Source organism: Odocoileus virginianus, chromosome 12, assembly GCF_023699985.2.
Source record: "Odocoileus virginianus isolate 20LAN1187 ecotype Illinois chromosome 12, Ovbor_1.2, whole genome shotgun sequence".
Taxonomy (NCBI): domain Eukaryota; kingdom Metazoa; phylum Chordata; class Mammalia; order Artiodactyla; family Cervidae; genus Odocoileus; species Odocoileus virginianus.
The window spans coordinates 41248028-41374810 of record NC_069685.1 but is presented as its reverse complement, the minus strand read 5'-3'; the positions used below and the strand labels follow the sequence as shown (position 1 = coordinate 41374810).

The 126783-nt window shown below is 47.1% G+C and overlaps 5 protein-coding genes and 1 non-coding gene across 14 annotated transcripts; 4 read left to right on the top strand and 2 right to left on the bottom strand.

Annotated features, from left to right (window-relative positions):
- The first annotated feature begins 11148 nt into the window (after positions 1–11148).
- Positions 11149–14733, top strand: P2RX2 (purinergic receptor P2X 2). 2 transcript variants are annotated; one of them, XM_020905667.2, is made up of 12 exons: positions 11149–11365; positions 11706–11841; positions 11950–12021; positions 12119–12194; positions 12265–12361; positions 12538–12618; positions 12738–12876; positions 13254–13384; positions 13605–13695; positions 13818–13883; positions 13976–14053; positions 14246–14733. In XM_020905667.2, exons 1-12 carry the CDS (start codon positions 11190–11192, stop codon positions 14348–14350), a joined length of 1248 nt encoding a protein of 415 aa, XP_020761326.2. In that variant the 5' UTR covers positions 11149–11189; the 3' UTR covers positions 14351–14733. The 2 variants fall into 2 exon arrangements, with proteins under 2 accessions (XP_020761326.2, XP_070331086.1); XM_070474985.1 differs by having other exon boundaries at positions 13976–14733.
- Positions 14734–16078: 1345 nt separating this feature from the next.
- Positions 16079–70504, bottom strand: POLE (DNA polymerase epsilon, catalytic subunit). Of its 6 annotated transcripts, none has more exons than XM_020905687.2 (49): positions 70398–70503; positions 66039–66180; positions 65520–65600; positions 65049–65093; positions 64804–64896; positions 64341–64495; positions 62080–62221; positions 61873–61953; positions 61057–61164; positions 60614–60724; positions 60268–60353; positions 59975–60094; positions 58002–58134; positions 57796–57909; positions 57475–57687; positions 57105–57212; positions 52657–52785; positions 52479–52581; positions 52248–52394; positions 51743–51888; positions 48647–48795; positions 47418–47510; positions 47029–47173; positions 45218–45375; positions 44674–44869; positions 43839–44053; positions 42538–42640; positions 42003–42083; positions 41784–41906; positions 36163–36375; positions 35704–35913; positions 35321–35464; positions 33734–33874; positions 33428–33581; positions 33244–33350; positions 32856–33032; positions 32550–32773; positions 32207–32427; positions 31769–31973; positions 30431–30604; positions 29404–29529; positions 27734–27866; positions 26632–26827; positions 25492–25623; positions 25180–25373; positions 18805–19005; positions 18375–18500; positions 17685–17774; positions 16079–17542 (listed from the first exon to the last, which is right to left on the bottom strand). In XM_020905687.2, the coding sequence occupies exons 1-49, from the start codon at positions 70457–70459 to the stop codon at positions 17429–17431; spliced, it is 6864 nt and encodes a 2287-aa protein (XP_020761346.2). In that variant the 5' UTR covers positions 70460–70503; the 3' UTR covers positions 16079–17428. The 6 variants fall into 6 exon arrangements, with proteins under 6 accessions (XP_020761346.2, XP_020761347.2, XP_020761348.2 ...); XM_020905688.2 differs by having other exon boundaries at positions 26632–26824; XM_020905689.2 differs by lacking the exon at positions 70398–70503 and adding an exon at positions 69817–69915.
- Positions 70505–70663: 159 nt separating this feature from the next.
- On the top strand, positions 70664–82258 carry PXMP2 (peroxisomal membrane protein 2). The gene is made up of 5 exons (XM_020905697.2): positions 70664–70926; positions 73204–73320; positions 74836–74998; positions 79291–79410; positions 81918–82258. Exons 1-5 carry the CDS (start codon positions 70805–70807, stop codon positions 81984–81986), a joined length of 591 nt encoding a protein of 196 aa, XP_020761356.1. The 5' UTR covers positions 70664–70804; the 3' UTR covers positions 81987–82258.
- LOC139037945 (U6 spliceosomal RNA) lies at positions 76067–76173 on the top strand. The gene has a single exon (XR_011490883.1). It is a non-coding gene; the product is annotated as a U6 spliceosomal RNA (small nuclear RNA).
- A 2128-nt stretch (positions 82259–84386) lies between the features above and the next one.
- Positions 84387–92130, top strand: PGAM5 (PGAM family member 5, mitochondrial serine/threonine protein phosphatase). 2 transcript variants are annotated; one of them, XM_020905696.2, is made up of 6 exons: positions 84387–84625; positions 86965–87143; positions 88792–88917; positions 89004–89092; positions 89217–89347; positions 91075–92130. In XM_020905696.2, exons 1-6 carry the CDS (start codon positions 84435–84437, stop codon positions 91223–91225), a joined length of 867 nt encoding a protein of 288 aa, XP_020761355.1. In that variant the 5' UTR covers positions 84387–84434; the 3' UTR covers positions 91226–92130. The 2 variants fall into 2 exon arrangements, with proteins under 2 accessions (XP_020761355.1, XP_020761354.1); XM_020905695.2 differs by having other exon boundaries at positions 89214–89347.
- Positions 92131–93479: 1349 nt separating this feature from the next.
- Positions 93480–119580, bottom strand: ANKLE2 (ankyrin repeat and LEM domain containing 2). Of its 2 annotated transcripts, none has more exons than XM_020905693.2 (13): positions 119323–119580; positions 108974–109444; positions 107246–107440; positions 105701–105894; positions 105425–105613; positions 102580–102702; positions 100724–100790; positions 99229–99401; positions 98384–98490; positions 97360–97550; positions 96430–97066; positions 95753–95884; positions 93480–95411 (listed from the first exon to the last, which is right to left on the bottom strand). In XM_020905693.2, exons 1-13 carry the CDS (start codon positions 119507–119509, stop codon positions 95189–95191), a joined length of 2889 nt encoding a protein of 962 aa, XP_020761352.1. In that variant the 5' UTR covers positions 119510–119580; the 3' UTR covers positions 93480–95188. The 2 variants fall into 2 exon arrangements, with proteins under 2 accessions (XP_020761352.1, XP_020761353.1); XM_020905694.2 differs by lacking the exon at positions 119323–119580 and adding an exon at positions 117647–117728.
- Positions 119581–126783: the final 7203 nt, after the last annotated feature.

Sequence of the window (126783 nt, the reverse complement as noted above, 5' to 3'; positions counted from 1 at the left end):
GACTCAATCCTCCTAGACTAATTTATTTAACTTATTATTTTTTAACCATCTTTTAAAATTGAAGTATAGTTGATTTACAATGTCGTGTTATTTTCTGGTGTACAAAAAAGTCATTATTTACGGGAATCTCTGGTGGCTCGGCAGTAAAGAATCTGCCTACAGTGCAGGAGACACAGGTTCAGTCCCTGGGTTGGGAAGATCCCCTGGAGAAGGAAATGGCAACCCACTCCAATTTCTTGCCTGGAAAATTCCATGGACAGAAGAGCCTAGCAGGCTACAGTCCATGGGGTCGCAAGAGTCAGACACAATTTAGCAATTAAATCACCCACCACCACATATTTATATATAAAGAGAGAAACAGAGAGGCTAGAAATCAACTACAAGGAAAAAAAACTGCAAAAAACCACAAACATGTGTCCATGCTAGACAATATGCTACTAAACAACCAGCGCTGAGGGGAGACTTGCATCCACTGGCCTCAGGGCAGGAGTGGGTGTTGGTGTCAGCCACAACCCTTAAGGGACCCACGCCCTGGGCTCTCCCCCTCAACCTGGCCAGCCTTCTATTCACTCTTTGTCTACCTTATGCTGTCCGCTTATCTGGAGCCTTCACAACCTTTGATCCTCTAGTTAGCTCTGTAGGTGAGTGGGTGAGTGGGTGAGTCTGTCCACTTCAGTGGGGGGATAGCAGAAGGTCTCCACTCCAGAAGGAGGACCAAGCAGCATCCTAGAAATTAGCTTCGCCAGAAGTAAAATGTGTATCTTGCTCACTCTCTCTTACTCCTAGTTTCAGTCAGGTTGGCCGCTAAATTAAAGAAGGGATGGTGGTTATCACAGCTGTCTCCAGGGAATCTGTGCTGGGACACATCTGAGCTGCAGGCTCATTTGTCTCTTTTGAGCACCAGGACTTGAAATTTAAATCAAGCCAGATTAGATGATGTCAGTCGGAATGGATTAGCTTTTAAGTTAATAAATGAACTGGCACAGAACTACAAACACAAACATGTAGGAATTTTGCTGCATACATATATTCAGGAAGATTCACCATAACAGACAAATCTCAGGAAAAGAGAGGCAGAAGATAAAGTGTCTGTAGAATCAGAGAGAAGACCAAAGACTGATGCAGAAAACAACCTGAAACACTAACAGCCTAGTCTCTTCAAGACAACACAGATGCCTCTTATTAACCAGAGGAAGGATCATATGAAGAAAATAATAATAAGAAAAACAAAAGTTTTGTATGATATTTCACTATATTTGCCTACTACCCTATGTATGAAAAATAAAAGGGATCCACACAAAAGTAGGGCTTTCTAGGTGGCTCAGTGGTAAAGAATCTGCCTGCCAATGCAGGAGCTGCCGGAGACACAGTTTCGATAAGCTGGGTCAGGAAGGCTCCCTGGAGAAGGAAATGGCAGCCTTCTAGTATTCTTGTCTGGAGAATCACATGGACAGGAGAAGCCTTGGAGGGCTATAGTCCACGGGGTCACAAAGAGTTGGACATGACCGAGTGACTGAGCATGCACTCACACAAAGGTAATCTCCAAATACAGCTTTTTACTTAGGAAGAATAGGATCAAGCTCATCAGAAGGGTCCCAGTGTGTGGGATAACCACTATCCCTTCTTTTATTTAGGGGCCAACCAAGCTGAGAACTAGGAGTAAGAGTCAGAAAGTGAGCAAGATACCATTTTATTTCTGGCAAAGCTCCTTCTAGGATGCTGCTTGGTCCTCCTTCTGGAGTGGGGACCTTCTGCTTAATTGCAAATCATGCATTAAGCCAACAATTCTGATAAACATGGTAATTCAAAATGAATAATAAATAAAGTTTGTCCACATTCTGTCAGCTAGGGGGACTTTTGGCTCATGTAATGCTTGCTCAGTTTCTAATGTCCCATGTCCTAAGTGCTATGGGTGTGCACACATTCCACCTTCTGTTCTTTTTGGAATTGACTTTGTAAAGGTCATCACTCCAATTGCTTTATTTCCATGTCATAGAAAAGTACTCTGCACCAACAATGGATCCAGTGTAGCTGGCTGTGACCCAAGAAGACCTATAAGTTGGCATCCATTTAATTGAGGAATTAACAATGGGATTGATCAATCTCACACACTTAGATGGAGAAGGAAACGGCAACCCACTCTAGTATTCTTGCCTGGAGAATCCCATGGACAGAGGAGCCTGGTGGGCTACTGTTCTTGGGGTCACAAAGAGTCGGACACGACTCAGTGACTAAGCACAAGCACACACTTAGAACAACCTCATTTGACAGTACACAAAAAATGAATCTGCCTACTGGTGGCAGGCTGATATTACACTAAACCCACGCAAATGACATGAAACCAGTCACTAAGGGAGATTAGATTTTGCCAGAACAGGTGGAATTCACATGTAGGATAACAAGTGTCAAAGAGAATCAAGTAACAATCAAGCTAAAGAGAAAGAAAAGAGAATTTTATTCCAGCCAAACCGGAGATCATAACCTAGGAAACATCCGAAGCTCTGAGAACTGCTCCATTGATCAAGAGTTATAGATATATTTTAAGACAAGGAACTGTGCACAGCTCATCAAAGTTTTTTTTTTCCAAAGTTTTGTTTTAGTCACTTATGCATGTACAGAAAAAGCTTTTGGTCAATGTGACCCCTTGAAAAAGATGAAAGATCCATTTACAAGATGAAAAAGGAGTATTAATCTTAGAATCACAGTACGATCATCTAAAGAAGGAGACCAACTTTTCTCAAAGGTTGATTTCCTCCTCCGGCTTTGAAGAGGTCTGGTTAATATATAATGTGGATGCACACTGCCCATTGAGAACGGTCTACCACAAAGTGGGAATATCATTTATTTTTTTTTTCTTCCTGTCTTGGTTAGATTATCCTGCCATAGAAAACTTATGAGTTTTCGTCATCACAAGTATTTCTTTCTATTTTCTAAAAGACCAGCCTCCAATTGTGCCACTTGTAGTAGAAAGAGCCCTAAAAGCACATCACCATAGCAGTAGACATGTTAATTATGACATGGAGGCTTCCCTGGTAATCCAGTGGTTAAGAATCTGCCTGCCAATGCAGGGGACATGGGTTTGATCCCTGATCTGAGAAGATCCCACACTCCATGGAGCAACTAAGCCTGAAAGCTGCAACTACTGAGCCCAAGAGCCTACAGTCCAAGCTCTGCAACTAGAGAAGCCACTGCAATGAAAAGCCCACACACTAGAGAATAGCCCCCACTCTCTGCAACTAGAAAAAGCCCACACGGAGCAATAAAGACCTAACAAAATCAAAATATAAAGTAAATAAATAAATCTTTAAAATTATGGCTTGTGCTGAAAAGGAAGCTCTCATCCCATTTTATGTTAAATTTATAAATGTAAACAGAACAGTGAGGTATATTTTAATGCCAGAGGAATATTTTAATATTTATCTATTTAAATTTTTATTTGACTGCCTCCAATCTTAGCTGTATCATACAGGATCTTTCCATCTGGTGTGGAGACTCCTGTCGTGGCTCAAGGACTCACTAGCTACGGCACATGGGCTTCGTTGCCTTGCAGAATGTAGGATCTTAGTTCCCCGACTGGGGATCAAACCCGTGTCCCCTGTGTTGCAAGGCAGATTCTTAACCCCTGGACCATGAGGGAAGTCCAGGAATGCTTTGTTTTGTTTTGTTTTAGTCATGTTACTAAAATTTAATAAGAAAACTTTGTATATCTTTCATCTTTAATACATTTGCTTACTTTATCTTCTTGTTCTTAATCATTATGACAAGGCTAAAGCAGAAATCCTGCACTCTATGGAATACATGTGATAGAACAGTTAAGGGTCACTTCAGCATAGAAGAAAATACTTTGAACCAGCAAAACCTGATGTTCAAGATCAAAAACAGTCAGAAGCTATCACCAAGAATTACTTAGTTTGAGACTCTCAGGGGTTTGTCAGTTATAAGAGGATAAGCTTTTTACTCTGGTTTCCGTGACCTGATATTTTATGCCAAGTGGGCTGTTGTGCCAGGTATGGGGTTAGTCTAAGCATGTTACTCACTCTGTTAAATGGACTGGAGGCCACAGATCTCTGAGAGTGTATACACTGGAGCAAGGGCTGCTGGGCTGTGGTGTGAAACAGAGATGACATCAGTGCCATAGCTTACAGGTCAACCAAAAACATTTCGAGATCTTTCAGAAGAAAATTGCGAAATAAGAAGTTTGATTTAATATTTGCTGTCAATGATCCACCAATTTTAAAAGCCTACAGTCTGAAGGATAATTTCTTTCATTTTAGTAACTGGATCTCCTGATTAGTTACCTCTGATGAAATTCCAATGCTATACTAATGTATGGTGCATCAGTTTACATTAGTTCATATGAGAAAAAATCTGTAAAATAGCCACATGTTAAATCCTTCAATAGGGTTGAAGGACATTCAGACTTTACACTAATAAGGGCTTAGCAATGTTTGTGGGTAGAAAGGGATTGTGATCACTGATCTCTTGGGGAAGGATGAGAAAGCTACAGCCAGCAGATAGAAAGTAGCACTGAAATGAGCTCTGAATCTCCCCTTTTTATGAGGCAGCTAGTCATCTTTCTTAGTGAATCTTGGTCAGGCGTTCCCACTAGTAGACGACTGACATTTCGAAGTAGCCACAAGAGGGGACAAAACTCAACACTGGAGAGAGACCAACACTGACAACATCAGAGGCAGGAAATAGGGAGGAGAGGGGGAACTAGAGAGGCCAAGAATGCAGGCCAAAGTGGAGAAGAATTAAGATTGATTAGGCTGCTGGTTGTAAAGAAAATCCAATTTTGTGCCCAGTGCAGTTCCCACAATGGCCTTTGTGAAAGGTATCTCTAAATTCACACTGAAAATGCAAAATAATATTAAGTATGATAACACTGCAAGGCTATCATGCCCTAGCACTATATAATTTCATAAGCAATTTCCAATATTATCATGCCTCATTAAAAAAAAAAAAGGAAATTGAGGCTTAGGTGGAGTAAGGGATATGCCGTAAGTCATATCAACCATGAGGTAGAGCTGAGATTCAAAACTATCTCTGTCTTTTTTTTTTAAATTATTTTTTGCTGTGCTGGGTCTTCTTTGCTGCATGGAGTTTTCTCTAGTTGCGGCAAATGGGGGCTACTATCTAGTTGTGGTGCTAGGGCTTCTCATTGCAGTGTCTTCTCTTGTCACCAAGCATGGGCTCAGTAGCTGTGGCTCCAGGGATCTAGAGCACAAGCTCAGTGGTTGTGGAGTGCTGGCTCAGTTGCTCTACAGAATGTGGAATCTTCTTGGACCAGGGATCAAACCCGTGTCTCCTGCACTGGCAGGTGGATTATTCACTACTGTGCCATCAGCGAAGCCCTGTCTGTCTTTAGTTCTACACTGCATTACCAGATGGAACACAAGGTCAATCAATGATCAGGTCTTTGGACAAAAAAGAAACATCTGACTGTAAGTACTGTATGGAATTTTAAAGCAATGGACTTATTTGATAATTTTATTAATCAAAGTGTGTGTGTGTGTGTGTGTGTGTGTTAGTCCCTCAGTCGTGTCTGACTTTATGTAACCCCATGGACTATAGCCCTCCAAGTTCCTCTGTCCATGGAATTCTCTAGGCAAGAATACTGGGGTGAGTTGCCATTCCCTTCTCCAGGGGATTTTTGTGACCCAGGGATCGAACCCAGGTCTCCTGCATTGCAGGTGGGTCCTTTACCATTTGAGCCACCAGGGAAGACCCAGTCAAGGATTAAGTATTATTAAATTATATAGTGCCTTGGTATACAACCATCTCAGGCTTCCCAGGTGGTGCTAGTGGTAAAGAACTCACCTGCCAATGCAGGAGATGTAATAGATATGGGTTTGGTCCCTGGCTTGGAAAGATCCCCGGGAGGAGGGTGTGGCAACCCACCCCAGTATTCTTGCCTGGATAATCCCCTGGACAGAGGAGCCTGTCAGGCTACAGACCCCATAGGGTCGCAAAGAGTGGGACACAACTGAAGCGACTTAGCCTGCACATGCAACTCACTTATCCTTTATTACCCACCAGGTGGCAGACTGGATGAAGCTGTGGCTTCCTCAGCTGGGAACCTGGAAAGACCTCTGTTGTCATGGTGTTCCCTCTTCTGTCCTCTTCACCTCTAGCCTCTCTCTGATGTGACCCCTTCCACACGCACCCCGAGGTGTTTTGTTTGTACTCTCCAACTTCTGTGTGTTGCTCTTCTTTCCTGAACTTGCTTTCCTCTCAGATGGCCTTCACTATGCTTGATTCACACTCAAGACCCACTTTTCACATTTCTCTCCGTCTGCTTCAAAGTCTCTCCCTTCTCCAATGCTACAGCCTTCTCTCGGGATGTTGGACCCCTAGGGAACCTCACGGTCCCCTCATCTTGTGGCTGTACTGTGCACAACTTTCCTGGTCTCAAATATCTTCACCCACTCTGCCCACCCTGATTACATGGCAGTGCTGGCCAAGTCCTGCTTATTGCTGCGGTGTTAAGGTTGGAGCTGTCCACACAACTCACCCCTCCAGAGATTCTCACTGCCAGGAAGAAATTGTCCACTTCGGGGTGAGGAACAACAGTGACTGTGACATGTTGGACATCTCAGTGAGGCAAGGGAACATGCAGAGTCAAGGATGAAATGACAGGAAGCTGTCTGTGAGGGGAAGCTGACCAAGGCAGCATGGGCAGCCCCTCTGTCAAGGGACAAATTGACACTATTGTTGACTGAAGCAAACATATATCAACCAAAGTCCCAGGCGGAGATCTGTTTGGACTGGTTTAGACCAGTCTGAACTGACTTACACCAGTCTGGTCCAGTTTAGACTGGTTTGATCTGGATTCGGCTGGTCTAATTTGGTTTAGGCTGGTTTGATCTGATTTAGGCCAATTTTGATTTTAGGCTGGTTTGAACTGGCTTAGATCAGTTTAGTTCAGTTTAGACTAGCTTATATCAGCCACAACTACTTTAAATTTATGGAATGCAGCTAACCTATGGGATGCAGCGAAACATTTCTAAGTAAAATGTTTATAGCAATACAGCCCTGCTTCAGGGAAAAAGAAAAATCTCAAACAAATTACTCTTACACCTAAAGCAACAAGACAAAGAACAAACAAAACCCAAAGCTAGTAGAAGGAAATAAATCATAAATATCAGAGCAAAAATACATGAAATAGAAATAAAGAAAATGATAGCAAAAATCAAATAAAATAAAAGCTTGTTTATTGAGAAGATAAACAAAATTGATAAACTTTTAGTTAGACTCATCAAGAAATAAGAGAGAGGACTCAAATCAGTAAAATTAGAAATGAAAAAGAAGTTAAACTGAAACTGCAGAAATACAATGGATCATAAAAGAATACTACAAGCAATTACACACCAATAAAATGGACAACCTGGAAGCAATGGATAAATTCTTAGCAAAGTACAACTTTTCAAAACTTAATCAGGAAGAAATAGAAAATATGAACAGACAGATCACAAGGAACAAAATTAAAACTTGTGAATTATTTAATCACAAATAGTGATTAAAATTTTCCAGGGCTTGATAGCCTCACAGGGATGAGCTAACATCTATTTTTCTCAAACTCAAAAAATTGCAGAGGGAAGCACACTCCTAAGTTCATTTTATGAGGCTACCATCACCCTGAAATCAAAATCAGACAAAGATATCACCAAAAAAACAAAAAAGAAAATTATAGGCCAATATCTCTGATTAACATATATGCAAAAATCCTCAGCAAAATACTAGCAAACAGAATCCAACAACACATTAAAAGGATTTTACACCACCATCAAGTGGGATTTACCCCAGAGATGCAAAGATTTCTCAATATACACAAATCAATCAATGTGATCCACCAGATCAACAAATTGAAGAATAAAAATCATATGATCATTTCAGTAGTTGCAGAAAAAGCTTTTGATAAAATTCAACACCCATTTATGATTAAAAAAACTCCATAAAATGGGCATAGAGGGAATCTACCTTTACATAATAAAGACATTATTAAATTTTGGATATTAAATTAACTACTGATTTACTAGTTTTTGAGAATTTTTGCATCTATGTTTTAAGGAATTAGTCTGTTCTTGTTCTTTCTTTTTTTCCCACAGAGTAATAATAGCTTTGTAGGATGAGTTGGGACCTGTTCCTTCCTTTTCTAACTTTTAAAAGTTAACATTTAAAGAAGAATTAACGCCAATCCTTCTCAACCTTTTCTAAAGAAATTGAGGGGGAAGGAACACATTCTAATTCATTCTATGAGGCCAGTATTACACTGATACCAAAGACACTACAAGAAAAGAAAACTACAGACCAATATTCCTCATGGATATAGATGCAAAAATCCTCAATAAAATACCAGAAAACTAAATCCAACAGCATATTATAAGGATCATACACCATGACCAAGTGGGAATTTTTCTAAAATTGCAAGAGTAATGCGACAATGAAAATTAGTCAGTACAATGTACCACGTTAATAGCATCAAGGGTAAAAAGTGCATGCTTATCTCAATTGATGCAGAAAAATTTTTTCTTACAAAATCCAACATTCTTTCATGATAACAATCAGAGAAGTAGTGAAAGGCAGGAACTTTCCCGACATGATAAAAGGCATTTATGAAGAAGCCACACCTAACATCACACTCAATGGTGAAAGAGTGAAAGTTTTTCCCCTTGCATCAGGAAGAAGACAGGATGCCTGCTATCACCACTGCCATCCACACTGTGTTGGAAGTTCTAGCCTGAAAGATCAGACAATAAAATGCCTCCAAGTCAGAAAAGAAGAAAAGTCTGTTTGTAGATGATAGGGTCTTTTTTTAAACTTTTTATTGTGTATTGGGGTATAGCCAATTACCAATGTTGTGATAGTTTCAGATGACCGGCAAAGGGACTCAGGATCCATCCTCCCCTAAACTCCACCCCCATCCAGGCTGCCACATGACACTGAGCAGAGTTCCCTGTGCTATACAGTTGGTCCTTGTTGGTTATCCATTTTAAGATAGGATCTTATATACAGAAAATCCCAAAGAATCCACGAGAAAACTACTAGAACTAATAAATGAGTTCAGCAAATTTTCAGGATAGAAGATCAACCTACAAAAATCAGTTGTGGCTCTACACACTATCAATCATTGTCTTCAATCCTCCTGTCTTCAATCAATTGTCTATGTCTATAGACAATTGATTTTCCACACAGGTGCTAGACTCTCAGTGGGTAAAGAACAGTTTCTTTAACAAATGGTGCAGGAACGACTGGATATTCACATGCAGAAGAATGAAGTTGGAGCCCCTACCTTATATCATATGCAAAAGTTAACTCAAAATGGATCAATAACCTAAATATAATGTCTAAAATCATAAAACTCTTATAAGAAAAGAGGGGCAAAATTTCACGACCATGCATTTGGCAATGGATTCGTAGAAATGACTTCAAAAGCAGAACAAAAGGGAAAAAAAAGGATAAATTGGACTTCATCAAAATTAAAGACTTTTGTTCATCAAAGGTCATCATCAATAAAGTGAAAAGACAATTCATAATGGGAGAAAATATTTGAAAAATCATATATCCGATAGGGGTCTACTATCCAGAATACATAAAGAATTCTTACAACTGAATAATGAAAAGGCAATCCAACTGAAAAATGGGCAAGGGACTTGAACAGACATTAATCCAAATAAATTATATAATTTCACCCAGTAGGGTGGCAATTCAAAGTGAGTGGAAAATAACAAGTGTTTACAAGAATGTGCAGAAATTGGAATCCTTGTATATTGCTAACTGGAATGTAAAATGGCCCAGCTGCTTGGGAAACATTTTGGTAGTTCTTTTAAAAGGTTAAATACAGAACATAATTACCATGAGAAACCCAGAAATTCCACTCCTAGGTATATATGCCAAAGAATTGAATGTAGGTGTTCAAATACTTGTACACAGATGTTCATAGCAGCACTAGTCACGCTAGACAGAATATAAATACAAAAACTCAAACATCTATCAGTGGGTGAATAAATTGTGGAATATCCATACAATACAATATTATTTCGCAATAAAAGGGAATGGAGTACTGGCACAGGTTACAACCCAGATGCACTTTGAAATCATTATGCTAATGAAAGAAGTCAGACACAAAAAAGGCAAATATTCTAAGTCCATTACTTGAAATATCCAAAATAAGTAAATCCTAGAGAGAGAAGGTAGATTGGTGGTTGCCAGTATGTGGGAGGAGAGGGGAATAGGAAGTTCTTGTTAAGCATGAGTTTTATTTGGTGATGATGAAAATGTTTTGGAAGTAGATGATGGTAGTTGCAAACAATTGTGAATGGACTAAATTTCAACAAGTTGTTCATTAAAACGGTTAATTCAATGCTGCGTGAATTTCATCTCAAATGTGACATTTATCATTTGTGAAACACTATGATATCTGAGATTTGTTCCAAACTAATGAAGTGAGAGTAGAGATACAAAAAGTAAAAACAAAAATAAAACACATCAGTGTCGGAAATCGATAGAAACCTGGAGTGTCAAGTTACTGCCGGAATCCATGTGAGAAACGAGGCTGGGCGCTTGGGTGGAGGAAGAGGCTAGAACCGAACAGCGCTGAGGTGTGTCTGTAGATAAAAGCAAGAAGACTGGGGAAAGAAAGAAATCCAGATTTTTATGTGAACCCTGGAGGCAGGGGTGTCTTTGCCGAGCTGCGGAGAACCGCGGTTCGAATCAAGGGTTGCCCTTGGGAAATCATCTCCTTGTACACCTTAAACTTTACTTCACGTGCCGATTGTATCTCAATAACATTGGGGGAAATATACATATATTTATTTTTAAAGAAATTGCTATTCGGGCTTAATGCGCGCTGCGCATTCGACATCAGTGGAGAAGCCGAGGAGGAGGGCCGTGCTCGAGCGTCTTCCTCCCGCGTCTTAAATGTCTGATCTCCGAGGGACGCGAGGGTTTGGTCCGTCTCCACGCCCTCTCTGAGCGGGCTGGGGCCGAGGGCTGCCGCGACCCCGGCTCTGCTGCCTCGGGGTGACACCTGCCAGGTGCGCTGGGCGTCTCCGTCCCGCGCCCCGGCTGCTAGGGGACTGATCAGGGGCAGGGAGAGGCGGGATAGGGCGGGGCGCGCGAGGCCACGCCCAGGAGGCGGCGCGCGGGAGCCCCCAGCCCTTGCTCCCAGCCCTATCGAGCTCAGGGCCATGGCGGCCGCCGAGCCCAAGCCCCCCGTGGGGGCGGCCGCGGCCGGACGCCTGGCCAGGAGCTGCTGGTCCGCGTTCTGGGACTACGAGACGCCCAAGGTGATCGTGGTGAAGAACCGGCGCTTGGGCATCGTGTACCGCGCGGTGCAGCTGCTCATCCTGCTCTACTTCGTGTGGTGGGTGCGCACGGGGGAGGACGCGGGGAGGGGGCGCGTGGGGCGTCCGGCGGGAGGGGATGTCTGGCGGGTTCACGAGGGTGGGGAGTGCGGCTAGGGCTGCTTGGACGTCCCAGGTTGGAGGGGCAGCTCTGGACTGTGAGCAGGGAGAACGGGTCGCAGTGGTTGGAGAACGCGGGCGACTGCCGGTCTGGCCCTTCGGGCTCCCGCAGAGCCTACCCGGCCCTCGAGAGGCAGTGACACAGCCTCGTTCCCGCCGGAGTCGAGCTTATTCGGCATGGGAGAGGTCCCAGGCCTGTCCCAGGATAGTCCCGAGAGTCGGCCCTGCCCGTCCGCACAGGTACGTGTTCATCGTGCAGAAGAGCTACCAGGACAGCGAAACGGGCCCCGAGAGCTCCGTCATCACCAAGGTCAAGGGCATCACCTTGTCCGAGCACAAAGTGTGGGACGTGGAGGAGTACGTGAAACCCCCGGAGGTGCGCAACCCCCGGGCCCCGCCCTGCACCCCGCGCACCCCGAGGGTGGGACTGATCGGTGACCGAGCTGCCCCCCGCCGGCCGACCGTCCCTTCTTTCTGAGCCCAGGGGGGCAGCGTGTTCAGCATCATCACCAGGATTGAGGTCACCCCCTTCCAGACCCTCGGAACATGCGCCGAGGTGAGGCTGCGTCGAAAGCAGAGCTGGGACGGGAGGGATGGGCCCTGCCTGGTCAGCTGCGCCTGTCTGGCTCCTGAGCAAGCGGTCTCCTCCCTAGAGTATGAGGGTCAGCAACGCCACCTGCGACTCGGACAAAGACTGTGTGGCTGGGCAGCTGGACATGCTGGGAAACGGTCAGTGTGCGCCAACTGAGGGTGGGGGCGGGCCGCGCCCCTCGCCACCTGAGCGCGCGTCTGCCCGCAGGCGTGCGGACCGGGCGCTGCGTACTTTATTACCACGGGTCCTCCAAGACCTGCGAGGTGTCGGGCTGGTGCCCGGTGGAAGACGGGGCCTCAGTCAGGTGTGCGCGCCCGGTGACCCCACCCACCTGGGACCAAACTTCTCCGCTCCTTTCTCCTCACCCACTGGGAGTCGGGATGTGTTGGTGGAGGGGGAAGGGAACGACAGAGCAGCTGGGAGGCTGGGAGAGGCTTTGGAAGGGAAGGGAGACTAAACACGCCCAGTCTGCCTCCTCAGCCAATTTCTCGGTACGATGGCCCCCAACTTCACCATCCTCATCAAGAACAGCATCCACTACCCCAAATTCCAGTTCTCCAAGTAAGAACCATTAGGGTGTGGTGACAAGGGCTGGGCTGGGGCGGGAGCTGCCTCTTGGAATGTGTTGTTTGGGGGAGCATGGCTTCTCAGCATCTGATGCCACTGGGCCTTGTCCTCAGGGGCAACATCGAGAACCGGAAGGATGGCTACCTGAAGCACTGCACGTTCCATGAGGTCTCTGACCTCTACTGCCCCATTTTCAAGCTGGGCTACATCGTGGAGCAGGCAGGGGAAAACTTCACAGAGCTGGCACACACGGTGAGGGTGCCCGAGAGTGAGCAGGACAGTTGTCTGGCCAGGTGCTGGCTGTCACCTGCATACAAAGGGTCTCGTTACAGCCCAGTCCCTTTTCAGTTTTGGCCAGCCCTGGCCCTGCTCTGGCAGAGGAAAGAGAAACAAGATCGGCTGACCCATCTGGGTGTGTGGCTGCTGCTAAATTATTGACTCCTGGTCACACAGTTGCCTGCTGGCACCCATCCTGCCTTGGAAGCAGGGCACTCAACAAGCCCCCTTCCCCAGTGAGCTGTCCTGGGCTGCCCAAGTATGCACCCCATGGGCAACCTCAGTAGGACCCCAGGGCTGTTGAAGGTCCCCTGTGAGCCTGTCCTGACCTGTCTGTGTCCACTTCTGGGCAGGGTGGTGTCATTGGGGTCATTATCAACTGGGACTGTGACCTGGACCTTTCAGCGTCAGAGTGCAACCCCAAATACTCCTTCCGGAGGCTGGACCCCAAGCACATCCCAGCCTCATCCGGCTACAACTTCAGGTACCTTGGCCTTCGGATGCTAGGTCCTGGTCTGCCCTGGCTGTGGATGTTCAAGAACCAACAGGGCAGGTCCCCCAAAGCCCAGGGACACCAGTAGTTGGTGGTCTTGGAGCCACCCCATTGGGCAATGGGTGCACCCCACTGTCATGATTCCCCAGGCTCTTGCACCCAGGTCATCCCATCTCAGGTACTGATGTGCTTCTGGGTCGTTCTGCCCTAGGTTTGCCAAGTACTACAAAATAAATGGCAGCATCACCCGCACACTCATCAAAGCCTATGGGATCCGCATTGATGTCATCGTGCATGGACAGGTAGGCCAGCCCACCCTGCTTACATGGGATCTGGGCTGACCCAGTCTTGGTCTCCCCTACCACACCCCACGCCTCCCTTGGGCCCCAATCCTGACTATCTAAGGTAGTGCCTTTGCCCCCAGGCGGGGAAGTTCAGCCTGATTCCCACCATCATTAACCTGGCCACAGCGCTGACCTCCATCGGGGTGGTAAGAAAAGCACGCTAAGGTCGGGGACGGGTGTGTGGGGGCGAGATGGGGGCAGGTGCCAGGCCCTCATGCATCTGTCTTGCTGGCCTCAGGGCTCCTTCCTCTGTGACTGGATCTTGCTAACATTCATGAACAAAAACAAGGTCTACAGCCATAAGAAATTTGACAAGGTGTGTACTCCAAGGCACTCCTCAGGCAGCTGGCCTGTGACCCTGGCCCTTGTTTTGGGCCAAGCCCCTCCCCCACTCTATCCCTGCTCTACAGACCCAGGCCAGGCTGGCCAACTGCAGGGTGAGGGACAGAGCCAGGCCCGGGCTGTCCCACCCCCATGGCCTTGCTCCACCTCTGCCCCATCTGAGCAGATGGTGGATGCTCCCGAGCGGGGTGCGGGACCAGGGCTTTGCGCTTCCGAGCCTTCCCAACAGGACTGCGTGCTCACAGATGCCCGAGGTTTGGCCCAGCTCTGAGTCTACTTCCACCTTCTGCCACACTGCACTTAAGGCCCCGGGCGTGTCAGGGGCCTCTGACGTCTGAGGCCCCAGGACAGCCCCATGCTCTCCAGGGCAGCACAGCTGGGACTGTGGACAGGGGCCCCGCCCATACACCTCAGCAAAACCAGCAGCCAAAGGGTCTCCATGCAGCTAGGTCGTGGGATGAAATGAATGGGACGACCTCCTCCTCCATCTTAGCCCCCAACTGCTCAGGGGTTTGTAAGGGCCAAGTCCCCACCTCCTCCCTAGCTGCCTGCCTCCCAGGCTCTTTGCTCCTGACCACCCACCCAGCCCTACCCAGACCCTCTGCTTGCCTCATAGCTAAGAAATCACATATCCACTGTCCAATAAAACTGTGACCAGAACCTTCTAGCCTCATCTTTGGGGGAGAAGCATCTTGAGCCTCTTGACAAACACACCATGGCAGGTCTCTGCACACGGCGGGTGGTGGGTGTGCCTGGCCCTCATCTTCCTCTAGCCTGCCTGGGCACAGTGTGTGGATGCATCTGCTGCCCCCAAATCCAGTCAGGTTACAATCAGGTCTCATGGGGGGGATCAGTGGTGGGGGACACACAGGCTGAGTGCATCCCAACATCTGTCCTTCAGCTTCCTGTAGGCATCATCCCAGACCCCAAACCTCAAAATAGGGGGAAAAGGGTGGTATGTCTAGAGGAAGAAAGTCAGGAGGCGGGCAATGAGAACTGTACCCAAGGAAGACAAAAGCTTAGACTGACACCAAAATGCCCACCCAGAACCCCATTTCACATGGGGATGGGGGCCAGGGAAGGAACTGGGTGCTGGGGAACAGGAGTGGATACAGCAGCAGGGGGAGGTTGGAACAGCCGGCACTAACCACATCAGGCCTATGGATAATCTGGTTATGTCCTTGGATGCTACAATGGTCACTCCACTCAGCAGCTCTGACAACTCGGCCAGATGGTGGTTTCAGTTTCCCCAGCAACAGCAATGACCAGTGCACAGGTCTGAGGAGGCACAGTGCCTCCCACAGATCATTTCACCCGTGACCGTCACAACCAGAGTCAGAGCTGGTCTTCCCACCTGCTGACTGGACCAGCACCACTCACTGGAGCCAGCAACCCCCCAAGAAGCCCCCCTCACCCTTGCAGATCCTCCTGTGCCTGTGATGTCAGCTCCATGGGCCACTGAGATGCTCAGAGCTCCAGCTCTAGTTTTAGAGAAACTGGCTTTTCTAGTTGGGGCTGGGCTGTAGCTCAAGAATTTGGGTCAGGGGCTCAGGTTTCCCGTCCCCCAGCATGAGTAACCCTGGGACATCCACCACCCCCAAAGCTGGCCTCTGAGGGGACCACTGGGAGCTGTGGTGCCCCTGCCCTGCTGCAGGGAGCAGAGGGTGGGGGTGAGCCACACAGCCCCAGCTCCTCACTCCTCCGTGCTCCCCTGGGACTTCTCTGGCTCCGTTTCCAGGAAGGCTGGTGAGTCTTCCTCCTCCCCCACCCAGCCCTAATTTGATTTGCTCTACATCTGGGGGCTGCCGGGCGCCATCACCTTCCAAGCAGAGTCAAGTTTCCTGCAGTCACTGGACCTGGACGTGCCACTGGGCAATAGCTATACCCAGCCGACAAACCTAGCTGGACAGACGTCAGCTACTAAGTCTTTCCTCCTTCCTTCCAGAGACCCAGGCACGAGCACGCGTGCGCGCACACACACAGTAAAGACTATAGGAAATGTAGAAGTCAAATTGTAAATTAGGTAACAGGGACAAATCTAAACCAGGCTCCAGAGCCAACAGTGTGACTTTCACTGCCCACCCGTTTGGGTTTCTGAGTTTATGATTTACATTTAATGTGCTTGCTGCCTTGCCAATCTGACTGGTTTTCTTCTGTTTTCAGTCGCATTTAGTTAAAAATGAGGTACAGGCAGTCAGTCTTATGTTCTGGAGTTGCTGGAGGAACAGAGGGAGCAACTCCAGCTCAGCAGAGGGTTCCCCGGGCTGCTGGCAGGCAGACTCTCCAACCCAGCTCCATCCCAGAGGGGAAAACAGCACGGCCCACATCTCTGTGCAACAACAGGGCTCTGAACAAGCTGGTGGTATCACCTCTTAAAGGCGGCACAGGCCAGTGACCCTCTTTGCCTAAGGCAGACAGAGACTGGGCAGGCCCTTGGGGTCAGAGGTCTTGGACTGATCCAAGGCTGAGAACACAATGGCCTCAGTCCTGGTAACATTTCTGTTGCCCTTTTCTCCATCCTCTTCCCTGCACCGCTCAGAGCTGAAGGAAAGAACCTAGTGTTGCACATGAAGAAATGCTTTTCGAGAATCCAGGTGCTGACATATGATGTCAAAGTCTGCGATAACGGTGTGCCTCAGCCCCCCTGGGGCCCCAGGCCTCACAGCAGGTGCAGAGGGAGAGGTGCGGGCCCCTGTGGCTGAGCCCCGCCCCCTACTCAGCCTTCCTGCCCCCAGCCCAGTCTCGCTGCTGTTGACGAGGTGACTGCGCCATATACAGTCCAGCAGACCTCACTCTGACCCTGAATCTCTACAGACAGAGGAGCCCAAGCCCCAGAACTCAGTGTATGAGAGACACCCAGGTGACGGTGGGTTCAGTCAGGATCCCGGGATGCAGCCCACAGGCTTCCAGCGCGGAGTGTGGAACAGCACGACTCCTGGAAGCCGGGGCTGCTCACTCCGCTCAGGCGCCCCTTCACCCTGGGTCTGGCTCCCAGCCCTCTTCAGGATCTCAGCTCAAACAGAAGACCTCCGAGGGCACCTCAGGGCAGCAAAGGAGGGGGCAGGAAGGGCTGGGGCTACAGGAAGGGCTGTGCAGCAGCAGGAGAGTGTGTGTGTCCAGTGAGAAACCAGCCCTGGGACCCCGTCGCTGGAGACACTTCCTGGGCCTAAAGAGGGCTGCCCTGCTCAAGGCAGGGAACGCCAGAGAGCTGGAAAGTGAAGCCACTTCTTGCTCTGACTGGTTCACGCTTCTTCTGGGCTGTGTGACCTGCTCCCCAGGGGCAGTCCGCCTGGGTGCCCATCTTGGGTGTGGGACATGGGAGCAGAGAACGGGGACACTGCCCAGACTGCTAATGGCCCACTTGGGGGTTCTGAAGCTGCAGCCAATCCAGGGTCTCCTTGAGGTACGACATGCCATAGTGCTGGGCGATGTTCCGGAAGATTCCGATCTGTTCCATGAAGACCTACAGAAATGACCAGTAGTGAGACCTAGTCCCAGAGGAGGCACAGGGAGGCAAGGGCAAGGCTCAGAGAGGACAAATGGCCCGGGTGGGGGAGGGAGGAGAGGCGAGGGTGGCAGGGTCAGCTGTCCATGGGAGACCCCACCTTAGTGTGGATGGTGAGGGAGAAGCCCCCCGCACAGCTGCAGTACACGGCCATGTTGGTCTCCTTCACACCCCGGCACTTCAGGCAGACCTGCAAGGAGAAGCAGCCTGGGTCAGAGCCTCCCCGCCCAGGCCAGAGCCGGCCAGTCGCTTGGCACCAGACAGGCTTTTCACCTCAATTACAAATAAAATCTGAGACGTCATATGGGCTTTATCCAAACATGCCAACTGCTTCCCAACACCCTCCCTGTGGACACCTCCCTTTGAGTCTGCGGTCCCCTATCCATCATACCAGGCACCAGCTGTTCCCTGCCTGAACCCCAACACCTCCCTTGGGTCTTCACTCCCCCATCGAAGGCTGAAAGCTTCCCTCTTTCTCACACACGCTGCCTGTCAGTTCTTCACTCTGACCATCACTTTCTTGTCTTGTTTACTGTCTGTCTCCCTCAACTAGAATAAAGGTCCACGAAGCCAGCAATCGGCCCCCGTAGTGCCCAACAGATGCTGTGAGAGTCAGCTGGGCCCGTGGACGAGGCTGACCCGAGGCGTCACCTTGGAGGGTCAGGTTACAACCTGAGACTTGCGCACACCTCTCATTTCCTGTGGGTGCAAACAGTTTACTGATGAGGCCTCCCGCTACTGGAGGGGTGGTCAGACTGGTTGCAGACCCAGCACTAGGCCTGCTGCTCACCAGGTCCTGCAGGGTAAAGGCCATCAGCTTCTTCTGTAGGGCTTCCACCAGGGCCATCTCAATGACTGATGAGTCGTAGGCAACCTGACAGTTGGAGCAGAGCCACTGAGGCAGCACGGTCCCATCCTGAACAGACGGGGAAAGGGACAGGTCACCTTCCTTGGTCCCCAGTGCTGAGAAGGGATGGAGGGGTTCTCGATGAGAAGTGTGCCACCACGCTCACAGCTCCAGGGCACACTCACATCTCCACTGTCATCACCCATGTGATTACCAGGACAAGGTTCTGGCATGTGGCAGCCGAGTGGCCTGAAAAAGGGCGCTTGTTTCTAACTCACATCAGAGTTGGTTGGGGGCCCTGCAGGAACCCCCGATCCACTGAGGCCTGGATATTCTGACTGTACCAGCAAGGGGCCTGAGGGAGTCGGCCCACCTGAGAGAAGGAGGGGTCTTTGCACAGGTCCAGGTCCCGGCAGAAGTTACAGTTGTGGCAGATGACCTCAGGGAGCACGTAGGAACGGCAGGGGTCTCGGAACTGGGCCTCCTCTGAGAACTCGCCTACATCTACCAGGCGCAGCAGGTCTCGGTTTAGCTTGTTCACCTGGTTTGTGATGTTGGTGTCCAGAGACAGGACCTGCAGAGAGCAGAGCCCATGTCAGGGACGGCTCCCAGCCCTCCCTGCGGCTGTCTGGACCAGAAAACCCTGCAGCCAGTTCTTTAAGCTACAGTTTCTCAGAGGCATCCCAACTCTTCCTTTTCCTGTTAGAAGCATCAGAGGTAAGAAGTGCCTCTTGCCCGTCAGTGATTCCCTAAGTTAGGGTCACAGGCATGGAGGCGCTGCCCCCAGGCCTTGGGGTGTCTGGGACACACCAAAGCATGCTCTACCTGTCACCCATAGGGACTCCTTCTTCCTCAATGACAGGCAGCCCCAAGTCCACCAGAGCTTTACCATCTCAAATGCAAAGGGGCTGACTTCAACCTTCCATGGTGGAGGGATTTCCAGGCCAGCCCAGAAAAGTCCCTGGAGCATATGTGTATGTTACAGCCCGTGGTGTGGATATGGGAGGTCCGACTCCCACCGTGGTGCCGGCAGAGCCATAGGGAGTCATCAAGCTTCCTGTCTGTAAATGAGAGGACAGAACCGACATCTTCCCCAGGTCTCTCCCAGCCCTAAAGCTCCTGTCCTAGCACAACACCAAGAGCACAGAACCAAACACCACTTAGGAAATGTCTCTGAGGGGAGAGTTTATGGTCAATGTGAAGCAAAGTGGGTGAATCTGAAAGTATATTTACAATGAGGATCGGTGGCCTATTGGAAACTATTGTTTAAAATATATATACATTATACACGTCCCTTACATAGGGAGAACACTGGACTTAATTAAAAGAGACAGAAAAAAGTGAAAGTGAATTTACCAAACATGAAGGAAGAAGTAATACTGTTCTATACACAGTATCTTCCAGAAAACACAAGAGGGAGAACACTTCTAACCTCACTTGTGAGGCCAGCATCACCCAGGTACCAACACCAGACAAAGACCGTGTAAGATAACTAACGACTGTCATGTGTACAGACTCAAATATCCTCAATAAAAGATGGGCAAACTGAACCCACTGATATTTTGGCCAAGTGGGATTTACCCCTGGAATGCAAGTCTGGATCAACACTAGAAAATCAGTGCAATTCACCAAATCAACAGGCTAACAAACAAAAAACAATATGATCATTTCAACTGAGGGAGAAAAAGTCCTTAACACAATTCAACACCCATCCATGATTAAAACTCTCAGGATGGGACTTCCTTGAGGGTCTGGTGGTTAAGATTCTGTGGTTCCAAAGACAGAAATATAGACCAATGAAACAAGATAGGAAGTCCAAAAATAAACCTATGCACCTCTAGGTACCTTATTTTTGACAAAGGAGGCAAGAATATACAATGGGGCAAAGACAGTCTCTTCAATAAGTAGTACTGGGAAAACTGGACAGATACATGTAAAAGAATGAAATTAGAATACTTCCTAACACCATACACAAAGGTAAACTCAAAATGGATGAAAGACCTACATATGAGACCAGAAACTATAAATCTCTTAGAGGAAAACATAGGCAGAACACTTGATGACATAAATCAAAGCAGGATCCTCTATGACCCACCTCCTAAAGTAATGGAAATAAAAACAAAAGTAAACAAGTGGGGCCTAATTAAACTTAAAAGCTTTTGCACAGCAAAGGAAAGTATAAACAAGGTGAAAAGACAACCCTCAGAATAGGAGAAAATAATAGCAAATGAAACAATTGACAAAGGATTAATTTCCAAAATATACAAGCAGCTTATAGAACTCAATACCAGAAAAACAAACAACCCTATTGAAAAGTGGGGAAAAGACCTAAAGAGACATTTCTCCAAAGACATACAGATGGCTAACAAACACATGAAAAGATGCTCACCATCACTCATTATTAGAGAATGCAAATCAAAACTACAATCACCTCACATTGGTTAGAATGGCCATCATCAAAACGTCTACAAACAATAAATGCTGGAGAGGGTATGGACAAAAGGGAACCCTCTTGCACTACTGGTGGGAATGTAAATTGATATAGCCACTATGGAAGATGGTATGGAGATTCCTTAAAAAAAAAAAAACAGAACTAAAACCACCATATGACCCAGCAATCCCACTCCTAGACATACACCCTGAGGAAACCAAAATTGAAAAAGACACATGTACCCCAATGTTCATTGCAGCACTATTTACAACAGCTAGAACATGGAAGCAACCTAGATGTCCATTGACAGATGAATGGATAAAGAAGTTGTGGTACATGTACACAATGGAATATTACTCAGCCATAAAAAGGAACACATTTAAGTCAGTTCTAATGAGGTGGATGAACCTAGAGTCTATTATATAGAGTGCAGTAAGTCAGAAAGAGGAAGATAAACAGAGTATACTAATGCATATATACAGAATCTAAAAAGATGGTTCTGAAGAATTTCTCTGCAGGGCAGCAATGCAGAAACAGACATAGAGAACAGACTTATGGACACGTGGAGAGGGGAGGAGAGGGTGAGGTGTATGGAGAGAGTGACATGGCAACTTACATCACCATGTGTAGAATAGACAGCCCATGGGAATTTGCTGTGTGACTCAGGGAACTCCAACAGGGGCTCTATCAACCTAGATGGGTGGGGTGGGGAGGGAGATGGGAGGGAGGCTCAAGATGGAGGGGACATATGTATACTTCTGGCTGATTCATGTTGAGGTTTGACAGAAAACAACAAAATTCTGTAAAGCAATTATCCTTCAATTAAAAAATAAATAAAAAATTTTTAAAAATCCACAAAAAAGAAAAAGACTGCTTCCACTGCAGCGGACACAGATTGGATCCCTGGTTGGGGAACTAAGTACCACATGCTGCAAGATGCGGATGAAAAACAAACTCACTTTCAGGAAATGACAGTTATCAAGACAAGGAACTTCTTTAATCTGCTGCAGGGTGTCCTCTCACGATCTACAGAGGATTTTTTTTTAATGGAAACTGATATGCTGATTTGAAATTTGTAAGGAAAGGCAAATTAGAAAAAAGGCAAATTGGAAAAAAGAAGAATAAAGCATTCACACTACCTGGTTTCAAAACTTATTGATAAAGTTCAGAAATTAAGACAGTGTGGTATTTTAGAATAGACAGACATTTAGACTGATGGAAACCCAGAAACAGACCCATACACATACATAGCCAGTTAAGTTTTGAAAAAAAAGCACAAACATAATTAGATGGAGAAAGGCTAATTTTTTTAACATATAGTGCTAGAATAATTGGATATGCTTATGCATAAATATGAAAGTGTTAGTCACTCAGTTGTGTGTGACTCTTTGTGACCCCATGGACTATAGCCTGCCAGGCTCCTTAGTCTGTGGGATTTCTCCAGGCAAGAACACTGGAGTGGGTTGCTATTTCCTTCTCCAGGGGATCTTCCCAGGCCAGGGATTGAACCCAGGTCTCCTGCATTGCAGGCAGACTCTCTACTGTCTGAGCCACTAGGGGAGCCTCAACTTATAACATACACATGGCACAAAAATTAACTCACAACCTAAAACCACAGAACTTCTAGAAGAAAACCTAAGAGAAAGGGTTTGTGACCTTGCTTAAAACAAAGATTTTTTAGATATGACATCAAAAGCTCAACCCTTAAAAAAAGTGAATGATTAAATCAAAGTTAAGATCCACTGCTCATTGAAAAATACTGTCAAGGAAATTTTGAAAAGGCAAGCCAAAATTTGGGAAGAAATATTTGGAAATCACACATTTGACAAAGGACTTATATCCAGAAATATGAAGAACTCTCAAAACTCAACAATAAGAAAAATAACCCAATAACTGATTCACTTTGCTGTACACCTGAAACCAACATTGTAACCAACTGTACTCAATAAAAATTATTAAAAAAGGAAAATAATGGACAAAAGATCCGAACATTTCACCAAAGACACAGAGCAAACACACACAGGAATAAAATCCCCACATCATTAGTATTGTGGAAAGTGAAAGTGACTCGGTCATGTCCAACTCTTTTCGACCCCATGGAATTCTCCAGGCCAGAATACTGGAGTGGGTAGCCTTTCCCTTCTCCAGGGGATCTTCCCAACCCAGGCGTCAAACCCAGGTGTCCCACATTGCAGGTGGATTCTTTACCAGCTGAGCCACAAGGGAAGCCCAAGAACACTGGAGTGGGTAGCTTATCCCTTCTAAGCGCATCTTCCCAACCCAGGAATAGAACCAGGGTCTCCTGCATTGCAGGCAGATGCTTTACCAAATGAGCTATCAGGGAAGCCCAAGTAGTATCAAGGAAACCCAAGTTAAAAACATGATGATATACCACTACACATCTATTTGGACAGATAAACTGAAAATTAACAATGCCAAGTTCCAGTGGGGTGTTGAGCAGTTGGCACTATAGTCACTCACCACCGATGAGAATGCAAAACAGAGCCACTTTACAAATAAACATGATATGACCCAGCAATTCCCCTGCTGGGTTTTTACTCAAGAGAAATGAAACTTATGTTCACACAAAAACCTATATGAGAATGTCTACAGTGGCTTTATTGACAATCACTCGTAAGTGCAAACAATCTGAATGTCCTTTAATCTGGGAGCTATGGTCCTCCCATACAATGGAGCACTAGTCAGCAATGGAAAGGAACAAGCAACGACATGCAGGAACCCCAGGTGCATTCTGCTCAGTGAAGGAAAGTGAAAGTGAAAGTGAAGTTGCTTAGTTGTGTCCGACTCTTTGCCACCCCATGGACAGAAGCCTGCACCAGGCTCCTCCATCCATGGGATTTTCTCGGCAAGAGTACTGGAGTGGGTTGCCAGAAGGAAGTCAGACCTAAAAGGCTACACGACCAACCACTTCACTCATGTGACATTCTGGAAGAGGTTTCAGCGCAGGGACAGAAGACAGACTGGTGGTTCCAGGGATGCGGGCGAGAGGAGACTCTGAGTCCCAAGGGGAAGCACGGGGAAACTCTCAGGGGTGGAGAACGTTCTGTACCTTGCTGTTGGTGGCCAGTTCACATATCCACATGTGCAAACACAAACAACTGCACTTCACAGAGAAAAATTTACAAAGTAAATAAACGTAGGGACACGAGGGCTTCCCTGGTGGCTCAGTGAAGAACCTGCCTGCCAGTGCAGCACACACCGGTGCACTCCCCGATCCGGCGTGATCCCACATGCTAAAGAGCAGTAAGCCCCGAGCCACAACTACTGAGCCCTCGGACACAAGTACTGAAGCCTGTGTGCTCCAGAGCCCGTGTTCTGCAACAAGAGAAGCCACCGTAAAGAGAAGCCTTTGCACTGCAATGAAGGATAGCCCCTGCTCACCTCAACTAGAGAAAGCCCAAAGAGCAATGAAGACCCAACACAGCCATAATACATAAAATTTTAAAAATAAAAAACAAACAGAGACAAGACAGATCAGCATGTACCACGGGTGGGGAACTCTGGAGGGTGATGTACGACTCTGTATCCTGACTGTGGCAGTGAATACATGCTGGCTGCCCCATGGAATGCACTCTAAAAATGGGGAATTTCACTGTACATAAATTATACTTTAATAAAAACAGAACTTAAAAATTCTGAAGTCTACCAAGAAGTTAAAGTGGTATATTAAACCATTTCTTTACCACCATGAGCAGTCACTTGATCACTGTGAAACAGTGCTGGGAGGTAACTTAATGGACAGTAAAGTGCTCTGTAAGGGACGACGCCTGCCAGGTCCTTATCTGGTAACATTATCCCTCGTTTGAACCAGCGTACCTTTCCCAGAAAGGCATTCAGCGTCCGAGCAAGCTCTCCTCTTAGGTTCCACAGCAGCCTGGACACTGTGGGTGCCCTGTCTAGTTCCTTGTCTGGCCCACCAGCCTCACATGACCCATGAGCTGGCTCTGCCGTCCCGCTGCTCACCTGCCCACCTTTCACCGGCACCGCCCCGTCACCCCTCCTCCCAGGGGCTCTGTATCCCCTCTGCCCGGACTTCATTCTTCCGTCAGATCCACCCACTGCCAGGCCCTCTGGGTCCTCGTGGTCTCAGCCCACGACCTATCAGAGGTCCTTCCTCACCTGCCCCTGCCCTGAACCCACCTCTCAGCACCTGTGCTCTCTGAGTTCACCTGTGCCCTCCAGGGGAGTGTGAGCTCCGTGAGGACAGGGGTCTTTCCCACAGCAACTGCACAGACTGGGTGCAGTGGGTGTTTGTGGAATAGAGTGACTTGCACACACGTCAGTGAGTGTCCTCACCTTGCACACATATTTGATGAATTCCAGAGCAGGGTTATTGAGCAGCAGGTGAGAACCGGGGAGGACAGGAAACATTTCTGAGAGCTCAGTAGAGTTCCGAGAGCCTGTGACTTTCTTCTGAATCTTCTGCGTGATGGTGAAGAAGTTCTGAGTGAGTTCGTTTGCCACATAATCTTGTGAGAAGGTGATCATTCCTGGGAAGAGAAGCAGGGCGCCTGCTCCCTACCTCACACGGCGACAAGGACACCCAGGGAAGGAGATGGGGACCCTGAGAAGCACACACTGGCGGCCTCACACAGCAAGGGTGCTCACCAGGAAGGGCTCCGGCCTCCCCCTGGGCCTCCTGGGAGAGCTGGCTGGCTCCCCTCCTCCTCACGGGGGTGCTCCCTGGGGTGCTGCGCCTCAGTTCCTCCTTCATGCTGTGGTACACAGCCACGATGTATGCTGAAGAGAGAGGGCAGGCTCAGGCCACAGGCCACGAGAGTCGGCGACACCTCACATATCCCAGAATCCGGGGGTACCCTGTGGCTGGTCTCGCTGCCAGCCAGACGAGGCCGAAATGTCATTATTGGTGATGATTCTATTTGCTGCACTGAGATGAGCCAGAGTCAATCAGAGAAATGGGAACAAGCAGGGCACTCGCTGATGCCCAGGTTCATGCTTAGAGAGACTGTTGCACAGCTGAGGCAGCGAGCACCAACCATCACACCAACTGGTGCAAAAGAGGGCTTGCTTTGCCTCTTGGGGTCAGCACACTTCTCCAAAAACTCCATGGGTCCACTCGTTCCAAAAGAGAACTTGAGAAGGTGAAGAACTCAAATGTAAATTGACAGGGGATAAAGTAATCATAAACAGAACTCCCTCTGTTGCTATATACATAGATACACCTGTATCTATGTCTGCTGACAATTTATGATGCTCTTCATCAACTGTTCTAATGATTAGTTCTAAATTACAGTGGGTGCTTAACTTCTCATTTCTTTTTCACATCAACCTAAATAACTTGGTTTGCAAACACTGAACTTTTATTTCTTTTTTTAAATTTTGATTGGAGTATAGTTGATTTACCATGTGGTGTTACTAATGACCACTAATGCCTTTAGCCTCAAATGAAATATAGGGGTTTCTCACACTAGAAGTTGAGCCTCAGAGACCAGCCAGTGGGGCAATTGATTTAGGAAGTATCTAAACTCCTCTACATGGGATCTCCTTTAGTCTAAGTGTAACATGCACAACCTCGGGGGCAGGACTATGAAGCTTTTGTGATGCCCCAGGACAGCCTTCCTCACCTTGGTTCTGTGAAAAGTCTGGGGCCTGGGCAGAGCCCGAGGGTCTTCTTTCTGCCTCTCACAGTGCTGTGTAGCCAGGGCATGCATGCTGGGCATGCTCCCAGCAGGGCCACATTATTCCCACTGCACAACTCAGATGTGATGGTGAGTGTGGACCACTCACCTGAAACGATCATGAGGAAATAGCTCTGGCAGGAGGCTGCCTGGGGCAGGAACTGCAGGATGTTCCAGTTGTTTTCCAGCAAGTCCTCGACATCCAGCTCCTGTGCGCCTCCCTCGTCCTCCTTCTCCTCCTCGTCCTCATCCTCCTCCTCCTCAGGATCCCCCTGCTCTGCTCTGCCCTCTTCTGGGGAGTCCTGCTTTGACACAAAGACAGTCCCAGTAACGTCTGCCCACAGCGGCACTGCATGGTGTCCCAGTGGAGCCTGGGTCTGTCTTGTGTCCTAGTCATCTAGTCGTTCTAGCCCCTGAGCCCAAGAGATTCCTGCAGGACGGTTGCAAAAACAAGGTCATGTACAGAATGTGCCTGGTGTGAAGACACACTCAGTACACCACTGACTGTTACTTTCATTTGCTATTTCACAGGATTCACTTTAAAATTATTCAATTCCCACTTCTCAGGAAGGGAATAATCAAGGGTGCTTCCTGGGTGCCCACCTCTCTTGTTGAGTTCTGGATCTCTTCCTGGGACGGCCACAGTTCTGAGCACTAAGCCTTAGGTAGGACCACTACTCCATTCAGACCTTGACCTCCTGCAGTAATGTCCACTCAGGACCCAAGTGGAAGTCAGGCCCTGAAACTTGCCCATTCAGAATCTCCCCATCAATAAAAGCCAAGTCTCCATCACAGCCCTTGGGCCCAAGTGGCCTGGTCCCAGCCAGCTCTTTGTCCACATCTATGACCACTGTCCCTGCCTGTGCCATAACTCAAGGCAGTTTCACATCTCAGTCCCTTCACCTCCTCGGAGGACTCCTAGACCCCCTATCCACATTGGTCCCTACCCTAGGGCTCACTCTCTGCCCCTACCAGCTCTGTCTACTCTGAGCCCTTACTGTTGTCGACACTGCCGTATACATCTACTTGTCTGCTTGTTCGTGCTCCTTTCCCTTCACAAACTTCATGATGTTTACTGCTGCATGACTGGGGCCAAGAACCGTGCCTGGAACTGGGCTTATGACCATCAAGTGTGCACTGAAGGGACAACGTGGACCCTTCAAGTTGCTTCAGATTCCAATCTCAGCTCTCCAAGACTGGTTATCTCTTACCTCTCCACAGTGAATCCTAGATGGAACAACTCCTTTGATTCCACCGTAATTAGAGGGATCCATCCAGAGAAGAAATTCCCAGCATCGAGAAAAGGAAATTGTCAAAGAATGGAAGATCTCTTTAGAGTGGATGCTAAAAAGAAACAAGACAGAGAAATTGCATAAATGAAATCAATAGTCTTCCCCTTTTACTCTACTTTCCTCTTTTTTTATTATCTGTTTACCCTCTACTTATTTAAAAATGAATTTAAAGTGGATTCACATTTTATTATCCCTCAAGCTTCCTAGGGAAAATGATAAACATAGTACTAAGGAGACATCTGAGTTAACCAGGAGGGGGAAACAGGGACCAGTACTGAGAGAACGACAGGTGAGAATCCCTGGGAGTTCTCAGTTCCACAGAGGGAACCCCAGGGAATACTGAGCTCGTCCTCCAGCACTTAGCAGAGCACAGATCACACTCGTGTGAGAAAATCACACCAGCCTCGAGCACCTGCTCCTACCAGTGTCAGAGCCTCATATACAGGGGCATGTGGGGCTGTGCTCACAGAAGTCTTGCTTCAACAGAGGTAATAATGAGCCCAAGACTAAACATTGCTCTGGCTCTGACTATAAATCTCAATAAACGCCCAAAAGGATCAAACTGTTTCCAAGTAACGTGAAGCTCAAGAATATCTACAAAACGCAAAAGTAGCCAACAGACAAGCCAAGGTTCTCATGTCTGGCATCCAGACCTGTATCGCCAGGTGTGCGAAGCAGCAGGGAAACACAACAAATGGGAAGAGTCTATCAGCTGAAAACAAATCAGAGCTGACAGATATTACAATGAGCAGAAAAGGACATTAAAAGTTATAATTGTACACTTATTACAACTGCATTTCATGTGTTAAAAAAACTAGAAGGAAGATTGAACATGTTAAGCAGACTCTAGAAATGTAGGAGACCCAAATCAAGCTTCTAGAGATGAAAACTGTCATGTCTGAAATAAAAAATATACTGGATGGGATTAATGGCAGATAAAACACTCTAGAAGATCAGTGAACTTAAAGATATAACAACAGAAACTTATCCAAAAAGAAACACAAAGAGGAAAAAAGGACTTCCAAAAAATATTTATCTAGGGGTTTCCCTGGTAGCTCAGTGGTAAGGAATCTGTCAGACAACACAGGAGATTTGGGTTCCATCCCTGGTCAGTAAGATTCTACACACTGCAGAGCAACTAGGTCCATGTACCACAACTACTGAGCCTGTGGTTTAGAGCCTGAGAGCCACAATTACTGAGCCCATGAGCCACAACTACCGAAGCTGGTGCACCCTAGAGCCTGCTCCACAACAAGAGAAGCCACTGCAATGAGAAGCCGGTGTACCACAAGCAGAGAGTAATGCCCCTCTCTGCAACTAGAGAAAAGTCCGAGCAGCAATGAAGACCCAGCACAGCCAAAATAAATTAATAAAAATAAAATTATATATATATCCATCTGCAATTCTATGCCCAGCAAAAGTATCTTTCAAAAACAAAGGTGAAATAAAAGCATTTTCAGATACCCAAAGGCAGAAAGAATTTGTTACCAACAGAGCCACACTACAAGATATGTTAAGGAAGCCTGTTAGCAGCAGGTAAATGGAGCAGATGAGAATGCGGGCAAACGAAGGGGCAGGAATGCTGACACCTGTTGGTGATGTACTCCACGTAGGCCAGGGCGTCTTCCACCCGCCGCTTCTTGGTGCAGAGGATGATGCGGTTGAAGTTGGCATAGACGACCGATGACCCCAGGCGCTTGAACTCAGCGATGAGCCTGCAGACCAAGTTCAGAATCAAAGGCCAAGACACCACAGAGAAAACAGTTAATGGTCCCGAAGCAGAACATATACCTAGAACCCAGAAGCAACAAAGAACAAAGCAGTCTGCATGGCCAAACCCTACCATAGACAAAACCATAGACCAAGATAGGAAAAAATCTGGAACTTATATCACAGAAAAATGGTTACTTTTTATCTAGAAAGAACTCATATAGATCAATGAGAAAAATACAAAACAAAACTACGGAAAAATGGTCAAAGGAAGTCCAATTTCATTTATAATTAGGACTGCAAATTAATGGTATAACGAGAGAGCATTTTATCCCATCAGGTTGTTGGTGGGGCTTGGCATGGGGACACGCATTCCCAATCTGGTTCCCAGGGCGGTAGTACAACCAACTGTACAACCTTTACAGGGAGCTGACAACATTGATTCAAATTAGCATTTACCACTCTCGATTTATCTGAAAATATCCATCAGACTTGCAGCAGTGTTACTTCCTGGAGATTATTCTAGACATGTTTGCATGACCTCATGTACAAGACTATTCCTTGGTTGGTTACTGTGACAACAAAAGTTATGGAAGCAGCCGAAACATCCATTAGTGTGGTATATCCACACATAGCTCTCCAAGACCTATTGTTAACGAAGGAAAGCGAGGTGCAGAATGATAAGCACAGTGTGCAATGACTTACAAAAAAGCAGCAGAGACTCTGCACCATACAGAGTGTCTCTGGTAGCTGCGATGGCAGCTAAGCTGTTCCCGAGCCCCATCTGATTGCTATGGACCACTAGCCTAGAAGTGGGCTCTTGATCCGGAGGTGCTGACTAGCCATCTTTCTGGTTTGGGGACCAAGGGATCAGCAAGCCGGGAGAAAGCCACTGGCAGCACTTACTGCAGGAAGAGCTTCTTCATCATGTTGTGCAGCGTGCGGTGCAGGGCGGGGTCATGCAGCAGTGAGGACGGTGACCGGAGCCAGCGGTAGAAGTGCATCACCTGGTTGTCGGCGTAGACGTTGCGGTACTGCGTGATCTCCTTCACCCAGCCCACCACCATGCTCTTCAGGATCCTGCAGGAGGGGTTCAGAGGGTGCCCCCCACTGTCGCTGGCACCAGCTCCTCACCATTCTGCTGTTGCCTTTGCACCCTCCTTCTCACTGTCCAGACTCCATTCCTCGCCCCTCTGTAACTCGTCCGCACCCCTGACTCAATACCACCTTTCTGGCTTTTCCAACAGAGCCAGGACAGAGCTGAGAAGATGGCAGGTGCCCTTCAAGGAGGCGCCTCACTGCTGCGAGAACCAGGAAGAGACTCACAGCTGAGACTTCAAGGGCTCCCCCTCCCTTGTGCCGGGGCCTAACGAACAGCTGCATCACAACTGCTCCTGGTTAAATCGCCCCAGATGATTCTGCAAACAGCATCACAGAGCCAGTGTGATGGTTCTGTCACCCGCAGTCTGACTGCACCACCTTTCGGGACTGAACTGGCTGCTTCTCTGCCCAAACAACCCTTGGCCCTGACCACACCATGTGCATTTTGGCCACTGAGGCTTTCTTTCCGCAAGTCCCCTGGCCTGAAGCCCCCTCCCTCCGGTTCTGTCCTCTTTCTGTGAGAAGGCAACAGGGTGGCAGTTGTAGAAAACAGTTTTGGAACCACAAGACTTGCTCTTGAACACCAACCTTTCCCCTCAGCTGCACTATGACCACAAGCCTGGGCCTCAGTTTTCTCATCTCTACAATGGGCAACAGCCATCTTGCCTAGTGGGGCTATGAGAACACATGCTCCTTGCCCGTGCCACCACTGCAGTTCTCTCCCGATACCCGTGCCCTGCAACTCGCACCACTTTCTGTGTGGCTTTACTCATGTTCATGTCCGGCTGTGCACCCCACAGCAGGTGCTCGGTGAACACCCACACCCAAGTAAACTGGCGACTTCCTGCAGGCACACCTCCGGCCATAGGAAGCGGGCCAGAAGGCGGCACCTGGAACTGTCACTGGTACCTGGAGGGAGGCACCTGTGAGTGAAGGAAGGAGCCTGGCCCTGTGCTGGTTTCTGACTGGGCAGAGGGAAGCCCCACTGACACTGACTGAGCTCTGTTTCCAAAACAAGGACAGAGGATAAAAGGATTTCTACTGCTCCTTCTAGAGGCAAACTGCTGTTCTGCCTTTTGGAGAGCCGAGGGTACAAGAACAAAAGGGCAGGTGATATTCTCAGGGTGGCAAGCTCCTGGGTACCTAAAGGTGTTGGAGCAGAGGGCCGTCTCGTCGTAGCTGGCAGGGGCACTGGCGGCCTGATTGCCCGTGATCATGTCTTCCAGGGAGGCCTGCTGGATCACATCGAAGCTGATGCCAATGCTGTCGGCCCCCTCCATATCATTGACGTGGTGAGACTGCAGGATGGTGTTGACAGCCAGGTTCTGAATATCCAGTTCCACGCACACTACACATGGACATCACCGCTTGATCACTGACCCCTCCTGGGTGTGGAGTCCAATCCCAGCAAGCACCATCTCAGAAAAATCACTGCTGCTTGAGGCAGCTGACTGCACAGCCCACACCCACAGAGGCCCCTGCAGGCTCAGCTCCCAGCCCAATACACCTGAGTGCTCCCACCAGCCCAGAATGGCAACAAATAGCAGGAACAGCAGTCCCCGGTGTGCCCTGCCCACCCACCTGTAGAGTAACAGCCAGAACTGTTGATCTCCACAGGGGCCTGGTCATCGAACTCCATGACAAGCCTGTTGTCGTCAGCCTCCTTCCCACCCAGGTCAGGGCGAGACATAGGAGACAGCCAGAGCAGGTGGTTGTGGCGCTGGAGGTGGCGGGCAAAGAAGAGGTCGGAGCCAAAGGTAGAGATGTCCTCAGGCAGATTCCCAACGGGGACGTGGAAGTACCTGCAGGGGCATGGGGTCAACCCCAGGACTTGAAAATGACTGGGGAATGCCTTCTTGCCCCCAGAGACCAGTGAGGCCAGCGACAACCAAGATGGCCAGAAGCACCCCTCTCCTCGGCCCACCTGCTCATCTCGAAGGCCTGTGACAGACATGTGTCCAGGTTGAGGTAGTGCCGGATCATGCGCCGGGCTCCATGGCGCTGCCAGTCCAGGACCCCGTAGCTGATCTTGTCAGCCACGCGGACAGGCACCAGTGGGAATTCCTCCAGGACAGGGATCTCGCCAGCCAGCCTCTTCAGCTCCCAGTTGGACTGAACAGCAATGAGAGTCGGCCCACGGCGCTCCTCCTAAGTACAGGGAAGGAAGCAGTGAGGGGGTCCAGGCCCTGGGGAGGGGGCTTTCACAGCATGGGACCACAATGGCACTCACTTTGTAGGTCAACAGGAAGCGCTGGATGGCTCTGCAGACGATCTTTAAGTCTGTTTCAGCACGAACTTCAAAAGCGTGTTTTTCTGGGGGCAGGAGCTCGGGGCCCACTTTCTCCAGCAGGAGGCTGTGCTCAGCTGAGTACAGGGCGTTGAGGCTGGGCATCTGGTTGCTTCGCACCTAGACAAACAAGGGCCGGGTCAGCTGTCTTCCCGCGGGGAAGCAGGGGCAGCCCTGCGAGTAGACACAGGCGGCAGGGCTACCTCTGCAGATCCACTTCTCATTCTCGCAAGAACGAGGCAGTGGTGGGAGGGAAGGGGGAGTGGGAGTTCCTGCCCGGGCTCTGTGCCGCCCCCAGCGAGGCTGTCCCACGGCCTGGCCCGGGACTCACGGTATCCAGCACAAACACAGCCGCCTTGCGCTGTGAGGGCACGAAGATGCCGAAGAGAGCCTTGTGGCCCTGCGCGTGGTGGTACAGGTAGATGTGGCGGATGCTCCCTGCAGGAGGACATGACCCGTCACCCGGAGATGTGCAGGAGGTAGGGCCAAGCAAGGGCAGCTGGCACATGCCATACCTGGTTCCAGATAGCTGAACTGGGCCAGGGAGCGCATCTCCAGGTGCTCAAGAGTGAAGGTTTCTGCTTCCCAGCCTGAAAGGTGCCTCACCAGCTGTTTATTGACCACACACACGCAGCCCAGCTGCACCAGAGCCCGAAAGACTAACGGAACCTGGAAGAGGGGCAGACGGGGCTGTGTGAAGGCTGATGGGGGAAGGCAGAGGCCCAGCTGGTGCTGCCGGGCTGTCCATGCCTCGATTGGGTTTGTTTCCCTCTATTCCATTTAGGTGGATCCTGGCACTGTTCAACTGGGAAAATAATCACCTGAGTCTCATACACGCCTTCGATATCTGGCGCCGCCAGCTCAGTGTTGATCTCGTTGATATGTTCTTGGTACATATCCTCTGGCACCGAGTACTCGTAGAGGTTGTAGACCATGTTGGAGCGAGGGAGGACTCGATTCACCTGGTGACACCATGTGACAGTGACCTCACCCCACAAGTGAGCTAAGTGGTAACGTTTGTTACAATGCACAGGCAAACACACGTGCCCACACTCTTACACACATACATAGACTGTTTAAACAGTCCTAGGATGTCTGCACACAACCATAGAGTAAAGTCCTATAGCCCATTTCTCCCTATCAGTAAAATTAAAAGGTCTGGGCTTAGCTTCAAGAAGCTGCCTGAGGCTTCTAAAAAGTAGACAAGTTCCCAGACTATGAGGGGCAGGTACTTCTGCTACATTTTCCTCTGTTCTCTCCTGGGTGTAACCTAAGGGTGCAGGAAGCAAAAATCCGGAGAGAAGCTATGTTTTCCGGGACAGAAGACTAGGAATGGAACCCCTGTCCAGCTAGAGTGTGAGTACTCGGCGAGGAGGGAGCAGGAGAGGGGTGCCCCAAGGGGAAAACACCTTAAAAGGAAGGATGTTCTCCTACTCACTTATATCACACACATCTAAGAAAGCTACAGAATCCCAGATCATCTGTTCTGTTTTCCACTCCCCTTCCCTGTCCTCTTCCAGGATCCACATTCTGCTGAATCTTCTGGTCGGAACTGGATTTCACCTTTTCCAGAAGCATCCTCTGTCCAGCTGCCAGTTACAAATACTCTAGTCTCATCTCCTCAATTAGATGTCACCCTGTTCATCAAATTTTAGTACCAGCCAAGAAATGTGCTCATTTGCTCAGTAAATGATCCCTGGGAAGAGCTAACTGGGAGCTTGGATGGAGACATTGGGCAAGAGCCTCTGAGGACGCCCCAGCTGAAATGAGGACCACCTGCTGTAGGATTCCACATATGTGAAATGTCCATGATAGGCTAACCTAGAGGCAGAATGTGGACCAGTGCTTACTGAGGGCTGGGAGAGGGGAAAGGCTGCTAAGGGGCTGGGATTTCTTTGTGGGGTGATGAAAATGTTTTAAGATTGACAGGGGAGATGGCTGCATAACTCTGTGAATACACTAAAAGCCACTGAGTCGTATACCTTGAGTGAGCTGTATGACATGTGAATTATACCCCAATAAAGCTGTTCACATCAGAAGCAGCTATGGAGACAGAGCCTATAGCTTCTGATAAACGTTCACCTAGTCCTCATCACCTAGTCCTTTCCCTGCTACATGGACAGCAGATGCAAGAGACGGTCCACCAGGACAATGATACCCGCAGCTTCCTTGCTGAGCATTCACTCAGTGCTTCAAAGCATCATTTCAACTAATTTTTGCAGCGTCCCAAGAAGGTTCTCAGGAGAGATGGAGGCACCAGAACACCCTGCTCAAGGTCACAAAGCTCACAGGGTCTTTGCATCTGCAAAGCCTGAATCGGTATGTGGCCTCTGCCATAGTGGAGGCAACCTCAGAGGCTGAGCAGGCAGCTGACCTCAGTGACCAGAAACAAGAGCTGCCCCCCATACCTTCCGATAGGAAGGGCCCTCCTCCGCTTTGGCCACCCGCTGGTTCACGTAGAACACCCGGGGAATGTTCAGCTTGATGCAGTACAGGTCACTGCCGATGACAGCCCATACCCTGAACAAGCCAGCCTGGCTGGTCTCACTGATCTGAAAAGGAAACACAGATCATATAGCACTCCATGTCTCACCCTGTCACAGAAAGCACTCAATACCTGTGCACAGGCCATCTCCCAGGTGGCCTCCAGCACCAGCTCCTTTACAGAGGCACACAGGTAAAGCTCTGCCCCTTCTGCCCCATTCCAGACCAGGTCCCCAGGATCATGAGCTGGTCAGATACCCCTTCCCATCAGCCATGCTCCTGCCCTCCCTCTGATCACTGTCTGAACCTGCACAATCTGCCATGGAAGGTCCAGAATGCTGCGAGCCGTTCTTCGAAAGAAGCCCCCCAGTCCTGTGGAGGGCCCCTCTCGGATGGCCCCAGGCCTTGGTGCACCCTCTGCCCCCTCCAGATGCCGCCTCTTCTTGTGAGCAAGGCGCTGTTGAGCCTGCAGCCGCCACTTCTTCTTGTGGAACTGGAGCCAGACCAGCCACTCTTCCTGGGACAGGTCAAGAGGAGGAGACAGCAAACAGAACTGAGCACGCAGTAAAACAGAAACACCCTTCCACAGCAACCAAACCTCGCAGCTCCCAGGCTCTGTCAGATCTGGGCACATCACACCAACTTCTTCAGGCCCCCACACTACTCAGCAGACCCCACAGGGAGACGGCTTGGCACAGGTCAGGCCTGACCAGCATCCCTGCTCCCCTCTCCCGCCAGCCACTCCAGACTCCCTGAGAATTCTTGCCTGGGTGGTTCCAAGTGCCGGAGGCTGCCCCAAAACCTCCTGCCAGGGCATGGTCAGCTCCAGGTCCTGCGACCCCTCTTGCCTCTCACAGTGGATACGCTTTCTCTTGGTGGCAATGGGCACTGCCGAGTGAAGTGGCTTCGTGAGGCCAAAGTCCTCCATGTCGGGGGAGCCAAGGCTTTGGGTACCTTCTGAAGCTTGGGCCATGCCCACCTGCAAAGATCCAAAGGAGCCTTAAAATAGCTCTCTCTTGATAAATCTCCCTTCTAGAAACCCACCAAAAGTGAACTCCTAAATAAGGTAAAATACTTGAACACATTCATTTACAGACTAACCTATTCTTTTAGTATTTTTAAAAATCCATTTATTTGGCTATGCCAAGTCTTAGTTGTGGCATATGTGATCTTTTTAGTTGCAGCATGCAAACTTTTAGTTGTGGCATGTGGGATCTAATTTCCTGACAGGGGATGGAATCCGGGCCCCCTGCATTGGGAACACAGAGTCTTAGCCACTGGACCACCAGGGAAGTCCCAAACTAATCTATTTTTAAACTTATAACAGTGAAAAGGTCAGAAAGAAAAGGTCACTCGGGTACCACCATTACGAAGTAAATGGTATATTTTTCTGTGTTTGCTCCAGAACCCTCTCCTTTTTATAAGAAATATTGTAAAAAAATAAATAAATAAATAAAAGAAATATTGTAAAACATAGGTAAAGGACCCCTCTTTTTCAAGCCCAGCCCCCAAGTGTCTATCACTCTCCGAACATTTTGTACTTTTACTCCGAAGCTATAAACCCATAAACTGTTCCTTTAAGCTGCAGTTTTATATGAATAGAGGCACATGGTACACATACTGTGACTTCCTTTCTTTACTCAATGATACATTTTTGAGATTGATCCCTGTTGATACATGTGGACACTGTCCATTCATTCTAACTGCTTATGCATATAAACCAGCTGACCTATCCATGACATTCTAAAATGAAGAATGGTTCATTTCCACTCTTTCAGAACCAGAAACTGGGTTCAACAACCATCCTTTCACGTGCTGCCTGAAGACCTTGTGCTCACACGCACACCAGAAATACAGACAAGCTCCTATTTCCCCACGTGTTAACACTTGATGTCACCACACTAATTTTTTTTTGCTGTGATGTGGTATCTAAATATTTGATTTTGTGTTTACCTAATCGACAGTGGGGTTGACCCTGGGGTAGATAGTCTTCTAAAATGACCCCAACTCCAGGTGTTCATGCCCTGTATGACTCCCTCCTGAGTATGGGCTGGACCCAGTGACTGACCTGCCTCTAATGAAGAGATTACAACAAAAGTGACAGGATGCCATTCTGAGACTAGATTATAAAATACAGTGACCTCTGCACTGCGGGCACCCTCTCTGGCTGGTATCTAGGGTCTGCTCTGGAGTCAGCTGTCAGGCTGTGAGCTGTCCTGTGGAGAGGCCCGTGGAGCCAAGAACGAGGATGGCTCGACCAGGGTGAGCTTGGGAGCACATCCCTCCTCACCTGCTGGGGAGGTCTTCACGTGGGAGCACAGCCCCGGCTGACACCAGACTGCTGTCTGCAGAAGACCCTGGGCCAGGGGACCTGGATAAGCTGTGCCCAGATTTCAGACCCACAGGGCTCAAAAAGTGCAAGATAATAATAAACCCATGATATTTAAGCTGCCAGGTTCTGGGATCACTTGCTACATAGTAAATATCAAAATAACATACATGTTTATGGACCATTTCTAACTTTGTACGTTTCAAATATCTTCTTTGAATTGTGACTTTTCTCTTTGTTTTATGGTGACTTCTGTGCTAGAAGAAGTTTGATTTTTAATTACAAAAGTAACAAAAGTATAGTAATGAACACCCATGTTCTTATAACACAAATTCAATAAATACCAACATTTTGCCTTTCTTGTTTCAGACTACATAAAATTTACATTTTAATTAATTGAATTTACTGGTCTTTCCTTTTGCAGTGTATGTTTTTTTAGGTATGACTTAAGAAGCTCTTTCTACCCCAGCATCATAACGATAGCCTCCTGTGCTTTTTCCCCAAAGAATTCTTTTTTCAACTTATATCTTTATTTGGAATTTGTCTTCATACACAGTGTGAGATAGCTACTTTCTTCTTAAAATATGAAAAAACATTTCCCCCAAGCATCATTTATTGAATAAGCACTCTATTCTCCGTAATAGTGTATAACATTACCTCTGTGACAGACCAAGTTCCCAGGTGCATTGGGATCATTTCTAGGGTCCCTATTATTAGTTCCACTGTTACATGGTCTTGCCTTAATAAGAGTGAGTTTTGTTACACATTAAGATAAACCTCCCATTTTTAATCTTCAAAATTGTTTTAGTTTTTCTTATCCTTATTCTTCACATGAATTTTAGGATTGTCAAGTTACACTAAATTTTACAAATTACCTTGGGACAAATCACACCAAGAATTCTAATATTGAATCTTTTCATCCATGAACATGGTATATCTCCTTATTTATTTAGGTGAATTTCTCTACTCTTCAGTAAAGTTGTATAATTTTTTTCCATAAAAGTTTTACACACATTTTGTTACTATGATTTATTCCTTGGTATATTATTTGCCATCATTATAAACAGTACCTTTCAAACAATACTTTCTAAGGAATTCTCTAGTGGTCCAGTGGTTAAAACTCTGTGCTTCCTTTGCAGGGGGTGCAGGTTCAATACCTGGTTGGGAAACAAAGATCCTGCATGCCATGCAGCCAAAATAAAAAAAAATTAATCAATTTTTAAAAATTCCTAATTGTCTCTAATATAAAAGAAAGCTATGGGTTTTTACATACGAGCTTTGTATCTAATGACCTTGTTGAAATGTCTTAGTTAAAATAATTCTGGGGTTTCCTTACATTTTCTATGTTAACAGTTATATTTACCTACAAATGATATTTTATATATTTCTATCCTTAAAATTTAGCTTCTTTTTCTTGTTGAATTATGCCAGCCAGGACTTCCAAACAATTTTGAACAGAAGTGGTGGTAACAGGCATCCATTTCCTCTTCCTCATTTCAATGATTCGAATGTTGTGCCTTTAAATATGATGTGTGCTACTGAGTTTGAACAGATGGACTTTATCAGAGAAATATATCTTTTCTGATTTTGACTGTTCAAAGTTTTACCACGAATAGACATTAAAGTTTATCAAATGTTCTTTCTTGACTCTATTGAAAATGACACCATAAGTCTTCTCTTCATGATGAATCGATTTTTCCTAAAATGAATTAAATTAGCAGGTTTCTGAAGTTAACACCTGCCATTCCTTGCATAAATCATACTTGGACACAATGTTACTGTCTTTACACAGTGCAAAATTTAGTTTGTTACTATTTTTATACCTATTGTTCTATCTGCAAATGGCCTTCCTTTTCCTGGCTTGTTAGCTTGCTACCAGGGTAACAAAGGTCATAAAGATTACCAAATGAGCTAAGGACCCTCTTTTTTTTATTCTCTGGAATCATTTCTTTAAAAAGTTTGGTAAGGGGATTCCCTGGTGGCTCAGTGGTGAAGAATCTGCCTGTCAGTGCAGAGGACACAGGTTTGATGCCTGGTCTGGGAGGATCCCACATGCTGTGAAGCAGTTAGACTCCTGTATCACAACTAGTGCACTCTAGGTCCCAGGAGCCCCAAATACTGAGCCCATGTACCTAGAGGCCATGCTCTGCAACTAGAGAGGCCACTGCAATGAGAAGCCTGCACACCACAATGAAGAGTAGCCCTCCACCACTTGCCACAACTAGAGAAAGTCCAAACATGGCAATGAAGATCCAGCACTACCAAAATTTTTTTTTTTTTTTAAGTTTGATAAAATCCCTCTGAGAAACCATCTGGGCCCAGTATTTGTTTCTTTTTAATGCTTGAAGTTCTATTCAGTTTTTCTATTGTTTCTTAGGCTAATTTGAATAATAATTCTAGGATACTGTCTATTCCATCTAAGTTTTCCAATTGTTTAGGAAAGATAATTCAGTCTTTATTTTTCTTAGACTTTATAATAGCTGCATTGATAATCTGTTTTCATTAACACAAAACCTGAAATATCTATCTTGACAAAGATTTATCTATTTCATAAGTCTTTTCAAAGATAAAGGTTTTGGCTTTATTGTTTCATTCATTGCTCTCTTGCCTTTATAACTTCTTTCTACTTTATTGGTTTCTACTGTTTCTGAATTTTTCAGTTGGAAGTAACTTAATTTTCTGTTGGTTTTTCTTTTCTATATATTTAAATAGATTATGTGCTATTTATAGTCTTCTTTAGTTGCAAACTACAAATTTTAACAGTATTTTCATTCAGTATTTCTAATTTCCATTGTGACTTCTTGATCCATGAGTTATTTATAAATATATTTCTTAATAGTTTTCAAACATGATCTGTACATATATAAATTACTTGGAATCTGTTACAAGTTGCTTTGCAGCATTCAGTCTTATTTTAGGTGTTCTTAAAAAGAAGGTGTATTCTTTAATTACTGAGTGCAAAGCTCTATTTGTTAACTAAATCTAGTTAGCAATTCTGTCATTCTAACCTCACATATTTTTACTAGATTTTGGTCTGCTTGATCTATCAATTGAGAAATGTGTTAAAATCCTAAACTGATTAGATGTCAATTTTTTTCTAATAGTTAAGTAAATTTTCACATTATTTAATTTGAAGCTAAACTATTAGAATTACTAAATACTTCTAGTGAAATTTGACTTTTAGTAGTATTTAATACCATCATTATCATTACTAATACTTTTTTTTTTTAATATTTATTTATTTATCTGACTGTGCTGGGTCTTAGTTGTTGCACTTGGGTATTTAGTTGCAGTAAGCAAACTCTTACTTGTGGCACGTGGGATCTTTTAGCTCCCTGACCAGGGATCGAATTCAGGATCCCTGTATTGGGAGCATGGAGTCTTAGCCACTGGACCACTAGGGAAGTCCCTACTAATACTTTTTAACTTAAATTTTTTTTTGGTCTTGCATTAATATAGCTACATCAGCTTTGTTTGGGTTAATATTTATTTGATATATGTGTTTTTGCATCCTTCTAATTTTTTTGAGCCCTTTTAGGTATAACTCATAAATAAGGTAGTTAGATTTTAAAATTCAATCTGAGGATCTGGTTTTTAGCAGGTGAGTTTGTATACTGCTCTGGTTTAAAGCTCAGTTTCCATTTTCAGCACCTGAGAATTTTCTTCTTGCTCTTCTGATTTTAGCTATGCTTTTCATTACAATGGTCTTTAGTGTTTTTTGGTGTTTCTAACAGCTTTTTTTATAGTTTAGAAAACTGAAGTCTCAAGGTGCAGTGATGCATTCCAAGTTACTGAGTCTAATTATTTAGTACATCATATATTTAGATAGGTTTTCATCCTAAAGTGATGCATTACAAAGCTTCCTATCACAGAAGAACACAGAGAACTAAAGGGTTAAGTATCAAGATATACATTTTTAGAAAAAAAACATTCCAGATGCTTGAATGGAGGCATACAAAATGATGGGCAGCAGTATGGAGACTGGTGCCTGTGTGCCCACAGGACCCTGCCCAGCCTGACTATCACAGCCTCTGCTGTCCTGGGCCAGGCCCCATTACCTGTCTCTTGCCCTCAAGGACGAAGAGCTCACTGATCTTCTTCTGCTTATAGACGTCATTCTTCTCTAGCAGTTTTTTGTGCAGCCAGTCAGGGTGTTTGACACGTGGTACTGGGTTCTTCACCTACATGAAGGCAATACTGATCACTTGTCTGACTCTGTTAGTTTAGTCAGGTCCAGGTTTCACACTGGGCTCCGTTTCTGCTGGTCTCAGCCTCACCTGCTGCAGGGCCGCAGGGATCGTGATGATCTTCTGTATGGCACTCCCCAGCCGCTCGATGTAGTAGTCCCAATCCAGAATCTGAGCGCAGGAAGCCAGCAATGGGTGCGTGAGAGAAAAGCAGCAGAGCAGCGGCACACCAAGCCAAGCACTGTGCTGAATGGATGCTTCACGTGTCTTACTCAATCCTCTTAGAAATTCTAGGCTGAAAGGCCCCATTTCACAGAGGAGGAGATGGAAGTGGAGAGCATAAATGATCCCCCAGGATCAGAGCAAGTAAAGGAGCCAGCAGTAGAATCCTGTGCCAGACCCCAAGCCTTAGTTCATCCCAGAGCACAGTTAAAAAGGCCTCCCCAGCATCTAGCTTTTCCAGGTTTTCCCTAAAGTGTAACTATTTCTTCATTCATTCCATAATAGAAAAGAGGAAATCAAGACTGAAGTCCCCAGACAAAAACACGACCCGAGTCTGGGATTCTCTGCCCTGTCTAGTCTTCCTCCTCAATTTCTAAGAGTAGGAAAAAAAATCAGCACTCACTGTCCGAATATCAAAGTCCTGAAGGGAAGAACTCTTCAGCCATTTCCGGAGAAAGTGCTTCCTCACTGTGGGCTCTGCCTGGAAAATGGCCAGTGGAATGGCCCTGGTCGAGAAAAGATACAAAACTCACAAATGTGAAAATCTCCTGTAGTTTACATGCAAATAAATACTTATGACCTACTTTGTAACCTATGTTTTTAGTTCATGTAGTTATTTTGTATAAACTATACCTGTATCTGATATTTATCATACTTAATAAATATTAATACCTCATATTAAAATGTCATGATTTCATGCACAACCCCTCACAATTGGCCATCTGGTGTATGTTTGACCACTGTTATCAGAGCTATTTACAGATGTCTTTACATAAATTATATATTCATGTGCCTATATATAATTAAACATTAAAAATGTTATTCATTGGGTAAAATATAGACAGAGCCCACATGCTTGTCTGAAAATGAAACCAGTTTTCACATCACTAGCAAAGTAACACGGCAACTGTCACCACCCCCCTTTCTCTCACTGGAAGAAGTATTTGTTATTTTGAAATATCATAAAGAAATTTAGAAAGAACAGAAATCTGTGCACCCACCACCTAGTTCTATCAAACCAGCCATCCCATTTTCATGTCATGGATGAAAAATAAAGATGACGACGAAGTCCCCTGTGTAGCTCTGTTGACCCTCCTAATATAGAAGTAAAGACAATGTTCATCTTGGTGCTTATCAGTCCCCTACATGCTTTTATAGTACTCCTATTATACTTGCCCGTGTGTAAACTTCAATAGACAGAAGTACACTCTGCCTTCATGTATCACCCTGCTTTTCTTGCTGTCAGTGTGGTAGCATGTAACTGTGGTTCAATAATCCCAACTCGAGAAGTGCAGCATTAGTCTGCTTGTGTGTGAGTGACCCGGAGCTCTGCCCTAAACCTGAATTGGACCTTGTGTTACGGCTCACTGAAGCAGACCCTCCAAGACATCCCCACTGCCCTATGCCTGACTGAGAGGGTACTCTCAGTCTGGCCACCCAAGAACCCAGATTCTATGGGCTCCAAGTGGACAAGCTCACTACACCCTCTCAGGATTCCCACCAGGGCCCCAGCAGCCTTCCAGGCATCTGCTCTGCAGGAAGTCCAAGGCCTGGTTCCTCCCTCTTCTGAGTCCTGGCTACCCCTGCCCTGTTTAAGGAAGCTCATCTCTCTATGGAGGGACAGAGGCTTTACAGAAGATGCCGGTTTTCAGAGAGCAACCAAGACCCTTAAGGAATCCCTTTCTTCAAGCTGGAAACCCTTACCTCTCTGTGACTGGAGACCCCTCAGGCTTCCGGGAGATGATGTAGCGGCAGCTCAGCCCCGCATCCTTCACCATCTGATCTCCCAGGAACTCAGCCAGGCGCTTGGCTGTGCTGATGGATGTCGACTTCTGCTCCCCATAATCTTCCAGCTTCCGAGACATGGAACGGTTCTCAGAGATCAGCTCGAACAGTTCGGAATCAGGCATGTTAGCTGCCTGGAGAGAGAGGCAACAGGTAAAAATATCATACAGAGGAAGGGAGCACCACCCTGAGCTCACCCAAGACTTTCTCCATGTGAAACTGCGTTTATCTAGCCTGATGAGCTGAAGGCAGTGATGAGTGTCTCATACCACTGCACAGCAACACGCCACACACAAAACCTTAACTTTATTAAACTGTGCAGGAAAATATCAAGAAACATTTATTGAGCTTTTAGTACCAAGACTGCAGAATAATAGGAAAGACAAATAATTGCTTTTTGTCCAAAAAGGAATAGAAAGACAGGGAAAGGAGGAACCAGGAGGGAGAAAAGAAGAGAGACATAGGCAGGTTGGACAGCAGATGGACCAACCAAGGAACCAGCCACTTTCTTCAACGATGAGGAGCCCAAGGGGCCTGTCTGAGGTCGAATAGCTTACAACTGGCTCATTATCATGCTAATATTTGTTTCCTTCACAGAATTCTGTCACTGGACACAAAAGTTAAGGGGGATTCGGGGTAGCCCTGGCACTAAGGAAGTTATGGGATTTCATCAGAATTAGCCTTGAATTCATCTGTCACCTTGCTTACCGGGACTCTGACTCCAGGACCCTCAGGGCCAGGAGAGGAGCCTTACCTTGCTGTATAGTACGTCCAGCCAGTAATCAGCCACCTTGGCAACAGAGCCATACACTTCTTCTAGGGTGCTGCCCTTAAGAAAGGCCTCAAACACTGAGGACTGGAAGATTTTAATCAGCTGCAGCTCCCCACGGCGTTTGACCTCAAAGCCCTTAAGCTCAGCCAGGGAACCATCCTCATTGAACACGGCATACCTAGAAACATAGGCAAAGAGAGCAGAAGAGAGAGTCTGGGATGCTAACTGTTTCTCATCACCCCTCTGCCTTTTTCCTTCCCTTTCTCATCCTCCCTTCTAGCATCCATCAAGCAGCAAACACCTCTCTACCCTGATCTCCAAAATGAAAATGACTCAGGGCCTGCAATCTGTAGAACCAGAATATAACAGGTGGAGAACAGAGTTTGTGGGTGTCAAGAAAAGCTTTCCAAATTGAATCAAAAACTCAAGAAACCAGAATCGAGGTCTGTTCCCATTGTGGGTCCTGGTCCATTTACTAGAGAAGTTGTTAGACCTTTCCCAAGCATAAAGACTGTGGGATTCCTACCTCTTCTTCAGTTTCTTGCCTTCTTCCTTGGAGGCTGGAAGGATCATGGCAAGGTAGGGCCCATCAACCTCGAAAAAGATGCTGTTCTCTGAGCGAGTGACGTAGGTGAGTGAAGAAGGCTCAGCCAGCTCCTGGTACTGATCATTGGTAAAGCCTTCCTGCCCAGCAAGAGTGAAGAGGGGGTTGGCCTCACTCATCATCACCCAAACCTGGAGACGACCAGCTGCCCTCCAAGGGGTGGATGGATCAGCAAGCTGGGGCTTTTCCATATATAACGGACACCACTTGGCAAGGGAAAGAGGTCAAGTTCTGACATATGTCCAACGTGGATGAACCAAAGTGCTTCCTGCTTGTTCTACCAAGGTTACACAGCATGTTTCAATTCACAGGACATGCTGGAAAAGGCAAAACTATCGCACAAAAGAACACACGGGGGAACCAGGGAACGAGAAGGGCTGATAACAAAGGGGCAGCACCCAGGAGCCTTTGGGGTGGTAGGCTGTTCTATGCTGCTCTGTGACGGCAGATACATGCCTCTATGTCTGGGTCAAAACCCATAGAAGTGCTCCCTATAAAGCATTAATTTTGGACTTCCCTGGTGGTAGAGTGGATAACAATCTGCCTGTCAATGCAGAGACACAGGTTCGCTCCCTGGTCCGGAAAGATTCCACATGCTGAGGGGCAACTAAGTCTGTGTGCCACAACTACTGAGCCCGCGTGCTACAACTACTGAAGCCCATGCACCCTAGAGCTCGTGCTCCACAACAGAAGAAGCCATTGCAATGAGAAGCCCATGCCCAGTAACAAAGACCCAAAAGTAAATAAATAAAAACAACAACAAAATCGTGAATTTTACCAGAAGCAAATTAAACAACATTCAACCAGGATCTAGGGTGACCCCAAGAAAGCCTGCAGACTGGAACAAATGAACTCAACTGCACTATCATTGCTTGACAGAACCCTGCCAGAGGGCTGGTTTAAGTAACTTTGGCAAATCTCATATGGTGTGGGTGGTGTAAGATTAAAGACTGAACGCTGTACTGCGGCTGGTGGGCTTACTGCTCACAGACACACGGCTCTGAACCTACTTTACACAAATACTAGGGTTGAACAAATAAATACACACACTGGGAAAATCAGAGAAAGGTTGGTCCTGGAAAAGCTGGGAAATGCAAACAAAGCTATAGTTGAGTTACAGTGTGGTGCTGGCGTGACTTCTCAGTTCTGACAATTACACTGTGGTTTATAAGAAATAAAGAGAAGCAGGCAGGACTTCCCCGGTGGTCTAGTGATTAGGAATCTGCCTTGCAATGCAGGGGACGTGGGTCAAATCCCTGGTTTGGAAAGAGCCCTTGTGCCACGGAGTAGCTAAGCCCATGTGCCACAAACTACTGAGCCTGTGAGCTCCAAAGCCCATGCATCACAACAAAAGACCCCAGATGATGCAACAGAGATCCCAAATGCCACAACTAAGACCCATCACAGACAAATAAAAAAATAAAGAGAAGCAGGCTAAAGGATATACAGGAATTTTTGTTCTATTTTTCTAATTTTGCTGTAAGCCTGGTTATTATGCTAAACAGGAACAGAGACACAGGTAACCTTTGAACACAACATCTCTGGACAAGATGTTCAGGCTAGAGAAAGATAATCTGAAAGTCAGTGACATTCAGAAATGGGAGCACCCATTCAGAAAAGGGAGGGCCTCAGTGTAAGGGCCAATACTTTCCCCTTTCCCACACTCCTATCAGAGAGGTGGCACAAGAAACCCCAGCCCAGACAATAGGTCCTTGCTAGAGATGCAGGCTCACCTTGACCATGATGTTTAACATAGCCCCAGGGTAAGAGATGGTCACCTTGGGCTTTTTCACATTGGTGGTCTTTATGACAAAGTTTTCGGGGAAGCTGTTGGGCAGGACACACCATATTCCATCTGTGTCCAGCTCTAAGGGCCTCCTTCAGAGAAACAGAGAAATGAGACCATATGAATGGTGGGCATGGATGTCTACAGAGCAAGAACCCTGTGTCAATGCCTGACAGTAGACGAGGTTCCTCCTGGCTGGGAACCCACAAAATGAAAACTTCCCATCTCCAGCTCCATTGTCACCAGCTTGCTCCTTCTCAGCCCCTGCATCCAGCCTCCTCATCTCAGGCCATACCCCTCAAGTCCCAGCAGCTGGTGGCCAAGTGCAGCACTCACCCGATTTGCTCGATCAGCTCCCGCGCCTGGGTGATAATGTTGGCCCCTGTGAAGCAGACGATGCCAGCCATCTCCATGGAGTACCAGCGCGCCCTGGGGGGACAGTCACAGCTGAGGGGCGGGGGAGGGGGCACCCTCGAGAAGCACGTTAGAGGAGTTAGGGTTGGGAGGAGTGGACATCTGAAGCAGGGAAGGAGAACTAGGGTGGGATTTAGTTCTGTGCTGAGGATACTCCTCTGTTCCTACTTCAGAGCAGTGCTCAGCTCAGGAAAGTTCTGAAAGGATGCAGCATGCTGCCACGGCAAAAGCTCATGACCTCAGCTCAGCAGGACTCTCCAGGGCAGTGGCCGAGAGAGACCCCTTGAGTTCCCTCCCACTCTCCCAGGCACCACCTCATGCCTTCCTTGTTCTCCCAAACCCCACACTCATCCTCTTGACTTCTTAGGCAAAACACCAGCCCACCTGGCTCAGCACTCACATCAGGTCTCACAGGTGTCAAGTGATCTGAGGCCAGGCCCTCCTGCCCCAGGGAACTCTGCTCAGGTGCTAGCCTGCTCTCAGCCCCTCCCTCTCTGCCATTAAAAAGCAACAACAAATAAACAAAACCACTTTCCCTCAAACCAATCCCTGGCCCCACCACCACCTTGCTCCTTCAGGGCCACCCATGTTGACCCTCCTGGGTTCCACACACAACAGCTAGGCCTCACCTTCAATGACCTGCTCTGCCGAGGCCCCCACCCACCTGGCTGCTGGTTCACTGGACACACTCAGGCCCCATCTTGCCTCATCCTCTTTTGGCACCCTACCCTGGGAACATACTCCATGTTGGCTTTAAGACCTCCCCCATTCCTGGCTTTCTTGACTTCTCAGAAGACGTTACACCCCTCACTAGTCATATGCCGTGGAGCAGGAAGTGGCAAGCCACTCCAGTATTCTTGCCAGGATAATCCCGTGGACAGAGGAGTCTGGCAGGCTACAGTCCATGGAGTCACAAAGAGTTGGACGTGACTGAGCACGCATGTACTAGTCATATGCCAGAGACTACCAAAGCGTTCTGCAGCCCGGGATGCTCCGAAGGACACGTCCAGGAGTGCCGACGCCCCAGACGCCCAGAACCCTGGGTCAGTGTGACCTCAACCCCACCCACCGCCCTCTCCCGCACTCCTCGAACAAGGCCCTGCCTCGCCCCGCTCGCTCAGGCCCACAGGCCCCGCCAGGCAAGTGCCTACCCCTTGCGCATGACGTAGCCATAGAAGGAGTTGAGGATGCACTTGTGCGCCAGCTGCAGGGAGTCGTACAGGACCTCCATGTTCCTGCAGCGCTTCGCCTCTGCCGCGTCCCCCGCCTCCACGGCTGCGGACAGCTTCTTTTTCCACACCTGCGACCCACACAGAGACTGATCACCTCCTGGTCTCTTCCACCTCACATTCTGTACATAGGCCCAAGGTTTTGATATTTTGAAAATTTCAAATCTATAGAAAACTTCACACACACAAAAAAAGTACAACAAAGACCATATATCAGAGAGGTCACTGTTGATACATTTTGCCATATTTCCTTTATTCCACTCTAGAGAAAAACTCTATTGGCACAACCAAAGGCAAGTTGAAGCTATCATGACCTGACCCCCCTAAATACTTTAGCAAAAAATTTCCAGGAACAAGGACATTCTATATAGCCTCAACACTATACTACACCTGAGAAATTTAACATGGATATATCAGCTTATCCCCCCATAATGTCTGCATGCTTTGCTCACCTACCCTGAAACACTTTCAATCTAGAACTGCCCCATGTAAGACAGATATCCTGAAAGGACTTATGAACACAAAGAAACATATCAATATTACATTTTTATTACTTGTGAAACTAAGGACTAGGAGAAAATACTTTGTGATAGCAACAATCCACTTCGACACCTCAGACTTGGGGCAATTTCAACCCCCACAGAACAGAATCCAGAACCTGGCAGCTAACTGGAGAAGCAGATGAAATCTACACCTCAAGACCAGTGACAGAGGCAGGGGTTTCACCCCACCAAAGAGGCCCAGAGGCTCCCAATCCAAGTAGTTACTTAATTTAATCTCTTAATGCACTCGATGGGCTGAGTTATAGGGTTTCTCAAAAAACAGAACTCAGAAACCACTGACAGGCTGAAAGCAAAGTGCACATTCTTAGAGGCAACATCTGAGAATAACAATTTACTCCTTAGCCAATACTTACGGACCAACAACTGTTTTATCAGACACTACACCAACTGCTGGAAGATGGACACAGCTGTGCTAACAAGGGCTGTGTGCTATTGTAAATGGTTTCGAAGGAAATGTTTCGTCACTGTGGTGGTGGTTACACAGGTGTATGCATTTGTCAAAATCTATAGAACTGCCCACCTGAAAGGGTCAGACTTACCCCACATCCATTTTACCTCAATAAAGTAGACATGGTCACCACCAGGGAGGGTGAGAGACAGGGATGTGACTCAGGGGTCTCTGAACTCACTTCTGGCCTGAGTGGCATTTCTTTCTGTTTGCTAGGCTAGCTGCTGTCACAGTGGTCAAACACTGGATATTCTCCTTCATCTCAGCACATTCCACTGTTACTCCCCCACCTGATGTCTTTTCAGTACCTAGAAGAGGGTCTGGCACAGAACAGGTGCTCACCCAACGTGCTGAGTGATAAAAATTTGTATCACACTGGAGGACATCAGACTGTTACTGCTGAGGGGAGTGGGGAAGGGACATGCAGGACCCCAGTAATGCCCAGTGCCAGTCAGGGCTGGGGTGAGGGCGGGAGGCACAACATGGTGACACCCATCTCTCGCATCCACACAAGCTGAACCTCCTGGGATGCTGAGCTTCTAAGAGGCCAATGGACAGCTCAGCTCCCAGCACACTACGAGGCTTGCGTTTGGCAGGTTAGCTCCTTCTGCTTCACCATGACAAAGCGAGTCTTAGCTAACAGGAACTGTGGGGCGGGCTTGTGACACTGCACTGACAGATTCCATGATATGAATGGCCATGCAGAAGTGTCCCAGGATGAGGAGTCAGGCCCATCTGTGTCTTATTAACTTAGAGGGAGCAAGAGCTACTTAGGAGGGCCCTAGTAAAAGTGACTGATAAAGAAATGCAGGGAAGGCCATATATATTTCAGCAAATTCCCCATCCAATGTGAGAAGAAAAAAATTTTTAAAGGTTTGGAATTTAAAGAACAACAACAACAAAAAAACCCCACAAGATATTTATCGAGTGCCTACTATGTGCCAGGCACTGTGCTAGATTCTAAAACATAAGATGGACAGTGACAACACTGTCAACACTCATCTGATGAGGAAGATAGATGAACACGTAACTCAACAGTTTAATTAAGATACTGAGGCAGTATGACGATTCCTCTAAAGATTAAAAATACAATTACCACATGATTCAGCAATTCTACTTCTGTGTATATACCCAAAAGAACTAAAAGTAGGATCTCAAAGAGATGTCTGCATACCCATGCTCACAGCAGAATTATTCAAAATACCTAAAACATGGAAGCAACCCAACTATTCATCAATGGGTGAATGGATAAATAAAATGTCCATACAATGGAGTATTATTCAGCCTTAAAAAGGAAATTCTGATACATGGATGGTAATGATAATTTGCAATGTGAATGTACTTAATGCCACTGATCTGTACACTTAAAGAATGTTAAATTTCATGTTGTGCATATTTTACCATGGTAAAAATACAAAGTTAACAATGATAATAAATAACAAAGCCTGATGATGACAGTCTATCAGGACAGTTCAGGATGTGAAGAATGAGTCTAGTGGTGAAGGAAGGTCTCAGAAAAAAACTCAATATGCTTAAATATAAAACAATTACCTGTTGATATTACAACTGAGGTACTGCTATGTATTTCCCCAGTCCTACTGATGAAACATGTCAGTAAACACACTCCCCTCACCCCGGTCAGAGGCTGGCAAAGTAAAGAGACACACCTGTACACACAAAGCAATGGACCACACACGTACGGTGCACACCCTCAGTCTCTGCTGCAGGCAAACACAGCTCAGATCCAGGAAAACTTATTTATAAACGTGGCCAGCCCAGCCGTAATTTGCTGACCCTTGCTCTAAATAATTACTTTAAAAGCAGTCATTCAGAATAGCTTCGAGGCCCCAGGCCCTTAATTCTTCAAAGTTAAAAACAACTGCATGCTTATTGTCTGAGTGCATGCACTGGGCCCAGAGATATGGAGTAACACATTCAGAGAGTGCGGAGCAAGGATTTTCACCTCAGAAACTAGATCCTGCTCCAACCTCACAAAGGTCGGCTCACCTTATGGAGACCTTTGAACTCGTAGCGTCTGTCCCGAAAAGCGCGTACAGTGTCCACATAGAAGGAGTTCTCCCGCTGGCAGATGGTGGTGAGACGCTCTTCCACCTTGGTCACGTGGATTTTCTTGTATGCCTTCCTGCAGTAATCTGGGGCACAATTGAGAATCGGGGGCACGTGAGACTCCACATGGGGGACAGGCCTCCTGGACACAGCCAAAGAAAGCTAGGGAGTGGATGCCAACAAACATGGGCTTTTTGGGTTAACTCAAAGGAGCAGAAAACTCAGAAAGACAAGCTGCTAATGAATCACATCAACAGGCAGCCCTGTGAACAGACCAAACACACAAAGACGGCAGGAAGGAGGGTTTGGGAGCTGGAAACTCGCAGAAGAACAAATGACAAAAGGAAGCCTATAGGACGAACTAGTTCACAGTGGTCTCATCTACTTCAACAACTGGTTCGACTGACCTCAAGGTGTGACACACCAACATGGCCCAACTGCTCACCTGCCAGCCTCCGCTTCTCATATTTAGCCTGCTCCTCACGGGACAGCTCGTGAAATGCCCGGGCTGGGCCCTCGGGGGTCAAGGGAGGGAACTTCTCTGACTCCAGTTGGTGCTGGATCCGATGATACTCACTGCGACTGGCTGGCACTATAAAGAGTGTTGGAAGAGAGGATGTGACAGAGACCCGCCCACCTGCTTCCTGCTGAGCAGCCCCCCAGGGCCGACACTCACTGAATTCACCCCTCCACTGCCAGGCCATCTTCCTCTGGCAGTTCGCTCCAGGCTTGTTGAAGTCGCAGGCTGCACAGGTGGCCTCGTCCACCATGGCAGAGGGCTGTAAGGGGACAGGAAGAGAGTCATTAGGGTTTAGGCAGAAAGAGCTTGATTCTGACATGAGAATGTGTCTCACCTGCAGGCGGTTCGTCAAGATGATGTTGGGATACATGGCCCCCACGTCCAGGTGGTAGATGAGGGGGCACTCAATTCGGTTAGGAACATCTTTCAGGGAGGTGAGCTTGGCCTTAATCTGATCACACACCTACAGAGAAAGTGGAAAGAAGTGAAGGCTGGTGACCAAGATGGAAGCTGGAGACTATACAGAGTAACAGAGAAAACACCATGGGTCCCAAATGGACGACAGACAACAGGCACCAACACACCAGACCCTGGAGGTACAGGACAGAGCACCACAGCACGGGAAGCAGCAGTCTCCACCCCAAGAGAACTCTGGAGTCGGGAGAGAAATGTGTAATATGTGGCCTCATATGGCACAGCCCGTCTGCTAGCAACTGGGGGACCCGCTAGATTACCAACAGCCACACTTCCTGGGTGCCCCGAGTGCCCCCACAGTGCAGGCGAGTGACACACCATCAATGTCCCTGCAACTCCTCATCTAACGTATGAGAAGTTTCAAGTTAGTATGGACTCAAGAACGAGCCCTCTGAGACCAAACACCATGCTCTCAACTGTGATACTAGATGGTTTCCAGCATTACTTTATAAACCAATGAATCAAGATTCTGTTTCCAGCCAAGGCTCTGGGCCTAAAAACCCTCCTGACACCAAACACATAGAAATCCTAAATGAAATATGAAAACTATCCCTGTAAATGCAGATGTGAGCTTCTAAGTTATCCCCAGAGAACAAATGTGATGAGGAGATTCAGCATCAGAGCAGTGAGTTGACTCTGGTGTCTGGCAGAGGCCGGGCCCTGGGTTGGAATCCCCAAGATCACCCCTAGGTTTGGTGATTCACAGGGGAAGACACAGAGCTCAATGAGCAAAGGGCAAAGGCGCTTGGGGGAAAGCTGGGAGGAGCCCAGGTCCAAGCTGGGATGAGCTCCATTCTTCTAGCAACAAGCTGTGATAACACATGAGAAGTGCTGTGAAAAGTACTATCCCCCAGGGAAGCTCATGCAGGCCCAGTGCCCAGAGTTCTTACAGGGGGCTGATCACATAGGCAACTCTGCCTGCCTGGACCAAAACCCAGACTCCCTGAAGGAAAGCAGGTGCTTAGCACAAACCACACTGCACAAACAACCTGAGCACGTGTTAGTGAGACATTCTTATTAGAGGAAGGTGAGAAACCTCTTGAAGCCCGAGTTCCCGGACACTGGCTGAGGGCAGCCATGCAGCAGGCCTTTCTGAGGTTCACGGCCTCAGGCCTGTGCCGCGAGCTCTTTACCTCACATTTCTCTTGCTGCCTCAAGGAGGGGAAAGCTACACACAACAAAAGGGAGACAAAACGCACAGCCCCAAATAAAGGCAGGACTGTCAAAAGCCACTTCCATAAAAGAATAAACTACAGCAAGTCTGCTCACCATGTCTATTTTGGACTCCGGGCAAAGAAAACATCTTCCCTGAGCATTTATCAAAACAGGCACTAACAGGTCTCCACTGGCTCTGGGACTCTCCAGCCAAGGAACCAGGTAAGAAGGGGCATCGGGCCCATGTTACTTTTGGGAAACCCGGAAGAAACTGTCAAACTACTAATAGCCCTCCTACTGAAGAGGAGTTCAGATTCCAAAACTGCAGAGCGACTGGACTTCCCTAGATGTCCAGTGGTTAAGACTCTGCGCTTCCAATGCAGGGGCTGGTGCATGTTTGATCCCTGATTAGGGAACTAAGCTTCCACAGGCCATGTGGCACATCCAGCAAGGAAAAAAATGTCTCAAAATTGTAAAGCATGGGAAAAAAAACCCCACCATGACTGAGAGCAGACACGGTGGGAGGAGAACCCTAAGAACAGAGAATAAACCTCCTGGAATAAACATGGTAAAATAAGGCTAGTTAAAGATAAGTGAATAGATAAAATCTAAAACACAGAAGAGAAACAACAAGGGCCTACTGTATAGCACAGAGAATTATATTCAGTCCTTATAATAACCTATAATGTGAAAGAATCTGAAAAAGAATACATGGGTACACACACACACGGGCTTCCCTGGTGGTTCTTGAATTCACCTGTCAATTCAGGAGACACAAGAAATACTTCCTGATCCCTGGGTCAGGAAGATTCCCTGGAGAAGGAAACAGCAACCCAACTCCAATATTCTCGCCTGGGAAATCTCATGGACAGAGGAGCCAGGCAGGCTACAAGTCCATGGGGTATGAAGAGTCGGACATGACTTAGTGACTAAACAACAGCAACAGTAATTCAGTTACATGGAATTCCCTGGTGGCCCAGTGGTTAGGACTCTGTGCTTCACTGTAGGGGGTATGCACTCGATCCCTGGTTAGGGAACTAAGATCCTGCAAGCTATGTGGCAGAGCCAAAAAAAGGGGGGGAAAAAAAAAAGAATATGTGTGTGTGTGTGTGTGTGTGTGTGTGTGTCTTAAAAACCTGAATCACTTTGCTGTATACCTGAAACATTATAAATCAGTATACTTCAATAAAAAGTTTTAAAAAATAAAACACAGGAAGAGAAAGTCCACTATAAAGAAATAAATAAAGTGCATTTGAAAAAAAAACAACAGAGAGCTTCTAGAAATAAAAATATTGTCCTAAAACACAAAAACAGTCACTGAAACTAAAAAAGACTGATCAGGCTTCTGATAGTCATATACTTTTATTTTCTCTCCCTAATGTAACACCTAAATCAGAACATTAGATATGTACTTATTTGATAAGTTCATTTTGTCCAAAACTTATGCAACAAGAAATGCAACATTAAAACTTGAGAACTACTGTACTTGGGAGTTATTCTGAGAAAAGTTGGCTTTAAAAAAAAACACCTTTAGATCTGGGGTCAGCAAACCTCTGTGAAGGACCAGATAATAAATATTTCAGGTTTTGTGGCTACGGTCTACTTTTTCTTTTAAAATATTTTAAAAACATGAAAACCATTCTTAGCTTGCTGACTGTACAAAAACAGCCCTTCTGTATTATAGCTTGCCAACCTCTGGACATTCAAAGTTTAAGTTGGAAAACATCTAAATTACACAAAAATCAACCAGAAGAAAAAAGGAGTATCTATCAAGTAGAACAGGAAATACCAGAAACATAATACTTACTGTTTCTAACTGAATTTTAAGCAAATGAACCATTCAGAGAACAATTCCCCCATCCTTCTCTGTGCTAGGGCAGGCTCTGAAATGCTGCTTGGAGAGGGAAGATGAGACAACAGTAGTGGGAAGGCCAGGATGACACCTGGACAGGTCAGACGCTGCTGTGTGCCCCCAGCTGACACCTCCCACCAGCTGTCACCACACCACTGCTGAGACGGTCACTCAGGAATGCAAAGGTGAACCTGCCACCCTTTCCCTAAAGACCCTAGGCCACCCTACAGAGAACAATTTCAGGGACTTTGGATGACCACCTGTCATCTAGAAAAAGCCCACGTCCAAATTCACTAAGGTGTCTGGGGTCCCTCCAATTAGCACACCTTCAGCCCATTCCTCACTCATTTCATTGGTCCATAGACTTGAAAGTAGTATCTTTGGGGAATTCCTTTGTGGTCCAGTGGTTACGACTCAGAGCTCTCACTGCCAGGGGCCTGGGTCCGATCTCTGGTTGGGGAACTAAGATCCCACAGGCCTCATGTCAAGGCCAAAAAAGCAGTATCTTTGTTTTGTTCAAGTTGCTCTTTAACTCCTATTTGTCATTCAGCCTACATTCTCTTCTTCCCAAGTTGGTTCATGGAAAGTTCCCAAAGCATATGATAGCTGTAGCTGACAAGAGCTTCACAGAACTTTGTACTATGCAGAGCACGTGCACACGTTCTTGCTTGAACTTTGCCTGGTGAATATGTTACGCTTCTTGAAATCAATCCTAGAACTGTTAAGAACTGCAAACCACTCGAGTAGCTGAATATGCCGAAGCAGGGCCTGACAGAGACCCAAGATGTGTCACATCCAAGGGAACAGGACCAGCACAGCAGGCGGTGCCTGGTACCCCTGGTCTTGTGACACACTTTGCAAACGGTGCTTTCTAACTACTATGTGAAGGACTTTGCAGTTACGATATTTTACCCTGTAATTTGTAGGAATTCCTATCATCATTTTTAAAGTCTACAGACAGAAAAAAAGTAAAAACCTCCAATGGCTCCTTGCTGCCTACAAGACACAGTTGTATCTACCCTTACACTTGCCTCCCTCTCCCACATCAGCCTACCACTTTGTTCTGAAAGCCATCGCCTCCTCTGTGAAAATCTCCTGTTCACAAAGTCGAGTCCCTCACTGTGAACACTATGCTGTCCTGTCCTGACTACACCAGACCAGGCCCCATGTCCTGTCTTGGCGACCAAGCACTATCACACAGTAGGTGCACATGAATAGGCCACTGAAAGAAGCCACTCTGCAAGGCAGGGCATGTAAACAGACTGTTCTCCCCACATCACTTCCCCGAGCCTGTGCATCACCTCTTGGAAGTTGATGACTTGCTCCATGGGCACCTTCTCCTCTTCCTCGATGGCGTGACGCATGGTTTTCTCCACCCGCTGCAGCAGGAAGTCAAAGGCAGCAGGATTCTAATACAAACAATCAAGACAGGATGTGAGAAAGACAGGAAAATGGCCTCACACCACATAACCTATACCTCAGGTGGGAGTCTATCAACAGAACACTCCAGAAGGAGCAGCACCCTAAAGGGCAGGCCAGACAAAGGACAGCTGGTGAGGAGTCCACGGGTGAGAAGGGGGCGAGGACTTTATTTCAGCCCTTGTGACTGGGTCCCTCCTGGGTCCTCCCACAGCACTGGCAGGATGAGGCCCAGCCTCAGGAGGGGCGCACCATCCGGAACCGGCAGGGGATGTCGCTGCGGAACACGCCCGACTCCAGGGCTTCCACGTGGCCACCCACGTAGGTCTCAGCATCCAGCACGTGGCCGTCATCTGTCAGCTTGTTGAACTCTTGCTCCTGCTTGTTGGGGAAGACGATGTTGGCATGGAAGGCCTGCACCATCAGCAAGGCCTCGCACAGCGTCCCGGAGCCTTTCCGCAGCACCTACCGGGAAACACCAGGCTGTGAGGCAAACACGGAAATCCAACAGCTGCACCCACACCAGCTGCCTGGGACCACCCTGTCAGGCAGTGGGCCAGGAGAGGCACTGACCTCATCTGGCTCCATGGGGATGATGGTACACAGGGCGAATATAAACGGGTGGACATACTTCATGTACAGGTAGTATGTGGCCACTGCGTCCGAGACCGAGTAGGTGGCCAGAGTCTAAAAAGAGGACATCAGACAGTAAGGTCAGTGAGGGATCCGGTGGCCGCCACCCCCCTGCAGAAGGTGACTCAGCGAGGCAGCACACGTGCCTGGGGCTGCTCAGTGGCCATCCGGCACATGTCTTCGGGGTCCAATTCCACGGGGTCGTAGCCCAGCTTGGCTTTGGCCGCCGCCTTGAGGTTGTGGCTGCCCACTGGCAGGTAACTGTCCCTCTTCACCCACCTGGAAAGGAGAAGGAAAGCAAAAGCCAGAGATAATTCTGAGACAAACCCTAGGAATCTACAAGACATGGCAAAGCTGGACAGTCTACAGGAAGATGCAGGGTCCTGACAGGTACCCCAAAAGATCACCAAGACCTCACATGGTGTAGGCCCCTTGTGAAAAGCTTTCACCTGGACCCAGTCAACTTCACGGACAAACCCACAAACACAAGGAGACAACACAGCCGGTCCTTCTAGTCCTTGCGAGGCCTTCCTCTCACCCTCACAGAGAAATACAAAGGGGACCAGGCAGGAACCTGCCGTCTGAACTTCTAGATTCCTCCACAGCTTATCGGCTACAGGTACTGCCAGGCTCTGCCCTGCTCTCCCTGCCCCTCACACCCTGCTGCCAAACTCCCGTCCTCCTCTAACACAATCCCTTCTGTGTAAAAACACTCAAGACCCCCTCGTTCCCATCTCCACCTCTTCCTTCCTCACAACTCAGCCCCAAGACAGACACCACTATATCTCTAGGACTCACAATTTCCTACTGGCAGCATCCAATCTCACGTTCTGTGGCCTCTGCTCTGTGGGTCATCCTCCCCCTCAGAAACGCCCCGCTGAAGGATCCCCAGTATTGCTGCCTCCACTGAAGAACCCTACCTCTCTTTTACTTCTCTTACTTTGAAAAAAATATTTATTTATTTGACTGTACAGAGTCTTAGCTGCAGCCATGAGGGATCTTTAATCTTTGTTGTAGTATGTGGGACCTTTTTTAAAAAATTCATTTTTCTGGCTGCACTGGGTCTTTGGTGCTGCGCGTGAACTTTCTCTAGTTGTGGCGAGCAAGGGTTACTCTTCATTGCGGTGGCTTCTCTTGCTATGGAGCATGGTCTCCAAGTCTGCGAGCTCAGTAGTTGTGGAGTATGGGCTTACTTGCCCCTTGGCATGTAAATCTTCCCAGAGCAGGGATCAAACCCACGTGGCTTGCATTGGCAGGCAGATTCTCAGCCACTGAACCACCAGGAAAGTCCCTATTTCTCTTCTTGAGAATCCATCAACTATCAAGTTTTTTGGTCTTATCACCGAACCCCAGTCTCCAGATCCTCCGTATGGATAGGGCTCCCAGGTCTGCTTTTATTCTGAACCTGAGCTCTGCCCTATTTCCCCAGGAGCCCAGCCCAAGCCCTGAGAACCAGAGTTTCCTAATGCCTCTCGCACCTGTCCCCAAATCTACAGATCCCCAAGTCCTCAACTCTCAGATATCTTAAGACCAGCCTTCTCTTCACTCCTGTTCATGTTGCAACCCGCCTGCCCCTTCAATCCATGCACCATAACACCAGGGGTAAGGAGAAAATTCATCAAGCTTTAAATGTGTCAGTGGCTCCCCATGCCACCAAAATAAAACCAACCTCCTCACTGGGCACAGGAAGCCCACAAGACCTTTCTCTCCAGCCTTCCTTCTCGGCTCTCTGGGCCACCTCACACACTTGTCCTGAGTCTGGACACCCTAGCCTATCTGGACACCATACTTGTTCTTCAAGAGAGCCTGGCTGCCACATCCCAACCTAATGCAGGGAAGCCAAGGCCCCTCTGTGACCTCCCACAGCACCAGACCTCACTCTACCAGGTCTTTCGTTCTGGTCTGGTTTCTATACCCTGGGGACCAGCCAGCAGCCACTGTCCTCTCAGGGGACAGGAGCTACTTCTCGGCAGCTTCGGTCCTCTCAGGGGACAGGAGCTACTTCTCGGCAGCTTCGGTAAGAAGGTGTGGGAAGGACCAGTGTGTATCAGGGAGTCTCACTTACAGAAAGCCCTCATGAGACACTGCGCTGAGCCACCACGTGAGCTGCAGGGCCTACCTGAGACAGTCCATGTGGATACACTGGGGTGATTTGTACTCCCCCTGGCTGTCTTTCTGGAACCCTATCTCCTGGTACATGCTCAGTCCATGGACCGCTGCTCTGGCCTCCACAAACGGCCTAAGGACAAGAGGACAGACAAGAACATGGGACAGTGAGTCTCTAATTTCCACAGGGGCCAGGAAGACTTCCCCAGGGGACACCTCACACCATCTCCTCTTAAACAGGGTGAGCAGCTCACCCATGCTACCAAGTGGCGCTTCCCCATTGCTCCCTCCCCTTTTCTGACTCACCAGTCAAAAAAGTCCCCATTATAGGTGACCATGACGGTGGGTTTGGCCTCTTGGATGTGTTCAAACCATCTTTGGATTAGATGAACCTGAATTTAACAAATTTTGGCAGTCAAGTGGTTACTTTACTCTTCCTCAAGTGATTTTAACACCTCTCCAAAGCTGAGGAGTAACAGTTCACATGACCCCTTTATTTCCACCCTAACCTTATGTGAACGAGGACCAACCACTGGGGATTGAACCCAGATGCTATTACGATTAAACGAATGCTGAGGTCTGAGAGGGTCATCATGCCTGCCTCCTCTTCCTATTCCCAAACATCAGGCACTTTCCCAAGTGGCATCTCTACCTCATCAGGCTCATTGAAGACACAGAAGGGTCCTTCATATTCTGGCTTGGGAGTGAACTCGAAATCTTCTATATCTTCTGAGACAATCTCCCTGTTGGTGATGAGGTAGCCCTGGGAAGTTCATTAGCAGTCAGTGCCAGTCACAGAAACAAAGACCAAGACACACCTCCCACACGCAGCCTGGAGACTCTTGCTACAAAACCTTTGCAGCAACTTGAAACACCATGGCTTTCCCAAAAAAGACAGGCTACTTAATCCTAAGATTTGCCTGGAAGGCAGAGAGTGGCTAGACGCCAGAATAGCTTGCTTGCTCACTTGTGTGGGCTCCATTCACTCATTAGTCACCAAACAAATACGAACCACGGGAGGACACTGTTCAGGTTTGGAGACCAGAGTTGGTTCTGGTTCACAGAGAGCTCACATTCCAGAAGGCACCCACTCACCTGACCATCAATCATATAGGAAATCATCATAATCTGGTCGGTCTCAGCATCTGGAAACTTGAGGGGCAGTTTGGTTGTCTCAATGTCAAATGCTAAAACCACAGGGTCCTGAAGGGACAAAATGTAGCATTAAGTTGGCCAAGAACCAAGCTGAGCTCTGGAGACCCTGGTGGTTCTCTTGACACCCATGACAACTCCACCTCTACTGCCAGTTACTAAAAGCAAGAGTTGAGCTGCTGTGGGGAAAGGTCCAGGAAAAAACAGGACAGGCATCTTGGGGTGGACTGATCTACCATGATGATATGAAAACTGGAACATACAAGATAAGGCTGGAGCCACTGTTCACAGGAAAAGTCTAGAATTACAGAACACTTGAGTCTCAAGACACTTTAAAATGAATCACCTCATTTTGACCTTTATGACAACTTTGACAGAAGACTGTGATACAGAACTGACAATCTCATCTTAGATGTGAGAAAACAGAGTATAAACTATGCCAAGATCACAAAGCTGTTCCTGAACCAGTTTTGAATCCAATTTTCAACATAACACTTTGCTCTTAACCATCAAAAATGGAAGAGGGAAGAGCTTTCCCTCAAATGTTCAGATCCAGCCTAGCTCAAATACTGACAGCACACGATGATATATATGTGCAAGGTTAGAAACTGATAAAAAATACCAATTATTTAAAAATTCTTTTAAGAATGTATTTGAGGAAAAAGAAGCAAACCAATCTCGAAATCAAATTCACCTTTCACCTTTCTCGCCAGAAACAACTGAAAAGTTTAGGATGGAGGAAATGCAAGCAGTACTTACTGGTCGTTCAACGAGGTCATCGCGGCGGGCAATTTCCACTGGAAAGGCACTTCCTCGGTACCGGACATTGTACCAGTGAGCCTGAAGGACATGTGGTGCATTAACCAAAGATTTCTACACCTGTCCAGGGAAGTCTACTCTATGGATCTATCCTTCAATATCACCTCCTGGCTGTCAGTAACTACCCCCATGCAACAGACCACTTACCACGTGGATCTTCAGGTCGATGGAGAGACGGATGTGGTAAGGTACATCATACTCTCGCATGTCCACAATGTTGTCCATCTGGTCGGCAATCTTCTTAGAAGTTTCCTCTTCATCAATAATTACACTGCTTCCTTGCAGAACACTGCAAAATAAAGAGACTAACTTTTTCAACTATACTCTGCTAGGGATGGAAGCGGGGAAAGGCCAGAGTCCACACAATGTAAACACAAAGGTTTATAAGGTGGCTGAGATGATCAGGACAGGCCCTTTTTAAGAAATGACCCCCATCCGACCAAGCTGCAGGCCACAGACACAAGGAAGTTCAGTACACTTAGGACATGCATTTTATTGGATGAAAGTTCCACCCCAATTAAAAGAGCAAAGAATAAAGGAGACTATTACTCGTAAGTCGTGTCTACAGATGTGACCCACTTTCACTGAGGCTATTTCTTCATCAAAAAAACAAAGACGGCAGGAACAGGCCCACCCAGCACGAGCGTCATAAGGTAACATGCTCACAAGCTCTTAGCATAGTGAAGTGACTGGTAAACAGTAACTATTTCTGTGTCATAATTATTCTTATCATATCTGAGTGGGAATCACTGTCACTAGAATATTCACTCCAGTATTAGTCCACTAAGCTTCCAAATACTGAATGGACTATTAAGGGGAAGAAAAAGGCAATGAGTTTTAGAGAAGGCTCAGGCCTCTGGGGACTCAGTCTCTGGATACAACTTGCAGTATTCTGAAAAGTCATTGATGAGCCACTGGGCAGGGGGTGCTGGTGCAGAAACATCCAGGGTCCTAAACTGATCTACTTTTGCCAGAGGATACAATTAGCTGTTTTCCAAAATCATCATAAATTTCTGCATGTCTTTTTTCAGTTGATTAACAATGTTGTATTACTGCTACACAGCAAAATGATCCAGTTATATACATAAACACATTGTTTTAAAAACTGTTTTCCATTATCATTTATCACAGGATGTTGAATACAGTTTCCTATGTTATACAGTAGGACCTTGTTGTTTATCCATCCTATATATAGTAGCTAGCATCTGCTACCCCAAACTCCCAATCCACTCCTACCCCATGGCAACCACAAGTCTGTTTTCTATGTCTGCGAGGTTATTTTTGTTTCATAGATAAGTTCATTTGTCAAATTTTAGATTCCACATATTAAATGTTATCACATGATATTTGTCTTTCTCTGATTTACTTCACTTAGTATGATAATCTCCAAGTCTACCCATGTTGCTGCAAATGGCATTATTCCATTCTTTTTTATGGCTGAGTAGTATTCCACTGTATATATGAGCCACAGCTTTATCCACTCATCCGTTCATGGACATTTAGATTGTTTCCATGTCTCAGTTACTGTGAGCAGTGCTGCTATGAACTCAGGGGTGAATGTGTCTTTTTGAATTATAGTTTCACCTGGATATATGCCCAGGTGTAGGACTGCTGGGTCATATGGCAACTCTATTGCTAGTTTTTGGAGGAACCTCCATGTTGTTCTCCAAAGTGGCTGGATCAATTTACATTCCTCCCAATAACTTAAGAGCGTTGCCTTTTCTCACACCTTCTCTAGTGTTTGTTATTTGCACACTTTTTAACGATGACCAGCATGAGGTGGTACCTCATTATAGTTCCAATTTGCATTTCTCTAACATTTAGAGATGTTATGCATCTCTTCATGTACCTGTTGGCCATCTGGTATGTTGAAGTCATCGTAACTTTTAATTAGCCAAGATTTCTTCTTAATTTCTTACCCTGTTTCTTATTACTGTTGATGTTTAAATGTTTAATGAACAGTGTTTGTTGTCCTTTAAATTTCTCTGTATAATAACCAGGGTTCTCTGGAGAGGATGTGCTACATAAATCTAGATATTTAATAAAATTTGCAGACATCTTAACGCTTTCTAAAAACCATGAAAACAGACTCTGTTATGGTGGTGGGATTAGAAATCTAAAATGTCTTTATTGTTACAGAAACTCAGTTTGAAGCCAAATCTATCCCCATGTAAGAAAGGAGGAACAGCTGAACTACAACCTGGGAATCCACCATTAATTTAACACAAAGGGAACATATAAGAAAGTCTAACTAATTGCTCATAAGTGTTTCACATTGAACAAAGCCAGTCATTAAGGTAACTTTATTGCTGAGTTTTCCCATGTCCTGTTCATCTTGTAAACTTAGAATAAATGGGAAACAGTCTTATGAACCAACTGGCTGCTTTGCTTATGTGAACGAAGCTTACCTGGAGAGCATAGTTGTGTAGGCATCACTGGCATGACCCTGATCCCGGTTTTTCTTCACAGCTGGGGAGATCTCCTTCCTCACTTTGACGAGGTCCTCCACGGTGTTGAAGGACAGCTTAATATAATTTCGTTTCAAACCAACCAAGTGATTTGGCTACAGAGTGAAGAGATGGTGTTCATGAGTTCAAGAGAAAAAAATACTACGTTGGAGAGAGAAAATAAGGGGAGTATGAGTCAAAGGTACATAAATGAGGTGAAGAGTTGGCAACTCCAAAGCAACTTGTTCAGCTCTGCACGTGGCACCAACAATGCCACTAGAGTTTTTGAGGAGGAGGTAGGGACAGTCATGAAAGTCCATCATCTATACTGCCCCACAGGTACCAAACATGTCCTCCCCCATCTCACCCCATGGGCAGAGCAGACCCAGCCTAATCTACCCCGGAAGGGCTGGGTGATACTCACCAGGTCCAGATCCTCCTTAGGGACAGTCTCTACTTTGGCAATTTTACCCTGAAACTTCTTAGAAAGAAAAGACGAAACTTCTCGCTCACAACCCTAAATCAGGAACAGAACGAAAAGATGTCCCATTAGTAAAATCTATTTCCTTCCTTGCCTGTTTCTCTAGAAGCCTCTTTATTTCCAGTTTTGACTCTCCCACAAGATGAGGCTCAGGTCATTTGACCTAATGCCATAAACCACAGACCTACCTTTCTGGTTGCAATGTAGAAATATGGCTTGTAGGGCAAGGCCACCTGCAAGAATCACAGCCCATTTGGGGTGATGACAAAGAAAAAAAGGAGAAAAATGAAGATAGGCTGTTTTTATTTTATGTGTGAGCAGCCTAGATTCAATGCATCATTGACCTGGACATATCTTAAGAGAGATGATACAATAGAAAACTAGACCTGCACATATCACAAGGGCAAGAGTCTAAGAGACACAATACTGCTCATGTTTCAGTCTTCCTGAGCTAGCTTCTCTTAGGACATCTTAAGTGGAGACTAGTGTGGCTCCATGGGGCCCATGTTCCTAAAGAAGTTCAGGCAGCTGCCTGCTACAAGTCTCCCATAATCCCTCTCTCCTCACAGCTGCAGAGCTAAAAGGACACATATCATTTTGGGCCCAGTTATGCCTTATCACTGAGTGGTTTTTAGCTTCTTGGGGTTCAAGGGCCTTACCTTAAATCTGCTCCCATCGTCTTGAATAAAGTAGTAATCCACAGCACTAACTAAGCGTTTATCTTCATCTAAAATCTCAGTCTGCAAGAGAGTCGGTCAACAAGAGCACAAGGTTTTCCTCTACAAAGTAAAAGAGCCTTTTCCTCCTTCTCTGGGAAACTGAGTACTTTAAAAACAAAACCTTTCTCCACCTTTGCATAAACTCTACCAAACCCATTCACGAGAATCATGTCATAACAGCATCCAGATGGGAATCTCTCTGTCTCTTCCTCACCTTTGAAAGCTTTATTCTTATGGGTAACAGGGACGCCCCTCACCTTTGTTATTCCAGTGACCTCTTAATGACCAGGAGAAGACCCAGACAAGTTAAAGAGGTAAGCAGGAGAGCTGCAAACAATCCCATCTCTACCTGGATGGTCCACAACATGTTCCCACCAGGTGTCACCTACTCTTCAGATAAGGGCTGTGCTGCCCTCCTGAATGGGAGGAGGAAGATGGAGGAAAAGCACAGGAGCTTACAGGGTGCATGTTGATGAGCCAGCCTGTCTTCTCACCCGGCTCCTTGAGTCTCTCAAAACCAAACCGCAGATCCATCTTATCTGTCCACTGACTGCGCTCCAGGCGCTTGAGTGCGGAGACAGAGGAAGAGGGGCCATCATCCCTGAGTGAAAGGAGGGAAATCCAGCCTCCACTGATCATGACACTCTACACCCGCAACCCTCAGCCCACCCAGTGTAAGCATTTCAGATGTGACACGGTAGGAGCACCCCTGAAAAATGCTCATTAAGAAAACAGGACTCATAGGAAAAATATGACTGGGACGTCATATTGTTTGACATCATACTGACGTTAAAACTTGTTTAACTATGTAACTAGAACACTAATAAAAACAATCTTGGCTGGACATGCTGCCTCATGGGGTAGTTAAAAAAATGCATAAAGCCCAGTATTGCAATCCTGAGCAGTTATCCCAGACAAAAGAAAACTCATGTTCACACAAAAAACTTGCATGTGCACATTCACTGCAACTTTTTCATTATAGACAAAAAGTGGAAACAACCCAGATACTCTTCAACAGGTGAATAGTTAACCTGTGTTATATCCTTCCCATGGAATACAATTCACCAGTAACAAACTTATTGATACATGCAATAACCTAGAATGGTTTCAAAGGAATTAGGCTGAGTGAAAAAACCAACTCCCCCAAATTACATACTTTATTCCACTTATATAACATTCTTTAGAGATGAAGAGATTAGCCATTAATGGAGGAAGGGAGATAGATGGCTGCGGCTATAAAAAGGTAGCGTAAGGGACCTTTGGGTCAGAACTGTTCTGTAATTGACTGTGGTGGTGGTCACGAACACAGAAAGTGCACAGAACTAAATCTACACACATGTAAACGAGTGTTCATGCATTGTTGTATCATGTCAATTTCCTGGTTGTGACACTGCACTCTAGTTATGTCAGCTGTTACCACTGGGGGAAATTAGGTTAAGGGATCTCTGTGTAATTTCTTTTTTTTTCTTTAATTTTTTTTTCCATTTACTTTTATTAGTTGGAGGCTAATTACTTTACAATATTGTAGTGGTTTTTGCCATACATTGACATGAATCAGCCACGGATTTACACGTGTTCCCCTTCCGCCTCCCTCTCCATTCCATCCCTCTGGGTCTTCCCTCTGTGTAATTTCTTACAACTGCTAAGAACCTACAATTATCTCAAAAAGTTTTCTCTATTTTTAAAATGATGGTACCCAAATGTATTATTAGTTTGTTTCTTGCAAAAAAAATGCAATTAACCATATTCGACCACACAGGATTTTCAGAACTTGGGTTTGATCCATGGTCCAGGAAGACCCCACACGCCGTGGAGGACCACAACCACCGAGCCTGTGCTCCAGGGCCCGGGAGCCCATGTGCTGCAACTACTAAAGCCGGGGCACCTAGAGCCCATGTTCCGCAACAAGAGAAGCCACGGCGACGAGAAAGCCTGCTCACTGTAACTAGACAGTAGCTATGGCTCGCTGGTTCTCTGCAAGTAGAGGGAAGCTCCGGCAGCAATGAAGACCCAGCACAGCCAATAAATAAATAAGTAATTTTTTAAAAAATAAAGAATGACCAAGTTGGAGACTACTTCTACCAAAAATCAACAGTGATGATTAAATCACATGATACATATGATGTGCAGACAGAATTTTTTGTAGAGTGCGTGCTTGATAAATAGCATTTGTGATATTTATTGAAGACCAACAGAAACAGAGAGAAATACTCACTTTTTGTTGTCTTCAACATAAAAATTCTGTAATGTCAGAGTTATTTGAGATAACTTGAATGAACTAATTCATTTGTGTTTTCAAGTCTTGTAATTTGAGTCGGAAAAATACTTACTGAACCCTTTTCAAGGCGCATGTAAATGAACACAGCACTCATACAACCACCAGGGGGCTGCAGCACATCTGGGGAAGTGTATCTCGTGCTAGGAAAGTGAAACCAGGATGGCTGCAGTGTGCTGGGCTGCGCAGTTCAGTATCTGAGTGCACAGAGAAAGCTATGTTCCATGCTAAGCCATTTTCTCTTTTAGCTGGCTTATAACACTGAAAGGTAGCTTTAATTTCTATACAGCAAAGTCAATAACCATGTTTTACAGAGTTGTTTGTTTAAATGCCTAACACAAGAGGCAAGGTCCTGGTTTATGACTGTTGAGTAGAGGAGAAAAGTGTAGCCTGCCACCTGAGATTGGAGGGAGGCACTGGTACAGGCACTCAGATAAAATTTTCTGCAAACAGAGCCAACAGGGCACACATCTGTGCCGCATTCCAGCCAAGGGCTCTTTCCTTCTCTACTGAAGATGGTTTACTTCTACTCGATTCTGACCCCCTTGCCTAGGGAAAACTGCAAATGAACCAATACAATCTCCACATTTTACTGATATTCTCCTGTTTGCCAAACTACATGTGAGCAAACTAGGGTTACAGAAATACCTGTCGTGGTAGAATAAACTGTACCTTAAAAGTATGATATACCTTCTGGGACACCTGAGTCTGGATGTTGGAAGAACCACATGTGAATAAAAATGGGGATATAACATTGTTCAGTGTGAGAGGAACTATCTCAACTGAAAAGGGAAATCACTTTCCAGCTCAGTTACATTTGCCTCAACCCTCCCAAGCCTTTCTCAGCTTAGGGTTAAATAACTGTTCATATAGATTTTATCATAAACCTTAAATTAAGTACTTGACAAAGACTTTCCATCAACAGAACTATCCAAACCTATTTTGATTCCAGAGATTAAAATAATCCCCCCAAAATAAAATAAAATAAAATAATCCCAAATTGTTCACAATCTTTTAATTTCACAGGTGTGATCCCATCTAGATAGAATACGATAATTATGGCTTATTCATCTTCAAAACAGAATAATTACCATATTAGCATTCCAACTTAAAAAGCAAATGCTATTAATAGCTTCTTCTTTAAACTGCAGTTCTGAGATTCTGGCCCCTATACAGGGCCCCTATTTTGGGCTGAAGGCCTCTTTATTAGTTAAGCCAACTATATTCTCCACTCCTCAAAAATGTACAGCTAAGAATCCATACTCCATGACTTTTTGTCTTAATGTAAATAAATGAACTACTTTATTATAAATCAATAAGCAGAGAAAAAAATATGTATGTGTCTAGAATGGTGCAGTCTAAGAAAGGAAACAGTCTAAGAAAGCTAAATATACAAAACAGAGACTAGTTAGAGAAAAAAAAAAGATCTGAATCAAGCCTGTGCAGAATTCATGTCTTTAATTACTGTAACATGATTCATTAGTTATTAATTTATAAACATAAGTGGTCAGAGAATTTTGCTTAAGAAAACTCTTTTGCCTGAAGATATTCTTTGGGTCACCTACACATGAAGAACAGAATGACCTATTTCAAGATGAGGACCCTTATTTTTCACAAAAAATTATAGCCACCTGCTGTAGAGAGAATAATAGCCCCCACACCAAAGATGTCTGTGTCCTAATCCAAGGAACCTCTGTTATCTTACATGACCAAAGGGAGTTTGCAGGTGTGATGACTTTATTTTGAGATAGGGATTATCTGGGTGGACCCACTGTAATCATAAGGTTCTTTATAAAGGCCAGAAATTAGAGACAGAGAGAAGGAGAGTGAGGCTGGAAATGTGACAGTGTTGTTTTTGAAAAGAGAGGAAGAAGCCTCTACAAGCTACAAAGGGCAAGAAAAGAGATTCTCCCCTAAAGCTTTCAGAACTCCTGTCACATCTTAATTTTTAGGACTTCTGACCTTAGAACGAAGTCAAAAGCTGCTGTCCTTACTCCGCAGCCTTGCCGACACCGCGGTCAGGGCCGCCCCGACCCGGGGCTGGACCCGAGAGGCCGGAGACTTGCGGCCCCACCGCCCTCACTCCAGCACAAGACGCGCCGACCGCGGGCCTGCGGCGCCGACCGGAGGTTAGGCTGCAAGGCCTCCGCGCGCTCCTAGCATAACCGGACACCCTCCGGACACCCTCAGCTACTTAACTACCCTGAGAACTGGTGGGCAGTGCAGCATCAGCAGGAGCCAGGCTGTGGCGCGTTCCTCCTCCCCGCCCCCGTCCTAGAGCCGCCCCTTCCCCGTGGCGCTGCCGCCGGGCCGCAGGCGGAGGACCTCGGACACCGCGCCAACAAGGAGACGGCGAGGAGAGGGGGCAGCTTCGGAGAGCTGCCGAACTCTCAACCGCGAGCCCACGTCGGGCGGCCGAGTGGAGCGCCCTATGCGCTCTCGCCGCTGCTCACGGATGACGCGCGCGCGCGCTAAGGAGGGGGCGCTCCTGCGCCGCCAGGCCGAAAGGAATGTCCTCGGCGCCCGCCTGCCACCTGTCTCACCGGCTGGGCTCCCCGTCCGCGCCCGGCTCCGCGCGCAGTCGCCCGGTATTCCTCAGAACCATAGCGCTGCAGCCACCGCCGCCACTTCCCTGTAGAAATTTGGCGCGCTTATAATAACTCTCGCGAGAGGCCGGAAGCGCCCCACCGCCCAATCAGGAGGTTCGTCGCACCCCGCCCCGCAAAGCTCCAATCGCCGCCGGCGCCCGAGGGGGAGGTGGCCCGTTAGGGAGTCCGGGAAAAGTGCACAGAGGTGCGCGTCGCGTATCCAGGGGTCTGTACCAGGCGGCACTGCGGGACGCGGCGGGGCGGGAAATGTCCGGCCGTCCCCGCCCCGCGCCCTGGGCCCAGCGCCCGGCAGGCCAGGAGTGGGGTCGGTGTCCCCCGGTGGGAGTGGCCCGGGGAAGGCGATGGCGCCGGCGGCGTCGAAGCTGCGGACAGAGGCTGGACTAGGGCCGCTCCCGCGGCGGGCACTCTCCCAGTACCTGCGCCTCTTGCGGCTCTACCCAGTACTCACCAAAGCGGCCACCAGGTCTGCGCGGAGCGGCGGAGGACAGGACGGGACGGGACCGGACGGGACGGGGCGGTGGAGGGGGGGCGCGGGCCAGAGCTCGGTCGGCCGGTGACCCAGCCCCATAGGTGCATCCAACGTGGGGGTTTGAATGTGGAAGGCAAAATCTCGGTGTATCAAAATGACCCTCCAGATGCCTTAAATTAACTAGAACTCTTAGCACGTGCGGTTCTGTATATTCGGTTCCGAGCTGTAACTCGTGAACACGCTAAAATGTGGACCCAGGGACCAGACTAAAGGAGTGCACGAGCTGAAGGACTTGCTGCAGACCTCGGGGCTTCTGGCCCCTCTGCCCCGGAGGTAGTGGTCGTCCGGAGTAAATGGGGACGGGGGAAACGTCTGTTACCCGCTCGGGTCTGCGCGGGTTCTGCTGCTACCTTCCGGCTCATTAGTATCAGCTCTTGTTTTGAGGCTAGGTTAGACTGGAGCTTCCCTAGTACCTGCTCTTGTTTTGAGTCCAGGATAGGCTGTGAATTCCCTGGTGGCTCAGTCGTAAAGAATCTGCCTGCAATGCAAAAGACCTGGGTTCCATTCCTTTGTCAGGAAGAGTCCCTGAAGAAGGAAATGGCAACCTATTCCAGTATTCTTGCCTGGGAAATCCCATGGACAGAGGAGCCTGACGGGCTGGGGCTACTGACCCTGGGGTTGCAAGAGTCGCACAGGACTTCCCAACTAAACCACAACCACCACAGGATGCACTAAATGGGTTGAGGTGAACGCCTTTAGGAAGAGGAAGGTGAGACCTGGTGGGAGGTGTTAAGACATGCTTCAGCAGCTTTGCATCTGGGAGAAAGCTGACACAGTGCCCTCCGTGCTGCAGTTAGGTGGGCCCTTTGATTTGCAGTACTAAACATTTTATGAAACATCCCCCCTTCCTTTTAATTAATCCGTTTTACAAGTTTGTCCCCTTTTATTAATACAGCCTTTCATACATGTGTACAGCTGCTTCCTTTCTGGGGAGAATTAGCGATGATTAAGATAAGTAGGTCCTGTCCCTACCCTCACGGATCTTGCATTCTAGTAAAGAACTAGTCAAAAAGTAGATAAATGTATAACACAGATAAAGTGGTCATGGAAATTTTATTTGAGGAGGTGACACTTAAATAGAAGCCTGAAGAAGGAACAGACCATGCAAAAAAGGGAATCAGAGGGCAGAGGGCACAGCCGGAGCAAAGGTTCTGAGGGAGGAGCAATCTGATAGTGGTGGAGTGGAAGATGGGCCTGTGTTCCTGGAGAAAATGAACAACAACCAAGGAAGAGGATGAGGAAGAAGTAGTGAAAGATCAGATCAAGAGGCTCCTTGTCTCTTCCAAGAATTTTGGACTTTATAGCTTAGAAAGCTTCTCAGAATGCAGTTATAGACCAATTATTTAGTAGCTGAGCCTGTCTCCACCTTTCTATTTGAAAGTTTTATTGTGATGATTGTAGATTTACATGTGCATGTGTGCCAGATTGCTTCAGTCATGTCTGACTCTTTGCAACCCTGTGGACTGTAGCCCACCCAGCTCCTCTGTCCATGGTATTCTCCAGGCAAGGATAACTGGAGTAGGTTGCCAGTCCCTCCTCCAGGAGATCTTCCCGATCCAGGGATCGAACCCATGTCTCTTGCGTCTCCTGCATGGTGGGTTCTTTACCACTAGTGCCACTTGGGAAGCTCAGATTCGCATGTAGTTGTAAGAAACAACACAGGGAGATCCCTTGTATACTTTCCCCAATTTCCCCCATTGGCAACATTCTGTAAAACTGTAGTATCACAACCAGGACACTGCATAGATAACAGACCATAAAACATATTCAGATTTCCCCAGCTTTTCTTGTACTCCTCCGTGACCGTAGGTGTTAAGTTCTATGCAGTTTTGTCACATGTATAGGTTTGTGTGTCTACCACCGGAGTCAAAATACAGAAAACTTTTGTCATAAGGATCCCTTTCGTTGCCCTTTTATAACTACACAGGGTAACTGTTTCCAAAATTATAGGATAGCACCACAATCCAGATATGACACTTATACAACCCACCAATTGGAAATCTTACCATGCTTCTGTGTGTGTATTAAGTTCTGCCGTCTCCACCTTTTCATGCAGGGAACTTACATTTCGCTGCTCTGATAAGGGTTCATCTCCACCCATCCCCAGCATGTTCTTCGAACCACTGTGCTAATTATGTGCAGGAATAGATGCCCCCCCTCCCCCAGCCCCGGTAGTTCACTTCTGTTTTCTGAATACCCCTCTCTCCACAGTGGCATTTTGTCAGCACTTGGGAACTTCCTGGCCCAGTTGATTGAGAAGAAGCAGAAAAAAGAAAACTGCTCTCAAAAGCTAGATGTCAGCGGGCCTCTCAGATATGCCATCTATGGGTGAGTTCCATAAAGGGACTGGTTTACTCAGTAGCAGGCTAAGTGCGACAAAGCTAGGATATCAACACCTGGAATTACCCAATTTGGGAAAGTAATTTTTTAAAAAGCATTTAAATCATCATGGGAGAAAAATCATAATGATGGATAACGTTAGCTTCACTTATTTTGTAGTTTTATTTGGTTTTTATTTTGAATTGCATGGGTGGGGGTGGCCATAGTAATTGAGCTGAGAGACCTGAAGGCACTTAAACCTGAAATCAGACTTCAAGACCCAAAGACTCTGAAAGAGGAAAACAGACTCAGATATGACCAGTTAGTTTCTGTTGTTAAATTCAGAGCATAACCATTCAGAAAAGAAATCCTTAGGTATCCTGAAAATTGTCGTTTCTGAACTACTTTTTAATCGCAAAAGCACAAAGATTCAGAAGTTTTATCTAGTAAATCCACCCCAAGTTCTCTGGCCAATAGCAGTGTTTGTATAGATGGATTATTTAGAAATCTTTTGCAATAGGATTGATTTTTTTCAATTCAAAATTCACAAATAACATTTTTGTATTGTAAGCATGCTAACTTGAGTCATCACAGCTTTTCCCATAATGTATTTAAAGTCCTAATCCCTCCAAAGAGGGGGTGATAATCCCTCCACCTGGGAGTGATTCTGATGCATTCCCCATATCCAGTCACAGTTTTCCATCCTCAAGTCTTCCTGTTTCTCTTCCTCCTGAGAAGCCCTGCTCTGGGCCAGTTAACATTCTGTGAAAGGGTGGAGAAAGATGAGGGAAAACCACTTGTTTAAAGGCTTGGCACTGTGGAGCTGGAAGGCCCCTGGGCCCCTGCTCATCTTTAGATTCTGGATTTCATGGAGTCTCAGATCTGTTGACCCAGTAGACGTGGTGGCAGAGTTCAGTTTTCTTCCTGAGTACACTGTGCTGTTTGGAATGAAAAATATTACAGACAAGCCAGCGCACAGCACCAGATCTCAGCCCTAATAATGATCGGAGAGAGTTTGATAAAAAGCTCTGACACCCAGGATGCTTCTGTTTATTTACCGAGCACCTTCTCTGAGCCAGGCCCTGTTCCAGACAGAGCAGTGAACAGACAGACACGATCCTATCGTGTGGCATTTACCTTCTAAGGGTGAAGAGAGGGCACTGTATAAACAAATGAGACCATGACATCCAGTGATAAATGCTTTGAATAAAATGGACAGGGCCTGGAATAGAGTGGCTGGGACAGTGGTAGGTTCGTTATTTAGGACAATTGGAAGGAGCTCTCTGAGCCAACAGTGTTGAGAAGGAGCCAGCCATGTGATGACAAGGGTCTGCAAAGCAGGAACACGCCTGGTCTGTCAGAGGCAAAAATGAATGCCTGGAGCAGATGCATTGAAAGCATGTTTTTTAGAAGGGCCACACAGACCTCTGTGGTCAGTGCTGAGGGACTCCAGGGAGGCAGGTTTTAGGATCTGGGGTTTGAAGGTGAAGGGTGTGTCCAACTCACTCCCACCGCGGGCCTCAGGTTTTTCTTTACAGGGCCGCTGAGTCACTTCTTCTACCTCTTGATGGAGCGCTGGATCCCTTCCGAGGTCCCCTTGGCAGGCATCAAGAGGCTTCTCCTGGACCGCCTTCTCTTCGCACCCGCCTTCCTGTCATTGTTCTTCCTTGTCATGAACTTCCTGGAGGTTGGTCTCTAGCACTCGTGCACGCCAGCTGTTCGTTGGCAAAAGGATGCTTTGGTGGAATTCAGAGGGTCTCTGAACTTTTCACTCAAGTTGAAGTTTCACATTGTTATCTATGAAATATCAGAAGCAAAGCACAGTCGTATTAGCAGCACCTGTTGGCCCGATGTAAGTGTCCTAGGTAGTGGGCTGTCCACGTCCATTGTCATAGTTATCCCGGAGTATCGTTTATGCTCATCACTCCTTACACCTTTTGGCAGGTCTTATCACTGAATGTGTTAGTGAAGAAGCACATATACTGGTTTATAAGAATGTTTTCTGAATGTTTCGATAGCTGTTCAGTTCAATTCAGTTCAGTCGCTCAGTTGTGTCCGACTCTTTGTGATCCCATGGGTTGCAACATGCCAGGCCTCCCTGTCTATCACCAACTCCTGTACTTCAGTATAATTGACTTCTTTGTACTCCCACATATTTTATTTTATATATTTCAAAACATGATTCTGGGAAGTGGGTGCATGGGCTTCACCAGACACCAGAGGGGTCCATGGACCTTGCAGAACCCTGTGCTCACTTGGAGTCTGGACATCACAAGTGCTCTGAAGAGGTTAAGTTATCAGTATAGACTTAACGTGGCAATGGAAAACTTGAGAGATGTGTTCACCCAACCTCATTCCCACTACCTACCACCCTCACCATCTCCTTTCCGTCCTCTGTGTGCTGAGATGTGTCACGTTCTGCCCTGGAAATGATTTATTTCAGCCAATCACAGCAAGTAAACACTTCTCACTTGGATTTTATTTTGAAACCACATCTCAAGTTCTTGTTAGTAAGAAGAACACCCATTGCTGTCTAAAGTGACCCTGGTGGGAGGTAGGAAAGATGTTTAAACTTCCCTGTGATTCCTAATAAGTCCCTGACAGTAAAAAGAAATATTTGGGAAGCCCTTAGGAAATCAGATGGGAGAAAGTGAAAGGGTGCCTATGTTAGGATTGAGGGTACCACAGCAGTTTCTCCCTATTTTTTCCTTCCAAATAGGAAGTGAGTATATTTTCATTAAAAAACAAATACCCTGTGCTCGCTTCGGCAGCACATATACTAAAATTGGAACGATACAGAGAAGATTAGCATGGCCCCTGCGCAAGGATGACACGCAAATTCGTGAAAAACAAAAACAAATACCCTGCATGGATAAGGCAAGTGTTACCAAGGCACATAAAGTTCTCACCACATAATGACACATGTGGGACCACACTCTCCATACGGCACACACACTCCAAGCTGCTTCCACATCCGGCATTCTGTGATCCAGACATCATGTTACAAACTATATGCCTGTCCCTGTTGTATAGGGATTCCTGCTTGGTCAGTTCCTAGAATTGTTATCTAAAAAGGCTGTCCTTGTCTGTCCTCCCTACAGTGGTGCAGAATGATAGCATCAGTTCAGTTCAGTCACTCAGTCGTGTCCGACTCTTTGCGACCCCATGAACTGCAGCACGCCAGGCCTCTGTGTCCATCACCAACTCCTGGAGTCCACCCAAACCCATTTCCATTGAGTCAGTGATGCCATCCAACCATCTCATCCTCTATCGTCCCCTTCTCCTTCTGCCCTCAATTTTTCCCAGCATCAGGGTCTTTTCAAGTGAGTCAGCACTTTGCATCAGGTGGCCAAAGGATTGGAGTTTCAGCTTCAACATCAGTCCTTCCAGTGAACACCCAGGACTGATCTCCTTTAGGATGGATTGGTTGGATCTCCTTGCAGTCCAAGAGACTCTCAAGAGTCTTCTCTAACACCACAGTTCAAAAGCATCAATTCTTCAGCGCTCAGCTTTCTTTATAGTCCAACTCTCACATCCAGACATGACCACTGGAAAAACCAAAACCTTGACTAGACAGACGGACCTTTGTTGACAAAGTAATGTCTCTGCTTTTTAATATGCTGTCTAGGTTGGTTATAACTTTCCTTCCAAGGTGTAAGTGTCTCTTAATTTCATGGCTGCAGTCACCATCTGCAGTGATTTTGGAGCCCAGAAAAATAAAGTCAGTCACTGTTTCCCCATCTATTTGCCATGAAATGATGGGACTGGATGCCATGATCTTAGTTTTCTGAACGTTGAGCTTTAAGCCAACTTTTTCACTCTCCTCTTCACTTTCATCAAGAGGCTCTTTAGTTCTTCACTTTCTGTCATAAGGGTGGTGTCATCTGCATGTCTGAGGTTATTGATATTTCTCCCAGCAATCTTGATTCCAGCCTGTGCTTCATCCAGCCCAGCGTTTCTCATGATGTACTCTGCTTTTAAGTTAAATAAGCAGGGTGACAGTATACATCCTTGACGTATTCCTTTTCCTATTTGGAACCAGTCTGTTGTTCCATGTCCAGTTCTAACTGTTGCTTCCTGACCTGCATACAGGTTTCTTAAGAGGCAGGTCAGTTGGTCTGGTATTCCCATCTCTTTCAGAATTTTCCACAGTTTATTGTGATCCGCACAGTCAAAGGCTTTGGCATATAAAGCAGAAATAGATGTTTTTCTGGAACTCTCTTGCTTTTTCGATGAGCCAGCAGATGTTGGCAATTTGATCTCTTGTTCCTCTGCCTTTCTAAAACCAGCTTGAACATCTGGAAGTTCACGGTTCACGTATTGCTGACGCCTGGCTTGGAGAATTTGAAGCATCACTTTACTAGTGTGATAGCATCAACTCACAGCTATTGAGCACTGAGCTCGGCATCCAGTGCTTCAGATCTCTGAGCCTAACATCAGTCCACTTGACAGCTGAGGAAGCTGAGGCCTTCAGTTATTTAGGGGTAAACACTGGCCTAAGGTGCTGTAACTGTGAGTCATTGAGTCAGGATTCAGACACAAGTTTTATGACCCCAGAGACCTCTAAACTCTTGTTGTGGATCTCAAGCTCTAGGCACACAGGGTCAGTAGTTGCAGCTCTCGGGCTCTAGAATGTGGGCTCAGTAGTAGTCGTGCCAGACTCAGACTCTGGTTCTCAGACATGTGCCAGACATGCTGTACAGCATGTGGGAGCTTCCCCGACCAGGGACCAAAACTGTGTCCCCTGCACTGGGAGGCAGATTCTTAACCACTGCCCAACCAGGGAAGTCAGGTGGAAAATATTTTCTGTACCTTTACGAGGTTGGGTATCTTTTTATATGCTTATCTGTATTTCTTCCACTAACTCTGCTCATTTTTTCTGAGAATGTTTGCATTTTTTTCTTACTTATTTGTATGTTTGTACATGTTAAGGATATCCATCCTTTGCCAAATAAAAGTTATGGATATTTTCCCCATTTTTAGGTGTTTAACTTCACAAAAATGTTTGTGTAAGTTATATAAACTATCTTATAGTGTCGTTCTCCATACAAAAGCTTAGAAAGTCATGTATTCAAATCTTCCAGTCTTTTCCTTCATAGGCTTCTTTAAAGGAAGATACTGGAAATATTTCCCTATATTTTCTTCTTCTACTCTTATGATTTTATTTTGTACATTTTGATAGGCCCAAAGATAATAGAAATATTCTCTTATGCTTTCCTGTAGTAGTATGTGTTTGTTTTTATACTTTGGTCTATGGACTTCCTGGGTGGCTCAGCGATAAAGAATCCACCTGCCATTGCAGGAGATGTGGATTCAGTCCCTGGGTGGGGAAGATCCTCTGCAGAAGGAAATGGCAACCCATTCCAGTATTCTTGCCTGGGAAATCCCATGGATTGAAGCCTGGTGGGCTACAGTCAATGGAGTCTCAATGCAACTTAACGACAAAACCACTACTGCCACCACCAGACTTTTTAATTGCCCTAACTGTACAGAATTTTAAAAATCTCTAGTAAAGCAAGCCTTCCTTTCTTACTCTTTTTCAAGATGGGTATTCTTATACATCTATCCTTCCAGGTGACATTTACAATCATTTATTGGTGTCTATTTTTTTAAAAGAACTCCTGACAAGTCTTGATATGAAATGCATCAGCTTTGGAGGTTATTTTGGAAAGAACTGACAGCTGAGCCATCAGCAGCTGTAATTTTGGTGCCCAGGTTAGCAATGTGAATCACACCATCATCAGCTTAGCTCTCAGGGGTCGCGGGCAAAGGTCACACACAATGAGAGCACTGTTCCGATGATCTTCCTACTGGATTGTTAGTTCATCTGGCTGTATCACTGATCAAGCACATGCATGTGCTATGTCCAAATAAATGGAATAAAACATGCAGTTTCAAAGAAATCATTGAGTTAGGCTTTGGGGTTCTTTGCCTGGAAGACCAGTATTGCTCACGGTCTGCGTTTCCCCCCCTTTGCAGGGGCAGGACACCGCCGCTTTCGCTGCCAAGATGAAGAGTGGGTTCTGGCCGGCACTGCGGATGAACTGGAGAGTCTGGACACCCGTGCAGTTTATTAACATCAACTATATCCCTGTGCAGGTGAGGCCAGCCAGGTGCCAGCATGGAGCCACAGGGGCCTTCAAGCTCCCCTAGAGCCCAGCCTTCCTCCTGAGCCTCGGGGTCATCCCAGGTTCCGGATTCCTCCCGAGGCTTTTCTCTCTGCCCCGAGTTGTTACCATTACTGGATTTGAGGAGGCAAAGCGACACAGGGGGGCCCAAGCTGGGTCCACACTGTGCCCCTTCATCCCAGGCTGTGCTCAGGTTTCTAGGGTTGGATGCCCACCCCCACCCCCCACCTCCAGGGCTTTACAGATTGCAACCCAAGGCAGCCTCACCCGCAGGGACGTCAGAGCCAAACCTGAGTGAGGCAGGGGTGGGCTCTGAGTGGTAAGGGGCAGAGCGTCTGGGCGTGAACCAGTTCACTGGCCTCTGGCCGCTGGCCCTAGGCAGGCAGCTGAGGGGCCACCCTCCGGTTGGTTGAAGGCCCTGCCATTGTCCACTGTCTTCACACCCAGTATAGCTCATCTGTGACTGGGTCCCAAGACCACTGCCAGGTGGACAGGCTCACGGCTTAGATTTATTAGGGCCACGCAGAAGGGATGTACAACTGGGTCCTGGGAAGCCGTTGCAGGCGCCCCATGCTCCCTGCCCTGAGGGCTACTGGGAGCAAGTGATCATTTACCCACAGAGTCAGCCACAGCAATATTTCTGCCCAGGGTTTTACTTGGGGCTGGCACATGGACACTGCTCCCTGCACCAGAGTTCCAGACCCTGGGGAGGAGAACAGGTACTCAGCTTCAGCCACACTGATTTTGTAGGCACTCTAGGCCCAGGGAGCCATTCTCATCAGTTGGAGAAAGGTGGGAACCCACATCTAAGTTCCCAGATACCAACCTCTCAAACAGGCCTTTCCAGACATTCCCAGGCCTCAGCCTGCTGTGTTACCGTTTTTCTGCACACTATTTAAGTAATATACCTGAAATTAGCTCATAAAAACTGGTTTCCACCCTGCTTTAGATAGAGGAAAGAGACCCGGGGCAAGAGCCCCCTTGGGGAAGAGCTACCTTGAAAGGGTGGGAGGAGGGAGAAGGTGGGCTTAGTAATCACACACTACACACACCAAGGATAGCAGAAAACCAGAGGCAGTGATGGACAGCAGTAGCTAGTGTTGTTGGAAGTTAAAGCAAAATAAAAATCGGTAAGTCTCCATTAGCTTTAAAAATGACCTTTCCAAGAGCAATCTCAGTGGCTCCATGGGGCTGAAGCCAGATTGTTGTGGACTGAGTGGGTGGAGAAGTAGAAGATAAACTACAAAGTTTAACTACAAGTTTGTGAAAACTACAAGTTTGTGACGCACAGGGGGAAAACAGTAGTTAGCAGTGGTCCAGGGAAGGAGAAGGTTTGGCAGCTAGAAGAGTGGCCATGTGACATGCACGTGGCACCCCAGGCTGCCCCAGTGAGAGGGGTGGGGGTGGGAATGGCACATACGCAGAGAGACATTTCTTCCCGTTGAGCAGAGGAGAGAGGAGGTCACTTTTACTGGGGACTCCCGGCCACACCTTGTGTTTCCGCTGGGAGAGAGGTGGGTAGGTCAGGGGAGGCTGATGGGTATTTTGAGGGGAATAAAGTTGTGGTCAGCTTGGTATTGTGAAAGATAGGAGAGGAAGCTGATTGGAGATGGAGGAGGCAAGAGAGGCTAAAGACCCTTTTGTGCAGGGGCCTGGGGCAGGTGAGAAGCAGGGAGGATTGGGGTTTTTCACGAGAGTACAACTGAGGAACAAGAAGGGAAGAAAACTGAGGACATGGACCATAGGTTCTAAGGCCTATAGAGAATGAAATAAAGACATGAGAAAACAGAACGGCTGAGGACGTGAAGGGGCCTGTGGATGAGAGTAGAGAGGCTAGAAAATAGAATCCTTCTGAGTAGCTTAGGGGCAGTACTGCAAGCGTGGGGTCAGAGAGCTCCCTAAAAGGTGGTTGCAGGTGAGTGCTTAAGGGGCAGGGATTTTATTCAACACATATATATTGAGCACCTGCTGTATGCCCTGTGGCTGTAGACTCTGGGCTAGCGATTAGTGAGATAGGCCAAACTGCTACTTTCTTGGAGCTCATGTGCAGGGGAGACTCAGTAATTGACTAAAGGTGATTTTAGGTGGGAGTACGTCTGTCGGATCATTGAAGCAGATAGTGGCAACAGGATGGGTCTGAGTGAACTGGTCATGGAGTTGTCAGGGAAGAGCCAAGTGAAGCTACCCGCATGATGTCTGGTCCTGGGGTGAGAGAGGCCTACCAGGAGCTGAAGTGACCGGTGAAGGAGTGTTTTCCCTACTGTCCGGTTAATGTCATCGGGCAGGGGGACTGTCCTCCTCACTCCTCTCTGCGGGAGCCCAAGCACAGTGCCTCATGCAAAGTAAAGACTCAGTAAATCCAGCAGTGGGTGGATGGGCTGACCAGTGGGTGAGCGCTGTCCTGGGGGCCTCGTGCTTGATGAGTGTGCCCAGGGCCTTCCTCTTACTTCTTACCTTACCATTTGTTCTCTCTGGCAGTTCCGGGTGCTTTTTGCAAACTTGGTGGCCCTGTTCTGGTACGCCTACCTGGCCTCTCTGGGGAAGTGAAGATGACCCGGAGAGGGTGTCAGAAACACTGATGGCTGGGGTGGGGTGACAGAACAGAAATAAGCCAGCCTGGCTCTAGATCATGAGATTCAAGATGACTCAAACATGACGGATGGAGGAACAGAAATCTTCTAATGTCAGAATCATGTTTTAAAAAGGCAATCGCTGTCCTCAAGTGGTGCTGCCCTAGAAACATAAATATAGCAGAGATGATTTCACCTGTCACCTTGGATTGAATTAGGATCACAATAAACTATAATGTAGCATTTTCAGCGGTGATTTTAATTTCTCAGAATAATTGCTGTTGCTTTGATAGAAATGAGTGACCAGAGGACTGCTCTTGGAATTTTTTAAATGTTTAAAAATTTGTGGTAAAATATATCACAATACAACTGTTTAGCTACTTGGCGCCATAGGGCAAGGGCCCCTTAGACCAAGACTTTCCCTGACCTTCTGAAAGGCCCTGTATACCACCCTTTCCACTGGGTCTACTCTCCTATTGCTCATTTACATTGGCCCTCCTTCCCTGCTTTTTCATTCTTAGAACATTCCTTCCTGATAGTCTCCCATCCTTATTTCATGGATACAACATCCCTTGGGATCTCAATTGTATATATTTTAAAATTTTCTTCTGTCTTGTGTGCTGTTTTCTGTTTTCACAGGGTTCTTTTTTTTTCTTTTTCTATTTGATCTTTGTTGTTGTCGTTCAGTCACTAATTCATGTCCAACTCTGCGACCCCATGAACTGCAACATGCCAGGCTCCCCCGTCCTTAATATCTTCCAGAGTTTGCTCTAATTTATGTCCATCGAGTCAGTGATGCCATCCAACCATCTCATCCTCTGTCCCTCCTTCTCCTTTTGCCTTCAGTCTTTCCCAGCATCAGGGTCTTTTTCAATGATCCGGCTCTATCCAGTCATTCCAGTGAATATTCAGGGTTGATTTGATCTTTGTTTTACCCTATCAGTATTTCCTGAAATGTCTGTAGATACTCGGATGTGTATCATTGTTAAAAGAGTCAAAGTCACTCAGACATTCTTCAGAAGATTTGTGTACACGGGCTGCAGTTGTGACACCATCGTTGGCAGTGGGCTGGCCAAGCAGGAACCCAGTTTTGTTGGGGCTAGTACCTGTAACTCATCTGGCTCTTCCAGACTCACAGGACTGGATGAGCTTGCTTCTTGATTTCCCTCAATGAAGGCAATTGATATTCCATCTTCTCAGATCAATAACAACCTGATTTCCAGCTTTCAACATTTTGTCAGCTGATCTCTTTGCTTGGTTTCTTCTGTTTCAAGTACATCTTTTTGAATTTGTCCTTTTTAAAAAAAAAATTTTTTTTTGCTATCATTTTTAAGTGACCTTCTGGAAGCAGATATAAATATATGGGTTTAAGACACCATGTTTATGCAGAGGTCTGGGTATTTCTGTGGAATACATTCATTCTTCAAAATCCAGAGTGACTTTAAAATGTAAATCAGATCATATCACTTCCCCATTTAAGTCTGCCAAGATGACCCCGCAGTTCCCCTTAGTTGTATACACCCAGGAGAACAAAAAGCAGGGACTTGAAGAGACGTTTGCATACCATGTTCACAGCAGCATTCTCAATAGCTAAAATGGGGAAACAACCCAAATGTCCATTGATGAATGAAGAGAGAAAATGTTGTCCGTCAATACAATGGAATATTATTTACCCTTTAAAAGGAAGGACATTCTGACAGAAGACTCGGATGAACCCTGAGGACACTGTTAAGTGACATAATTCAACTCCAAAGGACAAATACTGTTTGACTCTATTTCTTTGGGATTCCTGGAGCAGTCGAACTGGGACAGGAAGCAGGATGGCGGATGCCAAGGGCTGAGGGAAGCGGGTGAGGAGTTTAGTGTTTTAACAGGCACAGAATTTTAGTTGGGACGCTGAGGAAGTTCTGGAGATGGATGCTGGTGATACTCGCACAACAGAGAGAACGTGCTTAATATCCCTGAACTGTACACCTAAAAGCGGTTACGGTGGTAAATTCTGCAGCACGTGTATTTTGCCCCCGTAAAAACAAAGCAACCAGCAAACCCTGCTGGAGTTTCCTAGTTCATCTGAACCAGAACCTCAAGTTATCCGAGGGTTCCCCCTGGGCTCTTTCCGCAGGTGCAGGTGTAAGTACTCGGGTACGGGTCGGGCGCCGTCTGAGGCCTCGCTCAACGGCAGAAACGACTCGCACAGCAGGCCTACGGCACCGGGCCGACCAAAGGTCTCAGACCGACCGCCTACCACCCGGCTCCGCCTTTATCCCCGGAAGCCACCGCGGCGGACAAGACGATTGCGGCGGCTCACGCGCAGCCCGTCGGCCGGAAGCGTACGCCCGATGAAGCGTGTCCCTCGTCGCCCGCCGTCCACATCCGAGCGCGCCTGCGCAGAGCCCGCGTGGGGTCGACGCGGGATTTGACCGGCATGGCGTTCCGGCAGGCGCTACAGCTGGCGGCCTGCGGCCTGGCCGGGGGCTCGGCCGCGGTGCTCTTCTCGGCAGTGGCGGTGGGGAAGCCCCGCGCGGGCGGGGACGCGGAGCCGCGCGTGGTCGAGCCCCCGGCGTGGGCGGGGGCCGCGCGCCCCGGGCCCGGCGTCTGGGACCCCAACTGGGACAGGTGCGGGGCCAGCAGCGGTAGCCCTTCTCGGGCCCTAGCCGTCCCGTCTGGTCGGTGTGGTGGGTCCCACGGAGGGGCGGGCGGGGCAGGTTTGCTTGCTGGTTTCTCTTTCGGTTCTGGCCGCGAGGCTGGCTGTGGACGTGAGGCGTCGCTCGACCCCTCTGCTGAGCACCGGTTTCCTTGTCTGCCCAGGGCGTCGTTTTGAGGAAGGGGTACCGGGATGCCCGGAGTGGTCGTTTTCAGTCCTGAACGGAGGAGTTGGACCTTAATAGGGCTCTTGTCCCTGTTTCTGTCTCTCAACTTATGAATATTCAGATTGGGTGACGGCTTGCTAATCCCATATTTGGGATACTGCCGAGAGGGCCAGGTGGAGGTGGGTTCTGGAAGGGGCCTCTGCGCGGAGGCCGCGCAGGGCCAGGGCCCCTGACAGACTGAGTAGGAGCTTGAGGCCCAGGGGTCCCAGGCCCCCCGGCCGCGCACTGTCAGCATTCTACCGAGCGCTTGGAAATGCTGAAGCAGTTTTTAGCCTTACTTAATGTTAACTTAAATTTAAAAACCAAAGCAGAGCACATCTTACAATTTTGTATTGAAACGATAGTATTTTTTGATATGCTGGAGTGAATAAAGTGAGTTACTGGAATTTCCCCTGTTTCTTCCTACTTTGTAAATGTGGCTACTTGGAAATTTTAAATAACATACGTTGTCGGTGTTCTATTTCTATTGGATGGCACCGCTCTGGGTTGTGGGATGGTTTACCCAGTCCCAGCTCTTTCCTCCTTAACACTTTGAGTGTGGGGCACAGAACTAATGTTTATTGTTAGCCTCCTTGTATAGGGAACTTCAGAGGCATTCTTTTTAACCTTTAACTTTTAAAGATAAATTTATTTTAAAATAGTCTTCTATTTACAGAAAAATTGCAAAGACAATAGAGTTTCTACTTTGTTAGAGTTCCACACCTAACTTCCTCTGTTGTTAACACCTCACTCTTACATAGAGTATTTGTTACAGTTAGTGAACCAGTGTAGGTACAATATTATTAACTGATGTCCATACTTTATTGAGATTTCCTTAGTTTTTACTTGTAGTCCATTGCCTCTCCCAGGATCCCATATGACAATCAGGCTTTGACAGTTTCTCAGACTTAACTTGTGATGACCTTGACAGTTCTGAAGAGTGGTGATCAGGTATTTTGTAGAATGTCCTTCAGTTGGGATTTGTCTGTTTTTCTCATGATTAGGCTGGGGCCATATTCTCTTTCAAACATCAGTACAATCTTCTTAATTTCTTGTGCCTTTCCAAGGAAATAGTCACTCTGAGATTAAAGGACTTACTTGGAGAGCCAGACTTCAGCTTTCTTTGAGGCTGACATGCTATATTTGCTCGCCAAGTCTATATTTATGAGGGAGTAAGGAGAGTGGTATCCATGCTAGAAAGAGCCTCATTCAATGAAATTTCCAGCCTCTTTCTGAGGAGCCAAGCTTGCATCTGTGCCTGCGGTACCAGAGGTCTTCTCTGGCTAAGCCCCAGCCCCCCCCATGACTGCCAGTGTGGCATCTAAGCCTGGTTGTGTATGGGTACCCCAGGTTCATATGGCCCAACCAGAACCCTTGAATTCACCATGACTTCCCTCAAAACTTATTCTTCCAGCACTGTCTCAGCAGAGTACATTCTTTCCCAGCTCTGCCAGTCTCACAGGCATTTAACTTCTACTGACTTCTGGTCCATGAGCTAACAGAGCCTGTCTTCACCAGACATCGTTTTTTCACCATCTTTGCTACTGCTGCGCCCTCCCAGGCCCCTCCCCCCACCCCCCAATCAGCCCTTTCCCAGCACCCAGCAGGGCCAACCAGGGGGGTTCCCGTGATAATGGGGACATTCTTCTCCCTGTCTGGTGTGATGGCCACTGTCCCACTTGCTGCTGAGCTTTGAAAATGTGCTTTGTGTGATTGAGGAAATGGGAGTTTTAATTGTACTTAATTTTTATGTTTTGAGTGTAAGTAGCCATACGATCAGTGGCTACTAAGGAGCAGCACAGCATCCCTGTCAGCGAGGCCGCCCTGTGGGCATTTCCCACCTGCCCTCCCACAACCACTCCTTCCTCTTCTCTGCATCACTGGTCCCCTTGCTGTGACTGTCTCCTCACAAGGACATGAACAGCACAGAGGCTTTGCTTATCTGTCTGTCCACCATCCAGCCGCCCGGGGCAGGCCTAGCACCGAGAACAGAGGACGTTGGCTTCTCCCCTACACCTCCCAACACAGGAAGCCCCTCTGTCAGAAAGACTAGGGGTGACTTGTGAGCAGGGGCACAGAGCGCACCGTCTTGTGTTTCAACGTCAGGAGAGAACCACTGTCCTTGGTCAACCTGCGGAAGAGGAACCTAGAGCCTGGAGAAGAGGAGCTGACATCCAGGCTGGACCACTGCAAGGCCAAGGCCACACGGCACATCTTCCTCATCAGGCACTCCCAGTACCACGTGGACGCCTCCCTGGAGAAGGACCGCACACTGACGCCCCTGGGTATGTGGCTGGGCTGTGCTGATCCGCGAGGCAGGCCTCCTTGGACCTGTGTCAAGTGTTCTTGGCCCAGATGTGAGCTTTGTTATTAATAGTAATAATCAGCTTAATCTGACTCAAGACAGACTTTGCAAGTGTCCTCAACCTTTTTTTTTAATAAGTTTTTAGAAATTTTATCATTTTTGGCTGTGCTGGGTCTTTGCTGCTGTGAAGGCTTGTCTCTAGTTGTGGTGAGTGGGGGCTGCTCTGTAGTTGTGGTGTGCGGCCTTCTCTTTGCATGCCTTCTCTTGTAGAACAAGGGCTCTAGGTCATGTGGGTTTCAGTAGTTCTGGCATGTGAGCTCAGTAGTTGCGGTTCTCCGGGCTCTAGAGCACAGGCTCAGTACTTGTGGCACATGGGCTTAGTTCTTCCACAGTATGTGGGATCTTCCTGGATCAGGGATTGAACCCGTGTCTCCTGCATTGGCAGGCAGACTGCCACTGAACCACCAGGGAGGCCCCTCAACTTTAAGAATATTACCATGGATTCTGCCTGCAGGTGCCCTGCAGTGGCTCCGCCTGGTGCCCCGTGGCTTGACTTAGTTGCTGAAGACCTTCAGTGGCTGCCTTATAAACAGTGGCGTGTCTCAGGGCCCTGCCCAGTGCTGGCATCTGTGGCAGTTTCTTGCTGTGAATGGTGCTGCTGGGCACATCCTCTCACTTTGGCCTTTGTGTGCCTGTATCCACAGGAGAATTCCCTCAGACAGGAAACACAGGGTGTTTGGAGGTGGAGTTTACATTTCTTCAAATATTTTTGTTAAGTGAGATGGTACCCTTTTGTGTGAAGGGGCTGGTGGCCTGTCCTCAGGCTCAGATAGAAGTAAAGCCGCATCTGTGGTGTCACATGTCCAGCTAAAACTGACTCTCCAAGGGCGTTTCAACTGGATTCTAAGATACATTAGAGGAAAAGCATTTGTATTTGCACCCAGACCTCAGCAGTGCTGGTTGTCCATCCTTACATGTAGACATCTGTAGTGATTGCATGGCTGGTCACTGGAGCATTAAGAGCCAATCTTTGGATAAAGTTGAGTAAGAATAGTGTAACGGACCCAGATATAGTAAAGAGGACTCCACCCAAACTTCAGCCACCCTCAACCATGGCTGGGTGTTGTTTTTTTTTAAGATTGATTTCTATATGGATGCTCTGGGTCTTTGTTGCTGTGTGTGGGCTTTTCTCTAGTGGTGAGCGGGGGCTGTTCTTCATTACGGTACACAGGCTTCTCACTGCAGTGACTTCTCTTGTTGAGGAGCATGGGCTCAGTAGTTGTGGTGCACAGACTTAGTTGCTTTGCAGCATGTGGGAGCTTCCTGGACTAGGGATCAAACCCATGTCCCCTGCATTGGCAGGTGGATTCTTATCCACTGTACCACCAGGGAAGTCCTTATGGCCATTGTTTTTGATGCTTTTTCTGTTTGGGGCTGAAGGTGGCTGGTCTGTCTCACTGACTTTACCTGTTGAAAGCCTGACCTCTTCCTTAGGCCTGAGACCAGGAGGGGCTGCCCATCTTGTCCCCCAGCCCTAATGGTGCTTGGTAAGGACTGAAGTATTTGTGAAGTAGAAACAAGCAGGGTCTCCCACCACCTGTAATTCTCCAGTGTATTCCACCTTCAAGGTCGTGAGCAGGCTGAACTAACTGGTCTGCGACTTGCAAGCTTGGGGTTGAAGTTCAATAAAATCGTCCATTCCTCCATGACTCGTGCGGTAGAAACCACTGACATCATCAGTAAACACCTGCCAGGTGAGTGCCAGGCACCCCAGGTGCCCAGCAGCAGGGAGGGAGGGGTGGCTACTCCTAAAGGGACTGAGTCCTGTGCTTTTCTACAGGCGTCTGCAAGGTCAGCACAGACCTGCTGAGGGAAGGCGCCCCCATCGAGCCCGACCCCCCTGTGTCTCACTGGAAGCCGGAGGCTGTGGTAAAAAAAATCCTCCCAGGACAGCCTCCTATGGGGAGCAACCTCCACTCTGCCCTTGGGTTCCTGGTGGCAGCATGACCCATGCTGCCTCCATATGCATGATTCCTTCTTCTGCCCCTAGCAGTATTATGAAGATGGAGCACGGATCGAGGCCGCTTTCCGGAACTACATCCACCGGGCAGACGCCAAGCAGCAGGAGGACAGCTATGAGATCTTCATCTGCCATGCAAATGTCATCCGCTACATTGTGTGCCGGTGAGGGGTCCTGCTGGGTGCCCTTGGCCCTGTTCCCCCTCCTGCCCACTTGTGCCTCCAGAGTTTCCTCCAGGTCCAGCTGGTGGTCTGGTAGAGTGGCTTTCAGTCCAGTTTTTTCATGACTGTGTGTTTTTGGTGGGAACAGACCAGACCAAGTGTCCTCCTTTGGCAGTCTTTCCTGGGCGATTTTGTGGTTGCTTGGTTCAGGTGCTATGTGCCAGCTGCTCACATTGTGAAGTCATAGTTTATATGCCAACACCCCATTTCCCTGACATGCAGTGACTGGTTTAGCACCTGTCGCTGGATCATGCCACTGTGGTTACTCAATGTTTGCCTCAGTTTCTTATTTCCCTTAGCTTATTAACTGGAATTTTTTTCAGTTATGGACTCACAGACCTGCTTGTGCAGGGTTATAACCTGTGAGTGTGTTAGTCATTTCCCTGCTTCAGCTGATCCATTGTAAGAAGTCAGGAGCTTCTCCAGGGGCTCCTGTGTCATTGGAGCCAGCCAACCACTTCCCTGTGTCCTGGCCCCACCGAGTTCCAGGCCTTCGCAGTGATGCCTGCCCTGAGCCACATCCTTAGTCAGAGGGCCTGGACCTGGAAAGGCCAGCAGGGTGCTCATGTATTTTATCAAATCCCACATAGAGCCAGATGTTAAATAACTGTAACGCTGCATCTCCCAGATCCATTAGAAGCTGTTTGGCAGGTGCTTCAGGAGCTGAGGGGATCCCCCTTCTCACATGGGCCCACTTGTCCAGACATCACACACGGCTCCAGGCAAGAAGCGCCATGCCAGGGGAGCATGGTCCAGGCCAGGGCGAGTGCTGCTGGGAAGAAGGGCTGGGCTGCAGGCTTGTAGCTTGAGCCTGTGTGTTGCCTTTAACACCAAGAAGCCAGCCGCCTGGGCTTTGACTTCTGGGCTGTGTAAACACACATCCTTCCATATCCCAGGACAGCACTGACCCAGCATCACTGGGAAGCAAACCCAGTGCTGAAAATGGGCCAGAAATGACCAGGCTTGAAGCAGTGATACCTATGCTAAAGACGGGGCTGCTGGGAGCCAGGGCCTCTGCCCCAGGAAATGGGAGGACAACCTACCCCCAACTTAGGACAGTTTTTGAAAGTGGTGAGCGTGACATTGAGACTTTAAAAAGCAGTGTGTAGGTAGTTACTCCTTCAAGTCAGCAAAACTCTTGACAGAGTGGTGGTGAGACAAGCCACGGGGCTGCCGCTTGTCGACCCCAAAATTCTAGGGCAGGAAGAGTGTCTGGTGACATGGACAGAGGCCGTAATCATGCTGTGCTCTTCAGCAAATACAAACTGTGCCTGAAAAGCACTTTTAAGAGCATGAAAACGCTCCAGGGGTCGTGCTTGCACCTGCTGCACCATCTGGCTGCCCTCTGCCCCCTTCTGGTTACACTGGGAAAGCAGATTAAGTTGCATGCATTTGTTAACCAGTGTGACTCACCTGCAGGCCTCTAGCACGCTTGATCCCCATCCCAGAGGGACTGGATTCTCCCTGACCCCTTGTTGGACTGTTGGGTTGACATCTGCCCAGCAGCTCCTTCCTCTGAGAAACCCCATCTGAAAGCAGGAGGGACTTAGAGATGCTGGACCTGGCCCCTGGAAGTCTGCCCAGGGGCTTCTCATTTGGGGTGGGGGGACCCTCAGCTCTGTCGAGACCTGGCCCACCTGGCCTGTTTCCAGCACATTCTCTCTTCTCAGGGCGCTGCAGTTCCCTCCAGAAGGCTGGCTCCGCCTTTCCCTCAACAACGGCAGCATTACCCACCTGGTGGTCCGGCCTGATGGCCGAGTGGCTCTCAGGGCCCTTGGGGACACAGGGTTCATGCCTCCTGACAAGATCTCCCGTTCCTGAGGGCCACTTTGAGGCCCTCCGTCCTCCTCAGCCCGTCGCTGGCCTGGTGTGCGTGCCGCCAAGACCGCAGGTTCCCCCGTGTCCCCCCCACAGTCTGCGCAGCGGGGACGGCCACCTCTAGGTGGCAGGAAAGCAAAAGGATCTACAACACAGTGTTCTTAACTCAAGGTCCAGGATGAAAAAGGGAAGCACTCAGATCAGACCAGCCTCATCTCTTTTGCAGTGTGTCTGCCTCCCTCTCATCCAGGACGAGCCTGAGGGGTCCAGGCAGGCCTGTTTGAGGGACTGGATGAGGCCCCCCAGATGCCGTGACTGAAGGGACCAGGCAGACACCGCAACAGGCTGTCGGCCAGCAGAGCCCGTCAGGCAGGAGGAAGAGGAGGAGGGCGCAGCACTTCATCTGTTTGTAACTTATTCTGCTTTGTACCTTCGTTTCCTAAAACTTGTCACTTACATAAAGATTTTTCTCATCTGGTTCTTGCTTTGAAAACCAGTTTCTCACTCCAAAGTCACACCTCCCTGATGCTGTGGGATCTGAACTTTTGTGTCATGAGGCCTTTCTGGACACACAGGAGGAGCACCTTGGCCAGTGAGGGAGGTGACTTGAGCGGCTGGCCTCACCAGAGAGGCAGTGATGAATGCCCCAGGAGCGGCCTGTTTCAGTAAAACGTCCAACTGACAGTTCAGTCCTTGTTTGCCTCTGGCTGTTAATCTTTTATGCTTATGGATTAAAATATTTAGTGTGTCCATCCCAAATTTCTGTTATTTTAGGAGAAAGTATAATTTTTATTGAGTGGTTATGAACATTTTCTGTAATCCGTGCAACTAATTGGAGTATTTGATGTTTCTGTCAATTTTGGAAATAACTACAAAATAAAATTTTATTTTACTGGTTTTTCAAAGTACTAATTGTGAATGTTTTAAAACAAGCAGCCTGTGCATGACAAACAGCAGCCCCAACTAGCTAAGAAAGGGCTTTTTCTGCTCAGCTTTCTGCTGAGGCAGAAAGCCCTTTCCCCAGGATCTGGTGTACCCTGGGCTGAAGTTTCGCAGGGCATCTGCCCAACAGGGGCCTCAGTGAGAGGCCCTGCCCCAGGACAGTGAGCTCAAGTGGTTTTCTAAAAGCAACAACCATGCACCATTCTGTAGAAATAGTTTTGACAAGTTAGCCAGGGGCTGTGCCAACGTCTAAGACCAGAAAAGCGTCAGGCAGCACCAGGTGTCTGGCCTCGGGTGCTGTGAGGTCCCGTAGTCGAGCCCTGGGCACCTGGACCCTCAGCAGTTGCAGGTAGGTCCTCCCCGTCTCCCTGGGTTTGTATGGTCACATACTGTCCTGTCTGCAGACCTGTCTTCAGTGGCATGTCCACCCTTTGTACTTCACCGCGGAGGAGCAGGGCAACGTTTCAGAAACAGGAAGTGAGCCCAGGAGCGGGACAAAGGTGTTTGGATGGGGTCACTTACAAGGGCCCAGGAAACCACCCTGAGGTGGGACATATGACCAAGAACTTATGAAACATCAGGAAAGACCTCCCAACTGTGACCGACATAAAAACCCACCCCGAGAGCCTATGCGTCAGGACGGATCCTGAACTGACTGCAGCGGGAATGAAGGTGGTTCCCACTGGCTGCATTGCTGTTTGTTCCAAAATATCTCGAGACAGTTGAGGAAGGAACGTGAGGGCACGTGTGACCCAGAGCTGCCTGCGGGTCTCCACACACAATGAGAAACACAAGCCTCCAACTGCCTGAGCACACCTGGCTTGGGGATGGGATAGCGATGTGCCCAGTGACTGGTAACTGTACTCAACAAGACAATCACCCTACAACCATCCCCTCTGAGCTGTGAACGCTTCTGGAAACATCCAAAAACTACACCAGAAGATCTGGTTGCCACACGTGGCGCCTGCTCTCCCCCAGGAGCAGGGGAAACCTCTGAAGGCCCCGGCACAGCCACCACCCACCATAATGGGGTTCCCATCACCTCTTTTCAACCGAAGACGTTACATACTGATTGTCAACATCACAGAAAAAGGCTCCCTGTTTCATAGGACACTTAGGAAATATTTGCTAGTTTAACTGATGCCAAGGCTTTTCACAACTGTGTTAGGAATGAAAGGACCCCAGACAGCAAATAAACTGCTCTCAGATTGATGTTCTGTTTAACCCAAACACTGCTTAAGAGTTTGCTAAAAAGGGCATTTTTCCTGGGCACAGTTGAGAGAGGTCTTTCTGAAAGCTTAGAATGATTACCACATGGTTTTAAAAATAATTTATTCCATTAAGTAGTTTTAAAAAGATGTAAAATCACCACGGGACACATGATAATGCATTCAGTGGAGCCAGGGCCAACTTACATAAACAAATGGAGAAATAAAAGTCTAAACTTGAGAAAACAGGAACAGCAGTCTGTAAAGTTAGGGCACATCCCTACTTTAATTTCCATCTGAATATTTGTAACAATATACAGGACGGCATGGTCAAATTTTAGCGGAAACAGATCATCACTATGAACTACATCTGTGTTCTGATTTCTTTGAGAATAGAGATGTCTTTTAAAAACACCATTTGGTTTGTAGAACATAATGTATTTTTCTCTTATGTCTACATCATCTGCTACACAAGTGAGAACACCCTTTTGAATTTTAAAACCTTAATCTCAGGTCCCGATATTCCTGACCTGTCTCTTGTTATTGTGTGAAAGAAATAAGCTTTTTTTTTTTTTTACATAAGTTTCAATTCAGAATCTTTACAAATAAAAAAGAATCTCACTTATGTCTACCTCCTATCACTGTACAGTCTCAAAGAGTAAGCAGAGGAGAATCAAAAGTGGTTTACAAAAGGCACTGGACAGCAGACGCATTGGCAGTTTTCACTTTTGATCAAACACTGGCAATGCCCATAGAACCCTGCCGTGAGTGGCCACTGCTAACACGGGAGAAACAGCCCTCAGCGCGGCTGCAATGTCCCAGCCCTCCGGGATGCAGAGTTCTGTGTGCGCAAACCCTCCAGCAGGTACGGCCCAGGGGGAGGGAAGACCAACCACACTGAAAGGACAGAACTGGGATCAGATATTTCCTCCAAAGCAAACCTTTTGTCTCTACTAAAACGTGATGCTCTTTCATAAAGCAAGTCCAACTGAAATGCATTCTAAAATACGGGGTACACCTCAAAACCAGGGAACAACATTCAGGTTACTTTATTACACTGCACTTGCAGCTACATAAGGTGCACTGTGAAAGGCCAAGTGCTGGTGAGAAAGGACATACCCTCCAAGGACCGCTGGTGAGCGAGTCCTGTGTAAGACTATTCACATGACTATTCCCAGCAGCTACCATTTTTCCTCTAGAAAAAAGCTACTTTCATCGTCTGGTCACTCACTTAAATATCTTCAGTGACTCCCAACTGTAAGTGTCGCTGCAAGTGTCCGACACATGCAAGCCTCCTTTACTCCCGGATGTCCACCTGTCAGCATCTAATCAACGGCTGACCGGCAAAGCAGAGAGGATTTTCTGTCATGAACTAGAAAGTCAAAGACCCTCCCCAGAAAAGGCAGAGGCACAAACTTTCACCTGTGTTTCAGGAAAAGAGCAAAAGGGAGCGCGGTACTGTCGAGGGAGGAGGGGGGCTGCCGCCTGTGGGGCACCCCGGCCTCTCTGGCGCCCTCTTCCGTTAGTGTGCACCTGGGGAGGCTAACAGAGCCTGTCTGTAACCATACGGAGGGTTTTCAAAAAATCTCCATGAGTTTGCGTTCACCTTCTCTCCAAGTAACAGAAAGCTAAATTTTATACAGAATATTTGCAATTTCTAAAATTCTTTTACTCTCTAAATAAAGGCTGATAAGTTAATCAGAATATTATTTTGGCATGTGAAATTTCAGCAATACACACATTACTTTTCTTAAAAAAAAAAAACAAAACAAAACAACGAAGAACAAACCAAGAACCCCAGCAGTGTGCATGGGCCCTACAAGGTGGCAAGCTGGGCCAGGCGTGCCATCCGGCGGAGGTGGCCCCCGTTGGCGGGACTGTAGCGCCCGGGGCTGCCCAGGCCAGAGACGTGAGGTGTGGAGCCAGGCTTCCCAGGGCTGCCGCCTGCGGGGCTGCTTCTCCCAGGGCTGCCGCTAGGAGGGCCATTGACGTCCAGGAGCTGAGACTTCAACTTCCCTTTCAGCGAGGGGCTGGACCAGCTGAGGAAACCAAGAACGGGCAGTCAGCATGGACGGCTGGATGGGATGGGGCGAGTGGAGGCCACAGACAGGATCTGGGCCCCTGCCCCCGAGAGAACACCTGCAGAGGTGCTGCAAGCCTGGGAGCCGTGGGAGCTCACTACCATTCTCCACACGAGTGGCATGTGACCCTGAGCAGGAACCTGGGCTAGTTCTATCCCATACCCCCTTGTCAGCAGCATCCTTCCACTTTGTCACCCCCGGCCACACATCAGGGGACTCCCCACCAGCTTGGCTAACGGATCTGATTGTGTGAACTTCCCCACGAATCTAGTGACTCTGCCCCCTGGGCCTGTGGGTACCTCTGTCTGTCCGAAGGTGAGTAGCAAAGGACAGCGCTCCTCCACCTGTGTATGGCTGGGTACTGGCGAGGGTCCACGTCCGTGCACTCCAGGGCCGCCAGAACATCCCGATCCAGTTTTGATGGCTCTTCTCTAGAAGGCATGAGAAGGAGCAGAAACCTCCATGATTACACCCAGAAATTCAGCACCACTGAATTTACCACTGTCCATTACCACCACCACAGGCACTATCTGCAGGCTACAATCCAGGTCGGGGGTGAGGGTGAAGGTGGGGATGGCAGAGGGAACGTGCTGCCCACAGGGAGGAGACCCTGGCCCCAGCCCTGCTGGCAAGACGTACTCTGCCTATTACCACCTCCAGGAAGACAGAGCAGAAGGGGGAACAGGCCATCAGCTGGACAACTGAGTCTGACCCCAAGATGGCCTTTCTTCCTAAAACTCATAGGACAGCTCAGTCACGGTGGGAAATACAGTGGACACAAGGAGGAGCCAGGAAGGAAAATGCTGTCTCCCACTGGCTTGGAGGACCAATGAGGATGGATAGAAAGCCACCAACTCGTGAGACAGATGGAACAAGTGCCTGTCAGGCTGGCCGGGGTGGAGGGAAGTGTCCGAGAATCATACTGGCACCTGTGTCCACCACCCCCCAACACACATGCATGCTTCCCGACTCATACCCAGAAAGGAAGAGCCTCTGGACAGGGTCCTTCGAGGTGGGAACCTCCGAGGGCTCCGAGCCATTGCCATAGCGGGGCTCGTGCATGGAACTGTCCGGATTCAGGCACATGTTAGCAATTCCAGCAGACATCTCATTTTCTGTCCTTCCCTGGTTATTTCCAAGTCTATCAGCAGTAAGAGGTTCTAACACGTCACTTCCTCCTGCATTCACTCTTGACGTCAGGATCTTCTTATCTCTAGTTTTCACTCTTTGATTTGGTGTCTTAGAAAAGCTACTTTCTAGATTCTGCAAATTCAATTTATCAAACTCAACAGTCAAGCCGGAGACTGGTAACAGGAAGTCTTCCTCCCCAGTCTGGGCCTTGGGCCTCTTCCCACCCAGGGTCTTGCCATCCCCCAGGGGGCTGCAAAACCCATTTCTGCTGCTGTGGGGACTGGTCGGGGCTGAGGCTTCGATAAGTTCTGTCTGCTCCAAGGGGAGGATGTCACACCCCAAGTCTCCAAAAGCAGCTGCCCTGGGCGGGGTGTTGTTTCGAGCTGTGTTTTGCCGGTTTTTTATCTCTTCCAAGCTCATGTCATCATCTTCATCTAGAAACGCCCTCACAGAGATGGAATTGCTGCACTTCCTGTGACGGCCTGTGAGGGAGAGAAAGCAGCTCTCAGAGGTGTTGACAAGGGGACTTCAGGATGTCACTGCACATAGTACAAACCCTGTGACAAATCACTCCCATATTCAAAGCCTCCTCCTCATTGTTTAAGACAGAAAACCTTGGAAAAAGTCAAGCAGGACCTTGCAGACAGAATTACAGGCTCCAGGCCAAGCTGTTCCCCCTCATGGGCAGGAAAATGAGAAGCCACGGGTTCCCACAGACCTGGCCACAGGACGGGCTGCCAGTCTCACCAGCCCTGGACACACTGCGTATCCTTACCTAGGGCTGAAGCGTCCTCCTGGCGACATGCTGCATTTTCTCCCATGTCTTGCAGGTGTTTTTTGCCTACTTCCTGCTGAGTAAGGTATTCTTCTAGCTTTTGCAGGCCTGCCTGGGAAGACAGATCAACAAAACAGCCCAGAAAGTCCCAGTATTCGACCCAGGGATACCCCAGTTCATGAGCCAGCTCCCTGTAAGAACAAAGCAAATTAACCAGCTTTGAGAGCAGAAGAAAAATTCACAGAACCTACTACACAGAAAAGAGCCACTTTATGCTGAAAGTACACAAACTGCACCTGCAACCTTGGTTTCATTTTATCCTAAATTTGGGGCTGAAAGAGTATGCTTAATTTCCTAAAGCAGCGACCCCCTCACAGGGTAAGACTGTGCTACGGAATGAGTCAAGGTCACAGGTGAGAAAGGTACCACTTACAAACAAACCGTTCCACTCACACCAACACTCACAAGAGATAAAAAAGGGCAAACTGTTAAACTCCACTAACAAAGAACATTTTGGTTTTCATAGAACAACCGTACCAAGTTGAAGACAATTCTGGTTTGGGCCAGACATAAATGTTTAGAGGTCCTTTTCAAGTTGTGAACTTAACGCTGGGCACATATTTTGAGAAAAAGTTCTAAAACCATCCAGTTAAGCATTATTTGATACGCTGTAAATTAGCTTCTTGATTGTGGAAAACACTTTTCAGGGACGTCTTTCATAGCAGTTCCTGGCCATGTCCTCCTCTGGTATTTTATTTTCTCCTTCCTCGTGTGGCTCCTTTCCCCACACCTCCTCACGCCCCTGGGACACCCTACCTGACTGCCAGGAGGGATTGTTTTCATGGAGCCTTGCTGCACAGGCTGCAGTGTACACCTCTGCAAATTAGACCTTAGTAAAAAGGCTTTAAAGTCTAGCAGTAAACACTTCTGGGAATTACTGATATGAAAGTCCCAGTCAGCACACCAGCACACAGCACACAAGACCCCACCACTCGGCCCTTGTCCCTCTGTGCCCTCTAAGTACCTTCCCACTCTCTCAATGCCTCTTTCTGGGTCAGATTTCCTGACACTGTGGAAGAAGCCGGCTTTCTCTCGAGGCGGGGTTTTCCAGAGTCGGCGAAAATCTTCTGCCTAGAACAGAAAGTGTGCTGAGATGTGTGCTGTGCACCCACGTCGCCAGGCGGTGCCCCCTCCCCAACCCCAAACACAGTTCAGGCAACGTGCCCCTGCCCTGTAGCTAAGGAACCTCAGCTGCATCACAGCAGAGGCCAGGAGGGACCCTGGCAAGGTCTGGGCTGGGTTCAGGGTCAGAAGTGAACCAGGAGGCTTTGAGGAAGACCCTACAGACCTGCTGCCCAATAAGTGTGTGTGCTTTTTATGTTTCACGCAGCTAAATCTATTCCTAACATTTTATAGTTTAAGGTAACTAACTACAGCTTTCTTTTACCAAGAGGAAAGGGTGCATACAGGTCAGTATATCAAGTACCTCTGTCTGGAAGGTGAACTTTAGAGTCTGCAAGTGGAAGTTTCCTACTGACAGCGCAAATCCAAGGACAATGGAATGGGCATACGCTGTGCAAGGTCCATGGGCACGGATGGGGGGGCACAGGTAATGCCAGCATGGGGAGAGTAAGCCCAGTAAACCTCATTTCTTGGGAGCACCGCTTGTCACATACCTACCCTGGCTAACAGTAATAGGGTCAAGACACTCTTGTTCCTCCAGGGAAGTTCTGAAGCCTCACTGACAACTCATTGGAGTTTCATGAGATCTGGTCTCCAGGACCAAGCACAAAGCAAAAGGCTGGAAAAACCCAGCACTCCTGGTGGGGACAGCCAAGAGTTGTTCCAGAACCTTCCACAGACGCTCACCTTGGATGGACTCAGGGGCCCTGCGAAGGCTCGAAGGGTTAGAACAGGGTCTTTGGGGAAGCATCCAGTGTGGCCAATGTGAGAGACCTCGCCGGTCTGGTCTGAAGACCACAGCTCCCCGATCACAGGAGAAGACGTGTCCTCTGCCCTCAGGAGGGGCACATAGTAGTGACCTGGGAGGAGAAAACACACGGGGCTAAGTGATGTGTGTGGAGCCTGCACCACAGTGGCCGTTAGGCCCTGGGCATCAGCCTGAGAGTCAGCTGGGTTATTACCCCACAGGCTCTGCATGCCAGTCAAAGATGCTAACAGTAAAAAGGCTGAGAAAGCTCTGGAGCCAGAGTACCTGAAGAGAAGTCGGTCTGCGCCAGACTCCTGTACCTAATGAGCCCCACGCTCTTCCTCTGCAGAGAAATAAGGAAGAGGAGAAAAAAGGAAAGGGGAGCAGCAAACACATGCTCGTTCCCAGGTTCATAGGAGGACTGAGAGGTGGGACCTGTGAACCAGAGCAGCTGAAGAGGAGCTGGAGAAACCTTACAGAGAAGATGCATTTCAACCTCCGTCCTCCCCCAACTCCTATCCTGTTTCATATATTACAATCTTGTTATCACTGAACACACATCTCCAAACAGACCTGGAATGACACACTTTGGTACAGAACCTGGGAAGGACACAGGCTGAAGCCACAGGGACAGTGTGGCAGGAAAGCAGCAAGGACACCACGCGCGCGATGTGGCGGCCGCCGGGGCCTGCGAGACGCCACACCACCAGCCTCACCGAGCGCTGCTCTAAAGAAACCACCAGGGATCTGGGCAAGAACGGAAACCAGAGAGAAGCAGATAAAGACGAGCACACAGGGGAGGCAAAGAGCTTCCAGCATCTGCAGCAAGGCCACTGAGCGAGCTGCTGCCAACTGCTCAAACTCCCTGGAAACAACACAGAGGAGAAAGCGGGTAGGAAGGGGGGCTTTCCACCGCCAGATGCCCTGAAGCCTGCAGGCTGGCTGGGACACAGCCTGGGAGCTCTGGACCAGAGGCTGGAGGCCCCCGGAAACCAAGCAGGAAGGACTGGCCCACAGGCCGTGGTCTGAGAAGCCCTTGGCCTGGACAGTGGTGATCCAGGGCTGGGAGGTCACAGAAGCAGAGACGGGCACAGCCTGGGCAGAGGGCGGTGGAGGACAGGGAGCCACCAGACTGACATAGGGGATCCAGGCAGGCCTCTCCTGCCTTCTGGCTGCCCTGCAGGCTGTGGCCGAAGAAGAGGGGCCGGAGGCACCTGCTGCACAAGAGGCTGCAGAGACCAAGGGCTGAGGCTGCAAGCAACAGCCAAGTGACAGACAACTTGGTCTCCCAGAAAAGGGAGGTGGAACGCAGGGTAATTCTGGGGGGTCCCAACAGCGCCCTGGCTTCACTCCCACACACAAGGCGGCCTAGACACTGCCAGGGCCTTCACCATGGAGGGCCTCCTCACTCTGGGCGCCCACTCCCCTCCTTACCCTTTAAGTAGTCTCGAATCCGCTCCTTCAGTTCCACAGATTTGTTTTTGCTTCTTTCACAAATAACCTACTCAAAAAAAAAATAAAAAGTGAACACTCTGAATCAAATTTATCCTATTTTCTTATCATGAAAATGATATTGCAGAAGCAATTAAAGTCAAGAGAACAAGAATAGATAGATCCTAACACCTGAGTATTTCATAAAGCCCACAATAAAAAATGTTTAACAGTGCAATCTTCCTTCTTCAATGTTCTGTAAAAGCTCCAAGGGGCCAGGACAAGGAGAACAAACTCTGAGATTACAGGTAAATTTTACCTTCTTTCTTCAGGCTGTCTACATTTCCTAATTTTCTGCAAGGAAAGGAAACCTTAAGGTGAACCATCAGGTCAGAGCAGACATGTCCACACCTCAGGGCTATACACTTCACTGCCTGGGAGCCTGTGTCTATGGTTTGGCTGGACTGAACTACAACTTCTATTGAACAGGGTTACATAAATATTTCATTTTTGCGACTACAGGAATCAATGTTCTCAGACATTAGAGAATTATGAACATTTTAGCTACAAACAATAAAAAACCAATAACCTTAAAATAAAAAGGAAGGAACCATAAAGTTATCATCTCCTGCCAGCCTGTGAGAAAAACAAACTACCACTGCACAGTGAACCCTTCAAGTAGTGCAACATTTCCTTTTAAATTCTGTAACTGATTGTAAGAGATGTCCAATGCTTTAAAGACCTGTCACCACCTACTGTATAGCACATGGAACTCTGCTCATACTATGTGGCAGCCTAGATGGAAGGTGAGTTTGGAGAATGGATACATGTGTATGAATGGCTGAGTCCCTCAGCCAGTTCACCTGAAACTATCAAGGCTATCAGCATGTTATAAAATAAAAAGTGAAGCAAAAATGTGTCACCATCTTATATTGAGAAAACACACACACATGCACACAGAAAGTTGAGTCAGATTTATCCAAAATAATGGTAATTTCTGAGCTGCAGAATTGGCTGGTAAATTTTATTCTTTTTATGTGAATTATAAACTTGCTATAGAAGTGGGTGCAACTTACATAATCACAGCAAATGAAAAGGAGGTGACACTGCCAGAATAGGATCTTACAAATTCTATTTCCACAGGGTTGGCAGGTCCAAGCCAGCCAACAGCTCCCATGCATGTTACAAATTACCTCATCTTCCAGTTCTTTCAGGTCCACTTTCCTCTCTACCTCACTGCACAGAGACACTGCTGCCTTCTCTAAAGTATGTTTTGCTCAACTGCTGACATACATCCTGACAAGGCCTGTTCCTAAGGCTTGTGCGGGCCAGGTGAGAATACAGAAGAGGCACAGGACAGCTCCTGGTGCACACTGGGCTGAACACACGAGCAGCATCATCTTCATCATCACATCATCACCACCATCATCACTACCTCCATTATCCTCACCATCGTATCACATTACCACCACCACCACCACAACTGACTCCATCCTCACCATCTCCATCATCCATGACCACCACCATCAGCAGCACAAGCACCACCTCCTATGTTCTCTGACCCTGGTGAGCTGAAGGATGCAGAGGGAATTTGTCAAAACACAGTGACCCACTGAGGACAGCTTGACCATCCATTTCAGGAAAATAAAATCTGCAAACTAGGGCAGTTCACTCCCTCCTGGCTCTATAGAAGCATCTTCTTCAGAGTACATCTTACTTGACAATCAAGGTTCTGGTGTCATAAGGTAAACACATGCACACAGTTACTTGTGTCTTCACAGTAGCTGTGGTTGTAGACCTTGTAATTTTATATATTTTTATTTCTAAAACTATGTAATAAGATTTTAATAGGTACTTACGTCTTCAGGTGTTTTATCATATTTATTCCTTGGGTTTTTTACAATCAAAGGGTGTGAAGAAAGCACATTGACCACATCTACGTTTCCAAACTTACAAGCAAAATGCAACGGTGTGTCATAGCCCTGGGAGAGATGCAAAAGAAGAACATTTCTATACACTTTTTTGGTTCATAAAGTTCCTTCAAGTTACTAAAAATAAGTAGTAAAACAAACAAAACCCTTAAAAATAAAAGACTATAAAAAGGCAGTGTCTTTATAGCTGAAAAGTAATTGGCACACTAGCATACACCCACTTTATGCCAGGGCGTTAGCCCAGCATAACGCTCCGTTCCTGTGTGGCTGGGGGGAGCTTACAACGGAGCTAGGGTGTAACACCTCGTCAGCAAACAGCAGCTTTAACAATTCAGAGCCCAGTACAATGTCTTAAAATCAATGCTCATGAGGTATAACAAATAGATAAAAACAAGATCTAGAATTGAGCAAAGTCCATGATTTGGTCTATACTCAGAACGCTCTCCAATGGCTAGTATTGCAGTAAATGAAACTTCCCTTCTGACTTCACAGGTTTTTCAATTCAATCCCTCCCCAGTCTCCCTGCAGACCAGCAGGCCCCTGAGCTGTGGAGCTACCACCCCCGGCACGTTCATTTGGATGGCCGCAGACTAGGAGGCAGTTCGGCCAAAACAGAATCTGCTCAGGTCCACTTGCAACCACCACACGTTCCAGCCCTCAGGTTCCTCCCTCTACATGCCATGCTTTGTGCTCAGAGCTTCTCTCCCAGCTATCTAGAGTCCCAAGGGCCCTGCTACCCGCACCCACACCCCCAGTTCCAGTCCTCCTTCTCCAAGGTGACCCCAGACCCCTGTGCAAGCAAATACCCTCAGTGCAGCTCCACCCCCGCCCCCTCCCCACTCTGCACCTTCAAAGGTCATCTCACTGTCTCCAGGAGCTGCTGACACAGCCCGTGGCTTTCCCACACAGTAAACAGCCAGGCTCCGAAGACTAGTCTCCGCCACACACACCCGCCCCACTGACCGCAGCTGTAGACACACAGAAGGATCTGAGCCGGACTCCAGTAAAGTTATACTGGGACAGGCTGCCCCTTGCCAGCCCTGGCTTGACTGCCTTCTCCCAACCAGGCCCTCCCTGGTCCACCATCTACCTGAGCAGCCTCCAGCCCTGTGGCCAAGGCTGCAGCACATCAGGGCCAGCTGGGTCCACTCAGTGTTCAAGATATCAGAGTGCACAGTGCCCTCCACACTCCCCTTCCTTCTGGCTACCCCTCTTCCTCAAGCACATGCATCCTTCCCTAACCTGCTCTGAGCTTTAGCAGCTTGACCCCAGGCACGCCCCTCACACCTGCCAGCTACCTTCATTCCTGCACAGCTGGGGGGCTCTGGGTCCTCTAGCCACTCCTGGCTGATCCAGCCTCTCCTTCACACTATACCCTCTGCTGAGCCCCTGGGCTTGGAGGTCAACACTTTAAGCAATTCCTACTCTCAGTGCTTCGTGGTCAAAGAATGGGATCTGTAACACCTAATTTCAAGAACTTATCCAGGGGTCTCTGTGGACACACAGGCAAGTTTTCAATGAACGCTACACAGGCATGAAAAACACTGCATTATACTTCCGCCGGGACACACGGACCTGTATCGCATCAATAAGTCACATTTCCCAACTGCACTGTCACACACCCTGATTCAGTTTGTTCACTCTAAGTCTAATATACTATGATTTTGTTCTCTCTGTCCTATTCCACACTTACTACTGCTTTCATGTAACCACTGTTTTCTCTTTTATGTTCCTCTTTAATTTTGCCAGCATGGCCAAAATTTTTCTTTGTCCTTTTCTCTCTTGTAAGAAAAGTTATTTTTGCTTCCAGTTCTGCAGTTCGGTGTATCATATTCAATATGTTACAAAATAATCCACTAGGCTTTCTTTATTTCCTCTCCTGCCAACCACGACTTCTCAAACTCCTAGGTTTCTCTCAGAATTTACAGCCCTTGGCTCTCAGCCATCATTGGGTTCTCCCTTATATAAATATGTAAAACTCTTCTGTTTCAAGAATCCCTACTTAAGCCTTATGCACCATTAAAAATCACCCCACTGGGGGGCTCCTTGGTGGGTCAGTGGTGAACAATCTGCCCGCCAATGCAGGAGAATCAGGTTCAGTCCCTGGGTGGAGGAGCCCACGTGCCACAGGGCAACTAAGCCTGTGCACCACAACGACTGAACCCACGCTCTTGGGCCTGTGAGCTGCAACTACTGAGGCTGCATGCTGCAACTAGAAGCACGCACACCTAGAGCCTGCACTCTGCAACGAGAAGCCACTGCAATGAGAAGCTTGTGCACTACAACTAGAGAGGAGACCCTGCTCTCCACAACTAGAGAAAAAAGCCCGAGCAGCAATGAAGACCCAACATAGCCAAAAATACCTGAATAAAATATTTAAGAAGAAAAAAAAATCACCCCACTGAACATTTTAACCCTACAGGAAATATTCTTCACATAATGTTAAACAGAAAAAACAGACATACATAGGACACTAGACTGTAAGGCATCAAAATCTTTTTACTTCTCCCTTTAGCTTTGGGGCATTCACTCCCCCTCCTTTCAGCTCTAGCCTCTCTGAACAAAGGCCTGAGGGAAGTGCCCTGGGGGCGGCTCCACCCCAACTGAGACCGAGGTATGCAGGCCAGCAGGGGGCTCTTCTCAAGTGTGAGCGGGTCTGTTTCAAAACACATCTTTCTAAGCTCAAGCCTCTCCTCTGAGCTGATGCAGTGCAAGGATGCAGTAAATAAACACCCAAATACTGTTCCCACACCAGGATGGCTACGAGGCATACCACTCTGTCCGGTGTGTTGAGGTACAGGTCCACCACGTAGCAGATGCGCTTCTCCAGCATGTGCGGCTCGTCATCCGGGTACATGAGCCGCATGAACTCGGGGTTCTCCAGCGTCTCCAGGGTGAGCTGGCACACAGCAGCCTGGTTCTCTTTGGCAGCCACATGCATGACATTGTACCGACACCCTTCCTGAAAGAAAACGGCAGACTCTGAGCTTCGCTTTCATCACCTGCAGTCTTGATGATAATGATGCAATGATGCTAGAAGTAGGTTTACCTGTACAATGGTTGGGTTGTCCCCCGAACCAATCAGATACCGGGGATTACTCCAAATGAGGTCGGAAAAGGTGTCTTCGTCTCCCTTCTCCACAGCTTTCCGAAGTTTGGCAGTCAGGTCTTGTGTGCGCGGATTTTTATAGCTGTTTGCTCGCTCTTTGCTTGCTGTTTCTGACTCAGACAAGTACAACCCATCTGTCAGGAAGAGACAATTGAAGAACACTGAATTTTACAAACATTTTCTCATCATCCACTATGTGCTTCACTGAGGGTAAGAAAAATCTTTCCCATAGACGCTGATGACCTACTTGCAGCAGACAGACGCATGTCCCAGCCTCGGGGCAGTGAAGGACAGGCTGTGAAGCTCAGCAGGGGGATACGGGCACACAGCCAGGGATACGATCCACTCCTGCATGGGAGCTTCCAAGAGCAAGGAGCATCCCCAGCAAGGCAGTGAGTCAAGAGGAAGGTCTACTGGCTGAATCACAACACCTGTGGGTGTGTGAAAGCCATTTGAGGAACTGTCACCAAACGTGAACAGGGAAACCTGTAAGTGTTGCGAATCATCCTGGCTTTCACGGAGGAAGCACCTCCATGAAGTGATAGAAGAGGAGGCACACCGCACTCTTGATCCAAGGCCAACTGCCTGCAAGGAGAGCCGCTTGCTTCCTCAGGAACCCCAGCCAGCCTGGGAAGCAGGGCTGCTGTGAGCTCACGGAGGGGCCAGAATGAGGCTAGTCCACTGGGGTTTTGTATGATGCTGACAGCAAAGGCCCCTCACAAGACCCTGGTCCTGAGCTGGGAGTGGCAGTGGCCAGGTTTCCAGCTGGACGGCTCCCGCAGGCAAGCTCAACTACTGGAGAACTGTCTGAGGCCAAGCAAGTACCACTTGGGCTTCCCTGGTGGTGCGGAGGTAAAGAATCCCCCTACCAACGCAGGAGATGTAGGAGAATGCAGGTCTGACCCTCGGTTGGGAAGATCCCCTGGAGAAGGAAATGGCAACCCACTCCAGTATCTCTGCTTGAAAAATTCCATGGACAGAGGAGCCTGGTGGTCCTCTGGGGTCCATGGGGTCACAAAGAGTCAGACATGACTGACTGAGCACATGCACAACAAAGTGGTTTCACAAGTACAGGTACAAGCAAGTACCATGGGTCTTAGAAGGTGTAGCTTCAGGGCGGAAGCAGATAGGTCTCAGCATCTAAAAAGGCCAAGAACCCAACAGGCTGCAGGAGAGAAAGTGCCGTAAGAGGGACAGAACACAGGGCAACGGAGGCCCTTTCACTGCTCCTCCCACGGCCCTGTCAGCTTTGGGGCCCAAGAGCTGCCTGGCCCGCTCAGATCCTGTTGCCTCAACCCAGACCAGCTGACCCACACCCCTCCAGCTGCTCCGTGGCCTGGGCCTCAGTTCTCTACTCCCAACACACTGAACTTCTCTCAAAGGCGGAGAAAACCAGTTACCAAGAAAGAGGGTGTAAAACACCCAGGAGTACATCTGATAGTAATGCCAGGTATGAGCTGCTATATAAATGACCTTTTAACCCACCATTGTTAAAGAGTGGTGCCGTTTTCACAGGAGAAAGTGGTAAAGAGGTTTTGCTTGGAGAAGGGAAATAATCACAACTTCCTCTGGCAAATTTCTCAGCATCTTCTCGGTTTGTAAAAGCTTTAAATCGGGATCCTTTGTTCATCTTGACAGCTTGTAAGGCTTCCTTTTTATCTTCATAAACGTGAATCCTTTCTGTATGGAAAAAGCGACAAAGGAAAATCAGAGACGATTAACTGGAGCCCTTGTCACCTAATTCACACTTGAAGCCCTGGGTTTGTTAATTAACAGTTGTGACCCAGTAGCCTGATTTTTCTCTCATTAATATTTCAGATTTTTAATCTTCACAAAAAAGGGCTTCAGTTAGCAAAAAGAACACAGTAAGTCTGATCATAAGAATATGCATGGATATAAATGATAAATATTTTATATCTACATATGCAGTTTTTACACCTAAGGATATAAAAATAAAATGTATGGACCAATGATCTAAATAATTTTAAAAGTAAGTCAAAAATCTATGACTATTGGACTTCCCTGGTGGTCCAGTGGTTAAGAATCTGCCTGCTAATGCAGAAGACATGGGTTCAATCCCTGCTTTGGGAAGATTTCCACATGCCTCGAGGTAAGGCAACTACTGAGCCCTTGCCCTCAAGCCTGTGCTTTCCAACAAGAGAAGCCACAGCAATGAGAAGCCCATGTACTGCAACTAGAGAAAGCCCAAGTGTAACATCAAAGACCCGGCACAACCACAAATAAATAAATAGAAAATACACACACAAAAAAGGGGTACTAGATATAAAAATACGACAGGTTTCCCTTATTTGAAAAGACCAAAAGGGAAGTTTAATAACATGCAGTATGGTTGATGGAACAGAAACAAGATACTTGTTTCCCCTTTTCAGATAGAAAAAATGTACATTCATACTATAGAGAGGCTAAAGTCACTCATTCATAGCAAATAGTGATATCTTTTGGAGGACCGTAGCTTTCAGTTTTAAAAATGCATACTGAAAAAAAATACCAAAAACCTTTTGACCTGACATTCTTACCAATTTTATAAAAATAAAAATAATGTACATACATACATATATATGTTGAATGTAAATTAAAATATACTAAAAATATAAAAGTATTTAAAATTTAAATACACAAATAAAACATAGTAAGCAGGGTCAGGAATGATACACAAAACAGTAAGATTTGGCTGGGGAGGAATAAATTTCATCTTTATAGACTACACACACATATATAAAAAGTATATATTATGTACAGTTTTACAAAAAGCAACTTCGTTGTGATCAAGCTTTCATTACTTCTTTCCAATGTTATTTTAGTCTTATTTAAAATTACAATTCTTTAATGTTGAAAATTATAACTTCACTGGCCATTTGCATTCATTAATATAAAAGGTGGTCAGGTTACAGAGAATTAAAAAAAAGTGAGGGAGATAATTAATCAAAAAATGGAGCCAGTCCATAAATATTTATAAATGAACTATATCTCCATAGAATCCAATTTCCTTAATTTCTAAAAATTCCTATATAGATTTACCAAAAATTCAGGAGCATTCTACAGAAAGATGTGAACAATGGTTAGTTTGGAGGAATGAGAGTATGGTGATTAAAGTCTTCTTTCTTCTCTTCTGTAGTTTATGATTTTTCAAAATCCCTCTCCCCTGATGTAAATGAACCACCTGTGTAACAGACACCCTACTGGTCACATTACCATTTCTTGCCGGGGTGTCCTCGAAGGCTGGGCACACCCCATAGTACAGAGGCGCCTCTGCGGAGGCTCTCAGCACGGCTTTCTGGCTGTTGACGCCACCCGAGGCACTGAAGGGCGCTGAACAGGTCTTAGATGTCACGACGTCTTCCTCTGGAGGATTCAAGCCCACACTATAACCAAAGTCTCTGTCTTCAGAAAAGCTGACCTGCTCAGCTGGGCTCCCTACTGCAGACTTCACAATCCTTTGTGTGTCCTGGCCCAGGGACGGGGCATCTGCAGCACCAAGGTCGGGCAGGTGTGAAGGCAGTGTACCATGCTCTAACAAAGCCTGAGCCAATTTTTTCTCAAAAATGAACCTTGTTGTTGATGTAATGGGTCCACATTTCAATCCAGCTTTGACAATCTCTTCTCTAAGCTCATCTGGATTTAGGAGCTTCAATCGCGCCAAGATGGTATCCATTGTCATTTCACCTAGGCCCAAAAGAACGAAAATCAATTTGATGGCTGTTAAGTACGTCTTCTCTTAAACAAATTCAGCAAAGTTGCAGGATATAAGATTCATGTACAGAAATCTGCTGCTTTTTTATACATTAATAATGAACAACCAGAAAGAGAAAGTAACAAATCCTGTTTAAAATCACATCATAAAGAATAAAATGCCTAGAAATAAACTAAACTACAGAGGTGAAGACCTGAAGACCTGTGAAGACAGACATTTCTCCAAAGACATACAGATGGCCAACAGGGACATAAAAGGTACTCAACATCACTAATTATTAGAGAAATTCAAGACAAAACCACAATGAGATATCACCTAACACTGGTCACAATAGTTATCATCAGAAAGTGTACAAATATCAAAGGCTGGAGAAGATGTGGAGAAAAGGGAACTCTTGCACACTGTTGATGAGACTGCAAAATGGTACAGCCACTATGGAAAAACAGTATGGAGGTTCCTCAAAAAACTAAAAACATAACTACCATATGATTCAGCAATTCCACTTTTAGGATATATCTATCTATCTGTACACACGCACCCAAAGGAAACAAATACACTAATCTGAAAAGATATGAGCACCCCAAAGTTCATAGCAGCATTATTCACAATAGCCAAGCTACAAAAAAATGAAATTTTGCCATTTGCAACAACATGGAAGGGCTTAGAGGGTATTATGCTTAGTGAAAGAAGTCAGACAGAAAGACAAATACTATGTGTAGTCATGTGTACAAGGAATCTAAAAAATAAAACTAGTTAATACAACAAAAAAGAAACAGACTCACAGATAAAGAGAACTAGTGGCTACTGGTGGGGAGGAAAGGGAAGGGCAAGATCTGGTATGGGATTTAAGAGATGCAAACTATTATGTATAAAATAGACAAGGAATAAGGATAGGTTTACATCAGAGGAATTATAACCATTATATTGTAGTAACTTTTAATGGAGTACAATATGCAAAACTACTGAATCACTATGCTGTAACCTGAAACTAATGATATTGTAAATCAACTATACTTCCATTTAAAAAAAAAAAAAAAGTGGCAAAAGAGCTGGCTTCAGGGAATTCCCTGGTTAGGACTCCATGCTTCCATTGAAGAGGGCTTGACCCTTGACTGGGGCTTGACCCTTGACTGGGGAACTAAGATCCTGAAAGCAACACACTATGACCAAAAAAAAAAAACCAACGTTGACTTCAAAGTTTCATCTCAATCCATTATTTCCCCATATTCTTTGGAGTCTATGACACAATCTGATCACACCAACATTCTAGCGAGGCCAGCATGCTGGAGAAACAGATACATCACTTGTCACCAGTTGCAGTATGCATGCATGTGTGCTAAGTCGCTGCAGTCATGTCCAATTCTTTGTGACCCCATGGACTGTAGCCCACCAGGCTCCAATGTCCGTGGAATTCTCCAGGCAAGAATACTGGAGTGGGTTGCCATGCACCTCCAGGGGAATCTTCCCAACCCAGGGATCAAATCTGTGTCTCTTCAGTCTCCTGCATTGACAGGCAGGCTCTTTACCCACTAGGGCCACCTGGGAAGCCCAGTTGCAGAATAATTAAAAAGAAATCCCCAGGAAAGCAACTGGACAATGTTCATCAAAACTCCAACTCCAGAAATTTATCCTACAGATACATCTGTACTTTATTCCATACATGATGAGAAATTATGCAAAGATTTATACAGAAGAGCCACACAGATAGCTCTGGAAGTCATTTTGCTAATACTGATGACAAATAGCTGATGTTCAACATGTTGGGGGGATTCCCAAGTGCCTGGTTCTATCCTAAGCACTCTGTCTGCACTAAGTTATTTAAAATTCACGGTAACTCCCCATGAAAGTTTATTGCCATTGCTCACCCCTGCTTCAGAGATGAAAATCCTAAATCAGAGAAGCTAAGTGACTTGTTCAAGTTATACAGTCACCAATCAAATGGATGTGAACTGGAGCTGGAGGTTTCATCAATACATTTAGAGAAAGAGCAGTTAAATCTATGGTACAGGTTTAAGTACGGTCAGCTAGAACTGGGAGAAGGTAAGAAAGGACAGAGCACGGATCACTGCTGCAGTTACTGGGGCTGGAGGTGAGGGCTCAGACTAGAGAAACAGGATGTCTTGACCACAGATCAGATGCCAGGAGTGGGGTCTGGAAGGCCTGTAGTGGGCCTATAGTAATACCTAGATTTCCAGTCTAGATGCCTAGAAAGCGATTCTCCCTAAGGCAGAGAATATGAAAGAAGAAAATGGGGATTTAGGAATTAAGCATAAGAGACACCCACTGCACATCAAGTAGGCATTTTGATTTTCAAGTCTGAGATTCAGAAGACGTTCAGAGTGAGAAAAACAGAGCTGGGTGTCAAGGGTACATAAATGAGTGCTTAATCTTTGCCTCAACACCTTGTCTCCAATTCATTAGCCTGTCATGCAGTGAGCAGAGTGAGCTTGGACTCAATAACAGCTGAATGATAGTTATTTCTGTATTTTTCTTTTTAATAAATTTTTATACCACCCTTCCCCCCACTCACACACTCCAAGACTTCAAAAATCTCATCTTAAACAATCAATGTATTGCACAGCCCCTTCTAGAGCTGCCAAAGAAAAACAAGGGGGAGGCCAACTGACTACAGGAGCCCACTCAGGGAGAGCTCCTAGGGGAGTCTGAACATGAGGCATAAGGTCAACACCACACGCCAGGCAAAGCAGCGGTGGGGAGGACTGGGGCAGATGTTATGAACGAATGGAGAGAAACGCCACCTGATCCTGATAATATTCTCTTTTGCATATACTATCCCTGTGTCCTGACTCTAAAGCTACCTTTTAAAAAAATTTATTAGATTGATGAAAAAGTAATTGGAGTTTCTGACAGTGAATTTTAAATCACTGTAACTAGGCTCAAACACATCTTTATTAATCAAAATAGGAACCATTACAATCAACACATTGTTTTTCCAAAAAAAAAAAAAAAAATCCATGCTTCAAGACTCGACGAACTCGTGGAAAGCATTTTCTGCCTCCTACTGATGTGGAAGTGCTTTCCCTGCAAAAAGTTGTTGAGATGCTTGAAGAAGTGGTAGTTAGTTGGTGAGAGGTCAGGTGAATATGGTGGATGAGGCAAAACTTCGTAGCCTAATTCATTCAACTTTTGAAGGGTTGATTGTGCAACGTGCAGCCAGGTATTGTGGAGAATTCAGCCCGTTCTGTTGACCAATGCCAGCTGCAGGCGCTCGTTTTCAGTGCATCTCAGCAATTTTGCTGAGCATACTTCTCAGATGTAATGGTTTTGCCGAAAGCTGTAGTGTATCAGTCCAGCAGCAAAGCACCAACAGTGACCAAGACCTTTTTTTGCTGCAAGTTTGGCTTTGGTAAGTTATCCTTCTTGGAACTTCTCGGTTCAACCACTGCACCAGCTGTTATATACAATCCACTTTTTGCTGCATGTCACAATCTGATCAAGAAATGGTTTGTTGTTGTTGAGTAGAATAAAAGCTGACGATACTCCAAAACAACGATTTCTTTTATTTTCAGTCAGTTCATGCAGTACCCACTTAACAAGCTTTTTCACCTTTCCAATTTGCTTCAAATGCCAAATGACCATAGAAGGTCGATGTTGAGTTCTTCGGCAACTTCTCATGTAGCTGTAAGAGGATAAGCTTCAGTGATTGCTCTCAACTGGTCACTGTCAACTTCTAATGGCCAGCCACTAAGCGTCTCATCTTCAAGGCTCTTGTCTCCTTTGCAAAACTTCTAGAACCACCACTGCACTGTATGTTCATTAGCAATTCCTGGGCCAAATGTATTGATGTTTCAAGTTGTCTCAATGTTTTACGGCCCATTTTGAACTCGAATAAAAAAAAAAAATCTCTCAAATCTGCTTTTTGTTTAACATCATTTCTATAGTCTAAAATGAATATAAAATTAACAGCAAGTAATAAGTCATCAGCAAAAAAAAAAAGCGAGAAACACACATTAAAATGATAACATAACCACATGTTATTTAAGAATATATTCCAATATCAAATGGCAAAGTTTAACAATGCAAAACCGCAATTACTTTTACACCAAGCTAATATTTTTAATTGGAGGATAATTGCTTTATAATGTAAAGATTTCTGTCATACACCAACATGAATCAGCCATAGGTATACATATATCCCCTCCCCTCTTGAACCTTCCTCCCACCTCCTATCCCTCTAGGTTGTCACAGAGTACTGGGTAGAGCTCCCTACATCATACGGCAAATTCCTATCTATTTTACATATGGTAATGTATGTTTCAATGCTACTCTCTCAATTCCTCCTGACCCCTGCTTCCCTGCTGTGTCCACAAGTCTGTTACCTACATCTGTGTCACTACTGCTGCCCTGCAAATAGGGTCATCAGTACCATTTTTCTAGATTCCACATATATGTGTTAATATATGATATTTTTCTCTTTCTGACTTAAACTTCACTCTGTATAATAGGCTCTAGGTTCATCCACCTCACTAGACCTGACTCAAACTTGCTCCTTTTTATAGCTAAGCAACATTTCATTGTGTGTATACACACACACACACACACACACACACACACACACACACACAACTTCTTTATCCATTCATCTGTCAATGGATATCTAGGTTGCCTCCATGTTCTGGCTATTATAAACAGTTAAAGCTATCTTTTTAATATAGGCTAATCTGAAGGGGGTTTTGTCCTTGTAACCAAGTAAGCCACGAAGAGAACAATTATATTATATCACTAACTGTGTGACCCTGAGCAAGTTATGTAAACTCTAAGCCTCAGTTTCCTCATCTATAAAACATACATAATAATAGCTCCACTTTTTAACAAGAATTAGATAAAATAATGCATGTGTTTGACACTGACAAAGTATCCATAAATGTCAGGGATATGAAGTTATTACTAAGTAATACAAGCTTATTAGCCTTGCAGAATACACAGTATGCTAGAAAGTCAACTTGAATAAAGACAAACATATATCCTCTGCTACTGATATTCTTAATACACAAATATTTGCTCATGTGTGGGAAAGAAAAGATAAAGCAGGAAATAATGAGACTAGTTAGCTTCAGGGGAGGGTGGGAAACAGACAGCAAGGCCAGAGGGCAGGGGAAAGGACATTTCTGAATGATTTTATATGTTCTGACTTTTAGTAATGTCTGTGATTCACATACACAAAAATCATGTAAATAAACAGACAGGAGAGACCTCCAAGTGGACTACAAACCAAAACAAATGTGCTCATCAGTATTACAAGTTAGTAACATAATGAATGGGAGAAGGAATGTAGCCACTGAAAAATAGGTAAAGATAGGAAAGGTACACAGACACTCTAGCTGGAAGGTGCGTTTTCACAGTAGTATAGGTTAGCGATTCTGAAGCTTTTTGTGTGTCCTCTAGGTATCAGCAAATAATTGGATATATTGTGGTTGCTGAGACCCAGACTCCTCACTGACAGAGAAGGGAGAGGCTACAACAGGCCTCAGAAAATTTCTGTAAAGGGCCAAGAGTAAATTTTGAGGTTCAATTTTCCATCCCCATGGAAAAGAAATGCAAAAAGACAAAATGGTTGTCTGAGGAGGCCTTACAAATAGCTGCGAAAAGAAGAGAAGCGAAGAGAAGCGCAAAGCAAAGGAGAAAAGGAAAGATATTCCCATTTGAATGCAGAGTTCCAAAGAATAGCCAGGAGAGATAAGAAAGCCTTTCTCAGCAATCAAGGCAAAGAAATAGACGAAAACAACAGAATGGGAAAGACTAGAGATCTCTTCAAGAAAATTAGAGATACTAAGGGAACATTTCATGCAAAAATGGGCTCAATAAAGGACAGAAATGGTATGGACCTAACAGAAGCAGAAGATATTAAGAGGAGATGGCAAGAATACACAGAAGAACTGGTACAAAAAAGATCTTCATGACCCAGATAATCACAATGGTGTGATCACTCACCTAGAGCCATACATCCTGGAATGTGAAGTCAAGTGGGCCTTAGAAAGCATCACTACAAACAAAGCTAGTGGAGGTGATGGAATTCCAGTTGAGCTATTTCAAATCCTGAAAGCTGATGCTGTGAAAGTGCTGCACTCAATATGCCAGCAAATTTGGAAAACTCAGCAGTGGCCACAGGACTGGAAACGGTCAGTTTTCATTCCAATCCCTACGAAAGGCAATCCCAAAGAATGCGCAAACTACTGCACAACTGCACTCATCTCACATGCTAGTAAAGTAATGATCAAAATTCTCCAAGCCAGGCTTCAGCAATACGTGAACCGAGAACTTCCAGATGTTCAAGCTGGTTTTAGAAAAGGCAGAGGAACAAGAGATCAAATTGCCAACATCTGCTGGATCACCGAAAAAGCAAGAGAGTTCCAGAAAAATGTCTCTTTCTGCTTTATTGACTAAGCCAAAGCCTTCAACTGTGTGGATCACAATAAACTGTGGAAAATTCTGAAGGAGATGGGAATACCAGATCACCTGACCTGCCTCTTGAGAACCTATATGTAGGTCAGGAAGCAGCAGTTAGAACTGGACATGGAACAACAGACTGGTTCCAAATAGGAAAAGGAGTATGTCAAGGCTGTATATTTTCACCCTGCTTATTTAACTTCTATGCAGAGTACATCATGAGAAACGCTGGGCTGGAAGAAGCACAGCTGGAATTAAGATTGTCGGTAGAAATATGAATAACCTCAGATATGCAGATGACACCACCCTTATGGCAGAAAGTGAAGAGGAACTAAAAAGCCTCTTGATGAAAGTGAAAGAGGAGAGTGAAAAAGTTGGCTTAAAGCTCAACATTCAGAAAACTAAGATCATGGCATCTGGTCCCATCACCTCATGGGAAATAGATGAGGAGACAATGGAAACAGTGTCAGAGTTTATTTTGGGGGCTCCAAAATCACTGCAGATGGTGACTGCAGCCATGAAATTAAAAGACGCTTACTCCTTGGAAGGAAAGTTATGACCAACCTAGATAGCATATTAAAAAGCAGAGACATTACTTTGCCAACAAAGGTCCGTCTGGTCAAGGCTATGGTTTTTTCAGTGGTCATGTATGGATGTGAGAGTTGGACTGTGAAGAAAGCTGAGTGCCGAAAAATTGATGCTTTTGAACTGTGGTGTTGGAGAAGACTCTTGAGAGTCTCTCGGACTGCAAGGAGATCCAACCAGTCCATCCTGAAGGAGATAAGTCGTGGGTGTTCATTGGAAGGACTGATGCTGAAGCTGAAACTCCAATACTTTGGCCACCTCATGTAAAGAGTTGATTCATTGGAAAAGACCCTGATGCTGGGAGGGGAAGGGGACGACAGAGGATGAGATGGCTGGATGACATCACTGACTGGATGGGCATGAGTTTGAGTAAACTCCGGGAGTTTGTGATGGACAGGGAGGCCTGGCGTGCTGCGATTCATGGGATCGCAAAGAGTCGGACATGACTGAACTGAACTGAACTGATGAGCCAAAGAACCTGCAAACACTCAAGAGCTATAGATGAAAGATGGCTGTCTTCCAAAAACACGTTGGAGCCAGAGTTGGCCTGTGGGCCATAGTTTGCTGACCCTTCGGCTAGAATTAGAAGTATCTGCAACATGTCCATTCATTTGATAGAGACATAAAGACACAGATTAAGAAACTGAGGCAGGTCTGCAGACTGTATAATACTTCCTGACTTTATTACTAGCAGTATGATTACACAAGATCCTAACATTTGGGAATCTAAGTGGATGTATACAGGGTTTCTTTAACTCTTTATTTTATATTTTAATGATAAACACAAGGAGTTGAAAAATGGTACAGAGAAGTCTTGTGGAGTCACCATGTGGCTTCCCTCAGTGGGACACCTGAAACACTGCATCCAACCCAGGCAGCCGACCCTGGCACTGCACACTGACCTAACCGCACCCTCACCAGGTTCTGCAGTCACTCTCCTCTTGGGTCTTTGTATGTAACTCTGTGATCGCTTACCATATGATCGTTTATCACACGAATAGCTTCACAAAGACATGCTAAATTACTGAACTGTTCCCTCACCACAAAGATCTTTCTGCCAACCCTTGACTGTCATACCCAACTTCCTCCACTGTCCCCTACCCATGAAAACCACTGAAGTATCCCCCATTGTTATAATACCTTTACTTCACGTTATATAAATGGAATTATACACTACAGACCTTTTGAGGTTGGCTTTTTTCACTCAGCGTAATGCCCTTGAGATCCATCCGAGTTGTTGAGGGATCAACAGTTTGGCCTCACTGCTGAGAAGCATTCCACAGCATGAAGGTGCCAGTTTTATCCTTCAGACACATCTGGGCTGTTCCAGTTTTTGGCAATTACAAATGAAGTTATAAACATTTGCATAAGGGTTTTTGTGTGAAAGTAAGTTTTCGACCCTCTAGGATAAATGCCGAAGAGTGAAGTACAGGTTCAACTATTTGAGAAACTGGGAGTTTGACTTCAGAATGACTGCACCTTTAAAATTTTTACCAGCAATAGAAAAAAATTTTTTACCAGCAATAAATTAAAAAAAAAAAATCTCTACCAGCAGTAAATGAGACCCAGTTTCTCAGCGTTTCCACTAGCATTACCAAATGTCATTGGTATTTTTTATTTTAGACATTCTCACAGGTGTGTAGTGATATCTCATTGTAAGTTTAATTAGCAATTTCATGACTGGCTAGTGATGTTGAACATCTTTTCACGTGTGTTTATTTCTTCTGTACCATTTGTAATTTTTTGTCTGAAGTGACTTAGAAATATAAGTTGAAAATTTAAAAAGAACTTAATAAATAAGACACTCCAAACTGTAATTTCTTAGCCTCTGGTGGCTCAGACCCTAAAGAAGCTGCCTGCAGTGCAAGAGACCCGGGTTCCTTGCCTGGGTCAGGAAGATTCCCCTGGAGAAGGGAAGGGCAACCCACTCCAGTATTCTTGCTTGGAGAATCCCATGGACAGAGGAGCCTGGCGGGCTACAGTCCATCAGGTTGCAAAGAGACTGACAGCGGCTTTCCCATTACTTTTCAGACACCACTAGCCCCAACCGTCTTTGGTCTTAGTGTTTGCATAGCCTTTCACTGGGGCGTCCTGTTTTCTGACAGGGTTTTCTGTCACAGTGGGTTTTCTGACACAGTGCTGACAGTGTACCTGGACACAGCAGCACGCTATTTACTAAAGATATCATCTGAAACTTTCTGAAGGGGATGAGAGAAGGTAAACAACCAGAAACCCAACAGGTCCAGGGCAAGCTGGACCTCGTGTCAACAGGCCTGCATCTCCACACGGCTTCTGCCTTGGACTTGTCATCCCCGCCGAGCGGGACCTTCCTGAGGCCTGCTCCCTCAGCTGTAAAAATTAAGTCATCTGTAAGGACCGCTGCAGCCCCGAGATGTCTAGGTAGGGTCATCAACGTGTTGATGCTAATAAAATTAGCTTTCTGCTAATAAAATTCTATCTCCTTATCAGGGTATTTGAGAAACTGTTGTTTATCCTCCAGGAAGAAACCAGACTTGCGGGAAACGCGGTGAAAGAAAACTGAACGAAGGAGGATCTGGGATGCACGCAGGGTGCACACTGCCTTCTCGGTCAAATCAGGGGGCTCAAACCCACAAAACTGGGCACAAACGTGCCCCCGGGCATCCAGCATTGCGGCGCTCTCACCGCCTGCAAGGCAAGGACTCGCGCGTTTTACTTCAGGTCTCTCCCCAGAACACCGACTCAGGCCGGGGAAGGGAATCCAAGCCCGGAGAGGAGAAGCTCGGGGGGACCCGAGCCGGGGAGGCGGGTGGGAGAGGAAGGGAAGGAGGACCCAGGCCCGGGCAAGGGAGCGGGCCCACCCGCGAACCGGTCTTACCTGGATCGGGGGCTGGGCCCGCGGCCGCGCGGGGCGGCGGGGCGGGTGGACCGCTCTGACCCAGGCCCCGCGGCCGCCTGTCCAACCGCCGCACCAGCCAGCGCACCGCGATCAGCAGCACCGAGGCTCCCAGCAGCTCCCAGGCCAGCGCCGCCCACTCAGTGGCCGCCAGCCGCGGCCACAGCATCGCCACAGCTCGCCCGGTTGCCGCCGCCGCCGCCGCCGCCGCCGAGGCCCACTCGCCCGAGGACCCCGCGCGCCAGGCTGCCTGCACCACTGCCTGACGGCGCCGCGCCCAGGGGCAGCCGGGGCGGGGCCGGATCCGCACGCGCGAGGCAGGGCGCTTGATCCCACGACGGCGCCCGGCGGCCCGACAAGGGAGCGCGGCCGCTGCCGCCGCGCCTTCAGGCTCAGGGCGCGTGACGGCGTGGTCGGGCAGTGGCGCGGGCAGTCGGCGCGCGGGGTCCTCGGGCAGAAAGACGCCCCCCAGGGGCGGGTCCGAAGGCAGATCCACAGATCCTGAGGCCCGGGCCTGGAGCCCTAGAAAGAGGTTGTCCAGCCGCGGGCGGGTCTCCGAGGGAGTCCCTGGGGTCTGGGAGGAGGTTGTGCTGGGGGTTCAGGCCAGGCCCGGGTTCCAGTCGCGGTGGAACCACAAATGAACCGCTTTGGTTTCTCTGTTGCGCTAGGTGGAAACGCGGCTGCTTTGCGGTTCAGAGCTACCAAACTCCTACAGGCCAGTGCCTGGTATTTTACTTACGGACATGCTTTCAAACAAGGTTTCTGACAGCTTGTGGTTCTAGAAGACAAGTTTCTCCGTGCACTTTCTAGCTGCAGCGTGACTCTGTTACCGAGTTGAAGCTTGCTGTGCTCGCGCAAGGCGGGCCCGATGAGTTCAAGAGACGAGGTGTAGTGGCAAGGTATAAATACGAATTTATTTGGAGAGCTGTCTGATTGAGAAGATGGCAGACTAAAGTCTCAGGATGGCATGTTTTTTTTTTTATATATAGACAGAGAATTAACGAGGAACTAAAGTCAAAAGGCAGAATAGAGAGGGAGAGATGATTAGGAAGTTAAAAGGGCCATCAGTCTTGCAAAACATCTCTGGAAATGGCCAATCTTTGGAAGGGATGTATTAATCTCTCTTGCAGCCATGCGCAGGTGGGCAGGGTTAGATTATCTCTCTATGAGCTGAACAAACCCACTTTAACAGTCTGGCAGAGGAGCAGGGTCCTTTGAGGCGTGCCATTTATGTATGATTATAATAACAGCAACGAAAAGCAAGTCAAAGAAACAGTTCCAGCATGGAGTCAGAATTGATTCTTCTGTGCAACAATTCCTTTTAACTTGGCAGCAGACTCATGTCTGCATTTGTCTTGTCTAGCTTATCTGACTCGCCTTACTTTCTTAGCCAGTGTAGGTTACTTTCTCACCATCCTATCCCTGGAGCCACCCATGGCTTCCCAGACACAATGGACAGATGTACCTAAGGTGACCAGGTGACCCCATTCACTGGACTTCCACGCAGATGGACAGGCAGGGGAGTGGTTGCTGCAGGCAGGGGAAGGGCTGACTATACAGTGGCTTAGGCATTTTTAGCAACTGGTGGAAGCATCTGTCTTAATAGTGGTGGGGTCACACAACTACGCTTGTCAAAACTCTCAGGCATGTACAATACAAAGGCGAATTTTACTGTGTAATTTATACATTTACTTTTTAAATAGAAAAAAACCCTAAAGAAATAAAATTGACTTCCTTGGTTAAAAAAATTAATTGGACAGTACTAACAGTCAATTCCTCTTTCACTTTCATCAAGTGGCTTTTTAGTTCCCCTTCACAGGTCAGGCAGATAATCTGACTCTTCCCATCTGAAGAGGAACTAAAAAGCCTCTTGATGAAAGTGAAAGAGGAGAGTGAAAAAATTGGCTTAAAGCTCAACATTCAGAAAACTAAGATCATGGCATCCAGTCCCATCACTTCATGGGAAGTAGATCGGGAGACAGTGGAAACGGTGTCAGACTTTATTTTTTTGGGCTCCAAAATCACTGCAGATGGTGACTGCAGCCATGAAATTAAAAGACGCTTACTCCTTGGAAGGAAAGTTATGACCAACCTAGATGGCGTATTAAAAAGCAGAGACATTACTTTGCCAACAAAGGCCTGTCTAGTCAAGGCTATGGTTTTTCCAGTGGTCATGTACGGATGTGAGAGTTGGACTATAAAGAAAGCTGAGCACCGAAAAATTGATGCTTTTGAACTATGATGTTGGAGAAGACTCTTGAGAGTCCCTTGGACTGCAAGGAGATCCAACCAGTCCATCCTGAAGGATGTAAGTCGTGGGTGTTCATTGGAAGGACTGATGCTGAAGCTGAAACTCCAATACTTTGGCCACCTCATGTAAAGAGTTGACTCATTGGAAAAGACCCTGATGCTGGGAGGGATTGGGGGCAGGAGGAGAAGGGGACGACAGAGGATGAGATGGCCAGATGGCATCACCGACTCGATGGACATGAGTTTGAATAAACTCTGGGAGTTGGTGATGGACAGGGAGGCCTGGCGTGCTGCGATTCATGGGGTCGCAAAGAGTCAGACACGACTGAGCGACTGGACTGGACTGAACTGAACTGAACAGTCAGTTGAGCACAACAATTGAAGAGTCAGTGAATTTGAGAATGCGTGAAGTCCAAATCAAACCCACAATGATGTTGCTTTCTACCCACCAGGAATGGTTAAAATTAGAAGACTGACAGTATCAAAGTTTGTGAGGATGTGGGGCTGTTTTAGAATTCTCATACACTGCTGGTAGGAGTGTAAAATGAATCAACCACTTTGAAAACCACGAAGCAGTTTTTAATGAAGTTAAATGTATGCCTCCCTATGGTTCAGCAGTGCGGGCCTGGATGTGAAAAATGAAAGTTCTCAGAATGTTCACAGCAGCTTTATTCAGAATAGCCAAGCAAGAAACACCCAGGTTGTTTGGGTAAACCCCAGAAGAACGGATAAACAAATTTAGAATCGTCATATGATAATCCTGCACAGAGGTTTATTATTAGATACAACGTGGCTGAATCAAAACTTTGCTGAGAATGCCACACAAGAACGATACTGCATAATTTCATTTATAAGAGGCTCAAGCTCAAGGCAAATCTGGTGATAGAAGTCGGACCAGGGGTTGCCTCTGAGTGGGGTGGTGAGCTGGGAGGGACATGAGGGACTTCCACTGTGTGACGCTCTCTGCATCTTGCTTGCATTGATAGAAATACCAGTACACATTTGATTGACATTTGTCAAAACTCACCAAAATATACACTTAAAATCTGTGCCTATTTTAGCATATGTTTTGCCTACATTTAAAAAGGAATAGGGACTTCCCTGGTGGTTCAGTAGTTAAGACTCCTTGTGCTTCTACTGCAGTGCTGGTTTGATCCCTGGTAAGGGAACTAGGAAGGAAAGTGATGACCAACTTAGATAGCATGTTAAAAAGCAGAGACGTTACTTTGCCAACAAAGGTCCGTCTGGTCAAGGCTATGGTTTTTCCAGTGGTCATGTATGGATGTGAGAGTTGGACTGAGTGCCGAAAAATTGATGCTTTTGAACTGTGGTGTTGGAGAAGACTCTTGAGAGTCCCTTGGACTGCAAGGAGATCCAACCAGTCCATCCTAAAGGAGATCAGTCCTGGGTGTTCATTGGAAGGACTGATTCTGAAGCTGAAACTCCATCCAGTACTTTGGCCACCTCATGCGAAGAGTTGACTCATTTGAAAAGACCCTGATGCTGGGAGGGATTGGGGGCAGGAAGAGGGGATGACAGAGGATGAGATGGCTGGATGGCGTCACCGACTCGATGAGCATGAGTTTGAGTAAACTCCGGGAGTTGGTGATGGACAGGGAGGCCTGGCGTGCTGCGATTCATGGGGTCGCAAAGAGTCGGACATGACTGAGCAACTGAACTGAACTGAAGGGAACTAGGATTCCACATGCCACAGGGTGCAGACAATAAAATAACCACATTTGAAAAGGGATAAAGAGCACCCTGTTAGATGAGATCTTACCTTATATTCTCTTTAATTTCTAAGTACTTGAGGATGGATCTCTATCCCCAGCCTCTCCTCAGACTTGACATTTCTGAGCCTGTGCCATTGTTCAGTGATGAGAGCTCCAAGCACTGGGTCAGACCGCCCCTGCCTGCCAGGTAACTTTAGGTGAATTCTTTAATTTCCCTGTGTTGTGTTTTTTTTTTTCAGGGATAAAATAGAATGATAATTGCACTGTCTCAGAGATGAGGCTTAATATGTGCCAGGCTCTTGCTACAGTGCAAGACTTCATAAACATTAGCTGTTACTACCACTTCTATACTTTTTAAAAATTATAAATGTTATATATATGACTTTAAGCGCTTCCCCAATGACTAAGTGGTAAAGAATCTACCTGCAACGCAGGAGACATGAGACCAAGGGTTTGAATCCTGGGTAGGGATGATCCCCTGGAGAAGGAATTGGCAACCCATTTCAGTATTCTTGCTTGAAAAATCCCATGGACAGAAGAGCCAGTCCATGGGGTCAAAAAGAGTTGGACATGACTGAGCAACTGAGCATGCATACAGGCAGTAGCAGCATCAGCCTCCTTTGTGAGGGATTTTGTTATAGTAATCATAAATCCCAGTGATTCAGAGTGGAGACTACTGATTTGAGAGATTGTATATGGTGATAGAGGCTGTTGCCAGTAGCATCCATTCTTTTAATAACAGAAGTCCCAGCTGGAGCTGGACACTGTTGTCCAGCTAAACACACATCCTGTGGCCCAGTGACTAAGTGGAGGCAACAGACAGTGTACACTGCTAGGGAGCGGTACCCTTGGATGAGGGTATGCAATATGTCTTCCTTTTGAGAAATGCAGACAGGAAGTGGGACCTGGAGCAGCTATCCTAGACCACAGGTGAGGCTGGAGGTTAGAAGGCACCAGAAGCTGCCTTTATCAGTTCTGTTTTACTGTTCGGGCTGTTTCATGAAAGAGAAACTTCTCTCATTTAAGCCACTAAATTTCAGGGTCTCATAGCAGCTTTACCAGCCTAACAAGTATCTTAATACCAGGATTTTGTGTGGAATCCAGCTAACAATAGGAATCCTATTATGGCTGGATCCTCCTAACTGCCATCTAATGCAGTCTACGGTCCATTAAACAACACTGGGATGGTGTGGGGGTGGTGGTGGTGATGCACAATTCCACTGTTAAAAGAAGCTAACACTGTATTGGCCACTATTCACCTTTGAGGTAGAAATGAATTTGAGATGTAAATCCCTGTAGGTAGAAGTGGATTTCTACAAATGAAGAGAAAATTAAGTTTAAGAGACTTGACGGTCTTTTGGGAGAGAAGCTGGTTTAATTCATGATTGCAGTTTGTCTCCTACCCTGATCCCTACCTCCATTTTTCTTTTTTAAAAAAAGATTTATTTATTTTGTTTTTGGCTGTGCTGGGTGTTCGTTGCTGCGTGGACTTTTCTCTAGTTGTGGTGAGCAGGGGCTGCTCTAGTTGCGGTGCTCGGACTTATTGCGGTGGCTTCTCTTGTAAGCATGGGCTCTAGGCACTTGGGCTTTAGGAGTTGCAGTGCATGGCCTCAACAGTTGCAGTTCCTGGGCTCTAAGAGCACAGGCTCAAAAGTTGTGGTGCAAGGGCTTAGTTGTTCTATAGCACCTAGGACTTGGACCAGAGATCAAACCTGTGCCTCCTGCATTGATTGGCAAGTGGACTCTTTACCACTGAGCCCCCCCACCCCCACCCCAAGGAAGGTTTTTACAAAAGGTGACCCAGGTCTATTTTCTGCTTACCTGTCCCATCACGAGGGGACAGCCTGGTGTGCCAGTCTCCCGTGACCGCCCACAACCCTCCCCAGCTCCAGTGACTTCCCAGTGGTCATGTCCCATCTGCCCCACTGGGGTTCTTACACCTCATCAGATGCTAGGCATCAGGCTTCTTCCTTCTGCAGAGCTGGTTTTGAATAGCTCTGGGAAGTGGGTGACTGCCCAGCCTGACCTGTGGTTACTGATCAAAAGGCAAGGCGGTGGCAGTTGACTACAAGGGGAGAGGGCGAGTTGTCCAAGCAAGACCCAGGGCACTCTGGCCTGTTGTGGGCACTCAGACTGGCCAGGACAGGCTGAGTCATGTCACCGCCAGTCTCCAGGGGCTTGAGAGAACAGGTTCACTGTTGCTGCCACCTGCCGCCCATTGTGGGTCAGCTGCTGGCACCGTCACTCAGGTGTTCACGCTGACTGGGAGTACCGCCCAAGGATGAGGCTGTCACCTTGGAGAAGGATTTGCAGCAGGCGGCCAATGCTGTGTACCATCTCTCCGGCTCAGGGAGCTGAGCCTGCCAACTTGCCGTGTGCATGTCTAGGGAGGCAGAGAACAGCACTGGTGAGGGCTCTGGAGTTCGGTCAAAGCTCCACCGAGAAGTGAGAGAGGCTTCAGGGTCATGTGTATAGAACTTAGTCCTGCAGGGCAGCAGGCCACCTGCAGGACCAGCAAGCATGTGTTCCAGGCAGCAGAGCGAGGAGGATGCCTCTGAACGCCTGGACACCGTCACAGGGCTGGGTCTATAGCTAAGCTAGTTTCCAAGCTGATGCGGAGAAGGAAGGGGGCATGAAGCAGAGACCTGGGCTGTGAAGGAGCTGTGGGCTGGGCCAGACCAGCGATGAGGAGACCCTGAGGGTTAGGAGGTCAGGGGGACTCTATCACTGTAAGCCAGTCAGTCAAGGGAAGGGGCTGTTTTCTGGATGAAGGCGAGCCCTTTGGCTTTCAACACCCCAAGGCTGTAAAACCACTTTGAAATGTCCATCAGGTATTTAGAAATGCACACTGAAAGCTCACAAACAAAACGAAGGTCCTGTGAGAACTCACGAGCCCAGAAATGTTCCTGTATCATGTTCTGACCTGGAGATTATGTGTAAAAACCCAGTGGGTCACTTCCTCCAGCAATTCCCAGAACAGGTGAAGGAAGGCTGACTTGATGAGAACTTCTAGGTGCTTCCACCTCCAGATGCCACAGTGATCCACACGTTTCCAATTCCAACCCGGCCCAGAAGCATGCTGCTTGGGGCTGAGGCTGCTGAGCTCCTGGAGGCGCCCACTCAGCACACGGACGGGCTGGGATGGGAGAAGAGGCCTGGCATAGGAGTGCAGCCCCTGCCCCCCCAACAGGCAGACAAAAGGATCAGCAAGACAGTTTAACACCTCCTTTGTTTCCAGGAAAAAGGCACTGCCAAAGATAACTTTTCTTTTTTTTACCAGAAGCTGCAACATTCTTCCTTAAGTGAAACAGGCATAAAGGCAAGCAGAATTCCAATAAATGCTGCTTCTGGTTTGGGGCCTCTGCTGATGACTAAGAATTCCGCCTCATGTAAGGGGAAGGCTTGGAGACTCTTGGAACAGCTATCGTGCTTATCCACGACACTGGGCACCATGGCACCA

Bases quoted from the DNA above. Each gene is read 5' to 3' on its own strand.
- POLE (XM_020905687.2), bottom strand. From the start codon at position 70,459: ATGGTTCTGAGGAATACCGGGCGACTGCGCGCGGAGCCGGGCGCGGAC. The intron at 58,135-59,974 runs GTAGGCCCTGCA...TCTCCTTTCCAG, and splicing joins ATCCACATGGACTGTCTCAG to GTGGGTGAAGAGGGACAGTT. The intron at 52,786-57,104 runs GTGATGCACAGG...CTTTCTCTGTAG, and splicing joins AAGTCATCAACTTCCAAGAG to GTGTGTGATCAGATTAAGGC.
- ANKLE2 (XM_020905693.2), bottom strand. From the start codon at position 119,509: ATGCTGTGGCCGCGGCTGGCGGCCACTGAGTGGGCGGCGCTGGCCTGG. The intron at 102,703-105,424 runs GTATGCCTCGTA...CATCTCTCCCAG, and splicing joins TCAACACACCGGACAGAGTG to GGCTATGACACACCGTTGCA. The intron at 98,491-99,228 runs GTGAGCGTCTGT...TTTCTGTTCTAG, and splicing joins GGCCCCTGAGTCCATCCAAG to GCAGAAGATTTTCGCCGACT.
- PGAM5 (XM_020905695.2), top strand. From the start codon at position 84,435: ATGGCGTTCCGGCAGGCGCTACAGCTGGCGGCCTGCGGCCTGGCCGGG. The intron at 87,144-88,791 runs GTATGTGGCTGG...TCCACCTTCAAG, and splicing joins CCGCACACTGACGCCCCTGG to GTCGTGAGCAGGCTGAACTA. The intron at 88,918-89,003 runs GTGAGTGCCAGG...GCTTTTCTACAG, and splicing joins CATCAGTAAACACCTGCCAG to GCGTCTGCAAGGTCAGCACA.
- PXMP2 (XM_020905697.2), top strand. From the start codon at position 70,805: ATGGCGCCGGCGGCGTCGAAGCTGCGGACAGAGGCTGGACTAGGGCCG. The intron at 70,927-73,203 runs GTCTGCGCGGAG...CTCTCTCCACAG, and splicing joins CTCACCAAAGCGGCCACCAG to TGGCATTTTGTCAGCACTTG. The intron at 74,999-79,290 runs GTTGGTCTCTAG...CCCCCTTTGCAG, and splicing joins TTGTCATGAACTTCCTGGAG to GGGCAGGACACCGCCGCTTT.
- P2RX2 (XM_070474985.1), top strand. From the start codon at position 11,190: ATGGCGGCCGCCGAGCCCAAGCCCCCCGTGGGGGCGGCCGCGGCCGGA. The intron at 12,022-12,118 runs GTGAGGCTGCGT...TCTCCTCCCTAG, and splicing joins CCCTCGGAACATGCGCCGAG to AGTATGAGGGTCAGCAACGC. The intron at 12,619-12,737 runs GTAAGAACCATT...CCTTGTCCTCAG, and splicing joins CCCAAATTCCAGTTCTCCAA to GGGCAACATCGAGAACCGGA.